The sequence below is a fragment of the Brienomyrus brachyistius genome, chromosome 6, assembly GCF_023856365.1.
Source record: "Brienomyrus brachyistius isolate T26 chromosome 6, BBRACH_0.4, whole genome shotgun sequence".
In the NCBI taxonomy this organism is placed as follows: domain Eukaryota; kingdom Metazoa; phylum Chordata; class Actinopteri; order Osteoglossiformes; family Mormyridae; genus Brienomyrus; species Brienomyrus brachyistius.
Window position 1 is genome coordinate 30,453,021 of NC_064538.1, and position 105,727 is coordinate 30,558,747.

Sequence of the window (105,727 nt, forward strand, 5' to 3'; positions counted from 1 at the left end):
ACATATCTATCAGAATATCTCGACACAAGACTTTGAGACTTTAGGGGCTGGTGTGCAACCTAATATGCAAATTCTCAGAATATGTCAAAATAGTTCTCGTAGCCAGTATAACTTGTAAAATAACATATATATATATATATATATATATATATGAAGGCAGTCTTCATGTAAGCTGGTAGCTTTTTTGGCCTCGTGTCATGTGGGCTTACTTATAAAATGGATGTATTTGACGTTACAGAAGTTCAGGACAAATGGGCCATTTTAAGACTTAAAACAATTACAGATATAGCTAAAAGACGAGTCACATTCGGCCAGATGCCAATTAGCAGGATGTGTGTCAGAAGTAAGAGAGGTCTGATGATCAGCATCGAGTTATGATACAAGGCCGGAGAGTCTGTAGTACAGGATTTTTGAACGTGCCGAAAGTGACGCCAGTATATGGACAGAGGACATGGGACAGTGGACAGCAGCTGAAGCTCAGCAGCCAAGACGGACAGAAACTGAACGGGGACATTAACTAGACACACGCTAAACAAGTGCAATACTGGTTTCATGAATGCCACTGTGATGTCAAGTATCCTCTGTGGCCCCCCAATCAGCAGACCTTTGGAAAGTTCTTGAGTAGATTTCCACCTTCTTCGCCCCTCAAAAAACGGGTGCTGCTCTGAAGGAAACGGGTAGCCCTGCTCCTTAGCGGGGCGGCGATATGAAATTGTCACTGGGTATTTGTGTTATTTTGTCTATTTATTTGTAAATTCAGGTTGGACCTGAGGGGTCGCTGAGGTGTTTCGTCGTGTGCTGGGTGCATCATCACGCTGTACTAATGCATGACCCAAACATGATCTGACCTCTTAATGGTGCATTTGTTTGAAGGGATGAACAATGCGGTCTTTGGTTGTTTTTTTTGGATGTATGAAGTTCTTCTTTGCTATACTTTCCAGTTGTCTGTCATTTGTGTGGCAGGTGGATACATCATTGCTGCAAGTTTACTGCCAAAGGAACCTGACACTAATATTTAACTACATTCATTAAGACCCCCCTTATTTGTTGATAAATTCATATTTCTAGAGAGGGTTAAACATTAGGCTCAGACTGAAAAAACAAGTTCAAAAGAAGAATCGATGCTTTGAGAGTTGTTTTATAAATCTTAAAATAAAATTATGTGTGTTTTTAAAGCAGACTTGTGTGTCTGAGGCAGACAAATGCACACCCAGGAAGCAGCCAAAGACTCGGTGGTGTGCATGTAACGCTGTGAGTGGAGCCGGCCGCCATCTGAGCCTGTCCCTGCGATAACGATCTAGTGCCACTGCACATGTTGCAATGTGCAGCGATGCGCTTTGCAGCAGTTTGGAAACAGCGGCCTGGCCAGCAGATGCTTTCAGCTATTCTGTGAAAGATGGAGGAGAAATCACTGGGGGGGGGGGCACAAAATATTCTTGCCAGAAAGTCTAAAAAAAAAGGTTCAATAGACTTTTGATATGTCACCTCCAAAGCCAACATTATATCCACCATCAGATAAAAGCTATATAGTTAAAATCAAACATATGCATTTATATACATCTTGGCAAACTAACACCAAAAGTACACCCTTGAAAGTAAAAATTCTTTTTCCTATTTCCTTTTTCTGATGTTTCATGCCAAGCCTTTCTTCTACAAACCCTCAATTTTCCACCATGAACAAACACAAATAAGTTTTAATATCAGACAGAAATGTTTAAATATTAGGCAATGGAAGGTCTTGCTGGTCAAATGCAGCAGCAGCATATCAATTATCAATATTTTGTAATAATTAAAAATGATATACATCTTAAATGATCTCCTTCGGTTTTTGGTTAGAGCTTATTGTAAGCCATGGGTAAAAAGTCGGTTAACAGTAACAAGCTCCTATTAAAACCGTAATAGGTGAGAATAGTGCCGGTCCCTTTCATTGCATTTAAATGGACGCCATACCCATAAAAGGGAGACGCGCTCTCAGTCTTTACTCAGGCTCCAGCGATGCCCAGCAGTGGGCGTGAGGACATGTCTGCCTATGGTACGCGACTGTTAAACCTCTTCCTGTGGTTGACACCACGTGGCCGGGAGAGGGTTAAAAAGCGACAGGTCCTGCCTCAGAGCCCCATTTCGTTTTGGATGAAGCAGACACCCCCGGTAAGATCAGCACTTAGGTCCGTATTGATACAAAACAAGAAAGATGAATAAATGTCTATTATGTTTTTTTTTTTCTTGTAATATGGAATTTTTTATTTGAACAATTGAATAGCTAACGATTCTTATTTTAATATAACTACGGCTATCACTATCATATTATAAATGAAAAAAACTAATTACAATTCTTTTCACAAATTTGATAATTCTTTTTTTAAAAAACTGTACGTGTTTAGAAAAATGACATTTTTATTATAAGTTATGTCAGGTTTCGGAAAGGAGAATTGATCGATTCATCAAATTATTGTAAAAATAGTTGCACTTTTAATATAGAGCAAATGTTTAAGCCACATATTTCAATATTTGTATTTGACTTACTTGAGCAGAGGAAAAATTCTTGGAAAACACCTGCCTTCTGCAGTATAGTAACCAAAAAAAGCTTGGTCATTATGAACAACATGGCGGCTTCTTCAGAGAAGGACAGCCTTGTCCAAATTTAACATTTTGTGACACTGATCTGGATTCAGAGTTTGGTGAAAAGAATCACTTGTATGACAAACCAGCACTTGCCTCTCTTTTTTGTAAAGCAAGCATTTTATTTTATAGAAAGCAAGTCTGCTATAACCTGTTACCTTTTTTTGAGATGTTTCTGTTGATGCCATTTTGTGGGGCAGGGATCGATGGATGTTTAAAAGGTATCTTTGGAAACGTCTTGTGTAAAATATGCTGCAGAAAACTGATAGTTTAGAACCATTTTGTCATTTCTAAAGCAAACATCTGTTCACTTATCTTAACTGAAAGGAAACAGTGGTTGGGCGTCACAGAAAGTGCCAGAACGTTCTGCCGTCTTTCCCCATGCAGACGGTGTTGTAAGTGACACAGAGAGGGCCTTGAGTAACATCCTTCCTGGTTTGCTGCCCTTAAAATGAAGCACACCTTCTACTCGGAAGCCATTTTTCTATCGATGGCCGATCGGTCACATTCCAGCTAGACTTGATAATTTTTTTCCTTTTTTTTTATTTTTATTTTTAAATATGGTACTGTTTAATTTGTGACTTGCACTTGTCAGTTTGGACCCTTCTGGAAGCTTCTGGAGAAAACGGCAGAGACACCAGGAGTAGCAGGAGCCTCAGAAGTACAGTGCAGTCATCCATAAAGTAGAAAGCACTACTAAACTCCTCGACACAGTGTAGTGTTTCCTACTTTATGGATGACTGTACTGTTGGCTACGGTGAGAGAGCAACGGCTGCCATTGGAAGCCAGGGGGCGACAGAGGAGCATGCTTTGTCTTCGACGCGTGTAGCTAGCTTATGGTGTTGCCGTCTGTGGTTCACATAAGCTGGCTACGCAGGACAAAACAAAGCTGAAGACCTCGCCGGCCCACAAATGCACAAAAGGACACATGTGCTCGCCAGCCCTTCTGTACCATCAGAACATTATAAAGGTAGCTGCTGTGTGGTCTCTGAGTACGCTGTCTGTTTCTGTGATGACAAATAAAATAAATTAAGCGATTAAATTCTGTATCTTTTGTGGAGGGGGCTAGGGCACATGGGTGGGGGTGGGGGGGGGGGTTCCCTTTGTGCAGTATAGGGCTGAGAACAGCACACTTTATCTGCATAATGGCAAGAGCCCGGGGGGGGGGGGGGGAGTTAGCATAGCTGCCTTTACAAAGATCTCACGGCCGATAACATGGCGGAGTGCGGGTTCACACCCACACGAGGTGGCGGTTTCTGTTTTGGAACATCTCCCGTTTCACATCTCTACAAAACTCATTTCAAATTTCATACTGGGCCAGATTGGTAATTCCAGTCCATTTCAAAGCCATGGACTACTGTTTTGACTCCTTCGGGGCAATAAAAAGCAATGGCATCACATGATTTGTGAAAATAGACTTTATTCCTGTAAAAAGACTGATCGGTGTCAGAGCTCCCTACACTTGACAGTAAAACTCCTTTTTGCACCGACTCCATCTTGACAGACACTGAAGAAAACATGCAATAACAAAAGGTTTATTTACAGGTGAGACTTCAAAACAGGTTATAAAAACCTTGATACGTATTCATATAATTAAACAAAAATAATTAAAAAAATCAGACCTACCGTTTTAGAGAGAAAATACGCGGCATGGATGAAACCCTGTGCTCCTTCATCCTCATTAAAAGCACATCATGCGTGTTACCCAGTGGGCTGCCATTGCACTGATCAAGCAAACTTAAACAAATTAATAAAATTGCCAGATACTGCTATAAATACATAAATATAATAAATAAGGCAAATGATGGGCTTGTCCATGCGACCATGTAAACAGCATGTGACAAAGTGACTAGCAGACGGTAAGGTTGGGCATGTGGGGTGTCAGCTAGCTAACAGACACGAGCCACCAATCTAGAATCGCAACACCGCCTGCCATTTCACAGACCTGCAGGGGCCATCGCAAACCAAAGGACGCCTGCATTTCACGTTGTCGATCGTCTCAAAGTGCTTTTTTCTGCCCTGTACATAGGTTCAAGCTTCATACTTAATGCGACTGGCCATCCATGTCGACTTCAGTAAAATAAAGTGAAAAACCATCACAGAAACACACACAGAGTCCTGGCTCAGTCTCTGTCAGCCTAGATGGGCCTCTTTCTCACGTTGGGGGGTGATGTGGGCGGATCTCCTAACATTTGGCGGGTAAATGGACACATGACCCTGCAAGCTGGGTTTTCAAGAGCCCTGTAGTCAAAGAGCATAAGAGGGAGAAAGAATGAAACCAAAGAAAAATCATTTAATCTTTGGCCACTTCCTGGATATACATTTGTCTGTCTCAGATAAACAATAATTTAAGAGGGGACACGGATTTTTGTATCTTTTTGCTGCACATTATCAAATAAAAATGGTTGAAGGGCAGAATCATTGACTCACAAATCGATTAACCGATCAGTTGTGGAGTTTGAAAATGGGGGAAAAAAGGGTCATTAGATGGACAATGAGACCACACTCCTAAAACAGAGCCAGATTAAAAAAGGCAGCAATTCCATCTAAGGGGGTGGAGGCATCGGCCAGGCAGTGCAAACTGATGTCACATGACACGTCAGAGTGCGGGCACAGCAGAAAGGCCGCAGCACATCCTGCTTAAGAACGTCCCAATGTTACTCTACACCCAACCAGGCTAGTCACAACAAGGGAACCATAGTCCAACATTTAAATTTAAATAAATACATTTTTTTTTTCATTTAAAAAAAAAAAAAAAATTAAGATTTTTTTTTTAAACCGTTGTAAAGGGGGATGCTACCCCAAGGACTGCTGGTCTGGCATGTCCCAACAGAGAATACAGTGGTATAGAGTATAACACTGACACGACGTTTAAGAGGAAGGAAAATAAAATACCTCTGAGAAGAAGCATGCAACGAGCACCTGGCGAGTTAAAAGCACTTTGCTGTAAAGCCCTCCTGTATCGCCTGAGCCAATGAGGCAGACAGCCAGCAGAGCAGGCAAGCCCATTTCCAGCCACATGGCCATCATAAAAACACTTGCAGTCCATCCATGTGTGAGGGGATGAATGTAAAACGAAGTTTAAAATCTGTGGTGGTGTTTATTAAGTTATTAGTCCTGCCAGCGTGTTCATTACCCTTCTGGTCTTTTATCTATTGAGAGACGCAAGACAAACATGAAGCTTCTGACAGACATCAAGCCTTGGTAACGAAGCGGCTTCAATATTCGTTCCGGCTAATGCTGAAAGTTATGAAGTGTTTATGAAAGCTAAGCTGCTGTGTTTCTGCGTGTGCTTAAGGAAAGCAAAGGTAACACCTGCCGATGAATGATTACGTAGCGGAACTCTGGGGGACCTCTGTGAGGGCCAGAGAGTGTGACTGAGTCAGAGTGACACTATATCCACACATGCGCCCCAGAGTAGGTGGGGGGTCCTGCCTTCTCGTTGACGCCTCAACCCCACTCTTCACTCCTTCTTGCTGGATCCCAGCTTCCTGAAGAGCTTCTTGCCCTTAGAGAAAAAGCCCTTCTTCTTCTTGCCCACGGGGGAGGCGTCCCTCTCCATGGGGGGCGGTTGGGGCTGGGCAGAGCTGGGGGGTAGCTGCTCCGGGGTGGGGGAGTACTGCGGTGCTGGCGCCTGCGGTTCGGCCGGTGCCTTCAGGGCCACGGGGATCACCTGGAGTGAAAGGGGAGGGGTGAGTCCGGTGGTAATAGGATGGCGAACGGGTGTGATTACGCCCAGACACTTCTGAGTGAAAAGCAAAGGAAACATGAGTGTATCAATATAAAAAGGGCAGCAAGGATTAATCACTAATCACTAGGGAGAAGGTTCGTCCTCTACGTTTCTCCTTAACATCATCTCTGGGAAGAAAGATGTGACCAAACCTTCATCCATCCAAGTAATAATAATGAACAGAGACTGCCTGCCATCTCTTCACTTGCATGCAGATCAGATCACAGGGTAGGAGTGCCTCATGCAGAAATCGAGGTAATCCCGAAGGGTTCACACTTTCCCAGTGGGATGGACAAAGTGTTAAGTGTAAGTGTTATAGGGGGGTTGCTGGTGTTGCCTATGTTAAGGGTTCCCAATCCCCAGTCTGGTACTGTTCTGTGTCCAGTATTTTACTGGCCTATGGAACATTGGGGGTTTTCAGGAGGGGCTGGCTAATTTCCAAAAAAGAACAATATATTTCCATTTTTTTTACAGCCCTTCATGATTTTAATCACATTTGAAAAAAAACGGAAGCAATTAAACTTATAAAAATCACCAATCAACAGAGGCGTCACACTGATAACAGCAGAGATGCTGGTCCATTATAATGCGACCACCATCTGCGGCCTTTAAGAGTGTGTCCTCCTGCTATGGATTCTGGGAAATATGGCCCTGCATAAAGAGCAGGTCCATCTGCTAAGGATTCCGGGAAATACGGCCCTGCACGAAGAGCAGGTTTGTCTACCATGGATTCTGCAAAATAATGCTGCGTTCCATTTGAACTGGTAACTTGTAAATTCCGTGTTTCTAGTCGAATATTTCAGCTGGAACGCCCCCTGAAGTCAGAAGTCTGACTCGTGAACTCGGAGGAATCGACAATAACCTCAAGCTAAGAATTCAAGATGGCTGCACCGTTTGTCAACAGAAATGAAAGCAATAGTTTCATACTGTTTTTTAGCATTTATGTCTTATTTGTGGCTCATTAAAATCAGCCGTACACACAGTACTGTCCAAATGCTATCTTTGGACGCGTTGCTACACAAAATACAGCGTAGTGTGTTGCTACCCACTGATTGCTAACAATAGCTAACAATGAACTAGGACAGAACTGGGGCCCATTTCATTAAGCAGGATTTCTTGTTTAAGTGGTCAACTTGTCGGATTTATGGCAGACTGGGCTAAATGCAAATGAACTGCAAGTGAACAGTGGTAAATTAAATCTGACTAGTTATCCAGGTACGCAAGAAACCTTGCTTTTTGAGATGGGTCCCTGGTACTGCTAAATGGCTTTCCGATTTTCTGTACTGGAACAATTAGCTCGTGTGTGATGTCATTCCCAGTTCTGAGCTTTGACCTCTGAGTTAAATGGAACGCAGCATAAGACCAACGCACTGAGAGCCGGTCTGCCAGTAGCCATGGGGAGGCTGGGTTAGCCCAGCGCCCTCTGCTGGTCACTTTTGTCCATCAGGAGAACTTACAGTTACAGGTCATGGCTGGAGTGCCCGTCCCACCCTGGTCTCTGCCAGGACGCCCAGGTACGGAGCAGGACAGGACGTGTAGGGTGACACGAAAAAAAGCATGCAAAAAGAAAGGAAAAAAACACACACACATGCAGACAGTGCAGATAGACAAGGCAGCATGGAGGATTCATGCAATGGTGAGAAGCAGCAGTGAACTTTCTGCTGGATTAATAAATGCCTTCCCAGTAGGAGTAATGTCTCTCCCTGTTTCACTCCCTAACGTTCTCTCTCTAATAGGCGTTAACTCACTGAAGTTCAGAAACCTAGTTCCTGGTTCAAAGTTCCTGGGCTGTCTCAACCATGAACTTTTGTAGTTCCTGGCCACATTTGTGTATCGCTTTCTCATCACACAACAATAACTGTGAATGCTAAATAAACATGGCAGACGCAAAAAGCTTGTAGGTTCACATTAATTTCACATTAATTACCTATTAAACTACAAAGCCATTCCAAAATAATGGAGGATGAACAAGTACTATTTAGTTTTTTTTGTGTTATTTGTTAGCTATTGGTGGGATTGATCATACAGTCCAAAAAAACGAGAAAGTAGGAACTAAAAAAAGCTTTCAGATTTACCACCAAGAACTGCAGATCGGCCTGAGTTCCTGCAGTTGGAACACGACAGAAATTCCCGGTTCCAGAAAAAAAACCCTGGTTCTCGAAAAAATCCTTGCAGTGAGAAAGCGCTTTTTGCCTTTCCCTGTTCAAATAATGTCTTTGTCGGTTGTATAACCGAATGTCTCACGGTTGTATAACCGAATGTCTTTGGATTAATGTCCTTCCAGTTGGATTAATGTCCTTCCTAGTTATATAACGAAATGTCTTTCCTGGTTCGAATAATGTCTTTCCCAGTCGGCTTACCAAATGTTCTTCTTGAACAGCTGTACCTATGGTATCTTCAGCTCTGCTCTCAAACTGAAATCAGGCAAACAGGAACTTTTCAGTATAAGCCATGATGTCTGGGTCTCACTCTAACGGAGAATAACAATCACAGAAAATACAAGACAATCAAGAGCACCACATCCAGGCCACTGGGGGGGCGCCCTACCTGGGACTCCTGCCTGCTTTCAGACTTTCTTGCATCCAGCGCTGCACTGCCACCCATCCCCCCCTCTTCCTCAGGTAGGGCCTGCAGGAAGTTTGATGGCACTAGGCCCTTCCGGCCATTCAGGTCCCCCTAGATTCAAAGTGAGGCTGATCATTAGTACACAACATTGCAGAACTGGGTCCTTTTGCTTCTTGGCACAATTTTTACAAAAACAGAGCATATAGTGCCTCCATTTTCCTAACAGCACAGAATTATTGGAAACTATGAAAAACGATTAATAAGGACTAATGGGGGGGGGGGGGGGGGGTCAAGTCAAGATATTGGTGCTTTTCCACTCCCACCAAGAACAGGGCGATACCTGAGCCTTACCCTGACCTGGCAATGTTCCAATGCAAAGTATGTGAGCCGTACCCGAGTCGTACCCGAGTCGTACCCTCACTGACATGGCCCTGCTTACTAAGGCCAAAAATGTGACAAAACCGAGCTGTCTGCATCATTACCATCTGATTGGCAGAAATGATACCGGTGGTCTGCGTATGGATTATCTGAAGGAAAAAGTGTATACTCTATTATTCATTATTAGTAGTATTGCATAAATGAGCAATTAATAAAAAAGAACAATTGCCCATAGTAAATCATGATGTACAATGTCTGAACAGTAAATAAGCACCTTTTCCCCATTCTCCACCACTGTTGCTCTCCAAACCCAGCAAGACTTATTTATCCCACCCTTCTGCAGTGGAAAACCAAAGTGAGCTGGAACCGTGCGGTAACTAGTCTCTCTTTGCGGTACAGCTCAATTACAGGTCAGGTCCTGTATGCCAGTGGAAAAGCACAATTTGTGTCTGGGGGTAAAGACTCAACCTGAGGAGCTTAGGATAGGACATTGTTCTGGAATTACTTAGAAAGGAATTGCTTCCGGGTTGAGTTTATCCTTTGATGGTTTGCAGAGCACTTACGCAGAAGAAGCCGTCGTCATCCATGTCACCAAACACATAAATAATATCTCCAGCGCTGAACATCAGCTCGGCCTGCAAAAATTTGACACGAGGTCATTGTCTCTCAGACAGACAAGTCCAAGAGTGCGAAGGTCACATGGCCATGAGGAAGTCATACGGTCGTTTCAGAGCCAAGCTGCAGGGCTCAGAGATTTAACATTAACAAATGTCACCTCATTAATCTGCTCCTGGTGTCTGGAAGGCTTGGCACTCACCTCAACATCTGCATTGGGAGAGCTCTCTTTGGGGTCATAGTCAAAGATGGCTACCATCCTGCGAGGGGCGTTGCTTTGGTGCCTGCTAGTGGCCTGGCTGCTATCTGCAATTGATGTTACAAGTGAGGTTACAGCTTGCCTGACTGGAAAGGCTGAAGCCACCTCCAACCCCCCCGATGCAGGGTCAGTATGTGGAAATGCCAGGAGGTGAATAGGTGGCAGTGACGCATGGCCATACATGAATACAGCGGAAGGTCAACACCCCCCACCCACCCCCAGACAATCATGCAAATGGCAGACAGAAAATCAGGATGATCAAATGACAAATAAAAAGATTTATGCCTCCGGACTGTACACCATGCATCGCAAGATGGGCCAGATGCAAGCAAGAGGGGGAACCGAGAGGAACCGTTATAACACTTTAAAGCAGAATCGAGTTATGCTTTAGAAAAGTCTCAGGGTTAGCACAGGCAGTCAGAATCATGCACAAAGCCTCAGATCATCCTGGACTTCACCCAGCGCCCTGGGGGGCTGCAGTAAGCATGAGGTAATGGCCTCTGACCTCGACTCGAGGCAACACTGTCGTCCCAGACACCGGCAGATTCCACTGGAAGAGAGATCAGTGTGTTAGGATCAGCCGGGACACGCACACACACCAACACAAACACACACACACACACACACACACAGGCGCAAGAGGAGGAAACAAACAGGCCCAAAGGAAAGCGGCTGGGGACCGCAGAGTGGCACACAAGAGAAACAGCCCAAGGTACGGATGGAGGTGACTGAGGAACGCTTTGGCCAGACAGACGAGAGCAAGAGACACATGATCAAAGCAGAAGGACTTAGGTCAATGCGACCAGCGGCTATAACACCCACAACAACAGTCAGGGCTACTATATTAGGTGCGCTGGCCCAGCACCACAGAAGACCCTCTTCTGCCTACAGGACAGTTTTGCTTATTATGTTCGGGCTGTGATATTTTGGCACTTGTGGTCTTCCTGTTAGCTGTAACGAGTATGGCTATTCTCCTCTGATCTCTCTCTTTGACATGCTGGTTTCAGCAGCAGAAATGCAATTGACTGGATTTCTGTTTACTTCAGCATCCTCTGCAAAAACTCCAAACACTGTAGTGTGAAAATACCAGGAGGGTGACTGTCTCTTAAGGTGTACTCACACTTGGCCTGGCTGCCCTCCACTGTGACAAAGCATGACTGTCCCCCCTCCCCAGTCCCCAGCTGGTCTGCGCTCATATCACGCGTCATGATTTCATCATCACTGTCCGACTTTTGTGTTGCGTTGCGCTGTTGGGCAGCAGAATGGAATTTATGATTTGTGTCATCATTTGGCACGGTGACACAAAGAGTTAGTATGCATATTTGTGGGGCATGTACAAGAAGATTGTCCCATATTTTACCAGATATCTCAATTTGTGCAGACAAGTGTTGTATGGGATACCGGTACTGAAAAGGCACAAGGATACCACATTTTTGAAAGCTGTACAGCATTACATCTCTTTAGTACCAGTAGTAATTCCACTATTACGGACTATGCTAACGTTGCATATCACTAACGCTTACCATCGTATTAGAATCATGGACTCAATATGTTTGAACCACTGCCAAAACTGAATTATACATTATGTCAGAACTGCACGCATCATGCTGCATAAAATACTAAAATATCAACTAGTTAAAAATCGCCCTTGCTTCAAATCAATGATTTATGTAACAGATCTTATAAATATAGCAAAATTTGATAATACAGCAAACAGGCCACGTTAGCATCATCAAACTAGCATCTACTGTATAGCAAAACCTATCTGTTTTTATGTTTATTGGATATTTAACTTCAATTCCATTATAAACAGTAATCAATGGGTAACAAGTTACAAACTCGAAGGACAACTGAGAGCCACACAGATCATTCCGGAAGGTCTCCTCCTCTGCTTCGGTCGGTCTCTCTTAGCCACCGGCAGTTCCCCAGTGAACACGAAATAAAGGGCAGACAGCAGACGGGGGCAGATGGGAACAGGGGACGGACAGAGCAGGCAGCGAGACACACCTTTCTTGGATCGCCTAGGTTTCGGCGGCGGGGCAGGGCGGCGGGGTAGCGGAGCGTGTGAACGAGCGCCTTTATGGGATTTCAGAAACAGAAAGGAGAACAAAGAAGCAGACGAGACGAGAAAGAAAAAAAAACACAGACAGAATGAAGAGCCCAAAAACCCAATTAAGCAGCAAATCGGCAGCAGGGTGGGGGGGGGGGGGGGGGGGGGGGACTCAGACTGAAGTCTCGGAAAGACATGAGATCATCTCTAGTTGGTAATGAATAGATGAAAGCCTCATTCAGCTCCAGAAAGCGAGGCAAGGCTATGGAACTGAGGCCAGCGCTGGACAGGGCTGTCGCTTCACAGGGGAATTTTGGGAGCTTTTTCCGGTGTTCAGGCCTCATGGACTGAGGTGGGGGAGGGTGAGCTGGGGGGGGGGGGCACCAGCAGATCTGATATAGAGTGAGACTCCCTTCACCGAAAATGGAGGGTAATTTTTCTGACAGCTATGACACTATACATATCAATTTTCTTTTTTAACTGAGAGTGAAATATCGTAATGTTAACACGCATCCAAGCCACTAGTACCCGTATTAAGCAGGCATGTTACTGATGCTCTGTAGGTCAGATGGCACGGTTTAGGCTTAGTGACAACTGCAGGAGGGCAGGCCCTCTGCAGGCTGGGCAGCACAGTTTAGGCTTACTGACACAGGCGGGAATAATAATAATAATAATAATAATAATAATAATTGATACTTTATTGATCCCCGTGGGGAAATTGCCTTTAACACCTCCCTCAACTTACTCTTTGCTGTCCGCGAAGGGCAGCCACGCGTAGCAGCGCCCAGGGAGCCTTACTCAAAGATCCACAGACGTGCTGAGGCTGGGTTTTGAACCAGTGACTCTCTGCAGGCTGGGCAGCATGGTTTAGGCTTATTGACACAGGCAGGACAGCACGCCCTCTGCAGGTTGGGGACGGCACAGCTAAGGCTTACTGGTGGGTTCCCGCTGACGGCTTTCACTTCCATAACCTATTTTTGATTCAGATTTTTTAGCTCTGCTCTGGAAAATGTGACATTGGTTGGTGGGGGGGGGGGGGGGTGTATGGGGACAGAATTCACATGAGGAGCTCTTCGGGGGCGACTTTTGGTGTAGAGCCTGAGGAGACACGGCTAACAGCTAAATCCCAAGACAAATTCCTGTTGGCCACAGCAGCTGCACTTGCAGCCGGGGTGGTGGGAAGGGGACTTCTGAGGACCCACTCAAAAGGTCACTTTGGATCCCACCTGATCTAAATAAACAGCCGGCAAGTATAGTTAGAAAATCATAGCTAGCAAAACCTGCTGCTTTAGTAGCTCCTAAATAAGGAACACATTTTCTGAGAAGAGGGAGAGTAGGAATGCTGGGAGAAAAGGTGGGTGTGGTGCCAGGGATGCAACAGGGAATTGGCATGGGGGGGGGGGGCAGTTACCTATTTTCTCCATGGAGGCGTCGGCCGACAGGAAACCCTGCTGGAGCAGCTGCTCCCGCGTATCCTCATCATCCACCTGGATCTCGGACACCATGTTGCATGGAACGTATCCCATGTGACCAGCCGACTCGCCACGATAGAAGCCGTCAGGATCTTTGTCACCATACACCTGGAGAGGCGGCAACAAGTAGGGGGCGCTGTGTCACTCAGGGAGGATGACATGAGTGACCACACGGCACCTACGCTGGACATGTGACTAAGCGGGCAGGAAACCATCCACATCAGGGCTCACTTCTTACCTTCATTTTGCCCATAATATACATCAGGGCTGTACCACATTATTACTGCATTATTCTGTATTTATGCTTATTAATTAGCACTAGAAGAAAACTCAAAATGTACAGCACTGGCCAATGTCAGCAGCAGCTTTGCCGTTCAGTTGTCACATGAGAGAAACCTTGTAAGAAAAGTGGTCAGGCAAACAGTTTTGGTCTATGTACACTTAATTGATAGATACACAACAGCACAGCGTCACATAATAAGAATAAAGACAAGGACCTGCTGGCAAATGGCATTAAAAGTGAGGTGATTAAATAACAGTCATCAGTGCTACAATGTGAGCTCTGGAGGCCTCAAGGGGACTTCTAGGGAAACTGCAAGTGAAATTTGTCACATGGTATCAAAAAACCCTGTACAGTCGAACCTCGTTACTACGTACCCCGGATACAACGTTTTCACCTTTTCAACGTACAGATTTCTAATTCCCGTTTTTAGCCTATGTATTATTCCAATAGCAGCCATTGTTTACAGCGTACACCCTTACAGTGTAAACTTCGATACAACCAAATTTCTAGAGAAAATACGAAAACTAACCATCGTTACAACGTACAGCGCTCTCCCCGCCCACCACAACTTGTGTCGCTACATCTACCTGTATCTACCTGATCTTTGCCCGACAATGCACATTTGTCTATTGCGTTGTAACTTCCCGCGTTAAATGAGTTGCCTTGACCGACCGTTACTGGACTGTGTAGTAATGGCTTGTTAAGTGTTGTGTGCGTATTCTTTGTTTATTAAACCTTGTGAAATACCGGTCATGCTGGTAATTGTGAATTCAGAATAATAATGGAAGTAAAGGATTTTTGATTTAATTTGACCAATATTTCATTAATATTTTCAGGCCAAAAGCCAATTTGGATGCGAATGTTTATTTTAAAAATCCATTTTGAGTAGCCGTTGTGTATTTTCGTTGCCATTTATCGCCGGCCGGCACTAAGTAACCGTGAGTAATTTAAGGAAAATTTCAAGGATCTAAATGAGCTTTGACGAATTATTTAACAAGTAATAATGTGTTCGTTTGTTTTGTAGTCAATTTAAGCGTCTGTTCTATTAAAGTTTTATCATTTACATGGATATTTCGTGAGTTCTTTCATCCATATTGCACTAAGTGGTTACAACGTTCTATGCTTATAACGTACATGTTTTTGATATCCCGTCTTGTACGTAGTAACGAGGTTCGACTGTACCATCTATTTTTTTATATTGTTTATATTATATTATATTATATTATATTTAATTGATTATATTATATTGAAGAGTGAAGAAACAATATATATATATATATATATATATATATATTATATTGTTTCTTCACTCTTCAATATTGAGCATCCAAGACAGAGAACACGGCAAATGAATAGCGGAAGAAACCAGCAGGAGGAAGGAGCCTGCACAGGGAACCAGGAGCATCAGGAGGCTGTCATAAGCAAACAGAAACATCATTGGCCAACAAGGGGCACCTTAATTATTTGCCCCTCTTTGAAGGGCAGCTCCTCCTCAATGGCATCTGGGTTAGGGGACATGCTGGCTGGGTCGTAGGGGAACAGGGCCACAAAAAGCCGCACATCGCTGTCTCCTGGGTGCTGTTTGGCCGCCGCCCTGCCTCTAAGCTCCACAGCGCCCTGTGTGGGGAGATCTGCACATGGACAGGCATAGAGACATGAACCTTTATCACACACTATTCTCTCAGGTAGCGATGCCCCTCCCCCACACTGCTCCACCTTTTAATGATGTCATCATGCTTAGCTCCGCCGAGGCTAAACTCTGTCCTGCTGCTGTCACCAGCGTGGGAACTGTCACCACCACGATCTGCTACTATTCCTAGCATGTCACCATTATCAGTAAAAGTATCTTACTGAGCAGCAGTAATGACAAATTTCCAGATTCCCCCACAATGAAATAAAACCTGGAACTTTTTTACCTTGTGGGGACATTTTTTCAGTCCCCACTAGGATAACCTCAATTTTATACAATTCTGAGAAAGTAATAAAAAAAAGTAAATACCAAATGTATTTTGTTTGGTTACGGTTTGGGCTTAGTAGAGGTTAAGGCTGTCATAGCTGAAATTAGGTTGATACCCATAGAAATGAATGAGAAGTCCCCACAAAGATACGAATACATGCACTGTGCGTGCATGTTTGTGCACGTGTGTGTTCGACCACTGTCACACCAGAAATCAGTCACTTGAAATTTAGAGCAGCGTTTTTCTGAATGACAAAGTGATACTTAACCCAGGCCACCGTAATCCTGCCCCCCGGTTCAGCTCTGGGCCTGTCTGCCAAGGTCTCAATCCCACAACCCTTCCATCCAGGAGAGACTGAGTGACTGTCTCACCTTCAGCTGGCTTTACTTCTCCGCCTGTCACCTCCGATACCTGGTCACTCCATTCATGCCTGTCTGTGGTCGCTTGTAGGCCCCAGCTCCTGAGGGATTCCTGGTGAGGGATAAACAGCAACAGCCATTGGTGCAAGATGGACTCACCCATGAAAAGCGGACAGCAAAGGACATCATGAGAAAGACACCACTACAGCAGCATCCCTTTGAGGAATGTATCTGTCAAATGAAAAGGACGCTTTTGGCAATGTTAAGCACTCCAAAGAACACCCTTTCCAGCTTGGATACACACTCCTGGAGGACAGAGTATATGCTCGACGATGGAGGGATCAACATTCTTTTTAAAGAACAACTCTGGGTACTTTTGAAGAGCCATGATTTGTACAGGAAGAGGAGGTGTGACACTTGCTTTGGGAGCACATGGTGGCGACCTCAGGGCGTCTGGTGAGGAAGGGAACATCACCTTCCTCTTTTCAGAACGCAAGCAGACGGTAGGGAGCAGGGCTACGCTGGGTCAGCAAGTTGCAGGAAGCCATTAGGAATGAGGCTGAATGCAGTAGGGACACAGCCTGGGGAGGGGTGCAAGAAGCCATGAGGGGGTATGACTCACTAAGGCACGAGGACGGCACAAATGGGCTTTAACCTTTCACATCTGCAGTTCTGATCCAACCTGTGCTTGGAAAGGACTTCACCAAGCCATAAGCATTACGGCATTATTTAGAGCTGAACGATTTAATCGCACTTTGAAACAATATGATTAACAAATAGCAAAGGCTGCGATTTAGGATATACGTTATACATTACTCTTGACCCAGGGTTTAAAACTGCACAGCCTATGCTCCTTGTGTGACAGTCATGCTCCCCAATCAGAAGTGTCCCAAGGCAACCCCCACAAAAGCGTGAATCCAGAGGAAAATGTTACTTTCACGGTGGGAAAAAAATACTGATTCTGCTGCTGAGCTACAAGTGAACTACCTATTTCATGGTCAGAGATTGTTTACTGAAAGGTCCTATTATCAAGAGAACCGCCGTGACCTCCTGTAACCGCCAGCAGCACCTACTCCTGTGTATCACACCTTTTGTTTTTTAATTGGCCATTGCATACCGCTCACCTATCAAGAAAACAATGCGGCAGTCAGGTATCCTCACAGCAGCAGAGTTGCTCTCACTCCAAAAAAGCTGTAAAACCAATAATAAAGTCGTGTTTATGCCATATGTTTTTGTGCTCATTGATTTAAGTATTGGTTAAGATAGATTAATCTTGTGAAATCTATCTTAATCCCACACCGGTAATAAAATACAAGCCTCTTTAACATAAATACCAAAAGAACTGATCGCTTTAAATTGCTATGACAGTTGGGTATGGGCGCTCTTATTGTTTTCAAAAGATACAAAAAGTGACAATGCTTTCTCATTTTCGTTTTATATTTGTCGGAGTAACAACGCAAACGGAACAAGCCGCTTCAGGCGAAAACAGTGCATCTTACTTTTCATTTAAAATATATCGCACGGTTGCCAACTTTGAGCATCTGTCTGGAGTGAGATTTTCAATTCGAGACGTCTGTACACGCATTTAGATGTATGTAACAATTTTATTATCCTGTAAATAGTTTGAAGTTTGCACACTTTTCATGTACCTAATTTATTATGGAATAAAACATAGATTTGATATGATTTCTTGCCCGAGTTCTCAACCCTGAAAATGTTTTTTTTTCTTTCATCCGAGTTGATTTGTATAAAAAATAACAATACTTTACACAATTGTTAAAAAGCAGATCTAACATGACTAACAGGAAATGACTAATAAACGACATCTATTTATTCAACGCTTGATAAAATGCTTTTTGGTTGACAGTGTTAGTATTAATTACAGCAGCAAAATCTAATAGCTCTTTGGCGCAAACAAAGGGTTGCACACGCCAAAGTAGGTCTTGCTTAGAGGTTAAGTAAGGAATAATTGACGATTATTGAGTCAATTATTCCGCTTATACTACGGTTGCCACACCTCAAGACATCGATCAGATGATATATTTCAAGGGATTCGTCCGGTTTTTCTACTTAAATCGCTATTGTGAGTAGGATTATTTCTTTCGCATCTCATCCAACAACTCTTTTGCTAGTTCCAAAACGTCATTTTAAAGCTGGCAATGGAGGCTTGAGCCGTTGATAGCAAACTAATGCAGTTAATAATGAAGTTATTAGAAAGAGAGCGAGAGACACAGAGAAAGAGAAACAGAGAGAGAGAGAGAGAGCTTGTATGAATTAGGCTACCTCTGTGTCCCTCAACAGTGTTCTGAAGCACCGTCTCTAAACTGTAAGTCTGCTTTAAGATGCAGCGCTGTTATTACCTCGCTAGTGAGAAATGTCATGTGTAGCCTTTAAGTTGGTACACTAGGCTAACTAATACTGCTGCAGCCCAGTTGTTGAAAGTTTCATATTCACCGTAAATATTAAAATTTACTTTCGGAAAATCGTCTGTCATGTTGTTGTTTTTGTTAGTCCTGTGTGCTGTATAGGTACTGTATGCTAATTTCCGTTATTACAGTTAACTATGCGAAGTGATATGGAACTGTAATGCGGTCAAGAGAGCTACCTGGAACTACGTTCGCCGTGCGTTTCCCTGAAAATAATTGCACACCTCAGAACGTTCGTCAGCCAATCAGATTCAAGCATTCAACGGTCCCGTAGTATAAAGGAGTTTGATGTTCATTGGCGTGGGAAACGGCAGTTATAGTGTTACTAGGGGTCCAAGCAGCATTAACTGAAGGGTCGCTATTGTTTTCCTTTTTACTGGAATTGGTTTCATCCATCCATCCATTTTCTAAACCGCTTATCCTACTGGGTTGAGGGGGGTCTGGAGCCTATCCTGGAAGCAATGGGCACGAGGCAGGGAACAACCCAGGATGGGGGGCCAGCCCATCGCAGGGCACACTCACACACCATTCATTCACACATGCACTCCTATGGGCAATTTAGCAACTCCAATTAGCCTCAGCATGTTTTTGGATTGTGGGGGGAAACCGGAGTACGAGGAAGAAACCCCACGACGACATGGGGAGAACATGCAAACTTTTTGATGGTATCTCATAAGGTAATGCTGCGTCATGTTTTACATCTATTACACACTGAAAATTGAACTGAAGTTTGACTTATAAAAAAATTATATTGCAAATCATATTGTAATTTCAATATCTCACAGAGAAATCACAATGATGTATTTTCCCCAAATCGTTCAGCTCTAACATTATTAAACTTGCAGGAAAAGCTAACACAGTCACTTCAGGAAGACTGCATCCCCGTGGTGAGAGCCCTCCCTAGCAGATTCCAAAGGTTATGCCCATCCCTGCACAAAGCTGGGAACACACCCTGGCTTGCTGGTCTGTGGTGCCTGGGGTCTTCATCCTGAACTCAGGTCTGTCACACTGCGGGGACCATCGTACATTTGGGCCTGTTGACCATGTTGACCTGTGGCTCACCGGTGAGTTACTGAGCTTCTCCTCAGAGCTGGCTGGGGCCACAGATCTTCTTATAGCCTTAATACCACGGTCTTCAGATACAGGAAGTTCAGGGGCTACCTGACCCGTGAGGAGAACCTCCCGCCTAAGCTGGTCTCCACCTCTTAGCTGATGGGGCCTCTGGAGGTTCAGGTCAAGGAGTCCTTCCTGATAGCTGCTGGTGTGGACTGTGTTGACGTAGTGGGAACCGTGAGGATGCTGCTTCAACCTGGAACTGGAGTACAAGTTCATGGTGCTCTTGTATCTGTCCAATGAGTCGTGGCCAGCTGTGTGTAGCTGAGAGACTCTGGGTAAGGTCCAGGGCTCTTCCTTCTCCAGGTCTTGGTTGTCATCCTCTTCCTCAGTAACCTCTGGGATGCTGAAAAGCTGCTTGTCAGGGGTGACCTGCGAGGGCAGCTTCAGGACCTTCTGCAGAACATCATCATCACTCCCTGCCTCCCACACATCTGGCTGGAGCTAGCAAGTGGGAGGAGCGCAGGGTGAAGGGGATGGGGCCATGTAAGCCCCCAGGGGTATAAGGGAAAGGCATGCACACAAAAAGGAGAAATGACCACCCAGGGAAAAAGGGGAAAAAGAACGCACAGAACACACACACAAAAAAATATCAAGATGCCAGGTAAATACTGAAATTGATGAGACATTCAGGAGGGCTAAAGGAAGATGGACAGCTTCATTGGAAGGATTTCAGGGTGCCTACGGTCAGGAACCACAAAAGGAAAGATGATCATCAAAAGAAGGTACAGACCACTCTGTACAAGGGACACACTACACCTCTGTACGTCCACCAAGGCACGTTACATCTCCACTGGAGACCTCAAGTGACCTGTATTTGTTTGACATGCAAGTGTCATGCTATGGAACAGAACCGGTTTCAGCAGAACTCACCCTGGGTCCCAGGCTGTCTGCCACGGGGTCGGAGTAGAGGTCCTCCTCCTCTTCCTCCATGATGTCTGATAGGTCCGAGCCCCGGCTGCTCTCTGCGTGGAAGTCACCTAGCCGGTGGGAGCCAGCCAGTTCCATCTGGTGGGAGTCGTAGTCCTGACATTTTCAAATGAAGTGGGACAGTTAAGCTGCTGACCGAAGAACTGCTTTCACTGCTTTAGGTAGTAACGCATCCCCAACAAGAACAGGGCAATCCATCCTTTTCTGGTTGATAACCTCAGACTTGGAGGCCCTGATTCTCACCCCAGCCACTTCACAAACCACCCCAGTGCATGCTGGAGGTCACAGCCCGATGAAACCAACAGGATCACAATATCCACAAAAAGCAAACATGCGATCCCGAGGTTAATGGACAGGTCACCCTCCACCCATTGACTACATGTAGTAATTCTCTCCATAAAAATTACGAACAAAATCTGAAAATCTTATGACTAGTGTTGCATAGGTTGAAATGTCTTATGGGTTTACCCTGTGTGTCTAGTCACACCAATAATGTCTGATATGTTTTATTCACTGAAAAATAGTTTATGGGGAGAATAAAGACCCTACCCTACCCTACTCGTACCCTACCCATACCCCTACCCTACCAAGGGTAGCCCTGGCAGAGTTCAACACCCATAGGGAAAGAGTCAGACTTACTGCCAGCAATGCAAACCAAACTCTTGCTTCGATTACACAGGGACATAAAGTTCCATAACAGTGTGCACGGCACCCTAAACTCCTGAAGAATCCCCGACAGGACCCCCTGAGGGACAGTCATATGCCTTTTCCAAGTTCATCAACCAAAGGTAAAATAAGTGGGCAAAAAACCCGTCAGTATCATTTGAGGGTCCACTGTTTTATGACCAGGACAAAATCGTCATTTTTTCCATCTGTATCTCAGGTTTGACCCTCCTTCTCAGGCAGGCTGAAGACTAAGATCCCACTGAAGTTGCAACACTCTGGTCCCCTTTCTTAAAGATTGGGACCGCAACCCCTGACTACAAATCCAAAGGTACTATCTTCAACCTCCAGACAATGCTGAAGAGGCGTGTCAGCCAAGACAGCCCAAGAACATCAAGAGCCTTCAGAAACTCAGGGAGAATCTCATTCACAACTGGAGCCTTACCATTGAAGAGTTTAAGTACCTCAGTGACCTCAGTCCTTGTAATGGACAAGTTTTCCTTCAAGTCCACTGACCCTACCTTCTCCAAGAAAGGGATTTCAGTGGGATTTAGCGGGTCCTCATAGTGCTCCTTCTGCTAGACTAGACCCATTTGAGGTCTATCCCTACGATAACAGCATGACCCAAGCCCTGCTTCCCCCTCCTGGGTTGCCTGACAGTTTTCTTCTCCGAGTCTGACCAAAACTCATTTTCACGGCCTCATTAAATTCCTCCCACACCTAACATTTTCCTAAAGCAGCACTCTGCTTAGTCTGCCAGTACCTGTCAGCTGCCTTGGAAGGCTTCCTTCTTGAAACTGATGGCTCCCTTTAATAGTTTTGCAGGTTGCCACGGTAACAGGCATCAACAGCTTTCACAGCCACAGCACTGCGCAGCCGCCTCAGCAATGGAGGCATGGAAGATGGCTCACTGAGGTTAAATGTAGAGATGCAATGATCCGATATTCAGACCGGTATTGATGCTGATCCAGACCTATTTCATAGTTTGGGCATCAGCCATAAATGACCAATCCACTTCCGATACTAACTTATTTTGATTTTGGCAGTCTCTAAAAAGATAGCTCCTAGTCTGTGTTAAATCTATTTGTACAAATCGATCGCACGGCAGCTCTTTCCGATTTTAGATGTTTTTTTGCGGCACTCAAACTGAATGCTAACGCTGCCACTCAGCTTTTTTGCTAATTGGTGTAAGTGTAGTGATTTCGGCCTACTGTGACATCATGCTTATACCCATTGCAGTAATATTTTACACTTTTAAACAGCAACTAGTAGCACAGTGATTGCCAATCTTAGTAAAAAACTTTTGAGAGGTGGGAGTAGCATTTAGTGGAAAATCCCACTAAAAAAAGCAAAGTCAATTGTGCACAACAACACAAGTAATATGAAACGACCAACGGATGATTTGGAAGTCACTAGCTTGGTGTCATGACTTGCTCGTCGGCTCCTCATGTGTGCCACGCCCCCTGCTTACCCACGTGTGCTTCCCTGATTGTATCCAGCCCCGTCTGATTATGTTGCTCAGTCCTGTCCTATTTAAGTCCTGGTCTTGCTTGTCTCCCCTGTCTGTCATTGATGTTAGTTAGCGTCTGATGTTTCCTGCACCCTGTCCCGAAATTAAACCCCTCGTTTGCCCTGATTTGCGGCTTCCAGCCTGTTTCTTGCCCACCTACTTGCACGATCGCCGTTCTCCCCGCGAGGGATCGTGACAGAATGACAGACTGCACCGAGAAAAGGAGGAAGCAGAGGAGAAGGAAGCACCTGGAGGAGCCACTCAGTCTGGGAACCTGCTCCCTCACCAGCCCCTGGCTCCCTCTGGAGGGAGAGGAGGAGGAGCTCGTCCTGGGTCCAGACCTGGAACCACGCGGTCTGGGACCCTACTCCCTAGCGAGGCTCTGGGCTCCCAGCGACGACGAGGAGGATGAGCCCTTCACGTTCCCTGTGCTGGAGCCTATCCCCCCGGAGCAGCTACCGCCCCTGGACCGGTACAATTACCGGCCCGAACAACTGAGTAATTGGGGAGGTTTTAGGGCTGTAAGGGACTCGATCCCTCGAGTCGGCGCCCCCTCCACGACCTGCCTGTGTGACTATGCCCCCTGTGACTCCTACGCCCTCACTCCGGCGGACTCGACCCCGACCGAAGGTCGTAATGTCTGTGTCCCGTAAAGGGAGGGGACACAGACGCAGGGCTGGGGTCCTGCCCGCCCTTCCCCCTGGCTCGCCCTCCCTCGCCTGCGCTAGGGCTCGGTTGGCGCCTGTGGGTCCTGGCCCTCTGGGTCGGCTGTCACCTGCGGGTCCCCCTCTGCTGCCTCGTCGCCCTGCCTCACTCCCCTCTCCGGTGCCTGGTCGGTCGCCTGCGGGCTCCCCGACGGCGGCTCCTCCGTCGCCTGCGGGTCCACCCGCTCGTGCGCGGCGGAAGACGTCGCCGCCTGTGGCGGCTCCCCCCCCTCTCCTTGCCCTCGCCAGGGTCCCCTCTTGCTCCCTCGTCCCCTTCCCTGGTGCTCCCTCCTGCTTCCTCTCTGGCCCCTCCGCTGGTCCCTCGCCCTGCCTCCTCTGCCCCTCCAAGGTCCAAGGATCGTGACATTTGGGCTATTTTGCACACTCACTACAGCTTGAGAGGCTGTAATTACAGCATAGTGTAATCATTGTTGCTAATGTGAGAAAAATTATGGAGCATTTTAAGCCTTCGTCACTTGCGCGTCCTCACTTGGAAGATATTTCAACTGAACTGCAAAATGCCTCAAAAATATTTAAAATTAGATGTACAAACGAGGTAGAACAGTATACATGCTTCTAGTCGCCTAATTACATGTATTTGGCATACATTTAAAAAAAATATTAATATATAAAGTATAAAAATGTATTTATATATACATCATATCATTTATTTACTGTATTAAAGTAAAAAGAGCTCTTCTGTTGGAATCTGTATTGGTATCGGCAGTTATGTATCAAAATCGCATTAGAACTAAAAAGAAATGTGGACCGGTCCCTCCCTAGTTAAATGTCTCCAACCCTCCATTAGAATGCAACAGAGGTTCTGCCAGAGGTTGTTGAACATCTCCCAGTACACCTTTATGATACGCTTGGCTTTACCATGTCTATCTGGCATCTTCCCCCACCAACTAATCCAACTCACCACCAGGTGATGATCAGTTGACAGCTCGGCTCCTGTCTTCACCAGAGTTCAAAACATATATATAGATGCAGATCTAATGATAGATTATAAAAATCAATCATCCAGCTATGGCTTAGGGTATTCTGGTCCCAGTTATGTTCTTGCATGGTGTTCGTTATGGAAAAACTGACCAATAACAAAGCTCTTGGGTTCCCGTTCCACCTATTTCACAACCTTTCAAGTTTTAATCTTTACCCATGTGAGCATTTCATCTTCCAGTGATGTTCAAACTAAAATGATGCATTTCAAATACCACTGGTTTTCTCCAGTGAGTCCTCATTAATACATTCTGTGATTATATGGCCATATCCTTGGAAAATCAAGATGCAGAGGACCCAAACCTAATATGACCTACATGATGGTCAGATATAGTAAAAATAATCCATTTACGTCATCTGTTCTGTACCCCAGAGAGAGCAAGACAGGAAGAAAGGAAGGGGGAAGGGTTCGATTGGAATGGATTCTAATAGCCAATGGGGAGTCTGGCACCATAACCAGGTAACCGTGTGCCGTAACTTAGGGAGATTAGAGATGGATGCAACAGACCTGGCGTCTCTGCAGGAAGCTGTCCTCCTGCCTGACTGGCGGATGGTGCAGCCTATCAGAATCCAGGAAGTCGTCGATGGACCCCACTCGAGCATTCTCCCGGTCAATCTCATACTCCACTTCTGACTCCAGGGGCAAGGGGCTTGCGGGCAGCAGGGTGTGTGTTTCTGAGACATTTTGAGGGTCGGGGGGAATGGCTGCCTGCAGGCAGGTAGGCTTGGGGGGAGCTGGGATGTCCCCCGGCGTTGCTGTGCTGGGTTCGGCGCTGGAAACCACACCATCCAGGAATTCTGAGATGGACACAGTAGGACGCTTGACTCCTGGGCTTTCAGGATCTTTTCTGGAGTCCAGGGCCTGGGCCTCATCCGAGGGCGAGGCCAAACTAACCTGGGAAAAGAGGACAGGGGTGTTTCTGAACCTGTCAGATCAAAGGTCATGGGTCTCAAAATAATCTCACAGAGGACGGTGCAAAACATTTCAAGGACAGGCTTAAAACTAATGACACATTGACAATGTTCCTCACTCCTCCTGGGACGAAGCTATCGGCCATCAGCTTCACGCACAGCTACCTTCCCCCCACCTGCGCAACACAACTTTCATGCTGAAGTGAAAGCAGCCAAACCACAGAGATCTTCAAAGGGGGAGTCCCTAGCTGCAAGACACGGTCCTGTGGTGGGGAATCATATTAACTGTATTTCAACACCGAATGGCTTAAAAGCTTTAGAGAGGGGTAGAGAAATTTCTCAAGCCACGGAGAACCGAGAAGGAGGGAGTCCATCTTCACTCCGAAAACAGGAATACTGCTCATTGATATCAGATTATGTCTGATAACCAAGACTATAGGATGATGACGAGAAGTCCGATGAGCATGGAGAACAAATCGAAATGCGATTCCATTACCGGTTGGCTGCAGCATAATTCTGCTGTGGGTGAGGCCTCCTGTTTCACCGGGGGAGCCCCGAGGGGGTTAGCAGCTGAGGGGTCCACCCAGACTCCATCTTTAATGGGGAGGATCGCCTGCGGAGGGTCACAGGACAGTCCGGGGGTTTTGGTGGCTATGAGTTCCTGGGAAGGGGACAGGGAGCGTAGAGCAGGGACTGGGGGGGTCTCCGCAGAACTGAGCGGGGAGGGGGTCAGCGCTTCCACAACTGGCACCAGCTTGGCCTGCACATCGACGGGTGTGGAGTCAGCAGACTCCCCCAGGGGGGACATGGTGCACACCGTCAGCTCACGGGCACTCTGCAGGGCGTCGATCTGCGATGGGCCAATGAGGGCGCTACCTGCCGTCGGAGAGGCCACCTCCAACACCTGCAGCCAGAAGACACGGGGAGGCCGGTGACAAGTCAGGGTGGACAGTGATGATGTTTCATTGTGAGTCAAAGCGGTAAGGTCAGAGGACAATCCCATACACAAAGTGCTATGATAACTTAAGGATGTCGATTAGGCAGAGATGGGTCTCCTGCTCGTTTATCTTCGGACCAAAACCCTATCTTGGATGTTTGCTCCACAGATCTCGCACGCAATTTCGTGACAACACAGCAATTATGGGGGTGACAGTGGACCCAAATAGCATACAGAACATGTGGCCATAACAGGAAGCATGTTAGGACACAAGAAATGATGAGGGAACGAGGTGGGAGTCTCACTTTCTTCCTGTCAGCGTAGATGGTGTAGCCCGTGACGGGGACACCGTTAGATGTCCCAGCCGCATCGATGGTGACTGGGAGCCAGCTGACAAGCACAATCCCGGGGGAGGGGCCCATCTCCAGCTGCACGTCCAATGGGGCGTCAGGAGGGCCTGGGAGGGGCAGGTTATCACCAATAGGTCACCGGAAGGTCAGGTTGTGGTAAAGAAGTGATGCATAGTGCTAAGGTTTACCTAGCCACCATTCCATGACAATTCAGCAAATTCAAACCATAAATGCTCAGTTTACAATTTGATAGGACTGTAATGCAAGGAATAACATCTTGATTATGAATTAAAATATCCGAATAATTTATTTTTCTTATTTATCCTTCTTTACACAAACCAGTTGCTCTTTATAAAAGGAATATTTTATTAAAATGTGGTCAAAGTGTGAGTAGGTTTTGAGTTTTGGTGGAGACAATGAATGGGAAAACTGAGGGTATGGCCACTAAAGGCATCACTTCCTGTGGAGGGACAGTATACTACAGTATGTTAAGGGAGCACTGACTACACTCAGGGAGGGGGGGATCCCCTCTTTAAGGCATGCAGGCTGGCGAGGCAAAACTGCTTCACCTGCCGTGAGCGTGGTGAAAGACGTCAGGGCACTCCTGTGCTCCGGTATCCCCGGGGGCAGTTCCCAGGGCATGTTGGGGGGAGGTTGTGCCTCCACCCTGACTTGATATGCCGTGTTGGGCTTCAAGTTCCCCAGGCAGAGCGAGTAGCAGCCAGCCCGAACCAGCTCATACTCCTCGTCATCCAGGTGTACCACATGCGCGTAGTTACTGTTGCTAGGCAACCAGTTGAGGCTGGCAGAGGTGGCAGTGATGCGCTCCACTTTCAGCATGGCGGGAGCCGCGCTCACGTCTCTGCCCACAAGGAGGCTGCAGCGCAGGCGGTCTGAGGCAGCCCGATCCGTCAGGCTTTGCACGGAGATGCGGTAGCATCTCTCTGCAATGTCGAGCTGCTCCAGCACGGCCTTGGTCTGAGAGCCCAGGGGCACACTGACCCGCAGATCATCATCCACATAGACGTTGTAGCTGCAGACGCCAGCCCAGCCGCAAGGTGCCAAGGGCGGGTCCCAGCTGATGATGACGCTTTTGACTAGCTGCTTGATAATGGTCAGTTTCCGGGGGTAAGGCACTATATCGACACCCATGTCTTCCACGTCCAGGTCCAGGCCGTTGGTCAGGGGCGCTGGGCTCTTTCTTGGGGCATGCTCGGCCGGGGCAGGGGTCTCAGTCTTCTCCAAGCTGGTGATGCTGAAGCGAAGGAGCTTCTCGCTACTGCTTTGGAAGCTGAACTCTTGGAAAGAGCCGTGGGAGAGCTCTCCAGCCTCGGGCGGGTGGAGGTTCATCACGTCGTCATCGGAGACCCGCTCGACGAAGTTGGAGGGTACCAGCCCTCTGCGGCCATCCATCAGCTCTCCTGGACACGCAATACAGCATGTCAGGTTCTGCAGAGAACCCAACTCAGAAGGAAATCCTCTCCATACTAAAGGTACCTTCGTAAAAGCCGTCATCATCCATATCTCCGTAAATGTAGATGTATTCCCCAGCAGTGAGGGGGAGCTCTCCTTCTGGGCTGTCGTTGGGGCCATCATATGGATTGTAACTAAAGAAAAAGCAAATTCAAATAAGTCAGCTGGCAAATGGAAGGTGACAGTACATTCCCTATGACCAGTAGGATGGCGCACAAACCTGTATCTGGCAATGAAGACCTGCAGCTTTGTAGCTGCCTGGCTCCTAGGGTACGGGATTGGGGACACGTCAATATCCAGCTCCTCCACCTCGCTGGCCGTGTCCACCTTCAGGAAGCAGTAATGAACAGACAAATAGGCTTGGATTCATCAAATCAGCCCATTTTGAAAATCAGCAGCGTTATATTAATTACAGAATTTTATATTAAAATTGTCAAAAATGAATAATACCAAAATACATAGCATCAGATAAAGAAATAAGTATAAAAATAATGTATGGGCCGGTAAGGGGGCGTGGTCTCACCTCCTGGGTCGCAGAGGACTTCTGAGAGCTCTGTGGGAGGGACTCGGACTTCGGGGTGACCTGCTGCGGCTCTGACTTGGGCGTGCTGGAGACAGAGCCTGATTTGGCACTGACCAATGGTGGCTCGCGGGTCTGCGTGACCGGGGCGGACTCTGCCTGTGCCCGGCTCTCCGCTAGTGGGACGCTCTTGCCCACATCTGCAGGAACAAGGCCGGAAGATGAGCGCATGGTCATAAGGGATGGTTCTCTTCGAGGAAGTCAGCAACAGCGACGCGTTGCAGGGGGCATATTCCCAGGGTACCAGACAGAGGAGCTGAGAGGTGCTTAGCCAATCATGAGAGGGTGCTTACAGGCCTGCAGATGGGCCAGTTAATCTCACTAAGAGTGAAGCACTCAGGATGGTCACTGACACCGCCTGAACTCTCCAGGATGCCATCCCATGTGTGGGACAGGTGTGGTCTGGAGAGGGGAGGCAGAGTCCTGCCAGGCCTGATGGGTAGAGGACACCCGCACATGTGACACCCTCGACTCTAAGCAGTGCCCGCACACAAAAAGGGGGTGGGGGGAGGTGCAACCCTGCCAGACCAGCAAAGAGTTCAGAGCCAAATGCAGTGCATTGGAAGACCCGTCCACCTCCCTTGTGAGAGGGTGTCAGACTCAGAAGGCTGTACCCTGCGAGGAGGAGTCACAGAGCAGCCCTCCGTTTGCCTCCAGACTGCAGAAGGCGACCTCCCCCAGGGAGATCATATCCCACGAGCTGAGAGGATCTAAAAGCAGAAGCAGCATGTGGCCCTGTTAGTGCAGAGGTCTGAGCAGGAGTAGTGACACGGAGGGCTGGCCTGGGCAGCGGTGGTAAGAGCAGTGAGAGCGGCGAGGAGGTCGAAGGCCGTCTACCACACAGACATCTGATCAGTGACGCGCTGCAGGGGGTGTATTTGTTGCATGCTGGGTAGAGCAGCTGACAGGGGCTTAGCCCATCATGACAGGGTTCTTTCAGGCCTGCAGACAGGCCAGTTAATGTCACTAAGAGTGGGGGTACCGTAACTACAGAAAGCACATAAACCCTGAGGCCTAAATGCACTAATAAAGCAGACTGAGAGGTGAAGCAGATAGAAAGTTCTGGAAGCGCGACCTACCTCCATCCTCGCTGCCCAGCTGGGCTGGGATCTCCGTCCTGCTGGCGCGCATTCGGAATCGTTCCAGGTCCCGAGACAGAAGGGTGAACTGCTCGCTCTGGGTTCGGCACTTATCCTCCAGGTCACGCACCTTAGCCTGCGGACAGCGAGGGGGGGCCCCCGGGAGCCCGGCGGTTACCCACAGCAACTGCATGCAGAGCTCCAGTGCAGCTCACTGTGCGGGTCCATCTATGTAACGCTGATTCTTAAACTAGCCCATTTATACTCTTACCCCACTACTATCTACTATCTATATTCAGACGTGCTACTGTACGTAGAGGGATTTTATGTTAACATAAAGTTTAAAATGGCACTGCTACACAATAAGTGACTAAATGCATAAAATTAAGTAATGGGGGCGGTGTAAACAGTGGGTTAGCTTGTCCCCTGGGACTGTTGGGGCAGAAGGCTCAGCACCTCTAGTATGTGGGGTGGTTATAAGCCTGAGCCCATAAGGCGTACAGGCCAGCCATAGCCCGTGGACGGGGCCACGGAGCACTGCGTTAGGCCCAGCACCAGATGAAAATACAGGGGCCAGAGTGCAGGGCAGGACAGGGCGTGGCGTGGGGCGGAGCACGGCATGGGGATAGCGTGGCGTGAGACCCCCCAGCCGAGCGGTTCGGTTTACTGCACTTTGAAATTGTGACTTCCTGCCATGCAAATTAAGGGGCCGTGGAGGATTAGTGTGCAAGGCTCGAACTAAATGGGGGGGTGGGGAGGGGGGCGGGATACGGTTACAATACCCTCCCCACACACACACTTCGCTAGTGGCTATCTAGGGTTAGCTCTATCCGCCCACCGCTCGGCCTCTAGACCTGAGAAGTCGTAGCTTAGCGTGGATGGGTCAGCTTCAGCAAGGCACCTCAGCACCCTAACGGCACGCTTCGGACACTGCTGCAGCCTGGGGGGGGTGGGGGGGGGGCGCCATTACCTGTCTGATCAATTAACTCCCACAGTAACAAACAACCACCAAGTTGCAAAAAAGCAAGATAATACAGGAAGACGTGTGACTCTGCGCAACTGCGTGCTCTCACAAGACGCCAGAGCCGTGGGTGCCAGCACGCCTGAAGCAGTGCCCACCTACGCAAGAACTATGAAGTGTGCAGAATTTTTGCACGCAGCCACAGATAGACAGACAGACACACACATGGGTTTGGACATTAGTGTACAAGTACGGCACAGGTCCAGACTGGGTATACCTGCATGCAGTCCAGTGTGGTCTGGTTAGCAGCATGGGCATTTTCAGGTATGGAGAGAGCGTGCATGCAGCAGGTGAGGGTGGGACGAGGCCAGAGGGGTTAATAGATTAGACACTGCAATCTGAGTCCAGGTTCACGCGACAAGCTGCATCACAAAAACACCCCAAACCGCCCAATGAAGCGGTGAGGTGCTATTGACTGCTCCACACCTGCGTGCCCCCCCTCCCACAGTTGTGGGGGAGCTCTGCATCACGGCATCGATAATGACAGTGAGCAGCACGCTCCATCCTAACCTCACACCAGCACGAAGCTACAGATAAGCTCCTCAATAGTCATGAGCTGAAGTAGACTGACTGGAAAATGCCAAACTCATACAAACTTTAAATATGAATTTATTTAGCAGGCACTTCTATACAAAGCAACATACAACAGAAAAAGCAGGGTTGGATTACGAGTTAATGGCCTTTCTCAGAGGCTTAAGAGAGCAACATCACTCTGCCAACCCTGGGATTTGAACCAACAACCTCCTGGTTGTGGGCACAGTGTGCTAACCGGCAGAGCCACACACAGGCCTACTTGGAAATTTAATTAGTTGATATTTGCCCATGAGCAACATTCAGACCCAACGCGCTGTGTTTCAGATCCCTGCTGGCTTCTCTGGAAGCCCATTTTCAGAGCACTGGGGCCCCCTAGGGGCCGGTGATTTGGTGATGCAGCTTAACAGACAGAGAAAGAGAGGGGAGGAAAAAGTCTGTTTAAAAAACAGGAGGCGCTGTACTATACCAGCTCTCTCTGCAACACTAGCTGGACCAGTTCCTACAATGGAGCACATGGATCATTTACTCAGATGGACAGACAATTCAGAGGGGGCCCACTCACCCACCCCCTTGCTTGGGGGGCCGGCCCCTGGATCAGCCAAACAAAAGTCCATGTCCAATTAAAAAAGTGCAAGGTGAGAAGCAGGAAGCAACCAGCTCGGTTTGCCTCGCGCCCCCACCTTCACATCACACCTAAGCTACGTTTGCGACTGTCAGATATTATCAGATCATGTTAGGGAACTCACCTCCAACAGCTGCACCACACCATCATGCTCCCTCTTGGTGAAAAACTGCGCCTGTTGGAACAGTGATTAATACCGGATAGAAATGGTGAACGAATCCTCACCAACTGTGATCACTAATGCAGTACAGGATGGGTTTAGAATCTATCCCAGGAGGACACGTAAACGACTTATTACCTCCCAGTATAATGTGGGCCTAGAGCTGACACCAGTACAAGCTGGGCCTAGAGCCTATCCCAGAAGGGCACGTGTCGACTTATCACTGTAAAATATTTCTTGTTTCGGTGGTATTCCGGTGATAATGCGTCTTCTGAATTAGACTGAGGCAGTTTGACGGGACCTCAGAGAGAAGACCCTGCCCTCTCGTACCCGCTGCAGCCGCTTGACCTCATCCTGCTTGAAGCGTAGCACTGACAGGGCCTGCTCATGCTCCAGCTCCAGCCGCTGCCGGCGCTCGGCAATCTCGCGCATATGCTGCAGACACAGAGGGGGGTGATTAATGGACAGGCCTATACCAATATTAGGGATGCAGCAAGATCCTTGTTCCTCTCCACCTTCAATGACATACCTTCAGGACCTGCTCGAGGTTCTCCAGCTTGGCACGCAGTCTTTGGTTTTCCTCGAGAACCAAATTGTGTTGGGCAGTCAGTTCGGACAGGTCCTCTCTCAGCTCCGCATTCTCCACCTGAGCCTGTCGGGGGTGACAGAGGTGCCACTTAATTGCAATGTGGCCTCCCCCTTCAGTGCATCATCTGCATCTATAACCCACGATGTCTGATGAAGTAAAAGGCAGGCTGCAGTCTGACATCATTTTAAGGCTCTTATGTGAAAAGAAACTCAGGTTCAGGGGCCGGGTCAGTTTTTTGGGGGGCCCCAATCAAGTCACTTTGGGGCCCCCCCGCCACCCTTACACCAAATAGCAAGTGAGTCAGATGATCATAGCTAGCTAGCTGGTTAGCAGAGCATGCTGCTTTAGCATCTCCTAAATAAAGAATGTGTTCATTTAATATTCAGTGTAGTGACTGTTTGGGGCCAGAAGGGGGCCCCAAACCACTGGGTTGAGTGGTGCAAGCCCATTTTACCTGGGCGAGCTGCTGTACCATCTGCCTAAGGTGGCCCAGTTCCTCTGCTAGCTGCTCGTTTTTGCCTCGCTCATCCTCCAGCTGGCTCTCCTATTAAAAAAAACACAGAACTATTCCATTAAACCGCTACGATTTAGAAAATCGAGCATCATTAGATGAATCATCGCCATGGTAACCCGGAGCTGACAAGCTCTCAGTTTGGTGTACAGGGCTAAACGGGAATCGCCATGGTAACCTGAAACGTCTGGTTTGGCACCTTACCAGATCCAGGCATCTCCTCTGTCTTTTTCTCGCATCATTCTGCAGACTTTCACACTCTTTTCGCTTTTTGGTGAGCTCAGTTTCCTGAAAAGGTCGTAATTCAGTTACAGCATTAACTTTCACACAATTAAAGGATGTTCATGCAGAACTGGAGCCTCATGAAAGAGTTACCAACTTTTGGGGCAACACAAGAAATCCCTGTGCCAGTATACCATGTTTTAATCGTTTTAAAAATTCAAATTAATATAACTTACAATGCATTAACTATTCCGGCTTAAATTGATAAGCAGTGGAATATGCTTATTTCAGCCTGATAAAATGAACAGAAATTATGAAGAATTTTCAGACCTCGGAGGGACTGATTAGTCACTTGTGGCAGCTTAACAGCTACACCCCCTGGAGCTGGGGCAGCTTCTAACACCAGTCAGCTGCCCACAAAAGAGGCTAACAGATCCGTGACGTGGTTTATGATTTGTGGACACAGGAATTTCAGTATTAAACTGTCATATGAAAATTAATATGAAGCTGGCTGCAACTTGAAAGCTTAGCTACATTTATAAAATACTGCTGCAAGAAAGAACAGGGTGACGAGGGCCTCAAAGTCTCAGGGCCATTTCCAGTGACCTCCAGTTTGCCCCCTGAGTGCCCCCTACCTCCGCCATCATACCCGACCATAGTGGGCATGCAGGGAGTACCTACCAGGAAGTGCAAGTGCTGATCCTTTGGCCGGCCCTCATTCTGGGCGGTGGCTTCCGGTTCGGGGGTCACGTGACACTCCTGCTCCGCCCCTTTGTCCATGCTGTCAGTATTAGGTACAGTGGGGGCCCTGCTTACTTCGGGGATGGGGCTCTCGCCCTTAGCCTGTAGAAGGGATATCGCGTATTAAGCCCTCGTCTGGCAGTTATCAGCCAAAGCAATGATACTCAAACTGTGTGGCGCACCCCCCCTGGGGGGCATGAAGCACAACATATCCCAGGCTGAGAGTGTGCCAGAATGGGCAGCAGATCCAGCATGTGAGCGGACAGAGTGATGAGAACTTCCGCGCATTGCATGTAGAGCGGTACCCTCCCCCCGCTCCCCTGCTCCCAGCCGCTCCGCTCATTATCGCTGCCCACTCCAGTCAATTTTCATCCTGCTCCAATGAAATCACTCCGCTCACTCCACATTAAGAAAACAATCTGCATTGTATTTAACTTTAGCTTAAACCGTAGGCTGGCATCAAAATAACTGAGAGCCAAATCCACATTCAAGCAGAAATGATTTCAAGATGTGAGCATGTTGCCAACTTCGGTCAGCTGGCTGGTGTGCGATTTTTAATTTGAGACAAGTCTACATATTCATGCACACGCATTTACATGTATGAAACAGTTTTATTACCTTGTAAACAGACTGTACAGTTTGCAAGTTACCCCAATGCTTTTGATGTAGCTAATTTTAGGTGTACAATGTAATAATTTAGATCTACCAAAAGATACCTTACGTGTCACACCAGGTGCGTGATAGTAGGGAACCTTGCAAAAGCGTAGCGAGAAGGAGCAAAAGATAAGGTGACGCTCCAATTTTATTGAAATACGCTCCAGCCAAAATCCTTCCGCGCTCACTCCTGCTCCACTCTGTTCGCGTGCTCTGAGTGGAACCAAAGTTGAATATATGTTTTTCAAGTGGGAGCAATAGCAAACTGTACCTGGGTTTTTTTTTTTCTTTCAGACTGTGAAACAAACGAAGTAAAACATGAACAACTGGCTGAGGCTTAACAATAAAGGACACATTATTTAGGACATGGGTGGCACCGAAGCACCAAGATGGAGGGAGGAACCATAACAAACCAACAAGCTGCCTAAATAAAACCCATCAGGGATGAATTCCGCTTACCCACTCAGAGAAAAGCCAAAGCCTGGCTCCCGTCTGTGGAATGTTCCAGACCCCCACCACCCCCACAGCCATACTAATGAGGCATGATGCCATGCTGACCATCCCCTGGTGTGCTGCCACCTACTGGAAGTTGGAGAATGAGCCTGTGTATTTAAAAACCAATAGGCAACAACCATATGCACCTTCTCCCAAGAAAATATGGTGCCATTAAGAGGCAAAAGTGTTAGATTACGTTCAGTGTACATCAAGGCTATAAATGACCTATAAATTTACAATGCACCCTGAACACAGTGACATTTATTCATGGAAATTGGTATGAGCTATTAGTGAGGGTTGCAAAGGTGTTTCCAAAAAAACAGAAAAAGGGGAGGGATGGCCCTCCTAGAAGCCCTGTGGGTGGGGCTGGTCCTCTTCCTGACCCCTCCCACCTCAATTTCCACCATTTCTTACCTTCTCTGGGTAGCCTGCACTGCCATCTTTGGCCGAGGACACAGACAGCTGCCTCTGCAGCCGCAGAACCTCCTTCTGGGACTCGCGCAGGAGCCGCTCAACCTCAGGGAGGTGAGCCGAGCCAGGGATCCCCTATGAGAGTACAGAGGAATGGGGGAGAGGTCAGAGACGCCCAGTCCATCGCTTTCGCTAGTGCAGAGCTCTGGTGCAGTGATGGAGAGGAAGCCCTGTCACGCTAGCTCAGAGCCCGTTATGCTAGATGACAGCCCCGTCGATCTAGCTGAGAGCCGGTTATGCTAGGAGAGAGCCCATTGCACTAGCTGCACTGCCCCATCACGTTAGTGAAAATATCCACTGTGCTGCAGAGTTCTGCTGCACTAGCTGGCCAAAAGTTCCGTCTCGCTAACAGAGAGCCCCGCCAGCTGAAAGTCTGGTCGTGCTAATGGAGAGCCCTGTCTCACCTACAGAGAGCCCTGTGCTAGCAGAATGCCCCGCTGCGCCAACCCAGAGTCCTGCCGCGCCAGCCGAGAGCCTCGCCAGAAAACCCATCGTGCCAACAGAGAGCTCCATAGCATTAGCGGAGAGCACCATCATTAGGGTGACCATTCATCCAGATTTCTAGCCCTCTGGACTGCTGTGGGGCGTCCTCCTTCAAGCCCCCATGTCCTCCTTACCCACCTCCCCGTCAACAACTAATGCCACTCTCTCCCACCCCTGGTTGCACAAAAATCATGAAACACCTGCACACACATACTACAAAAGTAGAGAGTGGGAGTGCATGCAATGATCTCTATGCCATTATCTCTAGATAATGAGGTAGATATACCATCCTCAGCTCCCCCCCTCCCAGTTTGAGGATCTTTTCATGGATGTCCTCATTTTTCAGCCTTAGTCCTCCTTTTCAGAATCATGCCAGCACTCACCATACCCATCACGCCAGCAAAACGCCCCGTCACACTAGCAGAGAACTTGCACCTCCCGTTCTCCCTAAAATGCTGGCTAATTAATTTCAGGTCATACTGTGCCCAATGATTATCACAGTAACACCGAGGCAGAATGTAAGACGGGGTTTGATGCAAGGCTCAGCACTCAGCATTTCTGGAAAGGTGACCTACCCAAGAACTTGCTAGATTCCTAAATCAATCTGCTATTGCAATCCAAATGAGCAAGGCTCACCTTGACGGCTTCATGTATAACCTGAAGCGATCATGCATTATGCATTTCATTTAGCCTTTGTGACTAGGTCATTACACCGGCTTATGATTAACAGTCACGACACACAATTCACCTTTTGTGACATCAGTGATGAATACCGATGTGGGATCATTGCCCCCTAGTGGACATCAAATGAATACATCAGGCTGAATTTGAGCCCTGCTGACATTGTCAACTAGTGGGAATCATTAATATCCTTGTTATCATATTTTATATTCAAATTGACTTGTTTGTGAAAAGTTGTCTGCATTGTTTTGGACAGCTGTTATGAACAAAGATGCTAAATATCTGTTGCCAATAACAGTGGCAGACATTTAGGTGATATGCAAATTAAAGCAGCACTCCAACAAAAAATGTTAGCACTGGCTATTCACAATGGTATCTCAGTACTATAAGTCCCCTTGGTCATCATCTCCTTTGCTTCCTCCATAAATGCTGGAAGACAGTCCCCTCTGCAGAGCCAGGCATGTCCAGCAGAGGGCGCATTATGACAAAAGAAGGCTTACAATAATGAGCTCTGCTGCATTAAAACCACACACAATGCTCGTTTGTTAAAAAGAGGGCAGACACTCCATCCGTCTGCTGGAATTAAGCTGGCAACTCTGACTGGTGTCGCTCCATGGCAGGCTGGCTTGGGAAGCTGAGGGCAGCTGCGAGGCGTGTGACTCTGCTGATGGGATTGTGTGGTACCACCCATATCATGCGGTGTTCGTTAGCAGCTAGTGTTACACACTTACCAGTGTGACCAGTCACCTGCAGGGTGCTAAGTACTGGTTAATACAAGCAACAATTATCAAAAGTTTCTGTCACAGTGTTGTTTCAGAGGAGCGCCCTCTACAGACTGGATGTGGAAGTGACACAGCATGGCTGCGGTGGTCCGCTCACCTTGGCGGTGCCGACGCGCGCCTGCAGCTCGTGGCACTGGCGTCGCAGGTTGGCAATCTCCTTGTCCTTGCAGAGCAGCGTGTCTGCATGCTGGGCCAGGTCGCGGGCCCGCTGCCGGGCAAAGGCCCGCTTGTACTGTTCTACAGCACTGCCGGCCCTCATCGATGCTGGGACATTCACCTGGGGTGGGGAGTGGCTGATTTATCAGTGGACTACAAACCACTCACCAACAAGCACATCAAAAATAAAATACCATACCAGTGGGGGGTGCTGTGCCTTCCAAGACTTTATTCTGACTCATTATTCCCCGTCTGCTGATTGGGGCACATTATTCTTGCCCCCCCCCCCCCTTCCTTTTGCCTCCATCACCTGAGCATTTTACCGGCTGACGCCTGGTTCCGAGAGTGACGTTCAAACAGGATGCCAGGCGAAGATTAAAATAGCATCTGGGTCAGCTACGGCTCGGCTCCGATCGATCTGTGGATCTGACTGGGGGGTGAAAGCGCGTGCTGAGGCTCTCCAGATGGCGACGCCAGGGGCTGATGCCAGGGCAGCATTCCCAGCTCTCAGGTGGGATTGATGCAGTATTAACGGCCAAGGTCGGGGGCCACTGCAATGCCGGCACATTTCCTGATTACTCGCGACTCGAACGGCTCATAACAAGCATTTCACTGATCGTCACAGAGCGGATTACCGAACAGTCAGGTGCCCTGCAACCCAGACAAGAGGGGAACCGGGTCCAAACTCGGGAAAAGCGACATCTGAGATGGCTGTTCAACCCCCATTTACCCCCCCTGGCACCCTGACCCCCTGATCGCAGCGAGCCCCTCACCACTCGGAGGTTGGCCTCCTGCAATTTGCGCGCTCGCTCCTCCAGCCTTTTGGCGATCACTGCCAGCTCTGTGTTCTTCCTTTTCAGCCGCTTCACCTTCTCCTCGGTCTCAGGTGAGCGGCTTTTGCGCTGGGTGGAACAAAATCACACTTTAACAACAATAAAGAAGAACATTAAGAGGTACCCATTTACACAGATGTCTGCTGTGAGGATACAAAACCTCATCTCATCATCAACATTGTAATTACCCTCCCACTTCAAACACACGGGCATTAAGACCGATATAACTGAGCCATCAATGGAACAGACAATTCAAGAATCTGTCTTTCAGAAGGATAGATGAATGGACATTGCACTTTACTCCATACACTAGTTGAATTATGGAAACACTTCCAATTTTTAGAGACTGCAGAACTTAACTGAACAGTTGCTCCAGTTACTTATTTAATTGTCCAATGAATGATATTAACATTCTTTGATTCTTTGACCAATATTCATGCAGCAGTTTTTAAAGCGTAATGCCAAAAATGCTTTCCACAATATTAGCCACTAGTCTATGTTTCATTTCAGCTTATTCCTTCAGTAATTTGATATATATTTATACTTCTTAAGCCATATTTTCATTTTGGTTATGTTTCTGGTTGGCTGGTGGTGGGTAAACAGCTGAGCAGCCCGAGTGGCATGCTCATCTCCAGCCTGAGGGCATCTTCCTCACCAGCAGGCCATTCTCCTCCTTCAGGGCAGCGCAGGTCTTCTCCAGGTCTCCCAGGGCACGCAGCAGCTCTGCGTTCTGCCGGACCAGGTAGCTGCAGTCCGTCCCATTCTGAAAGGCATTACTTACTACTTACTACAGGAAGGAGATCTGAAGATTTCTGACACTGCTCAAAGCCGGGCTTACTCCTTAACATAGCCTCATGAAAGTAATTAACAAGGCAGTCTACAGCCTGAGCTGGGAAACGAGGCCTAATTTACCTTTTCTTACCGTTGGGATATTTGCATTTTTGTGTTCTGGTTTGAACTGTAACTTGAAGAGCAAGAGAGAGAACATTTCAGCATTTGCACAAACAAACTGAGCTCACGAGGTGCAAACAGCACGTCCATCACGGTGGGGACCGGCTTTTCTCCAAGCCACCTCCCGTCACGTAATGATCCCCCACCCCCCAGTCCCTACATTGACGGAGACCTGATGGGGTCCTCCTCCCCACCTCTCAGCCATGGGATATGCTGCCAGTCTCCATCTATGATTACACTCTGCATGAGACCCTGATGCATCATGGGAGTTGTACAGCACAGAAATGTCCTTCCATTCTAAAACTGAACAGTCTGATCATATGAATACATCCATCCATTTTCCAAACCGCTTATCCTACTGGGTCGCGGGGGGTCTGGAGCCCCCGGAAGCACTGGGCACGAGGCAGGGAACAACCCAGGATGGGGGGCCAGCCTATCGCAGGGCCATATGAATACATATGATTCACATATTTATTCATGCTAGTGGCAGGAACAGCTGCAGTGACAATGAAATGCCACCGTTTACTACAGCGTGACCCATCTTGGGTGTCCACAAACACTGTGAAACAAAAGCCGGCCCTGGGGACAGGTCATGCTAACTAAGCTAGACTGATCATTAGGACAGCAAGCAAGAGGGCAGCCAGACATCCTGAACACCAGCAATGGAACTGGCCCACATGAAGCACAAAGAGAGGAAGTTCTCCCATTAACCCTCTGGGGTGGAGTGCGTTGTCGGCGACGCAGTGTACTTTTCATGTCTATTTCAGTTTATATCTCGCTGAAATCTTCATGTAGAATCATTGTCTTCTATTCAAAATGGCCATTGTCGGAAGTATTAAAGTTTAGGTTAAATGGGCAAAAAATTAAAGCATGTCACCTTTCTTTGTTTTACCTGCATCGGGGGCGTGTAGTACTGTCCTCACCCGAAGATCTCTATTCACATTATAAATAGTAGCATTTCCGCGTATTCAAATCGCATTTGCATGGTAATTAGATGAACAACGCAACGGTGAAACGCGATCCAGAAACATCCCCATCAGCGCCATAAAAGGGGGGGGGGGATGTGGCCAGGTGGGAATGGCTCATGCATACACATGAAAGTTGCTACATATTCAATGAAAGGAACCCAGAAATAGTGACAAATTAGATTTTTCTTATTTATTTATCCAAAAGAATGTTGCAACTACACCATTTAGTCATCTTCATGTAGCCAAGACTTTGGCGATCAGATATCTGGGATCAAAACAAACTGCCACCATCGCTTACTATGTATTTTTATAATATTTCTGCAAGTGTTCCAAACTGCATTTTGCAATATCTATACTTTGATGTCAAATTCCAAACTTCACATGAATCTGACATATTTACAAAGTACATCAAATAAAGATGAGTGTAATGCCAAAGCAAATATATAAGAAATAAACTTAATTCATGGCAAACAAATTATGATAATGAGTGAGATGCGTGACCATGCCCCAGACAGTGAAAGTGTGTTCCCTACCCCTAGACCCCAGAGAGTTAAGAAAACTACACCGAAGACTAAATCCAGGATTGCTTGAAGTAAAGCCTAAGAAGGTTTATGACAAACAGATGGGGGCAGATGTGGCACTCAGATCTGCCGCAAACACAAACCAGCTAGAAATGTACTGCAGAATATACTTGAATGTACTGCAGAATATACTGTAAAATGACATGATATGGAGCTAGAACTGTAAATGAGTGTACTGGGGGGACAGCAGTACAGTATATCTGAACACGATAGTAATGTGCCTCAAGAAAAGCACAAGTCTCGAGGCTAATGGGTACAGATCTCACAATGGGGAGCAGTACAGAACAGCAGCCATCAAAATGGATCCAGTCAAAAATGCCAGTCAGATTACACAGCTATTGAAATGCTGAGGTGATTAAATTGGACTGCTGGAATAAAGATTAAGTATAACATAAGAAATCAGGGACAAGAGTCTGTGAAACGAGGCTTATTAAAGTCAAATCTGCAAAGCTTGAAGTCATAAGCCATCTATCATACCCAGGGAGAGGGCCGGGGAAGCCGAAGGCCACCAGTGCAATGAATTGGTGCTTTTGCCTTGGGGGCAGTGGAGAGGCTGCTGGGGTTAGATCCATTCTTCAAGCTTTTCCAGACAGGTTCAGATGCGGTCAGTCCTCTGATCAACAAAGAATTAGTTCTGTGTCAGGCGGTTTTAACTGAATGACGCAAGCCTGAATGGTACGCTCCATAATAATAAATGAAGTCCTCCACCCCCAAGTCCCTAAGAAATAGAAACCTGACCTGGCAGACAGGTGCATCAGCGGGTCACACCTGAACCTCACGGGACATGTGTGCGGAAGCATGGTGTTTTAAATGGTGATGGGCGGCAATGTAAATCAGAGAATGTAAACAAAGAAAGCAGTCGGGTGCTGACATCATGCTGCTGAGTTGCCATGGCAACTCATGCCAGCATCCTTAAAGGCGGGAATTACTGGTACTGCCATAACACAGTCCATAGCAGCTGAACAGGTCACAGCTTTCACTACATATACAGGCGGAATCTCTCCCCCGTTCCTGTCCCATAATGCACTGCATTTAGCCAGGCCCTGGAATCCCTAATCTGCAGTATTTGTACCAAAGTCAGATGTTCAGTCATCCTATTTTTCCACGTGGTATCTGAATAAACTGGCCCTGAGCCGACGAGGCCGCAAATTTCAAGTATTTGCCCAAAATAATGCATGGGTGTGGGTGGGGGTCCGCTTGCAGGTGCTGCTCATGCCAGTGAGTACTGATTCTATATCAACCCTGACCCAAAGGAAGCAGACAGACTCGCTCATGTCAAACTCCCCCCAGTGTGAAGGTGTCCCCCTGTGCACAAGCTCCACATCAGGCATGCACCATGCATGTGTCAGTGGCTGCTAATTTCTCATGTAAAGGCAGGAGGTGCTCTTAGGTAAAATAGTCCCATTGATAAAGGTGACACAGCAATACATTTTTCAAATGGGAAAACCAACACGGCTGCACAAAATACCTTCTGGAAAAAGTCAATCAGGGAGTGGTCAGTTACTGCCAGACCCAGACAGCCACCTCCTGAAGCGACCAGTGTGTTTTTACAGTATTTGGAAAAAGATGGGAGTCACAGAAAACAATGGCGCTCTCTGAAATGCTTCACTGACTCACCACGGCAGGCCAACGATCTGCTGAGGCACGCAGCGAATATTTAACAAATCCTGGCTTAATTAGGTATCTCCTAGCAACAGAGATGTGCCCCCCTGAGCACCTGAGCCCCCCCCCCATCAGACAGACCCCAGACTGCCTGGGACACCCCTGGCACCAGAGGCCAGCTGGGATACCCCCCCTGCCTGCCCCCGTCTGGAGTTTCCGGACCATTACCCTGGAGTGGTTGGCTGTCTGGATTGCTCACATCCAATCCAAGTCCGAAAATTAGCAAAGGAACCGTTACCGCAGACGGACGGGTGACAATCAGGAGCCACCTCATTGGCGTTAAAATAAAACAACCAACCCTGACATTGGCTTCATAAGCACCCTCCCGAAAACATTCTGCCACATGGCTCCACCCACCTCACTCAGTTGGGACACCAAAGGATCGCACATCCATGTGCAAACAGGATCTTGGTCTTTGCCCAATCAAACCTTTTTTTACACTGCTGGCGACTCTGGAAATAATCACCGGCTACAGTGAGGGCAAAAAAAAAAACACCAGGCTGAGAAAAAACTAGACCAGACAAAAGTGAGGTTTGGAACTGCTCATAAGCACATAGTGAGTACAAACACCAGTCAGCACAAGCTGCTCAGACCCCAGTGCAGGCTGCTCCTCCTACCCCTGCTAGAAATTACCTGCCGTGCAAATGTAGAGACCTACAAAACGTCACTGTATCAGAGTTTGACACCAGAACAGAAAGACACGCTTAGGAAACCAAAGACGGCAGCTTGGGGTGGAGTGGACTAAGAGGGAAAGTGTTTCATTGAACATCCTCAGATTCATAGCGTGTGCCTGAGGAGAGCTGAAGTTAGCACTTTAGAAGTTTATTAAAAATGGGATCTTACCCCGCCTCTGGACTAAACCCTGTCTAGATAATCTTGCTTCAGTCCCTTCACAGCTTAACCGATTAACAGGCTGAATGCATGACTTCCCCCCATACCACCCCCCCATGGACAAACCCCCCCACCCCCACCCGAGTAAACACCGCCACAGAGACTCGCTCAGCTTTCCCCGAAGCTCGGAGGAACAACACACCATCAGAGCATTTTCCCACTTCAAAGAGAATCTACCTTTCAATAAGCTGCTTATGAGCTTACTGCAAGAGCCCAAACACACCCACTTTGTCTGTGGAAGGCAAGAAATAAAACAAACCAGCTTGAGACTTTTTCCTCTGTGGCCGGAAGTCTATATTAATTGCAGCTTAGATCAAACCATCACCCCCCCCACATTCCCCTAAACATCAGTCTTGAATAGGAACACTACTGACATTCCACCTCATAGTTCAGAAAAGAGTGACAGCAAACTGATTGTTAAGAGAGATTGGTAATAACTCCGCTGGTCATGTGCATGTGGGCATGTGGAGGACCTGTCCTACTACCCCCAGGTGCACGAAACACAAGGCAGATCAGCACCATGCAGAGAGAACCGGAACAGTCCAGAAATAGCACACGATACATCTTAATTACGATATAAAGCAGTTATAAGAAGGAGCAACAAAGCTGCCAAGCACCTTGTGCTGGTACGCTTGACAAAAGCAAGTTACTACACAGCCGTCTGACTGCATATGCGGCAAATAAAAGGTGGAAACCTGACAAGCAGATGAAGCTGTTGGAGGAAGTCTGACATGCTTTTGTTCAAGAGCAATACTTTCTGTGGCATTCTTGACACTCTTACTGATTATTATTCATTATCTATTGTTACTGCCTATTAACATCTGAATGTCATTTTTGCTATGTAAATGTGTGCTGTGGTATTCTAAATCGGCAATTTCCTTCAGAATTAATGAAGGTCTCTCTGTCTGTCTTTGTCTGCCTACCTGCCTGGACTGGCATCCAATACAGGGTGTCCCCTTCCTTGTGCCCTGTGACGGACTGGCATCCCGTCCAGGGTGTCCCATGGCTTTTTCCCCTATGCTGCCTAGAATAGGTCCAAGGTCCCTGCAACCCTGTCGAGGGTAAGCATTTGGTTGATAGATGGCTGTTCTGCACACAGCACCTATCAGTATTAATCAAGGTGCAAGGAAATCCCTGCTTAGTCACATACCACCTAAGGAGTGTTTCTCTCCTAGTGGTTGTAGATCCTGCTCTCAGCTCATTCTGCTTTTGCCTGAAAGCTGACGGTGCAGATTCCCAGAGGCCTGTCATCCAGCAGCAGAGACATGAGCCCACAGGGAAGGCTGATCCATCACTTGAGCTGTTCGGACACCGAACTGCACTGTCAACACTCACGTCAAGAGGCTCGCTGCATAGGTTAAACTCACTCGTGTTAAATTCGTTAATCTGGGACAGGCGCGTCGCATTCTGACGCAGAACGGCTTTTCTCATTTGGCTCTTTGTTTGAACCCCATGCTATGACTTTCCATTTCCCTATTTACTGAGGTGACTGAGGTGCAAAAAGGTCCACTATGATGAAATGCATTTTACACAAAATCATCAGTGAATGGTTCCATCTCAGAGTTATTGCTTACTGACTGGTTGCATCTCAAAGGTTACGTCTGACACTGCGCACATAAAGGCAGTACAGGGTTTGAACATGCATAAGGGCGTACTAACACTTGGCCCAGTTGCCTTGTACGATTGCGCACGTCTGCACTCATGTTGGGCGTAATTAGCCCAAGGATACTTCCATCATCACCGAGGGACTTTTTTGTGTTAATGAAAACATAGACAGGAAAGTGCTATTATGCAATACAGTGGACTTCACGATTAATGTCCTTATTCTGCGGCTTATTTGAAGTTGCTTTGGGCATGATGACACACACATGTTGTGTTTGGAGTGTCCACTTGTCCACTCACTGACTCACTATATCGTATTCGCCACAGAGAACACGAGGAGATAAGGACAGACAACGGATGATACATTTTGGACACTAGGAGGATGTTACACTGCTACATAATTATGTGCCAGTTATTTTAAATTGTTTTCTCTGTCTCATAACCAAATGCCAGAACATGGACACCAATATTGATATTTTTGGATCCGTACACATTGTAATTCATATATGTTTTATCCTGAAATAAAAACAGTCAGTGACAAAAAAAGTTAAGCACCCTGAAGTAATGGTCCGATTTGGATGTAATTTGGTACATGTACAGATCAGCGATGGGTATGCAAATTATTCAATTTGCAAGGAGCTGGCATGTCTAGTCACCAGACAGAGAGGATGCATCATAAATGCATCAGACAGCATTACCAACACTTGCTGGAGTTTAATAGGGGCTGCATTGTGGGCCAGGTGGTCGTATTGTGCAACTGCCTGGCATGTGGGGCATGCAGATGTCAGTCACCCAATGAGCACGTGAGGGCACCTACAACACCCCGTGTAATCCCACACCATGTCTTAACGACTGGCATCAGCCAGACTACTGGTTCACTGTCCCATGTGCAGGCTGCGGTTAACACCAGTACAGAGATGGCTGCATTTGGAGTGGTGCCATAACTGGGCGGCAAGGACTAATAACGAGTGGCGTCATACCATGTTCACTGAAGAATCTCGGTTCTGCATTACCACGGATGACTGTTGTGGACGCGTATGTCGTGACATTATCAAGTACCTTCGACTCCAAACCACACGTAAACCCTGCATGTTTGGCAACCACACGCCAAACAGGACCCCTCGCATGGAAAACTGCAGCGGTGCCCCAATTCGCACACTGGCCAGAACAGCGAGTGTGAGCTTTGATTCATATTTTATGACATATTAAATGAGAAATGTACTGAAGCCTCCCGAATGAGATCCATTGGCTTTATCGAGTCAGCACCCCTTCAGAAGCATGGTGTGTGATGCATGTTTACATTTTGTCATTCAGATACAGAAGCATGATCCATTCATAAATAAGCTGAAATACACCCTTAACAGAGCACACAGACCATTGGCCTGACTTTAGGAAGCCACAGAACAAAGAATCTGAGGAAATGGTTCAATGCAGCATAAACACTGGCAAGTCAGAGAACCCTAAACATCAACCCTGTAACTAACAGATGAGCTGAACCGTTCTCGACAGCGGACATAAATCACAGCGCTGTGCAGGACCCATCGCCCAATCACTGACGCATTTATTGTGGATTTATCACTGTCACAAGCGCCTGACGCTGATGGATTAAGGGTCCAAAGTAGGGCAGAGAAGTGCCAAAGTACTGGCCCAGACGACATGCAGAAACAGGTTGCAGCTTCCTCTGCACAAGGCAACGCCACCGGAGACGCGGCACAGCAATTCACAGTGCGTCACTCTATCTGCTGTCACCGAACCAGAAGCAAAGCGGAGCCTGCAGGCCCAGATCAGAAGTGCAACTGAAAGTGACAGGGGCCTCTCAGAGTGTCTGAGCTGGGGATTACACAGCACTGGACCAGCGTAGCCCCTGAAACCCATTGAGCACAAACCTGAGGGCCACTGAGCACACTCCAGTGATCCACTGAGCATGCTCCAGAGGTCCACTGAACATCACCGGAGAGCCACTGAGCGCACTCCTGAGGCCTACTGAGCACATTCCTGAGGGCCACCGAGCATTATCATGCAACTGAGAGGTTTGCAAGCAAAGCTAACTGCAGCCACCCACTGTTCTGCTCAAGATGAATCCTTGGTGATAATGTCAATATTGTTGAATTCAATGCCCTGCAGGCAAAAAACCTCAAAGGAAGCCCTGGTGCTAGAACCATTTTTGGGCACATAAGTGGTGGGAGTGTTGGGGGGGAACGCTGAGTCAGGGGGGCCATGTGAGACCCCCAGAAAAACAGAGATATAGCATAATCTCCAACATGCATCCAATCAGCATCCATTCTCCAGTGGATGGGCCATTCTCCATGGCCGACTGGGTGAAGTACAGAGGGACTGTGAATTTTCCAAAAGGTTCTGTATTCAATATCTCACAAGGCCTGATCATAAACAACAGGGTCAAATTCTCACCACAAAACCATGCACACACAGGGAGAAGGGAGATGGGCAGCTGTAATGCCACCTGCTAACGGTACATCCGGACCCCTCCTAACCCAAACCGTCCAAAGTCTAACTGGCCTTACAGATACAGCACTGCTGTGTATCCGATTGGTAACTAACAGATGTTTTTAAATTAATTAGACAAGGAGCTTTGATTGTGTATTTAACCCAAACTGGACATGTTAATGATCGTACGATAATTGACACTTAAAGGCAATGTATGTGAATTTCAGAAAGGCAATCGATGTTCAGACCAGATCTGAGGGGGAAGATGGATCGAAGAGCTTTACAGAACCCACCTTTCATTATCTGCAGTAGGAATGACCTCTGATCTCCAAATGAACCTCTGCAAATCATCCCAGTTCATCGCTGTCAGGTTCAGAGGGCATTCCTGAGCCTCTGGACACCATGCTGATGTTTCCTGCTCGCTGAAACGAGTAGCTGAAATTACCAGGGGGCAGTGAAGCCTCCAGCTGAGCCAAATGGAAGATTCGAGGACTCGCCGGGATTCAACGGGAATGGTGTGACACCCTCATGGAAAGGACACGCCAATCCGCCGCGAGAATGGGCACCTGAATGGCGTCACCCGCACATGGTGTCACCGCGACGCGGTCACCCGCACATGGTGTCACCGCGACGCGGTCACCCGCACATGGTGTCACCGCGACGCGGTCACCCGCACATGGTGTCACCGCGACGCGGTCACCCAAACGGCGTCACCGCGACGCAGTCACCCAAACGAGGTCACTTTGACGTGGCCACATCCCCACCCCCCCTTCTTGCGTCTGCCGGGGGTTACACAGGCAGAATGACGAGATTTCACCAACCAGGGACTGGGAGAAGGAGGAGGTGGGTTCCCCTCAGCAGATTTTACTGACCAACCTGCAAACTGGGTTAAAACTGTTAATTTTCAAAGGTCAGTACATGCCTGCCAGGAAGGCACACAGCCTGGAGCTCCTCCTCAATCGGCATTCACCGGTAACGGTACAGGGTGGACTCTCCACACCGAGGATGCTCTTGTTGTCATGGAGATACAATATAAAAGTGTCTCATAAACATGGTCTAACACCAGACTGATACGGAACACCCCCCAGAACAACCGCTGTTATACCAGCACATGACCGCACATTCCCAACATGGGGGGGCATCTCCCAGAAGCAGCAGGGAAGCAGGAAACCATATATGGGATTTTTGGAGACGGCAAAGCAGACAGAGACACACACGGGGGGGGGGGGGGTTCCTGCCTGCCCAGTATAAAGCAGTGCTTTGATCAAAGGCCTGATCTGCATGACAAGGGTATGGACACACAACACACACAGGGCCGCTTGCCAGGGGGCACACGGGGGTGCACGTTACATGCTACATGCCGGTGTACCGCTCCCAGGGAATAGAGCAGAGATGTGATTTATCAGCATGGATGGGGGCACGCAGTGCAGATTCCATCCTTACTCGGGGGCATTTACCGTTTCTGACATGGATCCTGCTGAAGACCAACTGATGAATACAGAAAAGAAACGCTTGAGGAGGAATTATAACCAGGAATAAGATAAGGGACCTTAGCAGTCAATGCTAAGAGGCCCACAGATTCCCATTAATAAAAATCACAACCTTCATTAGTGTGAATTTGGGCTGCAACGATTCATCGAGTAACTCGAATAACTTGATTACAAAAAATCCTCAATTCTTTGCTTCGTGTAACACACATGACTATGTACTGCTCAGTGATCAGCGTGTTTCACTCGGAGGATTATTACTGTCCCAGTGTGCTTACGCTGCGTTACTTGTAACAGGTTTGATTTGATGGCGCAATGGAGGAAGATCGGGAAAATAGCCAGATAGAAAATAGTCAGAGGAAAAGACAAAAAATGACTAAAGTTTGGGGCCATTTCAAATAAAAGAAAAGCGAAAATACTGTACAGTGTGTCCATTGTAAATCCGAATTAGCTCACCACAATAGCACAACGTCAATGATTCAACATCTCAACACAAAACATCCCGTCTATGCATCCAGTCCACAGAGCAGAACCAGTATACAAAGTACTGTAAGCATGAACGCTTCACTCACATTCGCGGCTAAAAAAGACATGCGATAGAAACGTATTTATGGGCATATGTGTGAATAAAAAAAGTGTAACAAAATTCAGCCCAAGCAGCCCCTATTTTTCCTCAATAAAGACACTGATAACGGAAGTGAAAATGTTGCAAAAAGACGGTTCCGTTACAGAGGTGGTGAACTCAGGTGGAGTGAAGGAAAACAACAGCAGTGATTGTAATCGCTACTAAACCTTTACTGGTAAAGAGCTGGCGAGAGTCCTTAACCAAATCAGCTGTTAAATAAGCTGAAAGGTGAAGATCAGTGTTTTCAGCTTCATTAGTCGCAGTGATACCTGCAGCACGCAGGGGTGAGTCTTAAGGAGAGCATGGGGTGTACTCAACTAGATCTATTTCAAGGCTTTAGTAATATTATTTTGAAGATTTAGATTTATATGAATAATATAATTAATTAAATATAACATAAAAATTACCCCCCCCCCCCACCGGTTTTGGGTTAGTGAAACTCTGAGACACTGAATTATCCATCCGCCACATGCTCCTCTAAATGCTCACACACACACACACACACACACACACACACACACACACACACACACACACACACACACACACACACACACACACACACACACACAGAGAGCATTCCTACCTCATTCAGGAGATAAAAAACGTTCTGACAGGATTGTATGCCTCCTGTAAATGTACAAGAACACAGAGTAAAGGCCATTTTAATTTATGCCTTGTTTAAGATATATACGTATACCTTTTTTCAGTAATTTTATTTGACATCGTTTTATTTATTTTTGCATTTAAGAAAGTGTTTTCTTTTAAAAAGCAAAACAAATATGCACATAAATGCACTAAAAGGGTTGAGTTCTTTTTTCAGTTCAATCATTAAAAATGTTTCTAAAACGGAAACCTGAGTTATTCATTTTAGAATAGTCACTATTGCTCTTTAATAAGACAAAAGTATTTCTTACAGTACCTGATTAATCCATCGAGTAATCGAGTAATTGATAGAATACTCGATTACTGAAATAATCGATAGCTGCAGCCCTAGTGTGAATTACTCACATATGCAAGTCTAACTCTGGCATGCGGAAACCAGCATCGCAAAGTTGAAATAAAAAACCTCTGGTATCGGCCTTTTCCTTTGATTATGGGGGGGGGGGCATTTTTAAATTAATGCAATTAAACTACAGGGTTGCCAAAGGTGCAGACATCTCCAATAACACAACCGTGCTTGAAGCTAAGCTGCCGTAGTCATCCAACATGCAGACAGACTGGGCCAGAAAACAAGCTTCTCCAGCACAATGCCCGCCTGTCCCCCCCCCCATCCCCAACAAAGCTGGACCTAAGCACTCAAAGACCAGGACATTCTGGAAACCCTGGATCATCTGGAGGACGATCCCTCACTGCAGGGGAGTCTGAGCGTGAAAGCAGGACGCCTGCAACACCCTCCGCTCCAGTCAGCGTGTGACACTGTACTCACACTTGGGGGGTGACAGACAAAGGAGAGCAAGGCTGGGACAGGCCACGTGTGTGTCTGTGTGTTTCTCAGCTGGGGAGAGGGGGGATTTATGACGGCAAACACCAGGGGCAGGTGAAGGACCCAGCCCACCCCCCTCATTCTGTGGCGCAATGCTGAATTTCCACAGAGAAAGAGGACCGGGGGGGATTTCATTAACCATCACCAGGACAACATACGGATCATTTGAAGTTAGCACCCCCAGGGGACGACATCTTACAGAGACAAGGGGCGGCCTGACAGAATCCCACAGAGACAGTGATGGAGAGAGACAGGCTGGGGGACACTGACAGAGCTAGACAGAAGACAAATAGAGACAGACTCAAACAGAGACAGATCGACAGAGACAGACAGACGCACATGAAACTTTTGAAACAATATAAAAAAAATGTAAAAGCACTTGTTAAAGTGAGTCAGTTTCTGGTATGTATTCATTATTTTACATACCTTAATAATTAAGTTTATTATAATGCTCCAGGCAGTGTTTCTTGTAAGGTTAAATGGTTAATTAACATTGGTACATATAAAAAAAAATTCTCATCTATTTTGTGAATCGTGATTATAAAATAGTGTGATAATATTGTGGCCATTTTGGCCTTAAATCTCCAAGGCCTACAGATGCTGCCCTTTTACATGAAAAGCTCTGCATTCCTTCCACAGCCGTGACCCACACGCCTCACCAAACATCCAGCTGCCACATCCATCAGGCATGGAGCAGCCAGATGTGACCAAGAACGTCCACAGGCCGACTCCGTGCACCATTCCCAGTTATTATCCCAACTGATGCAGAGTTAACTAGTAATTTTCAAGGCTTGACAAATCTGCCTAAAAGACAGGCAGTTTTTGCCACTGAAAAGACTGTAAGGGCTGGGGTGGGGGATGAAAAACACCAGAGAGATAGAATTAGAGAGAGATTTTCTATTAAAATCCTGAAGAGGAAGAAGCAGATCATGGCTCTTCTCTGTGATACGGGAGCTGGCAGCGTGCAGCTCTGATCATGCAGGAAACGTCCCACAAGCCAGCATGAAAGTCACAAGTCTGGGATTAAATTCAGAAAAAAAAACAAACAACGCTGACAGCAGGAGTAGCAAGCGAGCGAACATGACCCTTTAGCGGTTTGATGGGTGACAGGAATTCAGCACTGCAAAATCGTCAAATCCAGGGGCGGAGGGAACTCTAAACATCATCTACAAACTAACGTGGTGGAGAGTAACGCCTCAGATGTCAATGATCAGAGGATGCTGGTTTCAAGCGGGGGGTGGGGTGGATGAAGGGGCCTGCCAGTGAGATTAAAACATCACTTAGATCACCACCCAGACACAATGAGACAAGGTCAGAAGGGTCCTCCGATGGACAGCAACAGCTTCGAGAACGAGAAGGCCCAGCCTGGACCACGGGCGTTCTGCTGCCCCCCTGTTTTCTTCACTCAGGAGAAACTGGGTCAGAGCTGAACCGCAGCAGCAGCAGCAGCAGCACTCCCCCCGCAGAGATTCTGGGAGATCAAAGGAGGCCGAGTAATGAGCGTGAGACTTCCCTGCTTTTGCTGCCACATGTACAGAAACACGGAAAAACAGGAGCAGCTATTCTTAGCGCGTCATGCAGCGCCGGCGCCGCAGATCTGGACGACAATCCATCAGGACAGTCAGAAGAACTGCTGCACGTCTACAACCATCAGAACTCAACTTATTAATGAAATCACCAAATTAAACACGCTGACACCAACTCCTCATCGCAAGGCAGCGCTGGGCTGGGATTAAAAAAAAGTGATAAAAAAATTTTTACCCTGGACTTTGGAGTCCCCCCAATGAAGGAGTGATCCCATGGTAAATTTTGCAGCCCACCAACCCATGGGCTGGTGTGGAAAATGCCAGTGTGCCGGATGGCTAGTCCAGGTCCGACACAAAGTACATTATATCACTAAATGCAGCACCACCGTATCAGGCAAGGCGCGCCACAGAAATAGCAGCCGCATTCTGATACATGCATCCCAATATGCGACACGTGCATGCTGCATATTACTGATACAAAACCGAATCTAGACTTAAGAGAAAAATATTCAAGATACAGAGTTTACAAAAGAATAATGTATGAAAAAGACACTCCTGTAAGTAAATTTTACACTTTACCTTTTCATTTATTTGATATGTGGTCCTTCATATGGATCTCTAGTATATTTTTGACTTGTGTTCTTTGCTGAAAGGTGCTCTGAAAGGTATAGAGAGGTGGGGGGGGGTCACCTAATTTACCTAAACTGTGAAGAAGTTTTTCAGAGCGGGTCTTAGACCAGTCTGTATAAAACCGAGGATTTGGTCACAGGCAGGAGAGCCACAGTGACATGTATCACACCCCATACAATGACACTTCGCAAGCCTCCATCTGTTTATGCCCCAGTTTAACACAGTCAGGCCTGCAGGAAGATGGGGGGGATTATGGGAAATCTGTTGCCGCCAGAATAAGGCTGCAGGTAACTGATGTCCCGGCCCTTAACAGTCAGGTGCAGCTTGGGGGTGCCATAGCAAATTCCACAATTCTGCTTGGACACCCCGCTGGGAAATGAAACATTCCCAGCACAGAAAGTGTCAGCAAAACTGCTGCATGAAAACCTAAATCCCCACTGATAAGCTCAATAAACCCCAACCTCACTAAACGACCCCCCTGGGCAGCAGCAGAATAATAATATGTCATTAAGAGTGGGCTGGGGGTGGGGTAAGGAAGGGCTCCTCCAATCTCCAGCCACATGGGGAGGTGGGTCCTATTGTGTGAGCAGCACCCTTAATCACAGTTTCGCTTACATGAATAATGCTGAACCTCCCCCCCCAGATCATATACAGCGGGAAGAGGGGATGGCCGCGGGTCATTACCAAAAGGGGGAGGGGTGGTTACGCATTACCACAACCATCACCGAGAGCGCACAGCGAAGTGGCCTGGAGGTGCAGGTGGGGCTGTGCTACAAGCACAGGGCTACAGCGACTAGGCTAATCACAGAGTGGGAAGAGCAGCAGGCCCCCCCCCAGACAAGGGCAGTGGGGATGAGGATGGACTGTCAGCTGCAGCCCCACAGCCAGGTCCTCTGCCCATCATGGCAGCAGAGCTGAACCACAGCAGCGACAGGGCAGGGGGGCACTCTAAGGAACAAGCAAGCACACAGAACATCAAGTGAACAGCGCTGCCCTACAGGCCACAGAGAGAACTGCCAACCCACCCAATCAGTAAATATGGTGCCTGTACCAATCATTTTAAAGTTGTCTGAAAGGGGTCTGAAATTTAGCCTTTACAGCTTTGTAAAGTTTTATAAAGAACAGAGACCTAGTTTTAGTTGGCATCATGTGATGGAAAAAGTGAAAATATCACACACTTGTATGCACATAACGTCAACGATGAACCAGCAATAGCTGCAGGCTGCCTGGGTCTCTGCCCCAGCTGCACAGAGACAGCGCCACCTTGGGAGAAAGCAGGGAGCTGCACGGCAGAGAGACAACTGGGGGTGGATTTAAGTGGAGAATAATAGTTTTATAATCCCCTCATAGCTTTCACGACGATCTCGCCCTTGCCCTCCTAAACACTGCAGGTAGCCCACTAAGTCCCCCAAACATATCCGGGGAGCCAATTTCTGCATACTCCCAACATTCAGAGTGAGAATGAAACCACCAGAGAGCGCTACAGGAGAGAAACGCTCCCCAAAAGCACCGCCAGTATCTAGAATGTGGGTTAAGGTCACTGTCGGGCAGAATATAGCTGCCGCGGTTTTGGACGAGTTTGCACGAACCCATGACCGGTGCCAGTGTGCCGTCCCATATACGGGAGAACATGGCCTCCTGGGACAGCTTGTCCAATGTGGCTTCACGCAGAATGCGGGCAATAAAGAATTCGGAAAGAGTCCAGAGAGGATGAGCAGGGCTGTTGAGGACAGGTGGTACCCATGACCCTAACCCTGACCCAGCCCACATATGAGATCACAGGACCACGGTTAACGGGAGGCACCCCCTACCTTTCCGCACGCTGCCGCGTCACAGCACCCCAGCCCCTCGTACAGTGAATGGTGCCGTTTGCTCAGGCCGGGGAGTCGCGGCACCGTCATTTCCAGACCCTGGGTCCCCCTGGCCAAAGCGGCATCCCGGTCCTCAGCAGGGGCACCGTGAGGGGGTCTGACCTCCATCCCAGAGTGGCTCTCCATCTCTCGGCCCGGCTGCGTCACGTATAGGTCATGCATCGCTGTCGGCGGCAGGGTGTCCTGGGGGGGGGGGTCCTGCTGGGATCAGGTTGGAGTGTGACGCAGGCCAGCACGATGACTTTTCATGGGGAGGGTACAAAATTCCACCAAACAGATGCGTAGGGCCAACTTCAAAAGAAGCCACCCCTTCGACCCCAGGAGGGAGAGAAGCCAGCGAGCACCTTGACAACAGGAGCAAGACGGAGCCCTGGTGCAGGCTGGGGAAAGGAGTCACACGGCCGGAGCAGCGGTCCTCCTGTGGGGGTCCGTAACGGCAACGCGGCCCATGTTGAGGGGAAACCGAGGTAATCCAAAGGGATCGGTTGCAGGAAGCAGCCCTAACAAAGGCTGGTTGCGTTTGGAATCTTCCGGAAGGATGTCGACAGCGAGAGAGATTTAAAAATGAGGATTTGGTACGTAGTCAGGGGGTAACGAGAACGCATCCGGCCGCGAAGCAGCGCCATACGGATGGGTGGTGGGCTGCAGGGTAGCGGATGCAGGGACTGGCGTCCCCCCTCTTCAGTCGTCCCTATTCAGGAAGCTTCTCAGGCAAAGCGAGTCCGTCAGCATCGCTCTCGCATCACAAGAAGGGGGGGATGGGATTTAATCAGAAGCGTCTCTGGCGACAGAGCGACACCCCTGTCGTCAGTGGGACAGCTGCACGAGACGTGGCTGCGCAGCTCGCTGCCTCCTCACTAATAAAACGGCGGAGCTCCTGGCCTGTCTCCTGGGGTCCCAGCACTGCTGCGGCTCCGCCTCCCGGCCAATCGAAGGGCTCCTCTGGTGGCCGCTAACAGCAAAGTCGTGCACGGACACGGCGAGCTCCGGCAAACGGATTAATGTCCCCGTTTGAGATAATGACATTAAGACGGGGAGGGGGAAGCGCGAGTGTGCCCGTGTGTGCGTTTTGTTTAGGAGGGGGAACAGGGGTGGGGAAGAGCCATCCCTCCAATCACATCAAAGCAGTTTCTGGGAAGCAGCCAATGCAACTATGGCAGGAGGCGGTTTCCATGGAGATGATGCTGGAGCAATGCAAGCTCCCTATCGATCATGGAGAGGGCAGTGCTTTGCACAGGAGAGGAGGGGGTAGTTACTGGTCAACCCCATGTCTACGGTCCATCAGCAGTGCAAGGCTGCAACGCTGCCTTTAAGGGGGCAATTACAGGGTAAATACCGCAAACGGCATGCAAAAATGAGCCAAGCTGGCACCACAGGGACATCACCTTCGGCACGGATGCTGCCTTTAATGGGGCGGTTACTGGGTAAATACCGCAAACAGCATGCAAAAATGAGCCAAGCTGGCAGCGTTGGGACATCACCTCCGGTACGGACGCTGCCTTTAAGGGGGCGGTTACACAGTAAACACTGCAAACCACAAGCAGAAACAGGCTGGGCCAGGATCACAGCGACATCATCACCGGCACAAACAGCACTGCAAATTATCACTACATTGCACACATGCATAGAATCATAGTTTTGTACACTATGTTTATATTGCATAGGATTGTCCATCGATACATTTTCTGTAATCACTTATGCTATTCAGGGTGGTGGAGGGTCTGCAGTCTAGTACTGGAATTTTTTATATTGTTGATCTTATACATTTTATTTTTTGTATTTGTGTTCATGTGTGACACCATAGGGAGGCCAAGGCAAAAATTGAATTTCAACGCATGTACTTGTATATGGATGTGTTTGCAATTTTAAAAAATAACTCTTGAGTCTTGACAAGGTGGAGAAGCAGGACAAGGATGGGTGACGAGCCAGAGGTCTGGTCCGAAACCCAAGCAAACAGGGGAATGACAAAAAAAATCTGCATTCCCAAGTATGTGCTCCTTCCCCTAGGGTGAAACGCACACTCCCACCGCCGGCTCAGGTCCCGTTCTGTGGGATATTAAATGAAGCTGCCCTCTTCTTACAGGCTGAAGCCATGAACACTGTCTGCAGAACAGGACTCATTCGATTTATTACCTGTATGCGTCACATTTTTATTTTTACATGATGTTCCCTTCAATGCCAAGCTTAACAGAGGCATGATTCCATCCATCCATCCATTTTCCAAACTGCTTATCCAACTGGGTCGCGGGGGTCCGGAACCTATCCCAGAAGCAATGGGCACGAGGCAGGGAACAACCCAGGATGGGGGGCCAGCCCATCGCAGGGCACACTCACACACCACTGACACATACATTCACACCTACGGGCAATTTAGCAACTCCAATTAGCCTCAGCATGTTTTTGGACTGTGGGGGGAAACCAGAGTACCCGGAGGAAACCCCACAACGACAACATGCAAACTGTGATCCAGGCGGAGACTCGAACCCGGGTCCCAGAGGTGTGAGGCAACAGTGTTAACCACTGCACCACCATGCCGCCCCTAGAGACATGATTCCCATTCTGTAAACTGTGTTAAGGAATTCTCAGTGCATCCTCTAAGGACAGCATTAGGCTTCCTCATAGGAGTTATGGACGATCACCCGCCCTAAATGGCAGCACCCTACCCTGAGCTCTAGTTTTATTGTTGTTGTTAATGTTAATAAATAATAATAATAATAATAATAATAATAATAATAATCATCAACAACAATACGCTTTGTTTTGTTGTTGTTTCTGTTATTCATTCTACCTGCACCACCTCAAGGGAGTTACTGTAAAATTTGCCTGCTAATTCATTGCTAACCAGCCCACGCTACATTAACTCCACTAGGTCTGCCCACATTCAGAGAGACGTCACCCCATTGCTAATGAGCATTAACATTGGCAAACAGATTGAGGGTGTATCATGGGGCACAGGGGTCTGTATGAGCGGGTAATTAAACTCACAGGTAATAAAGGCTAAGAACATCACAGCCTGCATTCAGTACACAGACAGCAGCCTCTGTGGAGCCAGAAGAATTTTGTGAATTAGGTTTATTAACAGACTGGCGCCCCACCCAGGGCACCCCCTGCCCTGTGATGGACTGGCGTCATACCCAGGGCGTCCCCTGCATGGTCCCCTTGTGCTTTCTGGAAGAGAAGCAATATGCCTAATAAGCAGAAAGGTAGGGTGAACGAAAGTCCAGCACACTTTGAGTTCAGGGAGGACCTGAGGGGGATTCCACAAAACATGACTTCCCAGTTAGCTGGATAACTTAAGCTGAAAGTGGGTATTGTCCAGTAGGAGGAGACATAAGTAACACTCATATACGACAATCCTTACATTTGGCTTAAGTTATCTGGCTAATGAAGAAATCGTGCTTTGTGGAATACCCCCCTGCGTGGTTAAGGCATTTCAGCCTACAGCTACACATGCAAGCACAACAGCCATGCATCAACACCAGAGTGTCTCACTGGCCAGGCGCAGTATGGGGCGACCTGAACAGATGACAGACCGGCGCATGACCAAGGCCCACCGCTCTGGGAAGAGCTGCCAACCCCAAGCGGCTCCTGCAGCAGAACCACCCTTGTGCACCTGAGTCCGGCGACACACCAAAGCAAGCTCCCCTCAACCTCTCTGACTGCATTAAAACAGGGCCAGAAATCCATGGCCATGCTGCATTTTCAGAACCAATAAAAAAGTTATTATATTACCGGTTCAGAAAATGTATTATACAACTGGCCAGTCATTACATTATTGACTTATTACATTAAGGACGGAAAAATTATGACATTATTGGCAGTTATTACATAATTGGTTGCTACACGAGATACTTGGATTACATTACTGATTACATTTTTCAACAGGTAACTGTACCGGATAATATTTTTAAAGTAACTCGCCAGCCCTGGGTATGCTAGCAAGTGTAACCCACATGATAAACCAACCATTCAGAAGCTCTGGGCAAAACATCACGATCCAGACTGAGCAGGGAAAGGCAAGCGAGACAGAGTAGTAAGCAGAACATCCACCCGCGGGCTCGCACCTGCTCCGGGTGAACAGGAGAGTAGATGGGGGGGTGGGGGGGGGTAGCTGGCAGACACCCCACAGGAGATAATCCCCCCCCAGCAGCATATCCTCAGGCACTTTAAATTACCTCTGAGACCAAGCACATTTTCACCACCATTACAAGCTTAAACTTAATTGTTTCCTTGGGGGGTTATAACCTATATTAAGGACTATTTCCATTAATAGTAAATAGACATTTGAGCTTAAGTATCTTGCCCAGGGCACAAAAGAAAGGCCCCCTCCCCCCAAGTCCCAAACTGACAGTCATCAGGCCTGTACACACACACACACACACACACACACACACACACACACACACACACACACACACACACACACACACACACACACACACACACACACGGCCTGATACAGCCCACATTTATGGGGGCGATGAGGGGCCAGCTACACCATTCAAATGGAAGATGGATAATCATGAGGAAGAAAATGCAGGCTAATACTTAATGGGTACAACATTTAAAGGTAATACTCAAAGGAGCGTGTGCAGGGTGTCCGGGTCGCCAGCCTGACACCCAGAGAACGCTAGTTAGAATTCAAACGACATCATCAGGACCTAAGCTCCAAGCTACGGTGTTACATTTGTGTCTCATTCCTAAGTGCACAGTGGAACTTTCACAAGCAACCTATCTGCTCTGGCGTACTCGGGCTGTACGTTTCTTCAATTCGGCCTGTGTGGGCTCAACTCTGCCTACACACTTGTTCAACTTAGCACAGCGTTACTTTTGCACCAAAATTATTAGCCAATCAAAGACTCAAAGTAGTTAATTACTGATTGGCCAGTCTCCTCTCCCATCACTACACTTCAGAAGAGATACATTATACTGTACATGAGAGACTGTTTTACCTACAGGAAAATAAGATGTCAAATGATGTCAGGTTAGCTAACTCGCTACTGTGTGAAATGGTCAGGGGGTCAGTTTCCCATTTTGTCCAGTAGGTAAAATAATTTCCACATTTTCATCCATCCATCCATTTTCCAAGCCGCTTATCCTACTGGGTGGCGGGGGGTCCGGAGCCTATCCCGGAAGCAATGGGCACAAGGCGGGGAGCAACCCAGGATGGGGGGCCAGCCCATCGCAGGGCACACTCACACCCCATTCACTCACACATGCACTCCTACGGACAATTTAGCAAGTCCAATTAGCCTCAGCATGTCTTTGGACTGTGGGGGGAAACCGGAGTACCCGGAGGAAACCCCACGACGACATGGGGAGAACATGCAAACTCCGCACACATGCGACCCAGGTGGAGACTCGAACCCGGGTTCCAGAGGTGTGAGGTAACAGTGCTAACCACTGCACCACCATGCCGCCCCTCCACATTTTCATGTACAGTACAATTTCTCTTCCAATTGCCTCTTCCAAGAGGAGACAGGCCAATCAGAAATTAGCTATTTTTGTGATGAGTAATAATTATGGCACAAAAGTAACATTGTGCCAAATTAAGCAAGCGCACAGAGCAGAGCCGAGCATGTACGGAGCAGAGCCATTGCTTGCGAAAGTCCTGCTGCATGCTCAGGAATGAGGGTCTAATATAATGTCAAACCAAGCTGCTCCATCAGAATTGCATGTGAGCGCGTGCCAGCTGTCAAGCCCCTTTCCTTTTAATGAGGACCAGCAATTAAATATTTCATGTGAAAACCCACGTGACATAATATACTGCACAAATTATATTATGGTGTTCCTCACTGGCATTAAATCTCAACACAGCGGAGATCAAAAGCCGTGAGATTCTCCATTGCTGCTGAGATCTTTGTAATACCTGCAACCACTGAAAATGGTTCTACTTCTCCAAGGTGAGAAACCTTCACAGGCAAAGACAATTATAAAAATGTCATATACTGCATGTGCATCTTATATGCAAATGAACTTTTTCTGCTGATATGGGCTGGCTTCGTTGCCCTGAATGAGGAGATTTGCCCCAGCTCGCAGGGGCCAATGGGGGTCAAATTCGGCGTCGAGAACCCAAAGAAAAACCCAAGGGTTTGGGCATCAGTCAGATTTCAATACTAATGAAAAATACATATACCGATTCCAATGGGTGTCAATGGAAGGAAAACACCACAAAATAAAGGGACTACCTTCTCTGTTGACCACAGTGGTATGTAAGGTAGTCATAGACCTAAAAATGTCTCAGTAGAAATACACAAGCAGACATCTATGTTGTGACTCATAAGGGCACCCCATAACTAAGGGATACATGCCGGTGCCAGGAAGGTTTTAGGTTCAAGTCCTATGCCTTAAGAAAGGCCTTTAACCCCAATGGCTCTGGAAGCACCACATTCTGGCTGACCCAGTATAATAACCCAAGCCAAAAAAAGAATGGAGGCTGCAAATGAAATAATAAATGCCCAGTAAATGTATGTCATCCTCCTGCAAGCGCTTTGGGGCGTGTGCTGAACTTGGCCCCACACTGATACCCCCAAAGGGCAGATTACCCACATTTCCAAGGCACCAAAGGAAATTCACTGAACTAAAGCTTCGCCCCCAGACAGCTCACCAAGGACGGGGCGGCTGAGATGCTGATAAATCACCGTCATATTTCCATGGCGTCTTGGCCCTCATGTACTCAATATATGGGTTAATTTCCCAGTCCGAGCCATTTTATGATCCAGTAAAGCGCAGCTGATGGCAAAGTACTTCTGCTGGGATTCAGCACCCATCATTTCCCACAAAGCATTTGGCCCTAGGCTCCCCGGCACGCGCCCGTCTCGGGGCCTGGGCCCCCCAGCACATGCACGTCCGTGATGTTAGCACGTGACAGACATGCAGGGTCAAACAAAAGCCGGCAAGGGGCTGAGGAGACTCCTCCAGAGGACTACAGGAGTGTGCCGCAGCAGGATCTCAAGAACACCGACAGACAGCTGGTGTTACAGTAAAATAACAAAAACAGGAGAAATGAAAAACATGCTGATGTGTATAGAGGTTGCAATGACAGGCAGGGGGCGCCATTTACAGCACATTTGGGCGGGGGGGGGGCTTCCCTTTTGTTCTGCACCAGCATGGATGATGTAAGATGTAGCAAGATAAAAAGCCCATTAGTTGACAGGGGCTATTTGATGGGGGGTATTTGTAAAAGTTACAGTGCTTACAGCTGCACGTTGCCACGGAAACTGCTTAACCCATCGACAATGACCTCATAATACCAACGGCCCATGTTGTGAACGATATGGCAAGGGGAGCATGCAGATATCCAGCATTTTCTATTTGTCATGGAAGGCAGGAGCCCCGTTAGAAACCTTTGATGGAAATTTTGATGACGGATTCTGAGCAGTCCCGTGAGCAGGGTACACAGCGAACCCAGATCGAAATTTATGCCAATGCGGGCAGTTTGGCTGGGCCGGATCCGAAAATGGCAGGTATCCGCCAGGCGTCCATGCTGCATGTGTGACTCACCCTGCTCCCCTCCCTCGCCCCTACCCTGACTGGGCAATGGATCCCCATCTTGCCCCCCGATCCTAAAGGCTGGTTCATACTTCTGAACACAAACACTATCCACTCTGCGTATGCGGACACATTCATGCTTCTCCGGTCAAGCCGCGCACTTTGCGTATGTGTGCAACATGTTATTTTCATATTTTTCTTAATGATAATATCAATTATTATATTCCCTGCACATGTACCACAGCAGTGAGGTTTGTGTTTGTTTCTCTATGTTTTACAAATTCCAGTTCACAGAGTTGGCAACTTTGGTCAGCAGGCTGGCATAAGATTTTCAAGTCGAGGCAAGTCTGCACTCACATAGACAAGCATTCACATGTATGTAACAGTTTTACTACCTTGTAAATAGTCTGTAAGGTTTGCAAACTACCCCAGTGCTCGTCAAAAGCATCCATGTCGGCGTAAAAACTGGATGCTAGCGAATCGATCATGTGCAGTGTGTCCAGAGCTGCTCGGACATAAATTTGGAGTGCAGCATGCATTCATCCACGGAGGCACACAATGACGTGAAATGCATCATAAACGTTCGAGCAGACACGAACTTGCCTTTAACAAGGACACAGAACACGAGCGGACAAAGCTACTGAGCTCATTTCACTGAGAAGTTGCTCCCACAAAGGCCTAAAATAAAAAGCATCAGTGCTACACTGAGTGTGAGCATCAATTATTCATCATGTTTACTGAAGGGAGAAGCAGCCATGCTGTACTGCAGCCTGCTCCTTTTACAACCACAACACACACACGCGCACTGTCGACATTCATATCTTTGTGGGGACTCTCCATTCATTACTATGGGCAAAACCCCTACCCAGCCCTAAGCTTAACCAAAAGGAAGCAAACGCAATATAAGTCTTCTGGCATTTTTAGTTTTTGGACTGCCGTCACAGATTTTTATAAAATTTAGGTTATTCTTGTGGGAACGGGAAAAAAGAAACAAAACAGACACACACACATAAATACATACATGCATACGCAGAGACACAGACACCTAAATACACACATACACACGCGCACACGCAGAGACACAGACACACACACACATGCAAGCACACAGACGTTTAAGCCCCATTGGCTCTGTACTGCTTTCTGTCCTCCCCACGTTTCCTGAAAACTTATAAGGCCCCTTGGCTGATAAAAGCTCATTGAAAACATTGTCCCACCTGCCATTCGGCCACAATCCATGGGGACGCCTTCCAGGACTCAGGAGAGCTGAATCATGGACGGGGATTCTGATGACCGCATTACAAACAGGCTTATTTAATTAAAATTCAGAGTCTGATCTCATTCCAAGGAGGGTCTTGGTTACGCATATAAAATACTTCAGAAAAATACCAAGCCTGCATTTCACACCCAAACATACCCCAGCCCCCAAGTGTCATGCACTGACATCACAGGCTGGACATGGACTCACATTACTTGAGCTGCCATCAACTTCACGCACCTCCTGATCAGCCAGCAACCCTGGTGCCACAGCTGACCTCATACTCATTGTTGTCATCGTCATGCAGGGTTAGAGCACTCACCATGCTCTCCATGTCTGCCGGAGAGCATCCGGACAGCAAGGACTCAATGACGGAGGGCTGGGGTGCAGTCGAGCAGTGAGGGGACTCCGTGGAAGTGTCGCCATGGGACACAAGGGGAGAGGAGCAGCGGCTGGCCTTGGAGAGCTCCCTCCCAGGAGGGAGGCTCCACAGCGTTCTCTCGGAGGCAGGAGAGGCGCTCCTAGGGCTCTTAGTCACGGAGGTGGGCTCCTCAACTCCTTCAGCAGACCAGTCAACCAGCTGGATGCAGCTGAGAGCTCGCCGCCTGCCCCGGCCCCCTTCGGGGGACGCCAGGCCGTGAGTGTCCAGTAGGTGACAGAGGAAGTAGCCCTTGTGCAGCTGCAGCTCACGCGTGACACGTCGGGCCAAGGTGGCCTGCTCGCCATCCGTTGCCCGCACTAGCCTGTTCAGCAGCTGCTCCAGCCGCCTGTAGGCCACCAGGCCACTGGGGCAACCTCGCTCGCCAGCACTCCCTGCATGTCGCCCAGTGAGCTGGCGGGCCAGCTGGCGCTGCAGCTGGCGGGCATGCCTGACGGCGACCTCGCGCTCCTTCTCCAGACCGCTGCCGACGGCCCGCAGCTCCTGCTCCTTCTGGCCGAGCAGCTGCCGGATCTCAGCGTCCCTCTCCCTGGCCAGAGTGTCTCGGAGGCGGCGCAGATCCTGCAACCTCTGTTGCTCGAGGCGTGAGGTCAGGTCGCGCACAGCCTGCTGCCGCTCCGTCTCGGCCGCCTCGCGCAGCCGCCACAGCTCGGCGGTGAATGCGGCGTGCTGCTTCTCTGCCCTCCGACGCTCTGCCTCGAGGGCGGCCTGCAGCTTCCGGACCTCTCGGCCCGGGTCCCCGCGGAGGCGGCAGCCCGCCTTCTTTGACGAGAGAATAAAAGCATTACCCCAGTCCCGTCTCATTGTTTGATGGAGGGGGGGAGGGGCGTCAGCTTTCACAGGACGGCGGTGGGGGTCAAAGGCACATGCAGGATGGTGTGGACAGGGGGGGCTAGCAGCATGCACTGGAAAGGGGATGGCAGAGACAGGACCCCCCCTCAGGTTACCCAGAAAATAAAACACACGGCTGACAGCCAAAAAATATGTATGATGCCGACGAGCATTTGTGCATTCAAAGCATATCATGAGTATTAATTAATAAGCCCTGGAAAGCGCTCTTTATACAGCATAATAAAACACTGTACACATGAAATGAAGCTATCATATTACTAGAATACCTGTATGTTGTTGTTATGCATGTCTACGCAAGACATCTACGGACTGTAGGTACTCTGCAGGTATCTGTTAGTATTTGGGTATCTGCCAGTAATCGGGAACGGATATGCACCCCGGTATCTGACTCTACTAGAATGTACGCAGGTGTCTGCTGGTACTCCAGTATATACCAGTACACGAGTATCTGCTGATAATTGAGGATCTTCTGGCACTCGGGTACATACACCGCTATCTACTTATACTCTGCTCGGGTATATATCTGCATATCCAGCTGAATTACCACCTCGTTTACTTTATCCCCGGTAGGGAGCAGCAACTGGGCCGTTACTTCGCATCTAATACTGAGCTCGGCTGCCGACGCAAATTATATCAGCGATTTGTATCAGGGCTTAAAATGTCATTTAAAGGGTTTTCAGGGGCAAATCGCCTCGGTAACGCATGCATCCCAAACCAGTGGGAATGATCCAGAAACTTCGCAGCTGAAGATGCATCCGGTACCGGCTCGGAAAGGGAGAGTGCACTTCGTGTGAATGTTAATAAAAACGTGTTTCGTAATTATGGGTTAAATAACAGCGTTATTTAAAAACAGCGTTAGAAACAGAAACAAAATAAAGAAAAAAAACGCAAAGAGAAACTGGAGAACAAGGACATTCAAGCCGCGGCTTTGCTTTGCTCGTACCAACAAGTGTCTTTAAAAGCCCATGCTAGAAACACGAAAATTAAGTGAACAGAGTTAATGTAAACGGCTTTATGGTGGATAAACAAGAGATTATGACACCGGACTGGACTGGCTTTCATCCGAAGATTCTCCTTGCAGATGCTTCCTTTATGGCTTAGTCGCTTTTTGTAGATATTCTTAAATGATAAACGACGCAAACAGTTAAAAACAAAGTACAAACTTACCTTGCACGGCAGTCAGACGAAAAACTTCCCGGTTACCGGAGAGTGCCGTGACTGTCACATCATCCCCCCGGAGCTTTAATAAACTGCGGCGGGGGATGGGACGCTTATTTACGGCCCTGCTGCTCCGGACGTGGGAAAGAAAGGAGCCACCGGGTCAGAGCGCCCCCTAGTGGCTATCGAGCGCAACGACAATGTGCCGCGTGACCCACCCACTCAGCCACTGTGTCCATCTGAACTCGGCGTTTGGCCTCACATGTGGCAACCAAGACTTTGCAAGATTAAAAAGAGTTTAGTACGTGTTAGGCTGTGTAGAAAAGGTGATCATGAAAAATAAAGTATAATAGTGGCTACGAGTGACAATGAAATGCTTCTTTATCTGCCATTTGCAAAAGAATGAGTACACTGGGCTGCTTCTCTTGGCCTATCCTATCTTGCTTTGCACATGAGAAGGTGAGGGCAAGCTTGGGGGTGATAGTGAAGGGTCAGCCACATGCGATGCCCATGGAACTTAAGCCCCCTGGACTTATAACTATTCTGCTGATGATAATCGCCTCAAACTGGTGACCTTCTGATCACAGGAACATAGGCTTAGCCTTCTGAGCCATACACCGTAAAGTAAGTAAAATTAAATCACGACTTACAATCGGGTGCTCATATCATTCTCTCAACAGAATGAATGGCACAATATTTATTGCTAAAATGAGCCAGCTGCATATTGCACACATATGACTATCCAACTCATGTTCGGCCCTGCTGAAATGCACCAAAGGACACTTCTTTATCCGGTTCATCACAGGCTTTTTAACATCAGTATTAATATTCAACATCTGTTCATCCATTTTTTATGTTCGCATGTAATGTGCAGTTATGGGCAGAAGGCAGAGAACCCAGGACAGCGTGCCAACCCATCGCAGTAAAAAGTGCAATATATTTGATATAACCATTAATATAATATAAACTATATTTAATATAATAAATTTGTATTTACCCTTAGGGATCTAGGTCATAGTCTATGACAGGGGTCGGCAACCCAGTCAAGAAGAAGAGTAACTTTTGGAATTAGAAAAAAGAAATTTACTGGAAACAGAAATTTATCCTGAACGGTTTAGCAACATTCATATATGACGCAAAAACAAAGTGAAACAAATTATTTTCAATTCAATTCAATTCAATTCAGTTCAGTTCAGTTCAATTCAATTCAATTTTGTGTGTATAATTACATTACATTGTCTCAAAGCCCATTGCATTACTCCTGCCCAAAGCCCCCAGTGAGCAGCCAGAGGCAACAGCAAGGCAAGGAAAAATTCCCTAAAAGGAAGAAAACTTGGGAGGAACCAGACTCAAAGAGGGAGCCCATCCTCCAGGGCAGGCAGAGGAAGTCAAATGAGCAAGATGGCAAAGTTCCAATTCACACTGTCAAAATTATAAGATTTGAGTTTCAAAGCGGGGGACAGGCAGGTGATGGCAGGCAGGTGCTGGTGCTGCTTCAGATGGCAGGACAAACAGTGGTACAGTGCCAGGGAATACAGGAGAGACGTCACAATAGCCGTGTTTCGTGGACTGATACTGAAAATGGCACGTCCCTAATTTTCTAAATAAAAAAAAAAAACATTTTAACTTGTTCAACATAGTACTCTAGGAAGCAAACATTTATATCTCAGAATTTAAAGCAGCACAAATGAAAATTTCAACGGCACAAACGCAGCAGAACCAGCTCAGACCAATCTGGCTAAAATCTGAAGCATATGGGGCGGCTAAATTCACACAGGTGCCAAACCTGTATCTAGGGCATGAGATGGTGCGACTCCTTAACCAATCAGAGAGCTCGTGACATCCCATGGCTAATTTGCATTATTTGGCCTGCTTCTACCACCACAAAGTGTCGCAGAAAGGCTAAATGGAGAGGCTCAAAGGAAAGGCTAAATGCTTAAGCAATGCCAATAGCTAACAGAACGGGAAAATGGAATTACGCTTTTTTTAAAATGCCATTCTTATGTATTCTTAATTCAGTTTGTGAAATCAATTATGAATTTCTCTTTTACCTTAATGCAGATGCTGTACTGTTGGGGTGAAGAGATAGCAGAGGAGGAGGTAAGGAGCATGCACTGATACAGTTTGTTGCCAAACCCATCCAACCCATTCGGACAATGGACCAGTGTGGGTTTTTTAATTTCCCCCCCTATGGTTGGAGTGCCAATCCTGCCACCAACCTCCAAGTTTTTCCCTGTAAATTGGAGGACCTCCTTATAGGGCTGGATGCAGATTAACATTATACCCAGTATGAAGCAATTGCAGGTTAAGGGCCTTGCTCAAAGGCCCAATGGAGTAGAATTACTCTGCGCATTCACAGGATTTGAACTAGCAACCTTCCATTTGTGGGCACAGATCCCTAGCCTCAGAGCCACCACTCCACCCCAGAAACCAAAGAGCCAGAAAGCAAAGCTTTCGATTTACCAGTCAATCTACGTTCTTACCCTCATTTATGGTCAAGCATGAAATCGTGGATGCAAGCGGCAGAAATTAGTTTCCTCCGCAGGGTGTCTGAGCTCAGCCTTAGAGATAGGGTGAAAAGCTCAGACATTCAGGAGGGGCTCAAAGTAGAGTCACTGCTCCTCCGCATCGAAAGGAGCCAGTTGAGGTGGTTCGGGCATCTACCTAGGATGGCTCCTGAACACCTCCTAGGTGTTTCAAGCATGTCCAACCTGGAGGAGGCCCTGGGGCAGACCCAGGACACGCTGAAGAGATTATATCTCTTGGCTGGCCTGGGAAAGCCTTGGTATCTCCCCGGTGGAGCTGGAGGAGGTGGCTGGTGAGAGGGAGGCCTGGGCATCCTGCTTAGACTGCTGCCCCCGTGATAAACAGCAGAAAATGGATGGATGGATTTCTATTTTAAACTGAATTTTCAAGAAGAAATTCCATTATTAATTTATGAATTCTTTTTTTAATGATGTACTTATTTAGTGTTTTATGTTGTTTTTGTAAATCCCATTTTAATTTGGACTATTTATTGATGGATTAATACTCCACTTGTAAATTCTTTTTAATAGTTTCTCTCTTTATTGCAGAATTAGCTATTAATTAATAAAATGCTTTATTACTATTTCTGTGACACCTGTGGCCTTCCATATTCCAAGACTGAATGCACCACAGCTTCGTGACAAGGCTGCCCCCGGGAAGGCTCCTTCAAATGTGATGTCACTACAGGATCTGAAACTGTGTTCCAAATGTCCACTCGCCCATTATATAGTGCACTAAATAATGCAACAAGTCTTAAATGTGCGTTATTTTTGTTCAGCTGAGCACTAAGTCCCTGGTACTGCCATATTTCCCTCTTGAGATGTAGCAGGGTAGAAGTATAAAGTTGCATGAAATAGAAATACTCTGGTTATTTTAAATATGAAATATTATTGTGAAAATTAAATCACAGTAGTCATATAAACTACAGTGACAATTAAAATTAGAGAACAAGAGATGTTTTTGTAATTTACAAAGTCATACCTAACATGAATAAAAGAGATGTATTTTAATCATATTTCATCAGAGAAAATTATACTACATCAAAAATTAAATGGTTTAATCAAGACATCCGAAGAGGGCATGCAATAAAAATTAGAAATATAATCTGAAATATCTCGAAATATTTGGCAACCCCAATTTTTTTGGCAATATTGGTAGGTATTCTGCAAGATGGTGGACTTCTCTAAGGTGACTGAAACCCTGTGATGGCAGGTTATCCCGATGAAGGGGGATGGGCCGACCCTCTTAACCACTGAAAGAGAAGTGATTTGTTCCAAGAGCTTCACTTCTCAAATATTGAAGTTGTACAATAAAGCTAAGTCATTCTAGTCCCGAAAAAAGCTGGTTGCCCACATATGATGAGTGCATGAGTGAACAAGAAGATAGCGGACACTCATGGGGGGTCAATTCAACAGCTTTGGGAAGTGCAAGAACTGGGACAATATGGACTGAGAGCCACTCATCAGCAAGAAAAATGAGAAGGCTAGGCTAGCCCTTTGCTGAGGAGCATGTGGTCTGGACAGAGGAGAACAGCTCTAAAAAAAAGCAAGTTTAATTTAGTTATTTCAGATGGGAAACATAATTTGTAGCATTGAACTGAGGAAGGACCCACCAAAAGTGTGTAAAATAGGTAAGTGTCATGGTATGGGGTATGTTCTGTGCCTCTCATATGGCCTTCTGTGGCATCACATGCATACCCTGTATGGGTGGCTGAACAGGTGAAGCAGGCTGAACTGCTGCAGCCCCGCATCGAGCCAAGGAGAGGTGAGAGCATCTTATGTCATCCAGCTGCTCTGTATGTTGAGTTCTAGAAAGAGGCTACGATCACCAACCTGGCTTCTTTTCACAGGGTTTTATTCTCCCAGCTGCCACAGTGAAAAAGAATCTCCTTTTCTCACAATAGAGCTGAAGAAAATAATAGCAGTCTGATGTACAAGCAAAGAGGTAGACTTGTGAGATTTAAGGTCAGATCTTCATACTGTACCTACTTGTAGCTAAAATGACCTATATTGTTAACCCAAATTGTGAATGTTTGAATGATGTGTCCTAAATGTGTGAAAACAATACAATAATGTGTGTTATTAGGACAGAAAGTGTTTGTTCATTATTGTAACTTAGTTGAAGACCAGATTAGACTGAAGATCACATCACAAATTATGACTAAGTTTGGTCACAGACAAGGGGCATGGTGCAGGTGGGAAAAGAGGGTGACGGTCCATTCATGGCTCCAAGACAATGGGGTTTATTAAACAAGACAGAACACCAAGGGGTAAACCACAAAATAAAAGGACAGTGTGGGATCAAAAGCAATTGGGAGAAACAGGAACTAACTACAAAAATATCAAAACTTAACAACTAAGGAAAAGAGCAACACAGGAAGCAGAACTAGAAAAACCAAACAAAGCTACAACACATAGTAACTTGAACAATGACTGACTGAAGAACAGAACAGGATCAGGCACATAAATACACACAAGGCTAACAAGTCATAACACAGGACAGGTAAGAACAATAACCAAATTAACCAATCAATGAAAGCACAGGACAATGAGCAACAGGTGGAATTCACAACAACCAATAAGCAAAGAAATTAGGAAACAGAGCAAATACTGAAGGTTAACAATTCTGGGACAACAAAAACCATAACGATATGTTTAATCAGGGCGGAAAGCAACACACACACACACTGTCATGCCCGGCTCGTCCGCTCCTCCTGTGTGCCACGCCCCCTAATTACCCACGTGTGATTTCCTGATCCTGCCCAGTCGTGTCTTGTTTCCTGCTGTCTGGTTCCGTGTATTTAAGTCCTGGTCTCCCCAGTTTGCTTTGTCTGTCATTAATGTCAGTTGATGTCAGTCTGCGTCCAGTGTTCCCGGCTCCCCGAAGCCAGAATAAACCCCCGTTTTCCCGTATACTGTTGCCTGCCTGCTCCTTTCCCGCACGATCGCCGCTCTGCTCGCGATCGCTCACCTCGTCCCGTGACAATGACAGACCCACCGAAGAAGAGGAAGCAGAGACGAAGAAAGGTACCGGAGGAATCGATCGCTTTAGGTGCCTGCTCGCTCTCAAGCCCTGGGCTCCCTAACAAGGGTAGAGAGCGAGAGCCGGTCCTAGCCCCAGAGGTCAAGCCGCTCCAGTCCGGAGCTTGTTTCCTGTCCCGGCTCTGGGATAATAGCGACGATGAAGAGGAGGAGCTCGTCCTAATTCCGGGCGTTAATCCGCCTACGGAGGATGAGCTGCCACCCCTCGCACTGCACCAGTACTGCCCCAAGGGACTGAGTAATCGGGGCGGTATCCGCGCAGGTGGAGAGGCGATCCCGCGAGTACCCCGCTTCCCAAGGAGGACAGCGACCGTGCCTCCGCTGCCCGACGGGCCAGTCCCTCCTGTCGAGGTACCACCCTCGCCTCAGGAACGGTTGGCGCATAAGTTCTTCGCCCTCCAGGGCTTATTTTGGAGGGTGATCGGGGACCCAGCCATTCCCGAGGGTCCCGCAGCAACGCTCCTCACCGCAAGGCTCCAGAAAGGATTCGAGTCGTTCACCCCCAGGTCGGGACCGGACGAGCTCGAGCACCTCGCGGAGGACCTGCAGGAGCTACTTCGTCTTAGACGAGCTCCTGACCCCTTGCCGACGCCGCCGCTTCCGCCATCCGTACAACCCCCTTCTCTGCAGCCTGCTACTGAGAAGCAGGCACTTCCTCTATCCGCGGACCCGGCTCCCGAGCAGGCGCAACGACCGACGCCGCAAGCTCCTGTCCCTGACCGCGCTCCTGTCCCTGACCGCGCTCCTGTCCCTGACCGCGTTCCAGTTCCTGACCGCGCTGCAGCTCCCGGGCCGGCGCCCCCACGGCAACCACCTCCTGTTCCTGACCGCGCTGCAGCTCCCGGGCAGGCGCCCCCGCTGCAGCCGCCTGCTGCAGCTCCCGGGCAGGCGCCCCCGCTGCAGCCAGCTCCCGTTCCTGACCGCGCTCCAGTTCCTGCAGAGGCGCCCCCTCTGCAGCCAGCTCCCGTTCCTGACCGCGCTCCAGTTCCTGCAGAGGCGCCCCCTCTGCAGCCGCCTGCTGCAGCTCCCGGGCAGGCGCCCCCTCTGCAGCCGCCTGCTGCAGCTCCCGGGCAGGCGCCCCCTCTGCAGCCAGCTCCTGTTCCTGACCGTGTTCCAGTTCCTGACCGCGCTCCAGCTCCTGCAGAGGCACCCCCTCTGCAGCCGCCTGCTGCAGCTCCCGGGCAGGCGCCCCCACTGCAGCCACCTGCTGCAGCTCCCGGGCAGGCGCCCCCACTGCAGCCACCTCCTGTTCCTGACCGCGCTCCTGTTCCTGACCGCGCTCCTGTCCCTGCAGAGGCGCTCCCACTGCAGCCACCTGCTGCAGCTCCCGGGCAGGCGCCCCCACTGCAGTCACCTGCAGCTCCTGTCAGCGCTCCAGTTCCTGACCGCGCTGCAGCAGCTCCCGAGGCGCCCCCTGTGACAGTTTCTCCCTCGCCCCGGCGAACTCGACCCCAACCTGGGGTCATGTCTGTGTCCCGTAAAGGGAGGGGACACAGACGCAGGGCTGGGGTCCCGCCCGCCCTGCCCCCTGGCTCGCCCTGCCTCGCCTGCGCTGGGGCTCGGTTGGCGCCTGCGGGTCCTGGCCCTCCGGGTCGGCTGTCGCCTGCGGGTCCCTCTCCGGTGCCTCGTCGCCCTGCCTCGCTCCCCTCTCCGGGTCCTGGTCGGTCGCCTGGGGGTTCTCCGACGGCGGCTCCTCGGTCGCCTGCGGGGCCCCTACCTCCGGCCCTCCCCCGGACATCGCCGCCTGCTGCGGCTCCCCCCTCCTCCGTGCCTTCGCCCTGGCCCCTTCCAGCTCCCTCGTCCCCTTCCCTGGTGCTCCCTCCTGCTCCCTCCCTGGCCCCTCCGCGGGTCCCTCGCCCTGTCTCCTCAGCCCCTTCTCGGTCCCCTCCGGCTCCGGCCTCCCGGCCGCCTGCGGCCCCTCCGGCTGCCTCCCGTCGCCCGCTGGGGCTCCCACGGGCTCCCCTTTGTTCCCCCGCCTTCTCTCCCTTCTCTCCTGCCCTGGTCCCTCCTTTGTTTGCTCCTCCTCCTGTCTTTCCTCCTTTCTCCGTTCCTCGTTCCTTTGTTCCTCCCGTCTCTGTTCCTTGTGCCCCGGTGTACCCGCCTTGCACTCCTGGCCCCTTTGTTCCGCCCGTTCCCTCTGTCTCCCTTCCTGGTTTGCCTGTCTGCCTTCCCGACCCTCTGTCAGGTTTTGTCTTTTGTCTTGTCCCTCGCTCTGTTTTGTACCTCGGTCCTGTTCCCTGTCCTGCGTTAATTCTGTTCTTGTTTTCCAGGTCCTGTCCTGCCTCGTCCCGTCCGTCGCCCCCTTCCTTGGCGCGCCCGGTGTAGCGCGCCTTTGGGGGGGGGGTTCTGTCATGCCCGGCTCGTCCGCTCCTCCTGTGTGCCACGCCCCCTAATTACCCACGTGTGATTTCCTGATCCTGCCCAGTCGTGTCTTGTTTCCTGCTGTCTGGTTCCGTGTATTTAAGTCCTGGTCTCCCCAGTTTGCTTTGTCTGTCATTAATGTCAGTTGATGTCAGTCTGCGTCCAGTGTTCCCGGCTCCCCGAAGCCAGAATAAACCCCCGTTTTCCCGTATACTGTTGCCTGCCTGCTCCTTTCCCGCACGATCGCCGCTCTGCTCGCGATCGCTCACCTCGTCCCGTGACACACACACATATACATTTTTATATATATATATATATATATTAGTCAACACTTGGCTAGCTGAATATGAGTCTTCTCTTCTGTTATTTATTTGTGAATCTCTGCAAATGTTAAATAGCCCATCTATGGCATCCTTTGAAATTTATCACTTCAGTAAAGCAAAAATATAATGCATGAGATTGCAGACATTGGACAAGTGCCAGAAACAATTAGGATCTCTTCAGAATATATCCCAATGTTGTGTTTTCATTCTTACCTTTAGACAGTGCTATATAAAGTAATATTCATTACTGAACAACATGTCAACAGTGACATAGTTCCTGTATGTATTAACAGCCTTAAAGAGACTTCGTAACAGTCTCGTAATCAGTTTACTTGAGAACTCGCTCATTGGATTTATTGCTGAAATGCCAGGAATGTCATGCACTGCAATTCCTGTGAGCTGCCAGGCTCTGATCTAAAGTTGGATTCTTAGGTCTTACAGTAGGTGCTGACTCTCACCATATTCTCCCATCAAACAGAAGATGCAATTCACAGCATTTGTTCAAGATCACATTTCTGACAGAAAAACCTCAAAAAAGCTATCCATTTGATTGCCCTGTAATTTGAAAATCTGTATACATGACAAATCCTCATTTCTTCTTTCAAGGATTCCTGCATTGTTGGAATGACTGCAGCAGAATTCAGAGGATTTCAGAAGCATGCATTTTGAGTAGGGACATTTGAGCAATAGTTCTAGAATGCATTAGGTCAACAAATGGATGACGCAGAACGCTGTCACCTTTATTTGTCAGTAGTAAACAGCAAGAGTAGTCATGCACAGGAGAACAGATCTTTGCCTTTATGTCACCAGTAGAGCTTCTGTCCTGATAAAAAGCCTTGCATTTGCAGGGATAAGCTGACAGGGAACTAGATTTATAGTCCCAAAGTCATGTTAGATGGCCCTGCTGTCTCAAAAGAGAGCTAGTGGATTGCTCCCTTGGACTAAAATAAATGAATGACTTCTACATTCCCCACAATCGCTTTGCTTCTCATCTTTGATAAAAAAACAACAATTGCATCAACCTCAGTAAATCACACCATTGCTTGGAATCATTATTAGTGACTCACAGTGTAATGCAGCCTTGAAGCAGGCTTATATAGTTTAGAAAAAGGAAAAAAAATATGTCATGGTAGAATTTCCAGTAGGACAAAGTCCATGTTGCTTTATTATCTTTGAACTCTATTTATATCACATACACAGCAAATGTCCCACAAAACATGGCAAAACTACAGGGCAAGGTTGAGATGGAGTAGGGCGTAGTATGCGTAGTGTGATAGATAACCGTACCCGAGCATGAAACACACACATAACATCAGTGATGTGACTGGCACACTATACATGAACTGGAGCCATCAGGGAAGGACCGGGAGGGCTATAGAGATTGGGCAGCAGCAAAAGTTTTAACAAATACTGCATTAAAGGGATCACTTTGATCTACGGCAGAGGTTGCAGTGCTTGCTGGAAATTGGCTAACGAGAGTATCCAGGAACAACTGGATGCAGCACTCAAAAACTCTTGTACTGTACACACTACATTGTGTACAAAATAACTCCAGATAACCCACAAAACAAGGGCATTAATCTTGAACTTGTGCAATAGTGATTTTATCCTATGTTTAACACAAAAAATCATGCAGTGATGACAAAAGCATGCTCAGGCTCAGAACTTTAGGCGCAATGTGAGCACAGACCAGTCACCCTCCCTACTGGGCAATCATGCCTGAGCATGGTACAAGGCAACTTGGCCAAGTGTGAGTATGGCTTAAGTAAGGGCCTTCAGCGGTCAGCAGAGACGACCCCTCCCAGCAGCCACGGATTGTGGGCACTTCTCCTCAGTACATTTCAAGAAGATTTCTGACAACTTTATTTCCCTTGTGATTATTAAAATTCTCAGTAGGGACATTCTAGCAACCAGAAATATTTCCAAAAGTATAAAATTGTCAGAGTTTGCGGGTGCGGACGGGCAGGCTGGCAGGCAGGAGGCGGGGAAAAACGAAGCAGGTAGCCGAAAGTCGCGGAAAACGGGGACTTATTATGGGGAAGACGGCTGCGGGCAGGGCAGGACAGAACAACAGCACTAACATCAATGACGCACAACCAGCAGGGCAAGACGTGGACTGATATAGACAAGACAGGGTGAAACAACAGGGTACAGCTGGGTACAATGGGGGAAGCACACGTGGATAATCAGGGGGCGTGGCACACACGAGGATCGGACGAGCCGGGCATGATATGCTAAATATACTTAGCCTTAAAAATGTGTGCTCCCCCAAACAATTCAAATCCTTTTTAAAAATGTATTTTGTATTTTAAAATCAATCCTGTGACACACAGGAAGCCAGTGCAGCGATTTAAAGACCAGTATGATACGCTCTACTTTCTTGGTGTTGGTGAGGAATCTGACGGCAGCATTTGGGATGAGCTGCAGCTGTCTGGTTGATTTATTACCAAGGCCCGTGACGACACTAATACAATAGTGTAGGCTGCCAAACACAAATGCATGAATAAGCTTTTCTGTATCTTGTATGAACAGAAATCCTTTCATTCTTGTTATGTGGTAGTAGGCTGGTAGTAGGCTGGTAGTACTCTCTTTATGTAGTTGTTGAAATTAAGGGTCCAGAACTTTAGGTTTTAGTGTCAAATTAAGTTGTGTCCGGTGGTCCCAGTCCCAAATGAGAATACAATTCGACACAAGGCAGTATATTACAAGACATTTGTTGTGTCAGGCACAGTTCAGTTGGTCTACTGCAGCAAACGACACACATTACTTGCTGCAGCGAGGTAAATGCAGCCACAGCTGGTAGCCCAGCCTCACCCATAGATGCTGCAGCTGCACTGTCAGTGTCAGCATCTAGAGTGATTCCCATTAGAGACTTTTCATCTATGATGGCAGCTTTTTTACTATCCAGAGGTGACAATGACATGGTGCTTGGGCTGCCCCCTGTGGTACAGGCGTGGGATTTGCGGGCTGCCGTCTTTTTTTGGTCATTTTCAGATCGATCTTCTTCTTCCTCACCTCCACTGCAGTTCTCATTACAGGTGTCACAGCATTAACTGCATGTCACCTGTCCTCATGCTAGGTCCTTCTCTTTCTTATTACCTCCAGAAAAACTTCCAACTCATTCTTGGTGAAGTTCCAATTTTCCCTGTTTTTATTTTTTTTTATCTATTTATTAGATTTTTTTTTTCAGAAAACCCAGTGCCAGGCCTGTGATTGTGTGTTTTAATGGCTGGATGAATAAAGAAATTCATCAGGAAGATTGTGGCATTTGAAGGCCTATATCATATTTTAGTTTATTTTGGTATTCATATTTTTATTCTTAGATTAAGATACACTTATAGCTATATAAGTGTCGCACATTAACATCATCGGTAAAGTTATTCCAATATTTTCAGCATAAAGGATATATATCTGATGTGTAAGATCATACCCTTAAACATCCACACAACAGACCAGGATTGCTCTGCGAGGAGAAAAAAACATGCAAATGAGCTTGGAGAAAACACATGTGTCTGTGCGACAGCTGGGGAGTTGCCACAACAATTCGCTTGCTATTGCTAATCACTGGAAATTGAGTGCCATAGGAGTGCCATAAAAAGGAATAAATCAATCCATCCATTCATTTCCTGAAACCACTTATTCTGTTCAGGGTCACGGGGGTCCGGAGCCTGTCCTAGGGGCTTCAGGCACAAGGCAGGGGACCTGGTAACCCATGTGGCGGCACCAGCCCAGCGTGGTAAAAGAATAAATCTGTAAAACAATAAGGAACGAAATGTTGAGTAAGAAAGTAAAATAAATAAAATAAAAATAAAAATAATGTTCCAGGGGACGGCATGGTGGTGCAGTGGTTAGCGCTGTTGTCTCACACCTCTGGGACCCGGGTTCGAGTCTCCGCCTGGGTCATATGTGTGCGGAGTTTGCATGTTCTCCCCATGTCGTCGTGGGGTTTCCTCTGGGTACTCCGGTTTCCCCCCACAGTCCAAAAACATGCTGAGGCTAATTGGACTTGCTAAACTGCCCGTAGGAGTAATGTGTGTGTGTGCCCTGCAATAGGTTGCCCCCCCCCCCCCCATCCTGGGTTGTTCCCTGCCTCGAGCCCATTGCTTCCGGGATAGGCTCCAGGCCCCCTGCAACCCAGTAGGATAAGTGGTTTGGAAAATGGATGGATGAATAACATTCCATAATTTATTTGTGCTCAAATAGTATGTTCATATTTATATAAAAAACCATGTTACAAAGAGTTTTATAGACTATAACCCATACTGTTTCATTTTTATATTTATATTTGACTTTTGTATTTGTATTTATTCATAGATTCAACTATGAAAGTTCATAGATTTCAGTGAAATGTCTTTACTTAAATAGCTCCATAAATTTAATAGGATAATAAGACTTGAACTGTGGGATAATTTTTTTAAGTTTTCCAAGACAAAAACCAAATGGGCTGGTCATGGGCATTAAACTCCCAGGCTGAAAATTAATCCCAATCTGTGCCTGCCCTTCACATTTTTCATTTGAATGGATTTCCCTGCAGCGCCCCCTGCAGCCTCTCTGTGATACTATGCTCCTGCACATTCCTGTGATTCTGGACCTTCCCATATCCGCTGTTTTGATTTCCAGTTGCCAGCTCTGTCCTACAAGTTTTCTAACATGACAGTATCAGGTGTCATGTGAGTTTTTTATGTGTTCCTGTTTCCTGCACTGCGTTTGTAGCCGCGTTTGTCTGGCAAACCATCGGGTCCTTTCCCATGCAGCTGAGTGAAGGATCATTACAAATTTCTGTATTTTGAAAAGTTCAATAAAAGGCTCTCATTGATGCATGAGATTTCATAATATACTAAATAATATATAAAATATATAACATATGAACATTTGCATTAAAATAGAATCATTTTCAAATACATAAAGCATAACTTCTCCTGCATAAAAGGTTCGGAAAGGAACTTGTAGGTGGATTTCTTTTTTACCTGCACTTCTCTTTAAAGTAGAGTGTGTTGTGTTTTTCCCAGTTCCACCAGCAGGGGATGATTTAGATCAGTACAAAATCTGTCAAAGAGAATAAATGCAGAAAATCGAACACGTTACACCATATTCTGGTTGTTTTGTGTATGTAGTTTTAGAAATTTTGCTGCTGTGCTCTGTGAGCCACGCAAAGCTCCATCCCATAATTATATGCATTTTTATCAGTAGCCTAGACTGTACATGCGCTGTCTAATAGGCCAGTGTCTGCACAGAAGCAGAAAGGGATTTAGACACGCTAAGATGTTGTTTCGTTCACACAGCTGTGCGCATCTGTTTGCGTCAGTAGGAGAAGGTGACGTCTCATTCCAGGCAGGCTGGGATTCTCACTCTGGGTGGAACAGCAGACAGAACAATGGAGGAGGTGCTGTATGGCTCAGTGGGCTAGAAGCAGAACATTGTGTCCGTGATTGGAAGGTCACCGTTTCAAATTCTAGGGTGGGCAGTGATTTCAACGCTGGACCTGTGAGTAGGCCCTTAACTCCCCCCCCCCCCAAAAAAAAAAAAACAGATGGGTATGAGAAATAGAAACCATCTTCAGAGATGGGAGCGGAAGCTGCGTAACAGCGCACATGTTCCAGGGCAGGACACAGATCCACACAGTATGTTTACTCAGATCACTGAGATCATCCCCGGTTTGTCATATATGGTATAAGATTTACATGAGGACCATTTAAATGAGTGAAGCCTCCGCATAGTTGTGCCTCATTTTTCCGACCATTTTTTGATTGTATGAATGACGCTTGAGATGCATGCCTTGAGAGAGGCAAGTATATAGAGTATATAGTTCTTTTCTGTAATTAACGAAAAGGACCCTGATATACAGCATATTCCTCTGAGCCAATGTCAGATAATTTACGTAGTGCCGTGTTTTTCTTTGACAAAAACTGCCCTACAGAATTCTGACGCTGCATTACCACCAACACCCAGAGGGGGTGCTACAGCACCCTCAGCACCTCTACTGCAATCACTACTGCGTAAGACTACTGTGTAAGGCTGTTTTTTGGGGGGGGTTTTGTATATGAAAACCTGAGCAGGTGGATGGATGTGAGGTCTTGAGAAATGGCCACAGACTTTGCAATTGCAGAGTGAGCTGAAGCTAGGCTTCTTCCAGTACAGCAAAGTACTGAGACTGTCCCAAACTGCACAGACCTGTGGCAACACCTGGGGGATAGTAATAAGCCTGAAGCCCCATCACTGAAGCTTTATTGGGGGGTGGGATTTGTCCCTGATTGGTAAGATTAATCGTTTAGAGGAGGCCTGAGAAAAGGGGGATGGGAAAGTCACATACGGGAGAGTCACAGGTCAACAGCAGTAATCCTGAGACTCTGTGGATATCAGCCATTTTGGAGGCAAGGTGCCATTTTCAGGAGCTAATGTTTCAAATTACAGTGAGAATAATTACAGGGTACCTGCACAGTACCTTTGTTTCCTTTGCTTTTTGTTATTATATTATATATTCTTCCAGTGATTCTCCTAGCACATTTAAATAAGGCTGTTGGATTAGCTATTATGGGTCCTATTTGATTTCAGCCTCTACACAAGGCTATTTACCCGACAATAGCATCAAATCGCTATCATTACATCTTCCGTAATTTTTATACACTTTTGTACAGAGGGAACGGCCAAATGGCTCGAGGCACGTACTGCGCTGTTAATCAGATGGGAAGATAGCTTTGCGGGTTCGCTGTTCGGGACACATGAGTCCAGGATCGTGATACCCATAGCTTCTTCGTTCTTTCAACTGACCTCTGCCCTGGTGAGTATGATCCCCTTAACAGTGCGTTCTTCGGGGGAAATTCATCCTCTGCTTTCCAAAGCATTTGAGTGCAGCCTGGATACAGAACAAAGGTTCAAAATAAAACCATTATTATAAGGACCACATTCATCATGCATCAATTTGCGTATGGATATGATACGCAATGGAAATCTACTTTGTATATGAAAATGGCCAGGAACTTAATAGATTGTAATGGTATAGCTCTGTTGTCAAAAATGTTTGCATGCTAATTAAATACTAGCTGGGCAGTGAAGATATCCAATAATAATAATAATTCTGTTTTAAAATGCTACTAATTCATTTTTTTATTCTTGCATTGAAGTCAACCTTAAAACACTTTTGACGTGCTTATAATCACAGGGATATGAATACATTGTTCCCTCCATCATCTCACCTTCTAATAACAACAACAACAGCAATAATAATAATAATAATGTCTCAGGACACACCTCTCATAAGTATGTGCTTGGTTTTTCGTGCTAGTTTACAAACCCGCTTCCTCTTGTTGAAGTGTCCATCCTCATCAGCTGACTATAACACTTTCAGAGGCCACTAATGAATATGACGCACAGCTCATGAATACCTGTCCTGAAGTGCATAGTATGGACATCAGTTATGCTCTTTCTGCTCGAAGAAATGGAGACCAAATCATTCATGTGCAAGACACCACAAAGAAAACTGGCAAAATGTTACATATTCGGTATTATACGATCACATACATTTTCGGTCCACTCTGGAACAACTTTTCATTCACTAAAAGCAAAGGAAACTCAATAAATGCACTTTTAACATTTCAGATTCAGTATGCACATTATGAAAAAAACACTGATCTAACAACTGATAATGTTAAAATGTAAAACTTTCATGGTTGAAAAAATCATATAAAAAGAAAAGGAGCTATATCTCTAATTCATGTGAAATTAACATTATACATTATCCCGGGGTCCACAGCCTCATGTGCCGTGCTTCCTAGGATAGACTCCAGACTCCCCACTACCATATATAAAAGATAAGCATACACCAAGAATGGATGAATGAATAGATAATAATTGTCATGTCATGTCATGTATCGTGACCAGGAGAACTAGGTTATCGACCTTAGATCCTGACTGCAAACTTCTTAAATGTGTTATTTAACCTCATATTAAACTGCGATCAGAAAAGTGTACAATGCAGTGTTTCTGTGGGTGACATGACCAGGCATTTAGGCTAAAAAAATCTTAGCTAAATTAGGTAAGCAAACTCACTTCTTTGGAATTTACTCATGTAACAATCTTATTTCCTCTGAGTATTGAGAGAATGCGCACAGAATGAGGAGGAAGACCCCCGGTGGAAGGTTCCACAGCCGAAGGTTTGCTTGGCGCTCCTCCTTTTTCTAGGATATACTATTGCTTACTACAGGGAGCTGAGGCACACAATCGGGCTGCGGTCGCGTGTCGCTGGGCCTTTTGTTTTTCTGTAACCTACTTTCTGACAGTAACGGCACGTCATTCGGCGATGGAGCCTGTGGGATTCCACATATCAGCTCCACTGCTGACGGAGGTGAAAAAAGACCGTCTCTTCCCCTGCACCCCCCACAGTCAGGCACCGAAATATAGTCAAAATTGCGCAGAGTGCCCCCCCACAGCAGCATGCATCTTTTGAGTATTTTCACACTAAATTTGGTCACATCTTCAACCACAACTGAATATTACATAAGAAGAATCACACATATTTAGCAGAGAATGTCCTATTAAAAATAATAATGTCCCTCTGAGTGACTGAGCTCCTTACATTCCAAAACTACACCACCTTTAGCACCGTAGTCAGTCTACGCTACTCAGTCTGAATCTTTTTGATTGTCCTGGCTGCTTCACCAACAAGAACTGCTTCAGTTCCAGTGCCAGTCAGTCAACACCTCAGGCACTGAGGGGCACCAAATTAGCAACCACAGCACTCCCCCACGGTAGATTTCACCCTGGCACGCACCATCCCTCACAAAATGAAGTTGGGCGATGAAGCTGCTGGCAGGGGGCGGGGGGGAGGGGGGGGGGTCTAGGGGGGGGGTCTAGGGTACCGTGTAGACTTTGACCGGCACGGACTCACTGATACATCTGAGTTTACATGTAGAAACTGCTGAGTAGGTGTAGGTCTTTATTTGGGCAGTCTTTGTTTTTCAAACATTCTGACGCGGGCTTGTTAGTAAGTTTGGGTCAGGAGCTCGCTGCATGATCTCTGCATTTTGGAGTGGTGTGTAACTTTGTGGCTTAGGGCTGTGTGCCCATATCATTGACTGAAATCCCATGGCAGGCAGAGTAATCATGTCACCATTGTTCCCTCAAGCAAGATTCCTAACCCCAATGCAGACTCAGCGATGCTGGATAAATCTGAATAATCCAACCATGCACTGTTTTTGTTTGACTCATGGAGAGCAAGATGGAGTCTGTGATAATCAGAGTATCCTTATGTACTGCACTAGTACAAATAAATGAAGGTATCTTAACCAGTTGCCATTGGTTACATCCCAGTTAATAAGTGGCCTTTGAAAAATGACATATACCCAATCTTTTGCACTGTAGCTACTTTTCACTTGTATACAGGATGTCTGCATTTCTTCACAGTCGGCACTGGACATAAAAATACCACAGACTCATCTTCCTTGCCAATTGTACTGCGTCTTTCTGTTGAGGAGGACTGTGTTCACCAAAACAAACTCGATGAAAATAGTAATTTATGTTTTACCATCAGCTTGTTGTTCAATTCTCCTGTAAATTTCCTAGCATATATTAGAATTAAGGTTCCTTGAAGAATGGAAAGCCCTCCAGGTCCTCCCAGAGCTAAACACGTTACAAGTGAATGGAACCTGGAAGCCCAGTCTGATGATTTTCAGCAGAGGTTGTCGGAAAGGATAAAGCATAAGCCGGTCATCAATGCCGCACTGATAAACTTTGATGCCCAGGTACACTTGGCCATCTAATTTGATAATCAAAAAAAAAAACAGCAATGAAGGGAGAAGGGAGACTCATTCAGGGATATCAGAAATTGTCTAGAGGCAGCAACAAGAGCAAACCAGGACCCCCAAACTAATTCAACATAATTGGATCCAGAACCTATTCAGACTGACCAGACTCAACTAAGCCCAACAGAACAACATCAGATCAAGAACCTTTCATGCCTGTACTGTGGACGACCAGAACATTCAATCACCAACTGCCTAGTAAGGACATTGAGCCAAGCTTCAGTGAAATGGCCCTTGTATCTAAGGGATTCAAAGCTCTACACTTCTATCCCCAGTGTAGAGGGGGTAAAAGAAATGCTGCCACTTCTTTTTATTTCCTCTGCCTTTGAGCTGTTGCAGGGAGCCACCATATTCACTAAGCTGAACTTCCACAATGCGTATCATCTGGTACAAAAAAGTAAGAGGGATGAGTGGAATACAGCAAGTGTAACACCCCCACAAGTCACTCTGAGAATCCGATGATGCCATTTAGACTGATTAATGCCCCAGCAGTATTCTTTACTCTTGTGAATGATGTGGTGTGGGACATGATAAACTACTATGGCTACGTTCACACTGCCATGCTGAAGTGACTCAAATGGGATTTTTTTGCCTTAAAGTGACACAGATCTGATCTTTTCAGGGCTGTGTGGACACGCAAATATGATCTTTTCAAATCAGATTTGTGTCACTTTCATATGTATGGATACGTATCCGATTCGTGGCCATGCGACCTGAATGTGATCAGACACAAAGCTCACCCCAAGCTGTTATCCAGGCTAATTGTGATAACCGAAGTTAATTCACTGGTGTTTACCATTAATTTAGCTTTCCTCAATGTGCTTCTTTAGATTGGACGGGGAGCTTTTAAAAGCCAAAATTTCGAATTCTTTAGGCAGGCACAAGAGGCATTTCATCTGATAGGACGAATCTTTCCCACCCACGTAAGAAAACATTGTGTTTAAGTATGGCCAGGGGTGCTGCTCATCTTCTTTGTCATTTGTAGCCGACGCTGCTCACGCTATTTCTTCCTCCATGACCACTTGTGGGATGGCTGCTCGGCGCTCACATCGACAGATAACCAACAGGTTGAGCGTGGAGTGATGCGAGTGCACATCGCGTCACGTGATTCATAGAACAATTACAAGTCAGCTTCCTTAAGCTTTTGTTGCGGTCACCTAAACTAAGAGCAGCAGAGAAAACAACAAATCTAATTTGATTTTTGTAACGAGTAACGACACGCCCTGCTGAAAATGTATCGGAGTAAAAGTATGCAATTAAATTAGGAAATGTAGTGAAGTAAAACTGAAAGTTGATGAAATTAAACAAAACTCAAGTCAAGTATAGATACTCCCAAACATACTTGAGTACAGTAGTGAAGTATTATTATTTTGTTACTATACAACACTGGAACACAATACTGTCCCAATGTTTCCAAATGAAATATGACTCTGTATACTGTACTTTTGTGGAACCTTTTCCAAGAGCTCTTCAGGAATTTCCTTATATTTTGCCTCTAGAACCTGACAACTATCTGCTGATGATTACTGAAAGGAATGCAATGATCTCATATTAAGTAGGCTGGACAGAATCAGGCCTGATTGTTTCCCAATATATTCAAGCATCTAACCTAAAATATTCCATTATTTTGACAAACACATGTTTAACCTAAAAATGAAAGGACAAATGCTTTTTTGTGGTGTTGTATCCACTAAGTTAAAATACAACCATATTGAACATACACTATATAGACTAAAGTATTGGGACACACCTTTTAATCACTGAAATCATGTGTTTCAGGAGTATAAATCAAGCCCCTAGCCATGCAGTTGGGTTTTTTTCACATTTGTAAAACAATGGGTCGTTCTGAAGAGATCAGTGAACTCAAGTGTAGTACTGTTATAGGATGGCACCTTTGCGATAAGACAGTTTGAGAAATTTCTTCCTTGTTAGATATTTCACAGTCAGCTGTAAGTGGTATTACTGCAAAGTGGAAACATTTAGGAGCAACAGAGACTCAGCCATGAAGTGGCAAACCACATGAAGTTACGGAGTGGGGTCGCCAAGTGATGGGGTGCATAGTGTGTAAAAGGGCCAATGCTCTGTTTACTCAACAGGTCAACCTCTGGCATTAACCCCAGCACAAAAACTGTGCAGGGAATTTTATGGAATGCAAGCAAGCCTCACATCACCAAGCACAATGCTAAATGTCGGATGGAGTGGTGTAAATCACACCACCACTAGACTCTGGAGCAGTAGAAATGTGTTCTGTAGAGTGACAAATCATGCAGTATGATAGATGAGCCTGGGATTGGCAGATGCCAGGAGATCATTGCTTGTCTGACTGCATTGTCCAAACTGTAAAGTTTGGTGGAGAAGGGATAATGGTAAGGGCTTCTTTCTCTGGAGTTGGACTTGGCCCCTTAATTCCACTGAAGGGAATTCTTAATGCTTCAGCATTCCAAAACATTTTCAATGATTCTCTGCTTCAAGAAAATGTGGCAACAGTTTGAGAAAGGCCCTTTTCTGTTCCAGCATGACTGTGCCTCAGTGCACAAAGCAAGGTCCATAAAGACATGGCTGGATGAGTTTGGTGTGGAAGAACTTAATTGGCCCACACAGATTCTTTACCTCAACCCCAACAAACACCATTGGGATGCCAGAGATTGTAAGTGAGGCCTTCACGTCCAACATCAGTGGTAGACCTCACAACATGTCTAGATGAATGGGCAAAAATTTCCTCAGACACACTCCAAAATCTTTTGTAAAGCCTTCCCAGAAGAGTGGCAGCTGTTATAGCTGCAAAGGGAGGACCAACTCTATATTGATCCCTATGCAATTAGAATGGGATGTCCTGAAAGTTCCTCTAGGTGTAATGGCCTAGAGGACTACTTTTGTCAACCCCAATCAACCCCAATCAACACCATTTTACGGAGATGATTGGTGAATACCAGGCATATTCTCTATAACTACTTATTCTGCATTTATTTTGTATACTTGCTTGTCCTATGCAGGGTTACAGGGCCCGGCACTAACCCATCTCAGGGCACACACACCATTCATACACACACTAATCACATACACAGACAACTGGCTGGGGCAGAGACTCCAGAGGTATGAGATGACCGTGCTAACCATGGCACTGCTTTTCTGCTCCTTGATGAATAAAGACTATCCACATTTCTCTTTGTTGGAACCAGACCCAAATTATCATAATGTCTATAGCTCCTTACACTGATGTGATTCAAGATCCACTCCCTCCCCCGTACAGAAATCTATCTTCTGTAGCACTCACACCAACGCCCGTCACTAGAGGATTGCTTGGCCAGCTGTGCTGGGATGGCAATCTTATCTTACATATCGCAGCTACCATTGTCTATATGCAGCCAAAAGGGCAGCAAAGGCTCATTCCAGAGAAGAAAAGGAGATTCAAATATGGGCTGCAGGGGGCGCCCTTCCAGAGCTTTGGTTCAGATTCAGGTTCACACTGAAAGGATTAACTAGTTGAAATGGGATCCTGATATTTTGACTTTGGATGATTTAGGGGACAGTGAAGGAACAGGTCCCAAGTCAGACATTCACTGGCCAATTGTGGGTTAGAACAAGCTGCACCTTTCTTGGCAGCCACCGTGTTAATCAGATGTCATTAGTGGTGACAGAGGCCGTGATGGAGACCTTGGTGCAAGACACCCCACTGGCTGCATGGTTTGCGTGTGGTAATGATGTGCTCTTCACCTCCCTGTAGGTATCACTTGAGTATGGGGTCTAATGCAACTCTCCCATGAGCTGCTAATGGGAACTTAATGAAGGAAATGAGTGCAGAAGACCAGAATCACAGACATAAAGAACCAAGAAGTGTCTTTATATACCCAAGAAATAAAACGTATAACAGGCCAATCGGTTTTAAAAAGTATATTTGTTATATTTGTACCTCTCAAAGCAGGATTCTTTTGGTACTTGGGTGGGACTTTTTGATTAATGATTATTAATAGCATTGTACATGTTAATAGCGCAGGTGATAATATGTTAAAGCCTACAGTAATTTCATGTAACTGATCTGAATCAGTGACTCCACGTACCAATATAAACCAATAAAATGCAATTAATCACCAGAGTAACATAATTTTTTGGAGATTAGAAGAATTGCCTCTTTACTGTTACTACAGAAAATTCTCGGGGGGGTACCTCAGGGTCTGGCCATGTGAAGCGGAAGGGACCCCCCCCAACTCCTTGAAATGGTACGGTGCCTCAAATAGGCTGAGCTGCACCTTCTGCGATCGTCGCCCGTAACCTGAGCCTGTGACACCGCAAGGGCTTGGCTTTCAAACTTACCCTCTTCCTTTAAACACCGTCCTCACGCAGGTACTGGCTGTTAGGACTTTAATATCAGCTCTTTTTTTTTAACGTAATCACTCTTAGTGAAACGAGGTACTTATACTCACTGAAGGTTAGGGAGATGAAAGATTCAGGTTCAAGCCCAGCCGGAAGAGATCTTCCTCCCACATTCTTATGTTTTTCTGGGTGAGCAAGAGAGCCGTCCTGCGGGTTGCCAGTTATTCAAAACCCAAAGGATAAAGAGCGGAGGCGCCGGATACGACGGGAAATATCACCTATTTAGGAAAAAAGAACGAATTCCAATTCAGGTGTGTTTCTTGATTTTCTTTTATTTGTTTTAATGTTTCTTGCATGTCATTGTGACTTTCTGAGTTTTTTCATTCATGCCAAAATCTTATTCTTAGTAACTTTTTTATGAAGATACAAAGCTGAATATCGTGTTAAGAGCTAATTGGTATTCGATAACAGAATCATGTTTAAGAAAAGACAGCATCATAAGCCATGTTGAAAAAGAGTCTTTGGTGGCTTATACATTCATTGATAAATGTCATTCACACCAGAAAGTAAAGCTACCAGGCTCATACACATGTCGTAGTGCTCAGTCTTGGGGTTTGATAATACACGTTTTGGAGCCTAGACAAATCATTTCAGAACTGTTTGTAGTTTTTTCTAATTTGGAAAACAGGTTTTGAAATTTGTCCCCAAATGGGAAAAACAAAAACTGAATGAAGTGCCGTTACTTTACAATGCACCAGCAACAGAAAACAATTTTCCGGATTTGTATGAGGGGCAAACTTCGCCTGATTTTACAGCATAAGAATGTTATTCTCTAGCTTATCTCTGACTTTACAGGGTATTTAGCAAAGCCGAGATCTTTCAGCTATTTCTCAGCAGAGAGAATGGGGGGCGGGGGGAGGGGGGTGGCAGTCACAAAAGGCGACATTATTCCCTAGCGGATTCTCGCTACATCCTTCATGAATGGAGTATTGAAAAACATTACATTAGGGAGTAGATTATTTTTCATCCTTCATAACTAATCCATTTGTCCAGAAAGTCTCGAGCGTTCCGCTGGCATGACGTGCAGCAATGGGCTGGCCTTGGCGGCACGGCGGTGTGAAAAGCCGCCTTCTAATTGGACGTTCCACCGCCTCCCGAAACACCCGCGAGATGTTGTCTGCACACGCCGCGCGCGAGTCCCAGGCTCAGTGCCACACGACTGGGACATGGCTAAGTGACCACAGGAAAAGTAAAAACTCATTATGGCTACAAATCTACGGCATGCCACAGCGCACACCGAGGAAGAATTGCACAGATATGAATAATATTGTGATAACTCATCATTCCTTAATGTATAGATCCATTTTCAGCCTGACATTTTTGCACCCTGGGTTAAGATATAAGTGAAGGAAGCAATTAAGATTCTTCATTTTACCGTGAATTCTATCCGTCAGGGCCAGGAACACTTAAATGATGCACGGTGCTTACTGGCCTGGGAAGTACAGTAGAGAACATGCCCATGTCCCAGGGCGCCTCGCAGACCCCCTCCCCCTGCTATCCTATCATCGGCCCGCTGAGCGTTTGAAGGGCTCCAGTGACAGATGGTGACAGGAAGCGGCTGTTGTGGGAGACAGGAGCCGACAGCGGAAATGCCTCCAGTGCTCGGCTGGGATTGCCCACTATCTCCTCATGGCCTAATATCAATTTCCCTGTCTCCGTACCTCAGGCACATTCCAGCAGCATGATCGGGGGCCGCCCCTTTCGTCCTCATATCCGGGTTCTGGAACAGACTGCAGTTAGGCTGTGGTTTATGCCGCATCTTTGTGCTCTTGGGCTTCAGCAGTAAAGCTAGTTGTTAAGGGAATCATATATTGTCTTGTTGAGGCCTAACCCTCATAAAATAGCACAATAAACCCTGGTCACAGTGACATGGGGTAACTGACTGATAAACCAGTAGATCCCATTATGAGGCACAGTGCTTTTAACAGCAGAAACATGTAGCAGTAATGGTGGCCCAGACTAAATTGATCCTCATGTTCTGCCCCAAGTGGAGGAATAGGTCATGTGCAAAAGGCACTAATTCACGCTCCAGTGCACCCCCACTGATGCACCTTGAGCTGCACTCACTGCGTCAAGCACAGGTGAAGTCCACTGCCATGCGCATAAGCTTGTAGATATCATGATGCTGATGCTGTCTCTCTCGGCCCAGGGTCGGTCCTGCCTGCATCGGAGAACAGCAGGTGTCATGCGCGGCCAGCGAGCACCAGACCGACGCCCGGCCATGTGGCTGCTGCTCGCCTTCGCCGTGTGCCTGCTGCTGGCGGTGCTGAGCCTCGTTACGCAGCTTGGTAAGTGGCTCGCTATCAGAGTCACAATGATGATGATAAAAATGATCATAGTTACAATACTGCCGACAATAATAATACTGCTGATAAAAACAATACTGCTGTCCATCATAATACTGCTGATAATAACAATACTGCTGACAATCATAATACTGCTGATAATAACAATACTACTGACCATTATAATACTGCTGAAAATAACAATACTGCTGACAATCATAATACTGCTGATGATAACAATACTGCTAACAATCATATTTAACAATGTTGATGACATTCATAATACTGCTGATAACAATACTGTTGATAATAATGACAATTCTGTTAGGGGCCATACTTTTAGTACGTACGCACGGAAGGGGGGGGGTCTAAAAATTTGACCGAATTTTGCGTACGTGTGCGTATGCTGGGGGGGTGAATCAACTTGAGAAATTTCAAAATTAAGTGTTTCGTTCACAATACCTGACCTGCTGGATTGCATTCCATACGTGCATATAACTCAAAACGTCTTTAGTTCATCTCCCGATCATCAGCCAGCCGTACGACCGCAAACTGCGTCGTAAACTGCGTACGACCTATACATTATCATAATTTATGTACAGCGCGTCTGCAAAGGCGGGAATTTAACCATTCTCGCGATCGTTATTGTATAAATCCATTTTTGAGGTGACAGTGCACTGAAATGTCGGCCGACCAAAAACCTTCTTTGGATTCAGTACATGAATATGTATAAGGTAGTAATCTCTTAATTTCAGTACATAGCCTAATTTACAGTTCGGACTTCCGACTTGGGTTCTAAAGCCGTGATCAAATGGTGAAATACGTCATCTTATGTATTTGACGTTTAGTTCAATATTGGCCTCCGCACGGAGTAAACAGTTTTTTTTAGCGAATGTTCAGGAGTTTTCATGTAATTTCAAATTTTCAAACGCCATTATGGCACGTTAACTGTCCAGCGAACCAAGTTTTTTTTCAGAATTCTTGACAAGTGCGTCTGCCATGCTTATTCTGACTTTTGAGGAATACGCTAGTCCTTATAGCTTATTCCTCCAAGTGCCGACTGAAATACTACATGTATAAAAATTAAAGAAGTCTTATTTGTTGCATTTCGTTAATATTTGAAAGTGATTTTATTACAGTAAACCTCATGACATCATTCTTTTGTTATCCCTAAAGTTAACAGGAACGTTTGTAGCTCCAAAAAGCAGTGCATAAGTCGAATGACAATCGCCCGTGCGTGCGTGCGTACGTACGCAGGGGTGGGGGGTCAACTACCCAGCGTATGTGTGCATACGGGGGGGGTCCAAAAAATCGGTAAAATGTGCGTACGTACTAAAAGTATGGCCCCCTACTACTTATAATCATAATAATAATACCTCCGGATTAAAAATCCCTGTGTACTGAATCAATGTAAACCTAATAACAGTCCTGAAGCTTGTGTTTCCTACAGTAGGGACATGATAAGACAGCACTATTCCCGCCATTGGTAGCCTGCCATTACCTGATAAAAAAAATAATTGTACCAAAACAAACTGTACGTGTATGATGCCTGATAAGCAGGACTCACAGATCATTATGTGCTGATTTACTTCAGTATGGTTGCTTTGAGTATGTTTTTACTAGAAAAGTAATACATAACTTTGCTGGCTGTAGCATCCAAAATTGGATCGTCTGCCTCTTTCACAGTGTAAAGTTATTTGTCGTATTTTTGTATTTAGGAAACCTGAAGTTGACCAAGCGATCGATAATGAGTGAGTATTTTTTGTACATTGTCTGATACCAGGGTAAAACTATTCTAATAAATGTGATTTCAGAGAGAATCATCAAGATTGTAGTGGAAAATGGACAATTTTGCCTGTAATCAGATCTGTTTTCAGATTTTTTCTACCAGTAAATAAAATATTCCTGTAAATAAAAATTAAGTAATTTAGTCCAACAGACCCTTGGGCCCACTGTTTTGTCAGGCTCTTCTCAGCCTGTTCTTGGACACACTACTTGACATGCCGGCTGCTGTTTTGCGGCCCTTTGGGGACACAGTCTCTAGTGTCTTCATGACCGGATTCCAGTCGAGTGTTTCTTTTTTATCGAATAGGAGCCCAACAGTAGCAGCACAATCAAGAGAGCATAAAATTACAGGAAAATGCAGATACACAACAAGGCTGAGTAAGGAGCCATTAGCCATTTCCTTTCAACGGGCAGACTGACAGCATATTCTCGTTCTCTTTTTCTTCCCGGCGACAGTGAACAGAACAGCCCAGAGTCAGACAGATTCTCAAGGTGAGGAGGAACTAGAATGTCCAGCCCCCCCACCCTCCACCAAGGGAGTCATTGCTTGTCCTCAGCAACTTCAGTTCCAGAAAGTCCCACAGCACACCTCACCGTTTTCACACTCAAAGCGGAGCGCCATGGACGGCCACTGCTCCAGGAGCCTGGGATGCCCAGGACAAAGGCTTCTTCCAGGAGTCTCCCCTCCACTTAATACTCCAAATTAGTCAGTCTCTGTCTCTGACTTCTACATCTTACAGGTGTCAGGCAGTGGTGTAGTGGTCACCTGCAGCGGTATGGTTATAGAGAAGTAGGACACTCAGTGGTAGGTGGCTATAGTGCTAAACTGTACAATTCTGTATATGCACTTCTCGTCTGACGGATATGTATTTCTGACAGTTTATAAGTGAGTATACGGTCAATCCATTTTTTCGGAGGCATATACCTGTGTACACCCAGTAGTACACCTCTGGTAGAAGGGGATTCAGGAATGTGTTCCTGGAGATAGAGGAGACAATGAGAGGGGATTGTGTCCATCATATCACATGTGTAAAATAAAGCATGTTATACTCTATGAAATCAGACATTTGAACTTATCATGTACCACATGCACACAAAAATACCATTGTGCGTTTAGCATATTACATAACGCTGTATTATGGAATTATAACTGTAATGTGCAGCGAGTGCACACACACAAAGACACACTGTCTTTCACTGCAGCTGTGATTATAGAAGCTTTGAAACCCAAGCCTGTGTGCTGCAGGTCTGTGAGGTAGCTTACATTTCAGATGGGAACCCAGCCTGTGCTCTCTGACATCACTGTCTTCCAGAAAGCAGTGTTCACAATTACAGCTGCCTTTGTCATTTCTGGGACCTTGCTTACAAAGTCGCCCGCTGGTGTAGCGACTGTTTTTGGTGCAAACCTTGAGGGCTCCTGTAAACGCCATTCATTTGCACTAGGGCTTCTGTGGGGCCTTTCTCCATGGCCTTCATAGTTCTAAGCATGTCCTAAACTGCTTTTATGACCTGAAACAGGGTTGTAACCCAGCCTCCTAAGATGCTATCTTAGATCATGTCACCAGCAGGGGGCGCCTTACCACCCCACCTGTCCGCATTCTCTCCCTCCAGTGCGGCTTGTGAATGGGCGAGGCCGCTGTGAAGGCCGTGTGGAGGTCCAGCACAACGGCACCTGGGGCACCGTGTGTGATGACGACTGGGACATGGTGGACGCCAATGTGGTGTGCCGTCAACTGGGATGTGGCTCTGCCATCGCCGTGGCGAGCAGCTCTGCCTTTGGCCAGGGGGTGGGGGCCATCCTTCTCGATAATGTGGACTGTGCCGGCCAGGAGACGGACTTGGGCCAGTGTGGGAGCCTAGGCTGGGGCATCCATAACTGCTACCATTACGAGGACGTGGCAGTCACCTGCAGAGGTACAGGCATAGGGAAGCAGGGCAGTCAGGCGGGCTCGAGAGCATCCCACCAACAAACAGGCACATTTCTTTGCTTAGAATAAGTCATAGTGTGGAAGAACTCCAATATTTAATTAGATGATCTAAAGATCTAAAGTAATTTAACGCTTGTGTTTGTACTATACTGTACTTTTTCTTGATTGCTATGGCACATTTCATGAAACATACATAATATTCTAAAGACTATAACAGCATTTCCCAAAAGAGTTCATGCATATAGCAGAACACTATGGTTTAGTTGCAAAAACTTGTAACTTACCCAAAACGTTTAACTCCTTTAACTGTCTCAAAAGCAAATAATTCCACCAATGAATTGATAAGTGCCACCAAAATGAAAAGTACAATCACCATAGTTTTAACCATGAGTGTCAAAATGCTTAGATATATTATCAGTATGTCAGTAAGTCTATTCTGACCAACAAGACTAAAGAAACTGAAAATTGTGCCAAATGATGTCAATTTTACAAAACCATTTGCGTATGAATGTATTAAAACATTTGGAATTTTGTGTGAAACAATGAGAAATGATGTTCTTCTGTGCAGAAGTAACATTACACTTTGGGATTATACTTGTTGTTTTACAAATGTTAATTGTCATTTGAGAAATGCTCCAAAGCAATCGAGAAAAACTAATATAATGTACTATAAAAACAGTATTCGAGTTATTAGGTATATATGGTTACCATGGGTAACCATGCAAACACAAGTGAATCAAATGCTACTTTGGAGTGAATGATTCTCTCCATTCTCAGACACATCAGTGCTAAAGACACGTGGCCGTGAGGAGTCCACCACGGAGCCCCCTTCTCTTGCTGGCCAGAGTAAGTCACTGATGCTTTTCCATACTGCTTAGCTGGGGTCACATGAGATGGGTTGTGTGGGGCTGTATGCTCTGCCCACTGAGGCATCACTCTTAGTAGAGAGTAGTTTGGGCTCTATAGCTACTTACAGAAAGTTGGACCCTTATTAACCTGCATTTCATTTTTGCCGTAAAACTCTAGTCACCAGCGTGTACCATAAATGTCATCATAAGCCACCGGGAAACCAATAATTCTATTGGGCATCACAGTCAGCACATGTTAGTTTTGCTTTACTGGCAGTATTTACCAGAACTCAAACCACATATTTGTTGGCTGCAGTCACTAAACTAAGGGGTACAGGGTGCCACAAAGTGAGTGGAGACCCAGAATAAACAGTCCTGCCCCTCTTTGTATAAACTTTTCATTAATATAACTATGAGTTCTTCAACTGACCCATGTGACTGAATCTGCCCAAGTGACTTCTGGGATTGGAACAGCAGGAGCAAAATATAAACACTCCAGTAAAGTTCTTTTTTTGTCATTGGAAAGGGGAAATAAACAGATTGAATGTGCAAGATAACATCTTTCCCTCAAAGGCTCTCATTGATATTCATGTATTCATGGCACTTTTTTTGATTAAATAATTGGCTGAGTGCAATGCCTAACAAACTTGGAATTTGTCACCCAAATAACCTGTGAGGTGTCTCTTTGAGTGCCTGACACTGACGGATGCTGCCGAAACATAGTGGAAAGTCATTTTATCCTCCTGTGAAGAAAGGAATCTGCTAAATATTTATATGTGGCTCAGCTAAGGAGTGGGAGCCATGAGGTGGCGTGTGAAGGGGTCACCGCTGACAGTGTCCCCCTCCCGGCACAGGAGATGGCACACTCCGCCTGGTGGGTGGGGCCGACCGCTGTCAGGGCCGCGTGGAGATCTTCTACAGGGGCACCTGGGGCACGGTGTGCGACGACGACTGGGGCATGCAGGCTGCAGCAGTGGTGTGCCAGCAGCTACGGTGCGGCCACTCCCTGTCTTACACCACCAATGCCTACTTCGGATACGGGACCGGGCTCATCCTGTTGGACAACGTAAACTGCAATGGCAACGAGAAGCAGCTGTCCAGCTGCTACAGTCTGGGCTGGGGTATCCACAACTGCGGCCACCACGAGGACGCGGGGGTCATCTGTGCGGGTATGCACCCTGTTTGGCGGGCGGCTGTAGGCGGGTAAGACTATGCACTGACAGAGACCACGCCAGGGAAACACACGTTAGACCAAGGACACAGACACCAAAAACTGCAGCTCACACACGTTTCTGTTACTTAGTAGGGGTGGAAGGAAAATTGACTCAGTTATAAATTGCGATTTTTCAAGTGGGTAATTTTTATATTGCCATGAGAGTTAAAAATTTATTCTTATCAGCCATTTAAAAATTCCTGTAACCTTGTTGGTCACATTCGTTACTTTTAGTACACCTGCCCAGTTGCACATAGCCCAGGTTTTTAACAGGGACTGTTAAGAGTCTGGATTTACCAGTGTTGTACTGAACCCCGTGTTCTCTACCTCTGAGTATCGCAGTACATCTATAGCGATAAAAACCCAGATAGCCATAGTTATTTTTTTAGCTCGGTCTGAATTTCCTGGCAAAAGTGTCTTAAATGCTACAGAGGAACTTGCAGAGTCTGTCTCTGTCTTGCTCCGGTTGTGCACACACTCTGATGATCCATCCATCCATTTTCTGTAACCACTTATCCTATTCACGGTCACGAGGGCCCAGAGCTTACCCCAGAAACTACAGGTGCAAGGCCGGGAAAACCCAGGATGGGCGACCAGCCCAGGGCAGGGCACACTCACACACCAGTCAGTCACACATGCACACCTATGGGCAATTTGGTAACTCCAATGAACCTCAGCATGTCTTTGGACTGTGCAGGGTAGGGGGAGGGGGGTGGACTGGAGTACCCAGAGGAAACCCAATGACAATACGGGTAGAACACGCAAACTCCATACACAAAGCCAGGCTGCAGAATCAAACTATGGTCCAAGAGGAGTGAGGCAACAGTGCAAACCACTGTGCCACCCTACTCTTGTCTCAAATTTGCGTTCCGGATCAAAAATAACGTAACCAAAAGGCGCCTGACAAGTGCGTGTACCATTACAGCCCCTGTCTTTAAATGTAGACCTGAACTGCTCTTAAACCAAAACTATTTAAAAATCGCTTTACATATTGAATTAACAAAAAAAATCTATTCAAGAGGTCTCTGCCAATTCCCACCACTACTGTTTAGTGATTTTTTTCTTCATTCTTCTCCAAATATTAATTTAATAACTTCTATCCTACTTTTTTGTTTTTGCCATTTCTACTTGATCGAGTGTTTCTAAGCAGCTTTCCCCACTTGCCCCTAATTAATGTATCCGAGTGCGGCTGTCATTAGTGCTCAATCTGTAATGAAACTGCAGACCCAACATGAAACTTTCTTTCTGTGGCAGGATCAGCCCCTACCACAGCATCCCTACCAGACACTGACACGATGAGCAAAGGCCTGTTTGGTCATACTGAGAGCCCACCAGGTAATCATGAATCAGCGTTAATGAAAAAGACATATAGCCAACTGTAACACCAAGGAAACAGATATACATGTATAGATGTAGTTAGAAATGCCAAACTGCAGAACCTCATGACTGCCAGGTGAGGGCACCATCCGCATTTGATTCCCCTGACCTGATTGCAGACCTGCAAGAAGTGTCAGTGTCATGATTTTCTGCACAGGAAATTTTTGGTTTTTGCTTTACTCACAGATTAATATTAAATGCACGTTCCTTTGAAGTGTTTATAATCATGACAAAGTCCCATTAGGCACTGGGTTGAATAAGGCAGCCATTTATGTCAGAGTGATCTCTGCTGTCTTCTTCAGCTACATGATGCATGGGGGTCATACACTGAGATGAAATTTCAGTCTCACTGGTCGATGTACAAAGAAACAGCAATAAATAGAATATGTAAATCCAAGTCATTTAACCAAGACATATTCAGACAGGAGCATAAGAGAAAAGGCACATAGATGCAGTCAAAAAATGCAGTTCTGCAAACTGAACAGGAATGTGAGATTAATAGACTTCTGCTTTGATATTTTGCTTCCGGTGAAGAGAGTGCAAAAGCAAGCAGACATATTTCTTTTATTTTTCAGTTACAGATGCCACATTCCCCCTCCCCAGGACAACAGCGAGGACCACAGGGCCAACCACACACAGCCCAACGACCAAATGTAATCTCAGCTGTCCTACACCCGCATCCTACACACTTAGTGCTATGCACTGCATCTTACGTGCTGTGTCCTACACACTGAATGCTACATGCAGAGTGCTACAGGTTGCATCCTACATACTGAGCGCTATGCACTCAGTGGTATATCCTGCATCTTATGTGCTGTGTCCTACATGCTGAGTGCTATGCGCTGAGTGCTATATGCTGAGTGTCACGCACTGTGTCCTACATGTTGTGTCCTATACACTGAGTGTTATGTGCTGTGTCCTACACCCTGAGGGCTACGCGCTGTGTCCTATGCATTGAGTACTACGTGCCGTCATCCCCCCACCTTTGAAAATGACAACGCTCATGCATGCGCACAGCAGGTCATTTCCTGGGCGTAATTTCAGTCATTCATCAAAATGAGGCTTAAATACGAGCCGGTGTGTGCAAATTGGCGAATCTCATTTATCAGCAGGGCCCTAACTGCAGGGGGACCCTGGCAAGGCACCCGGTGGACATTAATTAGCATCCTTAAGTGGCCACGCTTCAGCCACCCAGCACCTCCCAGTGAATGAGCTACTAATTCACTCATCGAAAGGTGCAGAGAACCACCCCCCCAACTCTGTTCTGTTGCATTCAGTGGCTTTAATTATGTTATGATTAGACCTGAAAGTGCCTAATTAGCTGGGGCACCCCACTCCCCCTGCGGGCATGAAGTGGGGAGTAGGGTCACTGTCAGCATTTCTCCATAAATGGGAGCCGGTGTCTCTAAATTCACTACAGGATACCACAGGCTGCCAAACTATGTATTTGAAATGCATACACTGATGAGCCAAAACATGATGGCCGGCCCCACATGCAGCAAACGATGCTGACTATCATGTACAAATAGTGCTTGTCATCCATCCATCCATTTTCCAAACCACTTATCCTACTGGGTCGCGGAGGGTCCGGAGCCTATCCCGGAAGCAATGGGCATGAGGCAGGGAATAACCCAGGATGGGGGGGCCAGCCCATCGCAGGGCACACTCACACACCATTCACTCACACATGCACACCTACGGGCAATTTAGCAAGACCAATTAGCCTCAGCATTTTTTGGACTGTGGGGGGAAACCGGAGTACCCGGAGGAAACCCCACGACAACATGGGGAGTGTCATGCCCGGCTCGTCCGCTCCTCGTGTGTGCCACGCCCCCTGATTACCCACGTGTGCTTCCCTGATCGTCTCCTGCTGTGTCCGATTACTTTGATTAGTCCTGTCCTGTTTTAAGTCCTGGTCTTACCTGTTTGCCCAGTCCGTCATTGTGATCATTGTGGTTATGGTGTGGTTTAGTGTCTCCTGCTCCCGTTTCCGTAATAAACCCCAGTTTTATCCCGATCTCGACCTGTCTACCTGCTCCATACCCGCTTTAACCGCACGATCGCCGTTCTGTCCGACCGTGATCGTGACAGGGAGAACATGCAAACTCCACACACATGTGACCTAGGCGGAGACTCGAACCTGGGTCCCAGAGGTGTGAGGCAACAGTGCTAACCACTGCACTGCCATGCTGTCCCCTAGTGCTTGTCAAGGTCTGCTATATATTAGACAGTGCAAGCTGTCTGGTCTACATCTCGCATTGACCAGTCTTGGCTGTCTGACACCATGTCGGCAGATCGTGATTTTTCCCGTCTTGGCCCACCCAGTAGATACTCACCACGACTAACTATGAGCACCACACATGCCATTTTGGAGATGCTCTGATACAGTCATCTCACCATAATCATTTGGCCTTTATGAAAGTCACTCCGATATTTACCCCTGCCCAATTCTTCTGCATTCAACATGTCAACTACAAGAACTAAATGTTGGATTACCATGTAATATATTCCAGACCTTGGCATACACAGTTTTTCCAGATAATCACTGTTATTTGAATCATGGGATGTGTTTTGGCTCATCTGTGTATTTACCCTGGACAATATGCCAGTCCATTGTAGGGCACAGGGCAGGGGGCATCCTGGATGGGATGCCAGTCTATGACAGGGCAGAGGTCTGGGGGCATCCTGGATGGGATGCCAGTCTATGACAGGGCACAGGTCAGGGGGCATCCTGGATAGGATGCCAGTCTATGACAGGGCACAGGGCAGGAACTTTGGACCAGATACGAACCCACTACAGAACAAACACACATCACTCTCTATGGTCAATTCTGGGGTTGAGGTCATGGGTCTGTGCTCGCCAGTCAAGTTCTTCCACACCAGACTCTCCCAGCCATATCTTTATGGACCTTGTTTTGTGCACTGGGACATACTCATGCTGGAACAGAAAAGGGCCTTCCCCAAACTGTTCCCACAAAGTTGGAAGTATGGAATTGTCCACAAAGTCTTGATATGCAGAACAAGACATTCTGGACAATTCTATGTTTCATTCCAAAATCTCATGGACAGCCTCACATATGTTCTTCTAGACGAATAGGCAAAAATGCCCACAGACACACTCCAAAATCTTGTGGAAAACCTTCCCAGAAGAGTGGCAGCTGTTATAGCTGCAAAGTGAGACCAACCACATTGTTGCCTACAGATTTAGAATGAGATGTCATAAAAGTTCCCATAGGTGCAATGGCCAGGTGTCCTAACACTTTTGTCCATATAGTGTATATGGACCTAGCTTGTGCATCTTATATAGTTTAAACATGCTGGGTAAATTATTTTATGATCTAATTCAGACTGTTTGGATGAGCATGGAACAGGGTGTAAGTAAATGTACAGGTATCATAAATCTTTTCTTTTTCCCGGAGAAGCTGCCTGCCCTTTCCCATCTCTCGGCTTTCGGTCCATATGACACTCAGACCCAGGGTTCTCAGTCAACAAGTTACATTGGGGACCCCTGGCCCCCTCAGACGTTTCAAAAACTAAAAAAATAGCAAGTGAGTAGAATCAGAAGACTGTAGCTAGTTAGCTGGTTAGCATAACATACCAACGGGGGCCACACTGCGGTGGCTTTACACAAACGCACAGTTTGAGTGGTGATAGCCTCTCGCAATGCTCACGCTCCCTCTCTCCCTCAGCTCGCACCACCATCCGCGTGGTGAGCGGGAACAGCAGCTGCCAGGGCCGTATCGAGATCTTCCACGAGGGCCTATGGGGGACCGTGTGTGACGACGAGTGGGACTTGCCCAACGCTGCGGTGGCATGCCGGCAGCTTGGGTGTGGGCCTGCCGTGGCCGCCATCCCGCTGGCCTACTTCGGCTACGGCTCAGGGCCCGTCCTGCTGGACAATGTGGACTGCCGCGGCGATGAGGGCCAGCTCACTGACTGTTTCCATCTCGGCTGGGGCCAGCACAACTGTGGCCACCATGAGGATGCTGGGGTCATCTGCATGCGTAAGGCCCTCCCTTGTGGGCACAGCCGGGCAACACAGCACCATCGCAAAAAAGAAAGAGCAAGACAGGGTTGAAATACCTATACCTGGCCTTACTACGGCTTAATCAGCAGGGGGCGCTTCACTGACACGTCGGTCATCCATCATGGCCCAGTTTGCCGATTCTTCTCTCTGTAACAGCCCCCCAGTTCCCAAAGCAAAAGAATATTGAAAGAATATATCATCTTCCTCAGTCAGCGAGTGCAGAACTGAATCTTAAGGGGGTGAGCTTTGGGGGGAGGTGTGTGGGGGGGTGATGTCAGTGTTGAAGGTGGAGTAGAGGATGTAAGAAAAAAGATGGATGGTCTTAAGCTGTGTGATGAGGTTGAAGAGAGAGAGTGAAGCCAAATTATCACAAGATGCTGAAGCACGCATCCTGGCAAGTAGCACCTTTGTTATGAGGTTAGGGGTGGGGTTAGGGTTAGGGTTTGGACCAGTACAACTCGCCTGACCTACTGCACATGGTGAGAGTGAATCACTGCTTATATATCTATGGCCTTTCTCTTGTTCTAGCATATCAGGCCCCCGCTGTATTGCTGAAAGATCTCGATGCAACAAGACTGACCCCCACCACGAAGACGCCGACAGAAGGTAAGGTGAACTCGGGCTGACTGACTTTAGAAGGACCTGTTTCAGTGCATTAGCTGGTGATAGGCCCAAAGCTCAGGGCTCCACGCTGACAGACATTCCTATTGGCTGACGGGAGATGTGGGCGTGGCTCACCTTACAGGGACGGTGAGGCTGGTGAATGGGCGGCACCGGTGCGAGGGTCGGGTGGAGATCTTCATGGGTGTGGAGTGGGGCACGGTGTGCGATGACGCCTGGGACCTTCCGGATGCCCTGGTGGTGTGTCGGCAGCTGGGCTGTGGGTCGCCCACTGCAGCACTGGGCGAGGCCTTCTACGGGAGGGGCGACGGCACGATCCTCCTGGACAATCTGAAGTGCAGCGGCGAGGAGCAGGCGCTGCACCAGTGCTCCCACATTGGCTGGGACGTCCACAATTGCGACCACTCGGAGGACGCGGGCACCTCCTGCATGCTGCTATGATCCATCCCAGCGCCCCCCCCACACGGGACATGCGGACTTGTAAACATTCTGTAAATAACAACAAACCTCCTGAAGGCATCAAAACAAGCAAAGTGATTATATATTATATAATAATTATATATTCTTATTATGCACTTTATAAATATCGGTACATTTTCACGATATGGAGCAGAGTAGCGCTTGATAACAAAGCACTCCCATTTTGTTGAAATGTTGCAATAATTATCACGCGGTTGCTTTTCGGCCTTCTCCATACAGTAATGCACTGGGAATGGGGGGGGTGTGGGGGGGTGCGGTTAGAGTCATTCAGTCATTCATAACTTAAAGCCGTGACACGAGATCCCTCGCTGACACGTTAAGATTAAAACAGTACAGCGAGATGCCTTCTGCTGAAGAGGGTGTTCCCCAAACTTGTTCCCCAACTTGTGCTGTGCTCAGCCAGCCCCTTTAAGTGATGATTTCAATAAAGGTGGGGTTCGCTTCACCATGGACTGTGAACTCTTTTCCCAGCCAGATCTCCAGCTGTAAATGACAGGAGGACAGATGCATCAGAATCACACCTGCCTGTTCAAACTCCCTTCAGTCTCCTCCTAGTGCTTTGTGTTAATCCTTCATATTAAAATCTGAATCAGAACGCTTTATATTATGCCAGGGGAAATTAGTGAAATGAATTTCAGCAGATGGGGTCCAGCAAGAGGCCAGTGTGTAAATGTCTGTGCCTTGAGGACTGCTTAACTGGCAGCACCAACAGCACTGGCCAGTGATATAAAGATACTCATTAGTGCAGTGTGTATCACTGTGAGCCTTGAAGACTGCTTAACTGGCAACACCAACAGCACTGGCCAGTGACATAAGGACACACATTAGTGCAGTGTGTAACACTGTGAGCCTTGAGGACTGCAGCCTCCTTCCCTTTAAAGATCTCCAAAGCTCTCCAGACGTCTGTAGTGTCACCAGTGCCCCGAGAGACTGTTACACTCTGTCCCAAGATTCTCCGCCAGTCAACATGTAGCATTTATAAAAAAAGTGCCAAGACATTAACTGGCAGCATTATATGCAGGAGAGACCCACTCACCCGGAAACACAGCAGACTTGCCAGAGTCCAGGGAAGCATCATTCTGGCTGTTATGGGAAAACTATTCGAAATTATTCACCCAAAATGTAAAAAATACAGTTTTGGGAACAGTTGCTACAGAAAATGCAATAAAAATGTGGAAACATGCTCTTTATCCTCTTATAATGTAAATAATAAAGTATATTATCAATATGAAGAATGCTCTATGTTATTTACAGTGCAGATACTTTGTAATGACAGGTATACTAAATATTTAGTAGAATTGTATATGAATCTGCTATCAATAAACTGTCTGTAACAGACCCTAGTTCTTACTTATTCTGTAATGTTGATCGGCAGTCTGTTGATCGGCATGGTAGTGACTCATGTTTTGTTTTTTTTTTTTTTTTTTTAATGACACATTTCTGGGTCTAATCTGAATGCACACTACGCAGCAGATGGAGGGTCCAACCTACCAAAATAATCACAGACACGAAGGACCAGCAGAGCGCTGGGGCATAGCTCTGAGTGTGCAGCACGTTCATTCTTCTGCCAGAAATCCAATCCCTTTTTTGAGAGTAGTAGAAAATGCCATTCCAGGTTCTCTGTGTTCAGGCCCATGGTGCTTGGCCTGTTCCTCAAAACATCCACCTACAGGTCAGCCTGGAAGAAGTTACAGAAGTAATAATAACGGAAATGCCTCATTGCAGAATCATCATGATCATGACAAGCAGTATCTTGTCCTCTAAGGTATTGACTGGAGCTAAACCTTTGCCAGAAAATGGACTCCACACAATAAATCACCTGAAAATTTTGCTGTTACAAAGAAAGACTCTAGCTTGTTTGCTTCTTCCAGCATATTTGTGCGTTCTCGGACACTCACTGGA

The 105,727-nt window shown here is 47.0% G+C and overlaps 2 protein-coding genes across 7 annotated transcripts; one reads left to right on the top strand and one right to left on the bottom strand.

Annotated features, from left to right (window-relative positions):
- Window positions 1–4,022: 4,022 nt before the first annotated feature.
- LOC125745025 (RIMS-binding protein 2) lies at window positions 4,023–66,971 on the bottom strand. Of its 2 annotated transcripts, XM_049017408.1 has the most exons (32): window positions 66,852–66,971; window positions 64,716–65,737; window positions 39,575–39,682; window positions 38,860–38,988; window positions 38,028–38,207; window positions 35,928–36,059; window positions 34,305–34,466; window positions 33,606–33,689; window positions 33,345–33,434; window positions 32,831–32,953; window positions 32,632–32,736; window positions 32,266–32,316; window positions 31,986–32,018; window positions 29,965–30,100; window positions 28,829–29,025; window positions 28,526–28,632; window positions 28,330–28,439; window positions 27,402–28,253; window positions 26,788–26,939; window positions 26,042–26,449; window positions 25,142–25,528; window positions 20,701–20,853; window positions 16,301–16,400; window positions 15,427–15,602; window positions 13,628–13,796; window positions 12,174–12,242; window positions 10,672–10,716; window positions 10,110–10,213; window positions 9,856–9,927; window positions 8,897–9,025; window positions 8,710–8,763; window positions 4,023–6,292 (listed from the first exon to the last, which is right to left on the bottom strand). In XM_049017408.1, the coding sequence occupies exons 2-32, from the start codon at window positions 65,634–65,636 to the stop codon at window positions 6,083–6,085; spliced, it is 5,748 nt and encodes a 1,915-aa protein (XP_048873365.1). In that variant the 5' UTR covers window positions 65,637–65,737; window positions 66,852–66,971; the 3' UTR covers window positions 4,023–6,082. The 2 variants fall into 2 exon arrangements, with proteins under 2 accessions (XP_048873365.1, XP_048873366.1); XM_049017409.1 differs by lacking the exons at window positions 64,716–65,737; window positions 66,852–66,971 and adding an exon at window positions 55,585–56,734.
- A 22,007-nt stretch (window positions 66,972–88,978) lies between these two features.
- Window positions 88,979–105,161, top strand: LOC125745031 (scavenger receptor cysteine-rich domain-containing group B protein). Of its 5 annotated transcripts, XM_049017421.1 has the most exons (12): window positions 88,979–89,512; window positions 91,411–91,549; window positions 93,265–93,297; window positions 93,788–93,823; window positions 94,943–95,245; window positions 96,037–96,105; window positions 96,962–97,276; window positions 98,575–98,655; window positions 99,273–99,350; window positions 102,387–102,701; window positions 103,253–103,330; window positions 103,470–105,161. In XM_049017421.1, exons 2-12 carry the CDS (start codon window positions 91,447–91,449, stop codon window positions 103,784–103,786), a joined length of 1,728 nt encoding a protein of 575 aa, XP_048873378.1. In that variant the 5' UTR covers window positions 88,979–89,512; window positions 91,411–91,446; the 3' UTR covers window positions 103,787–105,161. The 5 variants fall into 5 exon arrangements, with proteins under 5 accessions (XP_048873378.1, XP_048873377.1, XP_048873380.1 ...); XM_049017420.1 differs by lacking the exon at window positions 88,979–89,512 and having other exon boundaries at window positions 91,358–91,549; XM_049017423.1 differs by lacking the exons at window positions 88,979–89,512; window positions 91,411–91,549 and adding an exon at window positions 92,025–92,085.
- The last annotated feature ends 566 nt before the right edge of the window (window positions 105,162–105,727 follow it).

What these genes read in the sequence shown, in the direction of transcription:
- LOC125745025 (XM_049017408.1), bottom strand. Translation starts at nt 65,636, where the DNA reads ATGAGACGGGACTGGGGTAATGCTTTTATTCTCTCGTCAAAGAAGGCG. An exon ending in CGGCAGACATGGAGAGCATG is followed by an intron (nt 39,683 to 64,715) that starts GTGAGTGCTCTA and finishes AATGCCTTTCAG; the next exon opens with AATGGGACGGACTGCAGCTA. An exon ending in AGGTCAAGCGGCTGCAGCGG is followed by an intron (nt 32,317 to 32,631) that starts GTACGAGAGGGC and finishes CTGTTCCAACAG; the next exon opens with GCGCAGTTTTTCACCAAGAG.
- LOC125745031 (XM_049017420.1), top strand. Translation starts at nt 91,381, where the DNA reads ATGATGCTGATGCTGTCTCTCTCGGCCCAGGGTCGGTCCTGCCTGCAT. An exon ending in GAGCCTCGTTACGCAGCTTG is followed by an intron (nt 91,550 to 93,264) that starts GTAAGTGGCTCG and finishes TTTTGTATTTAG; the next exon opens with GAAACCTGAAGTTGACCAAG. An exon ending in GAGTCAGACAGATTCTCAAG is followed by an intron (nt 93,824 to 94,942) that starts GTGAGGAGGAAC and finishes CTCTCCCTCCAG; the next exon opens with TGCGGCTTGTGAATGGGCGA.